This window comes from Lissotriton helveticus, chromosome 8 (genome assembly GCF_964261635.1).
Source record: "Lissotriton helveticus chromosome 8, aLisHel1.1, whole genome shotgun sequence".
NCBI classification, from domain to species: domain Eukaryota; kingdom Metazoa; phylum Chordata; class Amphibia; order Caudata; family Salamandridae; genus Lissotriton; species Lissotriton helveticus.
In genome coordinates this window covers 320,669,736-320,813,914 of record NC_136069.1, presented here as the reverse complement: position 1 = coordinate 320,813,914, position 144,179 = coordinate 320,669,736, and the positions used below count along the sequence as shown (strand labels likewise).

The 144,179-nt window shown below is 45.7% G+C and overlaps 1 long non-coding RNA gene across 1 annotated transcript; it reads right to left on the bottom strand.

The window, feature by feature from the left end:
- Positions 1-88,010: 88,010 nt before the first annotated feature.
- On the bottom strand, positions 88,011-89,063 carry LOC144771613 (uncharacterized). Its single transcript, XR_013599391.1, has 3 exons — positions 88,960-89,063; positions 88,752-88,849; positions 88,011-88,229 (listed from the first exon to the last, which is right to left on the bottom strand). It is a non-coding gene; the product is annotated as an uncharacterized LOC144771613 (long non-coding RNA).
- Positions 89,064-144,179: the final 55,116 nt, after the last annotated feature.

Below are 144,179 nucleotides of genomic sequence, written 5' to 3'. Positions count from 1 at the left end.
ACACCCATTCCCAACGTTGTTTGTCCGCCATTTTCTGACTCAAATCTGCCGAAACACAAAATGGAGGACTCCCATAGCGCTGCCGGAACGCGTACCGGGGCGCGCACCGGGAAGCGCTCCAAAAAAAATAATAAAAGATAATTTACATAAAAACCACTGGAGACACTTTCACCAAATATAGAATAGGCAATACTACATACCAGTCCCTACCATTTCCCCAAATTTGGTGGAATTCCATTCAGCCATTTGGCCTGTAGCCCTGTCTAAATATCCTGAGGTAAATTACATAACAAAAACACATCTGAAGTGTTAGAATTGACAACCAATTAAAATGTTACTTTCATTTTCTATTTTTTTTCCTGACATTTGATTGGTTATGTACATGAATATAAATGAAAAATTGGAGGGAAACACGGCCATTTTGACTACAACTACCTGAGGTACATCTTGAAAGGATTTTCGCATTTTTTCTTCTCCACCTGTCTCTAAAGTAAGTTGATAATTTGTAAGGGGAACTTTAAGTTAATTTGTAAAAACGTTTTCTGATAATTATTTACTGTCCCTCTGCTATAGGTATAGATAGAGATAGGCTCCTCTCTTATTTTTATAAATTGACTTAGGCTTCTCTGCTATAATTATGAATTTACTTACGCTTCTTCACAGGCACTTTTTAATATTTCAACTTCCTGCCTGTTACCATACATTGCCCAAAGTTAACTTCACTATTAAAAAATCAAAACTACCTGTCTGAACTTAAACCCAACAGTGCCATATTTCTACTGATTTTTTTAATGTAAATTTCAGCACAAAAATGGAAGGAGAACAGAACATTTCCTTTGAAATTGTCCTAGAGATGAACAATGAGGAAATCATTGAACCCATTGACTTGGAATTCATGGATGAATCACGGGATCATGAACTTCTACAATGTGTAGAATCTGTGGATTTGTTAATTCAATATGAGGACGTTTCTGACAGTCAAATGTTGGAAGTTATGTTCACTCAACAAGAGAACATTTCGGACAGTCAAATGTTAGACGTTCTATTAAATTTTGAAAAAGAATCAGAAAAATAAATTTATATTTAATAATCAAAAATTGTTCGAGACATTATTCATTATTATATGTAATTCATAAACTAGTACCAAATTGATTATAATATAAAGTCAGACTTATAGTATACTGTGCAACGTATTTGTGTTACATAGTAATTTTGCTCATAGTTACTTCCTTTCTCCCACTATATTATCTCCAATGTGTATTTGACATCTCTTTTTCATCTCCTGCCTCCATGTTGTTTCTGCTTCCCTGACAGACTATGGTATAGATTCCATATACATACCACACTAACTTCTATAACAACATGCAAATTATCTACAGAGGAAACGGTGTACATTGAATTTAAGACTCTGCATTGGTACCTACATGTTGGTACTTAAATCACCCACACAACACAACAACTCTATTCAGAGATACCCTACCTCTAAGCACTTTAAATTATTATTTTAGTGTTTCACTGAGTTTTCCCCATGTGTGGGGGTGGGGGAGGTGTGTGTGGGGGATGTGCGGGGGGTGTCTGTGAGGTGTGTATGTGTGTGTCTGTGTGTCTAGGGGGGATGAGGTGTATAGGTGTGTGGGGTATATGGATGTGGGTAGGGATATTGGTATGTAAGGTGTGTGTGTGGGTGTGGTTGTGTGGGGTGTTTGAGTGTAGGTGGGAGTGTGGGTGTGTGAGGTGTGTGTGGGGTGTGTGTGGGTATGGGAGGTATGTGTTTAGGATGTGTATGTATGTATGAGATGTGTGGATGTGTCTGTGAGTTGTCTCTGTGTGTGTTGGGGGGGGATGTGTGTGTGGGATGTGTGTGGTGTGTCTGTGAGATATTTGTGTGTATGTGCATGTGTGTGTGTGTGTGGTGGAAGGGGGGTGAGGTGTGTGTTTGAGTGTGGCTGTGTGGGATGTGGGTGTAGCTGTGGATGTGAAAGGTGTCGATGTGGGGGTGTGGGGTGTTTGACTGTGGGTGGAAGTGTGCATGTGTGAAGTGTGTGTGGGGAGTGTGTGGGTGTGTGAGTGTGGGTTTGTGTGCATGTGGGTGTGTGTGGGACACACTTGTAGGTACCTAAAACAGCCACAGAACCCAAAAGCTCTTTTCAGAGCTACCCTACATGTAATCACTCAAAATGATTATTTTACACTATTATTTTCACTATTTTTCACCTAAGTACGCTCCCCGGTGCGCGTACCGGGCGCTCCCCCCGCAAAAATCGAAAAAATATATATATTTTTGTCCCACGGGACCCTTTTATGGCCCCCACATCAAACCTAGGGGGTCAGGGGGGTGTACCCTGCCCCCTTTTGCTCATTTCCCCCTTTGATTTTTGCCACCTCTTGTATCTCAATCCTACCGAGACACAAGATGGCAGCGGCTGCTGACTGTTTCGAATGTTTACAGACACCCGAGAACCAATCAGCTTGCCGTGCGCAAGTCGCGTGGCGCGCCCGGAGCGCTCCCCGGTACGCGTACCGGGGCGCGCTTACAGATATATACATTTTTTTAAACCTAAATTACTCAAAATCCACTGGAGCACATATCTTGAGACATAGCAAAGGCACATCGGGCTACCAGTCCCTACAATTTTGCCAAGTTTGGTGAAAATCCATTCAGCCGTTCGAGCTAAAACTGCGACAGACCGCCCTATGGAAATTAACATGGGGAAAACACGTTTTGGGACCCCCCTTTTATCTCAGCCCCCGCTTGACGAATCCCCCCCAAACTTTCAGGGAAGGAGCGGAGAGCTGCGAGGCAAAGTTGCTGAAAAATTCAGCCTGATTGCTCAACCGGCGCCAAAGTTATTCCAAATAGAATGTTGCGATTTCCCTATGGAAATCGATCCTAACTATATATACCTACTGGCGACCGCCAGTAGGTAATATATATATATATATCGAAAAAATGTCCTGACCGCTGATTCTCAAGCGGCACCAAGCAGGTACCGACCTCTTCCCCAGGAATAGAACGTTCAATAACGGGCCATTAAACACGATAAGGTGCAAGCAGTCATAAGTTATTTATTTGTGCAAATTTCGGGCAGCTGCCCTCCATATATATATATATATATATATATATATATATATATATATGTGTGTGTGTATAAATATATATCTACACAAACAAATACAATAAAAACACTGACACTTAAAAACATTGAACATAGCCCATTACAAAATCAAAAAAAATCTATAATATTAATATACAATTCATTACAAATAAAAAACCTCCCCAAAAAAACCATATACAACATAAATATAATATACATTACGAGACATAGGTGCACTGTCTCAAAATGATGGTGAGACACAGATACCATAATCAACACCAATTTAAAATATGTAAAATTGCAGCTAATACCTTAATTCAACAGAATGATTTTTTTTCTGATCAATAAGTGAAGTGGATTACCTACACTATACTCAGTATTAAGAGCTAACAATCATTCCCCAGCAACAATTCTTCTGGTAATTCAGTGTCGGGTGACAAATTGTGTACAATAAATTATTTTTGTCAAAAATCTTTTTAATCAGCATCATATGTAAATACAGCACCCGAAGTACAGTAGGATGTACAGGACCGAGAGTCAAAACCTTCAGCTATTGGTAGGCCAGTTTCACATAGCACTAGGTCTGTTACAAGCTCCCTGCAATCAACAGAGCCGATGGCTGTTTTTGTTTTGAACTTTCAACCCTGAAAACAACTCCGTAAGCAAAAGGAAGGACAAATATAAACCAGAAAAAAACCACCCCAAACCTCCCCTACCCTGTTGGTGGTGGTGTTATAAGAAAGTGACAGGAGTAATCTGGGTGTTTCAAAAAGGTGAGACTGTAAGAGCATGGCCGGAGCTTTTAGGGGAGTGATTGAGCGCTTCAGCCAGCCCTTGTCGGAGCAATTAAAATTGAAAAAGATGCATGGTCCTTAATGAGGGAGGGCAAACCGCCAAGGGCAGACCACTAGACAGATAGGTCAACAGCGGGCCCCATTTATTTTCAAAATTCTTGAAGTAATTTCGGAAAATATCTGTGAGGCGTTCCAAAGAGAGAATTATCCAGGCAAATGCTATCGTATGCTTTGCCGCTTCCAGACAAGCCCACAATATAGCCTTATCCGCTTTTGTTTGATGTTCCAGGTCGGAGTCCCTATTGCCCAGTAGTGCCCCCTCTATAGTAATCAGGAAGGGATACCCCAGCATGTCTTTGATATGAGAGAGGATTTCTTCCCAAAATGGCCGAATACCCGGGCAGTCCCACCAGATGTGACGGAAATCCCTCTGTAACCCACAGTCCCGCCAGCAGAGATCTGAGGTGTTGGGGAAGATCTGTTTAAGTTTAGTGGGGTAAAGGTACCAGTCAAGGAGAGTCTTGTAATGGCCTTCCCTCAGGGCCACTGAATGATTATTTTTAGTAATGTCGCCCCAGAGGTGTTTCCATTCTTCGTCCAAGATCTCCCTTCCAAGCACCTGTTCTCAAAAGGACATGTAGCGCGCCCCGGGGGCATGTGATGTATTTAGGAGCATGGTATAATGAGAGGAGATCTCCCCCTTCATGGTTCCCACATTGTGTACCAGTCTCTCCATAGCTGTGAGTTCCCTAGTTGCGGCCTCTCTCACGCATGGGAGGATGGCCCCGTGCTTAAGCTAGAGGTAGTGATTGTGTTCCCTGTGGGCAACCTTGAATTCTCGTTTGCAGCTTTCAAATGTCAGAATGTCAATGTTGTGGAATAAATCTGATAATTTTAAGCAGCCACCCTCCCGCCAACTGTCAAAGGGCCCCTCACTCACTGCCGGTGGAAAGACCGGATTAAAGTGGATTGGATTGTAAGGGGAGGGGAAAGAGGTCCATCCCTTTCTTTTCGTGACTTGGTCCCATACTGTAAGAGTGGTGCATGTGGGTGTGCTAAGGTATGCATTTACTGGCTTGTCTGACTTTGGTTTTCACAGGACATCCCAGATTGTCCGCCCCACAAATCGCCCTGTCCATGTGGAGCCAGTGTTTCTCGGATTCTCTAACCATCCACTCTGTCACCACCCTCAGCTGAGCCACCTGATAGTTGGAAATCAGGTAAAGCTATCCCACCCCATCTTTCCTGGGACGCTGCAAGACATGAAAGGGAAGGCGCACCCTACCCCCTTGCCAAATAAATTTGATGACCAGTGAGCATAAGCGAGGTAGGAGACTAGGGTCCAGCGCTATTGGGAGTGCCTGAAATTGATACAGAAGCTTCGGCAGGACCACCATTTTGACGGCGTTGATCCGCCCCAGCCAGGAAATGTAAAGAGGCTTCCATCTTTTAAAATCTCATTTAAGCTGCGCTTCTAGTGCGGGGGTAGTTGGCCTTATAGAGATCTTCGATCTTGGGTGTAAGGTGTACCCCGAGATATAGTAGGGAGTCTTTAGCCCAGTGGAGTGACGTTTAACCCCGCAAGCTCGCAGCATCAGCATTGGAGAGTGTAACGTTTAATATAAAGATTTGGAAAGATTCACTTTAAAACCTGAGACCCGCTCAAAGTCCCGCAGATCCTTATGCACCGCCCGAAATGAAGCAGACGTCTCCAAAAGAGTGAGCAAGACATCATGCAGGAGTTGGACTAAGGGCTAGGGCGGTCGACCTTGAATCTGGGGAACTGGGTTTGAATCTTAGCAATAACGCTGAGCATCCTGTGATTCTGGGCAAATCACTTAATCTCCCCGTGCCTAACAAAAATGAATGTGCGTCCTCATGTAATGTAACTGGTGATATGTAAAGCGCTCTGATACATGATTCGGGTCAAGTTTGCGCTATGTAAAACGCTGCAAAAAAAAAAAAAGAAGGATGCTTTATGATCCGTGCCTCCAAAACATATACCTCTGATCGCCTCATTGGCTCAAAATTGTGTAGCAAGGGGTTCCATGCTGATGGCAAATAAGAGGGGGGAGAGCGGGCAACCCTGACGTGTGCGTCTGCTAAGGGTAAAAGGGAGGGATTTGGGACCATTAACTAGTACCCACGATTGTAGAAGAAGGTAGTTGGCCCTGACCATGTGAAAGAACCCTTCTCCAAAGTCAAATCTTTGCATAGTAAGAAAAAGAAAGGACCAATCCACCCTGTCAAAGGCCTTCTCGCGGTCAAGCCCCACCAGTATTGCTGCACTTTTAAACGTGGACACTTTTTCTATAAGGTGAAGAGTGCATCGGATATTATCATGTATTTGTCGCCCCTTTTTAAAGCCAGATTGATTGGGGTGGATTAGAGTGGGCATCAAGTCCTCGAGCCTAGCGGCCTAAATCGAAGAGTAGAGCTTCGCATCTAGATTGAGGAGGGCAATGGGCCTGTAGGATGCGCAGACCTGAGGGTCCTTCCCCAGCTTTGGGAAAATAGAAATTACTGCCTCAGCCATTGAGGCTGAAACTCTGGCGTCCTGCGCTATAGCATTAAACAGCGTAGTCAAATGTGGGATTAGCTCAAAATACATTTTTTTTTTTTTTAAAACACACGTGTACCCCTTCTCAAAATGTAAATACAGTGAGGCAAGTCAAAATAATCCTTATTCTCAATTCCTTCACTACTCAGAGTGACAAATCCTAGACACTGAGTGGCCTATTATGTTGGAGGTCAGAAAAGCCTCCGACTGAACATCGGTTTCAATTCCTACCAGCTGGGTATGTATCAGCCAGTCGGAATTGAAACCAGCCGATCATTGCGACTGGCTTCCGATGGGCTCAAGGACCCCATTGGCCGGTCGGAACTGGCTCGTAATCCCAAAGGCATGCCTATCCGCCCTTTGAATTACAATCCACAGTTTCAGGCATGGTTTCCATGCCGGTTTGTCCTACATGGAAACCATGTCGGCAAGTGTGTTTGGAGGTGCCCAGCAGGGCCCCCTTGTGTGTGCTGCATTAGGTTCCTGCCACTGGGTGCAGGGATGAACAACACCTCCCATTTCTTTATAGGAGCATGTATTATGGCCAGTTTACGACCATAATGCATGCTCCCATAGGGAAATGTTGGAATGCGACCAAACAGTGTTTGGTTGCATCATAATGATGTGTACATTCCAAAACCTTCCTTACTTAATGCATCATAAAAGATTTCTCCTTTTCAGTCAGTTGGGCTGTCTTGAGGCCACAATCTCACTCTGTTTAAACTTTAAAAAAACCCGACCACATTTCCATACTCTTTTCACCCTCATATTGTCTGTAATCCATATCCTGTTTTGGGGCTGGGTTGCCCCTTTCAATGTAAAAATCAAAAGCCAGCAAAAGGACCTGGCTGGAGCAATTTGAATACACTCGCTCCTCCAACCTACCACAGTGATTGAGCCCCCTTAAGAAGTTAGACTATGGTTTTGGCAACCCACTTACCATGTATATATCTGGCGTGGGCCTATTGGGGTCATATACTGCATCCATAGCTCACTATCCAATCTCCTCCATGACTTGTCAGGATTCACACTTTCAATCGATCAAAATTCCTTGTCGTTCTGTTGCCATGCCAGGGTACCAAAACTGACATTGTCCATTCTTATCACGAAATTTGTAAGTACCACTGTCCAAGTGTTGATATTAGTCGGTACCCTGTGGCATCTCACCAATGCCCTCTCCTCTATCTTAGATTCCTATTTATTGTTCATCTTCCAATGCAGTAGTATGAATATGTCCAAATATTGGTTCGCTCAGATTTTGTCTTTAGGGTTTTGTTGTAAATGGCCACCTAAGGGGTTTGCTACTCACATGTAAGGCATCTTCACATATTTCTCAGCATCTGTCCCCAACCCCTTTTCTTCTGCACTTGTGCCCTGTTCATTTTCCCCCATTTTGCATGATTAAAGCTGTGTCCTCTCTGCCCATGAGCCTTGCCCTGCCCTCTACTCTCTCAATCCATCCCAGGTCCCTCATGTCTGTCCCTTTGTCAACCCCTGACCCTTTCCTCACAACCTCTCCTGATGCCACTTGTTCCCTGTACCTTCTTTGCAGAAACTTGTCTCATGAATCTCAACATGTTCTCTGTAACCCCTCAAAATCCTGGATCTCCCTTGTCTTCTACCACTCCCTCTCTCCCAACTTCTATCATACTCCCTCTCAACCGTTGAGTATCTCTCACCTCATTGTCACAAGAATTCTAAGCCTTCTCTGTATTTCCAGTCAGTGTCCACACCCTGCTTCTCTAGCTCTCCGATCTCTGAGGCCTCTTGTTCCTAGCCTTTCTCCTCTCCTCCACTTTTCTGCTAGACGATTGCCTCTTATCCTGACCTGCCTAAGCCCAACTTCTCACGGGGTAATACTGGGCTGCCTTCTTGGCTTTTTAGTACCTTGTTACATACCCAATCCTGAACTTCACAATGACCACTGTCGTATCTCTTCTGCTGTATTTCATGCCTTTGCCCTGCACAGAGCTCTTCTCTAACTCCATCTCCTCTCCCTTGCTTATCTCTGGAGCCCTGGTAATCTAAATCTACTTCTACCATACATCAATCTGCATTACTTTCCTCTGCCATGCATATTCTCCTCCTCTCACTCACTTTTCCTTTATGGTGGGGCCCCATGCCCCTCTCCCAGGGTCCCTCATCCATTATGTGCACCAGCACCGCTGTTTATCTGGGAGTAGCTGTGTGCTCCACCACCGTCTTAGCTTCCTCACTTTCTGACTGCTATTCTCCTATTTCACTAAAGTCTCTTTCTTGCACCAAATTCTTTTTGAGGTGGGAAGGACCCTTGTATCCCCCCTCCTCTCTCCATATCGACAACTCCTGTCAACCAACATTATCCCTGGCATTGGAGGTGTGTGCCCAAGCTACTCTGACCCTTCAGATTGGGATCCTGGACTTGAAGCTGGCATCCCTCCCCCTGGGGAGTGCCCATCACAATTCCACTGCCTGTCAATATTTGGGAAGGGATCCAGTTCCCCCCACAGCAGAGCTGCTTCATAACTCCACTACAGCACTCTTTCTAGATTCCTTTAGGTTTGCCCTCATCAAAGGCTCTGTGTCCACTGCACCACCAACCAACAGGGTGCCTCCTGGGGTTTCCTCCTCAGCCCTTGCTCTTGCTCCTGCCCACTGCGCTAACTGCTCTTAGGTTTCCGCCCCTTTTTCCATCTTCATTCCCCTTGTGTGCCCTACTGAACTTTCCTTAGCCGTGACCCATGACTTCTCTGTGATGCCTCCCTTATTCTGGCTCATGATAAGGTGCCTGCCTCCTGATGGCGATAAGCTCTCCCTGCTCAATTGGGTAACACTTTTCCCACTATTTTCCTCAAGCTCCTGCCCTTGCACTGGAGGAAGCTGCTATGGACATTGGCTTTCATGTGTTTATCTCCACTTAAGTTTAAATTATACCAATGCAGTGGGGGTTGATTTATAGCCTGCCAACATCCCCCTACCCAGTCGAAAGGAAGAGCCACATGCCAGTACTGTTGAGGGGACCCGTACAGAAGTGTCCATCCAGCCCTTCCTATAGACTCCCATGTCAGGGGGATCCCTGCAGTGCTGGAAGCAGCCTAATAATGCATGCCAATAATGTTGGCATGCAGCGGTGTTTCGCGAGCCAACATCCTCCTGCTTCACAATTAGCAGAGAAAGTTTAATTTCTTACTGCCTTTGCGTAACACAATGACATCACGCAGCTTCAATCGACGTCCACATCCTCACACTATACCATCCTCTCGGTTCCTCCCAATAACCAAGCATCCTCATTTCTTCCTGGGGACCACAATGAGAAATGTTCATGGTTAAGAAGAATAGGAAGTTCAATATCCGGCATTTTTAGCAGTTGCAAAGACTATCTCCAAATGTTGCTCGCCACTCACACAATAAAACGTGTATCGATACAAAAACCCATTAGGAAAATAATACAAAACTCCACAGGAAAATAAAGTTTCCATCTGGTTGATGTAGCAGGGTTTGCATCTGATGTTTCCGTCACTCGTAATGAAGGGCATAGCTTCAAAAGATTAGCATCAATTTTATGTTTCAAGGTAAATGTTTCTTTGTAGCAATCATTCTTCAAGCCAACAGCCCATGCCATAGCATCAACGTTTTGTTTTTAATATATTGAATAGATTTGACAGAACCATTGCATTCTGCAGACTCTTCCAGGCCAACACCAGTCTCAGTTTCCAATCGCTTGCATTACCAACTATAATATAGGTGCTACGCCAAGCAAATATTTTCAATGTGGTAGCCTTCACAATTTATGTTTACACCTTTTCAAACATTCTGTAGTGTTCCCCATCTCTTCAATTTTTCACCTTTTCTTCAACATGTTTCTTAGTGATTCCCAGTGGTTAATTTGTAAAATAAAAAGTGCCGGGGCTCTCCTCAGGAGGCAGCGCTATCAGGACAAATAGGCTGGTCCAAACTGCCTCCTGACAAGAGCCCCGGTACTTATCGTTCTGGACAGGACTGGGCCTAATAGCTAGAGCTGCTGATTTCGGAGCTGGGAAACCGGGTTCGAGTCTTGCCGTGGCTCAAAATCCTGTGATTATGGGAGAAATTGCCTGCCTTCCAAATGAGTGGGTACTTAATTGGTGCTATAAGCACCGTTGCTGAGGATTAGGTGCCGGTGCTGAGCACCTGAAAGCCCCTGCTCAAATTAAGGACTGGTGATTCCTTCTTGTACACAAATTTGTTCATGGCTTCGGTTTAACATTTTCACAAACGAGACAAATTTATTAACATATTTTTAAAATAATGTGTCTCCTTGTTCTTGATCAGAAAGGAACACTTTAGTTTGTAAACCGGCCTCTCATATACTGCGTCTGAAATAATCCACTTGCCTTTTTAGAAAGTAAACATTTTCCTTGTTTAGAGTATTTACCCTACTGCTCAACGTATTCCAGAATTCTAAAGGACACTAGAGTGTGATTCATCAGCACCAAAAAAAATGCCATTCCCTCATCCTTCGATCAGTGAACGATATTTTCCATATGTGTAAGTATGTATTTCTCGACTCAATGGAAAACTATTGAGTCTAATAGGAAACCCATGGTTATATTTATTTTAAAAGAAAAAACCCCTTGCAATGTCACAAACACTGTAAGGTGTCTTGTTACAAGATGAAGTTCCTCATGATGATGTGCTGTCGCCTTTGGGACCTTATCAGTGTTCAGCCAGAGCTATTGGCTTTGCCAATGTTTTTCAGCTATGTTGTGCAGCATGTGTAAAAGTTACAATAAAAAAGTGTTATAAGTATTTTTGCTACCTTGATGGAGCAAGGTTGCACACGTAAAGTGACTTGCTTGTATTCAACCTTCTCGAAACTAATATTAATGTACTAACTAACATGTTTGTCATATTAATATTGCATTACACAACATATTAGGTATCTAGGGGAAGCTCTACAATGTGCTTTTACTAACTATAATCCGCTTGCATTAAAATGGCTGCTTCTACCCGGGATTTTCTACTGCGCATGCGTCTGTCACACTCATGTGACATGCTTGGGGGAAACTTTTGCTTTTGCGCACTAGTACTAAGATTGCTGTTCTGTGTCCTAACGTGCAAGAAGCTTGCATCGCTGCTTGGCTAAGCTGTTTGTTTTGCCTAAATTTTAATGCAATCGTTTAAATAAAGTAATGGGAATAGAGTAGAAAGAAGTGGTATACAGTGCATTCATGTTATTATGTGTCTCTAAAACTGTTTCTTTTCTATTCTTGCATGTATTGTATTTGGGCCTAAATGTACCTCTCAACTCCATCTTTGGAGAGACTGCGCCTGTGAGAAAGAAACCTCAAGCTGCTGCAGCTGTGGCATTGAACCTATGCCAATCTGACATGGATGGCAAGAACTATGAGAGGAGTGAACTCCTCACCCTGCCAGAGGAAGCTGTAATTGAATAATTTGTTTGAATGTCTTATTGTTACATTTCACTACCGGGCGGAATAAATGTACATGGGAAGATAAAGTTATGGGAGGGAACATTTGAATACATGATTGACAAGCTACCTCATATTAATATGGTGCGATGATTACTCCTCTTCCTTTGTCCAATAACATTGTGGGATTCACACATTTGCAACATTTAGGGGTGGGACACTGACCTGGAAAATAGTATAACTAGGGTAGGCTTAGCTAGTTAGATTGTCCAACTTGTCTGAATAGCTGACCTGTCACTGACCCAACGCACTCAATAGGTGATCGAGAGCACAGTTGCTGGCGGAGCACTCTGTCAGAAGATTTGATAACCCAATCGGGGTTCTGGGAAGGAGTACGATGACCCAATCGGGGTTCGACTGTCAGCTGCAGAGAGGGTTTACAACGCTGGCATTTGTACTTTAACTGGTGCTGGTCTTAGCCTGTGGTGGTCCTGTCCTGATCCAATTTGGTCCGTAACCTGTCCTGATTCTGATCTGCACCTTTTCTTTCTCGCTGGCACCTGCACTTTGGGTTTCTTGTTCTTTGTCATCAGCCCATGGCCAGGGTTGGTCACCACACCATTCTAGGTAACTATAAAGAGTGGGGTTGTCATTATACTGTTTTCTTTTCTCTACCCACCCTTCGTCAGAATGCTTAATGATATTTCTTTTCAAATGATTTGCATGTGTATGTTTTAATCTACATCACTCTAAATAGAACAAGAAATTATTGATTTCATGGTTTTCAAAACTTTTAAAGATTTACTTAGATAAAAGAACTTAAACTCTTTCCTTGAGTTTGTGGTTATTTCATGAAATACTAAATGTTATTTACTGCCTATTTTCTTGCTAACTCCCTTGATCCTTTAGGACTATAGGTATCGATGACTTGGATTGGTAAGACAAATGGTATAGATCCTGAATGGTAAAATCAAAATTGATTGAGTGTAAGTTTACATGTTTAAATATATACTTAGTTTTATGGGCCCAGGTGAGTATGATGAGCAGGTGAGCTTGCGCTCTATCAACCTTATATGTAACCAAGGAGACATTATGTACAACTGAATGACCCTACTAAAAAAGAATGAACATAAAAAATGTCTTCCAGTTTTTTTGTTCTTCATATGCTGGCAACTTCTTCCTGCCTGTTCTAATGCCTGTTTGTTACAGCTACTTGTTTTGTTATGAGGAGGCATAAACAACGAGAGGGTGGGGGTTGGGAAATAGTATGTGAATTACAACATGAGCAGCGGACAGACACTAGGGGTGAATCAACAGATACCAGAATCTGAGGGCGGACGGAGGTGGTGGTGTGCTGGTGAGGAGGTGATGCTCAGGTGATGCTGAGAGATGCTGAGGTGGCGGTGTGCTGGTGCAGAGGTGATGCTGAGTGATGCTGAGTGATACTGAGGTGATGCTGAGTGAAGCTGAGGGGGTACTGAGTGATGCTGAGTTATGCTGAGCTGGTGCAGTGCTGAGGTAATGCTGCGCTGATGCTGAGGTGGTGCTGCCCTGATAAAAAAAGTGGTGCTGAGTTGGTGCTGAATTGCTGCTGAGGTGGAGCTGCACTGGTGCTGAGTGGAGCTGTGCTGGTGCTGAGGTGGAGCTGCGATGGTGGTGTGCTGCTGATGCTGAGAAGGTGCTGTGCTGATGTTGAGGTAATGCTGCGGTGGTGCTGAGGTTGTTCTGCGCTGGTGCTGAGGTGGTGCTGCGCTGGTCCTGAGTTGGTGATGCACTGGTGGTGTTGAACTGATGACGAGGTGGTGCTTTGCTGATGCTGAGATGGTGCTGAGCTTGTGCTATGGTGGTACTCAGGTGATGATGGTACAGTGGGAAGAGGCACTCGTAGATACCCCTGCAACCACTAAACGAGAACTTGTCAGGATGTCTAGACATTGAGTTATTAAGGTGATGAAAATGTGTGTCACACCCAAGAACTGAAACTAAAATCAAGAGGGTGGGACAGAAACATAATAAAAAGTGCATGTATTGATACCATTACTAAACAAGGCTTTTTAATTCACAGACAGAAAGACAGTACCTCATGTGTAACTGCATTACTAGAGTATTGAACAGCCTATGAAACTAGCTATAAGCGGTCCACATGAAAGCTCTGTCTGCTGCTCATGAGAGAGACAGCAGTGTTAAGTAAACATTTAGCAATACAATAAGTTGATTGGTGTGGTAATGTGATCACAACCAATAAAAGCAGTAGGATGCAGAGGTGAAAGAAAGACACCTGCTTGCAACCGGGAGTCCACGAAATCCATTCAGCAAAGCCCTAAGCAAGGGCAAAGAGAAGACTGCTCGTGACAGGACTGCCATTCTAGAACCACTCAGGATTTGACTACTGCTTCGAGACTTTCGGTTTTGCTTTCTGGCAACCACAAAGAATTGAAAATACATCACTCCTGAACTATTAAGTATAGACCTTGGGGTAGGATTCAGCATGCACATCCATTGAATTCACAAGCATTTCTACAAAACATGTTGCACGTACCTAATGAACAAATACATATAGACAAATGATCCAACATAAACAATCACTGACAAAAACGGGAAAACGAGAGATAAGTGAGCCAAAACAGACAAATAGTCCACACTGCAGCCTGTATAGACACCAGGCAGGAGTTTCTAGTGCTGTCGACGTAATGCTGCTCTGTGTGGTGAACCAAGTAGAAACTGGGGGGCATATTATCAAGGGGGTTTATCTCCGCTTTTTTGGCTTTAAAAGCCAAGAAAGCGGAGATAAAATTATCTCCCTATTACCAAGCTGTCGCTAACACCAGTTAGTGACAGCTAATAGGAGATAGCGACCATCTTGGGCCCCGCTTTGCATGTCAGTGATATTTATCACTAATGACATGCAAAGTGGGCATGCCAAGATGTTAGCGACTGGAAACAGTCGCTAACATCGCTATCTCCTATTACCAACTTTTGGAGATATTCGCGCTAAGCGCGAATATCTCCAAAAGCTAACACCTGCCCTGAGCAGTTCTTCACCATGTTATCCAATGGGAGGTGGATAACATGGCTAAGAGCATTTGCTCGATAATGCATGAATATCGCTGACTTTTCAGCGATATTCATGCATTGCGGCCGTTTTTTATCGCATTTGCGATAAACCTTGCTAATAGCAAGGTTTATCTGCGATAAAAATCGCCGATGTGCGGCGATAATTTTTGTCTCTAAACAAGTTAGAGACAAAAATGATCGCTAGTTTTTGGTAATATGCCCCTGGGCTCTTCTTGATGGAGAAGGTAGGTCTGAAGGATAGCTTTGAAGGCACGCAGGGGGGAAAGAGTCACCAGGCCAGAGATGTTTCAATGGAAGTACAAGGATAGAAATCAAGCAGTATCATAAGGTGGTTCTGGAGCAGTAAGACTGGCTTGGGAGTGAAGGTGTGTTTGCAGATGTAGAGGGACAAAGTTTGGGGCTAGCAGTGTAGGTATGAAGGGAAGCTTATGAAATCTGTCTAAGGCCCAGTTCTGAAATGAGAGCTAGACTGCATGGCAACCTGGGTAGGGGGGAGTGGAGGGAGGGTCTGAGGAGGGTGATTATTGCCCTGGAAGATTTCTGATAAGAAATGAGGACTTGCATTGCAACAGGCTGTGAAAAGAGCATATCTTGCTCAGGGGGTTTGGTGGGTGCAGTGAGAGTAGAGAACAGATCTTTTTGGTGTTCCGCTTATGGAATGTTGTAGTGATAGCGGATAAACACAAGGGATTTAAAAAGTGATCCCAGGGTTTTGTTTTGTAGAATAGGAGGACAAGATGGCAAACACATGTCCTATCATCAGGACTCCAGAGTCATACGGCTGGGATTATTTGATGCAACAGAGATGAATCACTCAATAGGAATAAATGGACAGTGAATGTTACCCACAAAGACTGCAGGTCTGGAGGGAAGTGGTTGAATGCATCAAATGTAAGAAGAAGTAACTAAAGTAACAATGAGATGCTACCCCCGTGACCCAGCCCGGACTGGCCGTTGCGGGCACCGGGCAGACACCCAGTGCGCCGCAAGGGTGTGGGCAGGTTTTGGGCCCCTGGGGGCCGTTTTTGTTACAGGGCTGTTTTTGCGGCCCTGTAACAAAATCGACGGAAAATCGGTCCTGGCAAAGAGCGCGGTCGCACCCCCAACCCCCTGGGGGGTGGAGGGACCGGCCGAGCACTTTGCCAGGGCCGGTTTTGGTTCCAAATCCGGCCCTGCCCGTGACCAGGGCTCGAGTCGGGATACCACGTGGGAGGACGGCGTCCCCCACTTATTTTACTGAGTGGACGCCGTCCCCCCCGCCAAACAGCTGGACTTCACTCTTTGGCCTCTCTGGGACGAGATCGGAGCTCACAGCACGCTGCTCACGCGCTGACTTCCCAGATGCAAACGCATCTAAGGGGTGAGCAAGGGGAGGCAATGAGCCTGATGGTGCAAGCCACCTTTTGTGACGTCACTTCCTGTTGTGACGTCACTTCCGGCGACAGCGTCCCCCCACTTCTTTTTTTAGGACTTGTGCCCTGCCTGTGACATGATACCATAGTAAAATTGGCAGGAATTCATGTGCTGTGTTGCATCACAGCCCCAGGAAAGCACCGACTTGATTACACCTGTCTGCAATATGCTGTCTCCATGAGTTCTACTGTCAATGGATGGCAACACTAGATGTTCAGCAACAATGCAATCTTTCTGCACACAGGTCGCAAACATACTTGGATTAAGGAATGCTCAACTTCTGCAAACGTGCATCTGTCATACAAATGTATGCCTTCAATTCTCTGTATTAAAACTGGTATGTATTTGCTAAGTTTTGAACTCCTCGGTCCCTTATGGCTTGGTTTGCACTGCATAAATGGTAGGCCAGAACTTGGCCCACATCACCACAGTTAAAAGCGACTGGGCCTTTATATGCTCCACGACAGCACAGTAAACCGTAGAAGACCATCAAAGCCTATATCAGTCTCTAAAGACCAGATCTTCTACCATGGATATGCGCAGCTTGAACTCATTTTTCATCTGGCTTTGATTTGATGAAAAGTATCAGCACCTGTTGCCTTGTGTCTGGAAATTATTCCCAGTCCCTTCTTCACTGGGGAGTCCCAGGGAAGAAGGTGGACTGGAGCCCACCTCTACTTTCAGTGCGGAGCTGGATTAGGAACCACACCCACAGAGGACAGACACCGGGCCACTACATCCTACCAACTCCAAAAGAGAAAAAGAAATTGGCACCGAATTACAAGGTCGCACTCCTCGCCGGAGCACCATGGGAAAGAACTGTGAGACGCTTGCCGCTGAAGTTGGAGTGAAAGCAAAGGAGGAGTGGAAGTGAGGAGAGAACTGTAAATAAAAAAAACATATGTGCACTATAGCACTCCATCAACTAGACCGCACATGTAAATATTCTGGCCGCCATCGTAAGTGAGGATAAGGTTGCCCAAGTCACAGAAAAGTGCCATTGTATATCCGCCACTAAGAAGATTGATAAGGGCAAGTCACGTAGTCCTCAAGAGACACAAGCATTTACATTTTCAGATATGTTTGGGAGGGAAAAACAATTGCTTAAAGAATCTGCAATGGTTACCGTCTGTCTTTGTTCGACAGCCATGCATGATAGAATTAGCTTCCATGCCATGTCTCTGTGCCACTGTTCCGATGCCACCAAAGCAGAGTATGATGGGAGCTCTGTGGAATGGGGGGGTAAAAGACTGGACAGAATGCGGGATATATGTGAACAGCTAAAGTAAACAAGCAGGAAAGAGAGGTAGACAGCTGCATTTCGAGGAGAGGAAGTGAGTGAGCGTTCGCGTATGTAAAGGGCTGTTCTGAATGAAAAAATGTTCGTGAGCCGGTTGTAAAATAGAAAAAAGCAGAAGTCAACAAGTCCTGGGACAATACTCCAGGGGAGTGAATGGGTTCCAAAAGGAGGGACCAGGAAGAGGAATTACTGGTAAGCAAGGAATTTTAAAATACAAGTAATTGCACAAATGACAAGCGATGGGCGGATGATGGGCAGAGTCCAACCCCACAATGTACATACAACAGACCATCCTGACAGCTCATGAGCTCTCTAGGCTCAACCTAAACAGGATGTGTGTGGCAATAGAGAGGGAGGGAACATTTGTTTCCATCAGGATGGTTGGTAGAAGACCTGGACTGACCTACAGGCTGACACTAATTAGGGGCTCATTAGGGTGGCGGAGAACGGGACCGCCCACCATAAGGGCGGGGGTCCCGTAGGGGGAATTAGGATGTGCCCGCCACTGTGGCGGGCACGTCCTCCATGTTTTGCATTGTGGCGGGCGGTGCACTCTGCACCGCCCCCCACAATGCAAAACAATCGTGCACGCATTTGCATATGCAAATGTGGGGGGGTACCATAGGTACCCCCCCTGTCCTCCCCCTACACCAGCATCACCTGGAGGCCCCTCAAGGGGCCCTCGCAGCACACACCGCCTGCCTTTCCGTGGCGACACTGCCGCCGCGGAAAGGCACCTCTCAGTGGCCATTGTAATATGGCTGGCGGTGTCCATTGGACACCGCCACCATATTATTCCATAATAAAGCGCCGGGCGGTCTCTCCGTCCGCCGCGCTCCCCCCTGCCATCCTAATACGGCGGGGGGGAATCCAGGCATAGGTGTCGGGCGGATTGCCTCCGCCAGCCTGGCGGAGGCAATCCGCCCGACATCATAATGGGCCCCTAAGGGATCAAACAACTCACTGTCAAGAGGGAGAAAAGTGGGTATCAGAAAATGGATGAAGGGAAAGGAGAAATAAAAAACAGGTTTCTAGTAGACTAGGCCAATTAACAGGGGATATCTGGAACAGTGGCAAAAAAAACAACATTACGAATATCCGTCCAAAAACAAATACAGGGGTCAGTATAAGGAAGTGGGAGAAGGGAGCCAAAAAAGGGGAAAAACAACACAGGTGTGGGAATGTATTTAAGGGTGCAAACTAACATCAAGTGAGCCAAATAACCGATAACACCAGACACAATCTTCGGAAACACACTAGCCCTTCATAGGGCCCTACCCTCTCTGACCTCTGAATTCAGTTACCCATCCCTTATATCTGTGGTAGCTCTTTCACACCCTACCTTGGAAGCTGTTGTTCTCGATGACTGTCCATCGCCACATTCTCCATCACCATCATTTGGTATGTTTCCTAAATTTCTTGTGTGGTGTTTCACTCCGAAAACCTGATAGTACTCTTCCTACAAATGCCCTCCCCCTTAGGCCCTCCTCCTGGGCCTAGGGTTGCTGGGAAACATTTTATGAAATACTCTTAATAACTTCGAGCAGGGACAAAGGCTGCTGGTTCTCAGGACTAGTCTGATACATTGTATCCCTTCCATGCTAGCAGATATTGAATCAAGCAGGTTCTCTCCTTCACACTCAGTTGTCGTAGCACTAAAGTAGGGGCAAATAACTGAAGTAGAGGAATTAGCATTTTTACTTTATTTATTTATTTATTTGCGGGTTTATAACGCGCTTGAATCGACTCTTTACCAGAGTATCTCTGCGCCCAAAAACACCAGATGCATAGTCAGACAGTCAATGGATAGTAGTTTAGTTCTGAAACAAGAATGTTTTGAGCTTCTTTCTGAAGCTCAGATGTTCAGAACATTGCCTCAGCTCAAGGGGTAGCTTATTCCATAGAGTCGGACCACCTACAGATAAGGCCTTACCACCCTGTCTGACCTCTCACAGCTGGTACTCTCAAGAGAAGTTGGTTACTGGACCTATGAGACCGAACCGGGTTATATGGAATAAACGTATCTCTCCAGTGCAGTGGCCCTAGTCCATTTAGGCTCTTGTGTATTAAACAGCAGGTCTTAAATTTTACCCTGTTACGGACTGAGAGCCAATGCAATTTCTCCAGGAGAGGTTTAGACGGTGTTCTAGGGGGGGCATTTAATACCAGCCTGGCCGCAGAGTTTTGAATCATCTGGAGTTTGGCTAGTACTCCATCGTTGGCCGATAACAGGAGGCCATTACAATAGTCAAAGCGACTAAGTATCAGAGCTTGCACCAAGGTTTTCCTGGTATAATCCGGTAGCAGGGGGAAGACCTTTCGCAACATGCCAATGACATGGAAGCACGAACCCACAATGATGTTACAATGTTGCTTAAAAGAGAGTTCATGATCCAAGCGCACTCCTAGATTTTTCACCACCAATTTAGGGTCTGGGACAGGGCCAAGGTCTTGCGGCCATCAGTCCGGAGTCCACAGGATCTTTGCTTCCCCAAAGAGCACAACCTCCGTTTTGCCTACATTACATTGTAGGCAATTAGAAGTCATCCAATTTGCTACCGCCTTCATGCCATTGGAAAAAGAAGTTTTCACTTCGTCGGTTAGAGTTTTAAAAGGAAACAGGAGCTGGGTATCATCCGCGTATGATACGGGGATGAAACCAAACTCTCTCAAGATTTTAGCTAGGGGGGCCACATAGATGTTAAAAAGAGTTGGGCTCAAACAAGAGCCCTGTGGCACCCCCTTAGTAATCTCAGTTTCCGCTGAGCGAAATGTGCCCATACTAACCGATTGAGACCGGTTAGATAGGAAACTTCTTAGCCAGGCCAGTGCTGTACTCACAAGACCCATCTTAGCAAGCCGTTCGAGCAGAATATTATGAGATAGTGTCGAACGCTGCCGACAGATCTAACAGTACCAGGACTACCGAATGACCCATGTCCTGGTACATGTGTAGATCATCCGTTACTGACAATAGTGCCGACTCGGTACTATGCTTCGGCCTAAAGCCAAATTGCGAATGATCTAGACTACCGGTCTGTTCGATATAGCTTGAAAGGTGCTTGTTTACATGTCTTTCAGTGAGCTTTCCCATGAATGGAAGTAGGGATATCGGTCTGAGATTAGACAAATCCGTCCAAGGGATTGTGGTATTCTTCCTAATAGGTCTTACCAATGCCTTTTTCCATGCCATGGGCACTCGGCCTTCAGTCAAAGATAGATTTACCAGGCATTGAATCCCTGTGCCTAGTGTCTGAGCCACCACCGTCATCATTCTGGCTGGAATAGAGTCCAAAGGGCTGCCACTCTTGGTTTGACTCACCAAGCATTGTACCTCTTCCAAAGAGATAGGAGGGAATGCACTGAGAGTGGCTGAGCAAGTTTCTTCTTCAACTAATGGAGATGATAAATCTGCCGTAGAAAACCGGTTGGCACTCATGATGTTATCATAGATCTTATCAATCTTAGTTGTAAAAAATTGCGATATTTCATCGCATAGCTGTTGTGAGATAAGTTCAACACTCTCACAAGCCACTGGCTTCACAAAATAATACCCTGGGAGCATTTCCTGCGGCAGAAAGAAGGGACGCCATGTGATTCTTGCGAGCGACCCGGATATCCTTGTGATAGACAGTGAGAGCTAACCAATAGTCCTTCCGGTCGTCCACTCTGTGTGATGTTCTCCAGATCTTTTCCAGCTTTCTGGCGGCCCGTTTTAGAGAGCGTAGATGTTCCGAATACCACACTTCCTGTTTGTGTGCAGGACGTGGATGAAAGACTTTCATAGGGGCAATAATATCTACCGCCGTACGAATGGCTAGATCATATTTGGCCAACGCAGTTTCAACTCCCTCTGTAGGATTGAGAGAGGGCTCAACAAACCTCTCTTGAAAACCTTCAGGGGTCACCTTATGCCATTGTCTCCGTCTATTAGGCAATACTACAGGTCGAGGGGGCAGTTTACCTAGATTTAGTGTATCGAATTCCATAATGAAATGGTCTGTCCATTTTACCTGGGTGGGAGAGAAGCAGTTAATATTTGAAGTGTTCGAAAAGATAAGATCCAGGGTATGCCCTGCCTGATGGGTTGGGCCTGTATTTTGCTGCGTAAGACCAAGTAGTGCGAGATCAGTCAGTAATGACTGTGCATCACCACACTCCTTCGACTCACTGTGGACATTGAAATCTCCAAGGAGTAGGAATTCACTTCCAGGATCTATATGTGGAGCCAATGCTGAGGAAAAGTCAGCCCATAACACACCTGATGCCCAGGCTGCTGGCGCAGGACGCCTCTTAGTTCCCATCTTGAACGATTACCAAATAAAGAGACGGGCGCTGGAAGCAGGAATACAAGAATAGAGTTTTATTTCTCATGAGGAGAGCCTGTCATTTCGGACACTCGCATAGTGTCTTCAGGAGGTGCTCTAACAAGTTTCTCTGAGGCTTCGTCTTTTATACACATGTTTATGGCACACAAACATTCCTTATTACAATAAGACGCTTCAAAGTAGGGGAAAGGCATGCTTGGAATCCCGGCTTCAGGCCTATTCCCATACCAGTCGCTCAGATGTCATCCTCCCCTCCTGAATGTAACAAGAGATTGTGATCTCTCAGCTGAACATTCCTACAGGACACGAGGGCAGGAGGGGATGATCAGGTCAAAGGTTGGTCAGGTGGTAAGGTCGGACACTTCGGTTGGTGCATCACAGGTTTTGTTATGCTGGGCAGGGAAAAGGAGGATGTATATCCACGAGGCTTGGTCTTAGGACTTGGGACCGGGTCGATAGGTCAAGTGCAGGGGGGGGTTGTCAGCTGAGGGGAAGGGTGTTCCTGGGAGGAAATGGGGGGTGTGGGTCAAGCAGGAGTGCTACTTCTAGAGCAGGGTCACGCAGAGGGTGAGGGTCTTGTGGTCGATACATGAGCAGTGTGCGCGGGGAGGGGTGTCGGGGGTTTAGCAAACGGTCAGAGAGGCCATGGTGCCTAAAATAGCTGTCGTGTACATGTGTGCATGGGTCTTATGCTGGCGGGATAACACAGTCAGTGTTTCGTAATTATTTGTTCTGCTTACAACAAGGGGTACAGTGAACACAAATGAACGCCGCTTATGTACACATACATTGCCATTTTCAACAGTCGCCGCTTTTTTACATTAGCAAGTTCAATTTCTATATAGTCGATGCGATAGGCAGAATGCAATACATGTTAATTTACATTTGTTGGGTTCTTCATACAAGTCTAGAGATCGGCATAATACTTAGTCAGAGTCAATCAAGAATTGAGGTTCCGAAACATTATAGAATCAAGCTCAGACTTTCTCTCCGGTGACATCAACATACAGTAAGAGTACTCTGATACCTTCGGGTCTTATCAGTGCTATAAGAAACTTTTGGAAAACTAGATACATGGGTGACCGATGAAACATTTTAGAAAGCAATAAAAATGGCTGAGGGAGAAGTTCAAGTTGATACAAGCAATTTGGTCAAGGGGGTGAGTAGAAAGTTCAGGAAGGGGGTTTTCGTCACAATGTCTTTTTAACGGAGTCCGTCTTCTTTCGTTGGCGCTGTTGAGCACCGGCGGTGGAGCTATAGGTCCAGCTCGGATTCATCCTTACACGTTGCAGGGTGCGATCAGTCCTCTGCTGTTAGATCACAGTCCTGTTTCTTAACTCATTTTCTTAGGGGTGCCTCATGCTGGGCACCTGCGTGTCTTTCTTTTTCCGTGGCAAAACCTCATTCCATAGTCAAAAGTTTATGCGATAAGGGTGAATAATCAAGGGAAGAGAGGGCGGAGTGGGATCAGATCTTTGAGCACATCAAGGGACCAAAAGGAGCAAAGGATAACGAGCAGGCAGGCCCATCGGTCGGGCTCAAAAAGGACGGGGACTTCAGGCACGAGTGGGGCAGCAAATCGAGGGCTTCAAGGCAGCCCTTTATTCCTTAATCTGCCGAGTTTGAGAGTGGTGACGAGCCGCGTCTCGTTGCTCGGTGGCTCCACCTTTGGTCGCGGTGACACGTGCTTCATGATCTGTGGCCAGGCTGTGCGTCACGTCCAGCTCCTCTCCTCCGGTGATTGTATCTTTGAATGGGTAAAAAATAAGTTTTAGAAAAACTGGCAGGAGAAGACACTTATATATCTCAATTCCGTCCCCAATCCTATGTAGGTGGGGGATAAGTTCATCGGTCACAGTCAGAAGTCTTTATTTATGGAGTATGTAGGAGGGCATTATCATTGAATTCATAAAACCTGTTTGGTGTTCATTCGTGACGTATGTGGAGAGAAATTGGACCTTTATACACAGTGTATTATATCAAAACTCAAAATCGAGTCCTTATGTAGAGACTCGCCCTTCCCTTTAACCCAAGTATCGACAATCTTACATTTCCCTTCGGGGTCGTCTAACTCTTGAAAGCAGGGGCGTTATCGTCATGAAGAAGGGGGAGGGGGGGCAGATGTTAAACATGCTTTTCTTGGGGAGTGGCCGTTAATCAAGGTCATCAATTTCGCTTTCGAGGGTAGATGACATGAAGCTGGGGTTAATCGGGGGAAACGGGGACGCTTTGGACAGGGAGCTGGGGTCGATCGGGAGAAGTGGGGTACTCTGGACATCCGCACTCAAGTGCAGAGGAGCGAAGTAATCTGTGCATTGGAAATTGCATTTTTAGCGAACCGAAAAACAGAAGGCCATTGACGTTATAGTCCCCCCATAAAAGGCCAGATTAGGGGACATCCGTCGTCTTACCTGTCCTTTCCTTCATTACCAACTCGGGTTCTATCGTTTTGCAGAAAAGGAGAGGTAGTAATATGGCGAGTCACAATCATTTTAGTTTCTGTCAATTTTTCCAAACACCTTTGTGTTCGAGGAGACCCAATTAGGTGTTGTGCCGGGGGGCACAACGTTACCATACAAGGAAGGAGGGAACAGGGGAACTTTAGAGAGTGAGAGAGAGAGAGAGAGAGAGAGAGAGAGAGAGAGAGAGGGAGAGAGAGAGAGAGGGAGAGAGATCGCACGCTAAATGGTCCATTCTGTACACGTATGACATGGAGAGAGATAGAGAGAGAGAGAGAGAGAGAGAGAGACGTGTACAATAACGGGCCATTCAGCGCACACACAACACAGAACAACAGGGATTAAGTACTACGGAAACACAGGCAGAGGGATGACGTAGATCCATGCATCACGTATAGACAAACTCAGACGGGGAAGACAGTACATGTATTATGTACAAAAATCCAAGACAAAACATAGAACAGTTATTGGCCAAAATTATCTTTTCCTGTATGCTGCGCATCCTTAGCATCCTAAGCTCTTTTTACCCTTTTCTTCTCTTTTATTCGTCGGCTGCCTTTACTGGTGGCTTTGATTGTACACACTTACGCCTTTGGCAATTGGTCATGAACTAACCTGGTCGGGCTAATGCTCACGGTGGTATTTTCGAGTCATTTTAGTAAATGTGTTTCCAGGCTGAGACAACAGTTGGTGTCGATTGGAGAATAATGGGGCAGCTTTGAGTTACATGTCTATGAGGATGCGAAAAAGGAGGTAGTAGGTTTTTAAATATTGGCAATATTCCTAGTCCTCCCGGCGGAGGATACTTGTGTAAACCTTACCTCGGAATATTCCTTAAACTTTCCCTATTTAGTTAAACGTAGGAATATATTCATTATTGTACGTCATTTTTGGTTGCATTATTTGGGGTACCAAGCAAGGTCATATTTTGTAGTTCCGCTTCAGGTTGTCCTCCCAGGCGCTAAGTTCAGGGAGAAAAATAGTCATGGTTTGCTTGTTGCGGTTAGGTACCATAATCAAACCCTCTTTCCCGTCTCTTCGTCCGCTAGATCACCACTTTCGTACATTAATCGACATTCCGATGTGACCTGCAGAGAGAGGGAAAAAGAAGGGGGGCAGGGGCTACATTGATAGACATATTAGCGCGCATAAACCCAGAAAGGCGTTTACTTACTGCATACTCGGCCTATCTCCACGGGATGCAGTCCCTGCCAACTGGGCGTTCAAGCCCAGGTGGACCGTTAGTGTGACTTTTCTTATACAGGTAGCATATGAAAAAAGGGAAAAATACACAACTAAAACTTGGACCCTCCATATCTGCAATATCTCTATATATTCTACCTTTTAACCCTTAACCAATCGAGTTGAGCCATTTCACCTGTAATTCAGTTATATCGGAAACAGTGGTCAGCTATTCGAGACTTACCAATTCACACGTGACAACTACGTTTGCTTTTTCCAAAAATCTTTAATAAGAATGTCGGTGCACAAATACGGGTCTACAACCCCGTGGGCCGGCCACGGAGCAGGCTGGAACTGTAGATGTGGGGATACTTTATTAGTGAAAAACCTAATAGAGTCGGGGGTTGTTTATTTATATATAAAAAAGTACGACTAGTGCAATAAAAACATGTCGAGAATTCAGTGTGGGCGAGTATCGTAAGTGTTAAAATTTGAACTTGCAATAATCATGAGGCGCCAAAACTTAACAACAATTCATTGTCCGAATGTTCAATCGATACCCATCTCATGTCAATTCATTGTTCGAACACATAATCAGTACCCATCCCATATAAATTCATTGTCCGAACTGACAGTATACATCCTATATCAATCCATTGTCCGAACATATAATCAGTACACATCCTATATCAATCCACATGTTTAAAAACTACATACATATCCCATGACACCAAGGCTGAGCAGTCGGGGTACAACAAGGAGTTGAAAGTTTCATTTGTACCGGCGCCATTTTGGGTGCGACCAGGCAGATCCAGGCATAGTCTAAAACCTCCACCAACTCGTGGTTGGCCCAGAACCTCTTTCGGCAGTCCAAAAAGTTCCGTTAAAGGGCAACAGAAAGGGATCGGCAGTATGAACCATCAGTCAAAAAGGGGGGGGAGGGAAGCAACATTTTTTCTACCGGGTCATACTGCGTTTTCACCGGAACTGATCCGAACTGTAGTCTGCAGGATTTTTAGTCATTCAAATTGAGGCTGGCGTCAGCATGGGAGCGCCGACGTCTTGCGGCTACATTTTCATCGTTCCGTGGGCAACCATGGCAATCATTCCCCATCGGGGGTATCTGCGGGAGTCGGGGACTCCCGCGGCTCCTCTAGAATCTTCAAGGTCGAGGAGAACTTTTATGATGGTGGAATCAACGAGCAACCGGGCCATTCCTTTATGCTGGGCCCGCTTTTGCAAGGTCGACCGCCATTTTGAGAGTTCGGCAGCTACCGGCAATCGCGGGGTCAAATGAGCAGACGGGCTCCAACCTGCCGGGCGAGGTGTCGCAGCATCGCCACAGTGGACGAACCCTTTGCCGGGTGCGTGGAGCGTCGCGGCACCGTAAGAGTGGACGAACCCTTTGCCGGGTGCGAGGAGCGTTGAGGGTGCAGCTGGGGAGCCTCCACCTGGGGAGGTGGGAGAGGCTCGTTTGCGCCGCCTCTCCCTCCCGGTTCACCCCACGGCGTCTCGCTTGACATTTGTTATGGCCGGACCAGGCGATGAAGACGAGGGGGGGGGTCGGAGGCATGTGCAAGACATCCCCCCCCCAGTGTTGTCGCAGCCATTATTGAAGAAGTGGGGACGCCTGGCACGTTTCGGGCCGGGCCCACAGCCGATGGCGGCCGGACGCTTCTTCGCCCTGGCCCCAGGAACGGGTCCCTTGGTTCATCCGGGGGGGCAGGCCTTGGCGTGTGGCGCCGCCTTCGGGCTATTCGCGTAGTGGTCCTTCCACCCCACCGCCCCTGACGGTTTTTGTAGACTTTAAAACGCCCAAAAACTACTAGAAAGTAGCCCAAAGTAGCCCAACATTGCTACTTTGGGGAAGAAAGGACTGGAACGGCGTCAGGCAGACGGCGAAATGCATTGTGGGTTTTCGTTTGCCGTTGCAGCCGTTTGTCATGTAAATAGTTGCTTAAATGTTTTTTTTTTGTTTGTTAAAGATAAAACGTTTTCACCTGTTACTTCGCTATAGTGTTGTATATTTTCTATTATTCGCCTAAGGTTTGTCGTTAATTGGGCGGGGTGGGTGGTGAAGCCAAGCTGTCTCGAAGTCATAGCGTTAAGTTCGGCTTTCCTCACCAGTTTCATATTTCCTGAGGGGTTGTTCCCTATGTTTCCATTTCGGCGAGGTTGAAAAGAGATCTCATCAGCGGCCTACTGATTTCACTCTATTCCTTTTTTTTCCCTAACGATTTTTATATATATATATTTTTTTCTCTTTTATTTGCTAGCACGATACAGCGGCTAATCCGCATTTTTATATTTGTCCTTTTGTATTAGGGGTACCCTCCTGGCCGAGCCAGATGACCTACCTCCAATAAATGGTCCGGGTGGAACTGGTTTATCAATCAGTGGGGAGTAGATAGGCATGACAGATTACAACGGGGGACAAAGGTCCGCATTACCTACCCTTCCTTACTTGCAAAGACTAGACAGAACATTTCTATTCCACGTTATTTGCAAACAGAGAATGCCTCAAAAGAACTATTCCTTGAACAATAAATGTCCAGACAATCAATCAATCATTGGGGAGAAAAAAACAGGCATGACGGATTACAACGGGGACAAAAGTCTGCATTACCTACCCTTCACTATCTGCAAAGGGAGACAGAATATTCCTATTCTTCCCCGTTTGCAGACAGCGAATGTCTCAAAGAGCAACAGAACAACCAATCAATCAGTGGGGAGAAAAATAGGCATGACGGATTACAACGGGGGACAAAAGTCCGCATTACCTATCCTTCACTATTTGCAAAGAGAGAGGAACGTTCCTATTCGTCGCTGTTTGCAAACAGAGAATGTCTCCAAGAGAACCAATACTTCAAGTAGCAACCGAGGCTAAATGAACCAATCAATGAACAATACCAGTATTTTAAATACTGATTCCAAAACAATCAATCAATCAGATGGATAAGCCATCCTACCAATCAGACGTAAAGACATCCTACTTAACCTTACCCGGACCGGATCATGTGGGCAATTCTTCGCCTTCCTTCCTCCAGCGCCTCTTTTCTCCATGTTTTTATCGCAGCATTCCTGTGGGATTCCAGTCAGGACAGTAGGTCACTTGAGAGAGGTCCGTTCAGAATCGGTGAAGTTCATTCAATCGGCAGCCGGACGAGGGCCCTCTAAAGGCAGGTATACTCCAATCATTTAGATGTTCACCCCATCGTCTGGACCTCTCTTACCGGACCTTATGTCACTGATGGACCCCGCGTTAGGGCGCCAATTGAGGAAAAGTCAGCCCATAACACACCTGATGCCCAGGCTGCTGGCGCAGGACGCCTCTTAGTTCCCATCTTGAACGATTACCAAATAAAGAGACGGGCGCTGGAAGCAGGAATACAAGAATAGAGTTTTATTTCTCATGAGGAGAGCCTGTCATTTCGGACACTCGCATAGTGTCTTCAGGAGGTGCTCTAACAAGTTTCTCTGAGGCTTCGTCTTTTATACACATGTTTATGGCACACAAACATTCCTTATTACAATAAGACGCTTCAAAGTAGGGGAAAGGCATGCTTGGAATCCCGGCTTCAGGCCTATTCCCATACCAGTCGCTCAGATGTCATCCTCCCCTCCTGAATGTAACAAGAGATTGTGATCTCTCAGCTGAACATTCCTACAGGACACGAGGGCAGGAGGGGATGATCAGGTCAAAGGTTGGTCAGGTGGTAAGGTCGGACACTTCGGTTGGTGCATCACGGGTTTTGTTATGCTGGGCAGGGAAAAGGAGGATGTATATCCACGAGGCTTGGTCTTAGGACTTGGGACCGGGTCGATAGGTCAAGTGCAGCCGGGGGGGGGGTTGTCAGCTGAGGGGAAGGGTGTTCCTGGGAGGAAATGGGGGGTGTGGGTCAAGCAGGAGTGCTACTTCTAGAGCAGGGTCACGCAGAGGGAGAGGGTCTTGTGGTCGATACATGAGCAGTGCGCGCGGGGAGGGGTGTCGGGGGTTTAGCAAACGGTCAGAGAGGCCATGGTGCCTAAAATAGCTGTCGTGTACATGTGTGCATGGGTCTTATGCTGGCAGGATAACACAGTCAGTGTTTCGTAATTATTTGTTCTGCTTACAACAAGGGGTACAGTGAACACAAATGAACGCCGCTTATGTACACATACATTGCCATTTTCAACAATGCCTCTAACAGAGAAATGGTGAAATTTACGCAGGGGCCCGGGGAGCGATAAACTAAAGCTCCTTTACGACCTGTTTTGTTAGGCGTATTAATCTTAAAAATCATCAGTTCTAGCTCAGAAGTGCTACATTCTTCCAGAATTGTAATGGAAAGATGGTTTTTATAAACAATGGCTATACCTCCCCCAGTTTTAACTGGGCGGTCTAATCTTAACATCTTATAGCCATCCGGGATCCCTAGTGTAATTATTGGAACTGAGTGTGGTTTTAACCAAGTTTCGGTAAGATAACATAGGTCTGGCTTTCGTGAGGAAATTAGGTCCCAGACTTCAGGGTAATGTTTGGATAGCGATCGAATGTTACATAGAAGGTTCTTGCAGCCTAGTCGCATGTTTTGAACCAACTCTCTAGTGGACACATGCTGTGATTTATCCAAATTCCTATCACACAATGCCTGAAAATGACAATTGTTACAAGAGAAAGGACCCTCTGGAGGGGTTCCCACCTCCCCTGAACATCCCGGCTGGAAGGGTGTCCGTAAACCTAGTAAATCTCGTGCAGTGTAGCTTACCCGAGTAATAGCATGACAGCCAGGGACAGCAGATGAAAATGCCATGGTCCCTAGCCCCGTCCGGTCGCGGACGGGCGCAGACGGGCTTCTCTCTGGCTTGTCTCAGGCGCGTCCTCAGGCGCAACCCTGCGCGCGACCGCTGCGCGCTCGAGGCGACGAGAAGGCTAAATAGCCTTTCTTAATGGGAGACTAGACCGCTACCCGCTTCGTACTAGCGGAAGTGGAGTGTGTGTGTCTCCCTCTTACCTGTCCGCCCTCCGCTCTACGGCGCTAATAGCCGAGTCGGACCGAGGTGGGCAGGCTATACCATCGAGTGCAGACTCCCTTTGAGTAAGTAAACTTTGTTACCCTTGTGACCCTAAGCAGCGTGGGAGGTTAATTAAAATTAAAACGAGACAATTGTGCTTTTAAAATTGTTCAAGTCGTGCAAATAATAACAACATCAAACATCCAGGATTTGAGATTTAAAATACTTTGTCCAATATTGCTGTGCTTGAGGAAGCTATCTGGCGTCAAGCGGGTCGGGGAGACTCTGCCACCGTCCTCCCTACCGCAGTCAGCCGGCAGCTCCTCGCTGCCTAAATAGCCTTTCTTAATGGGAGACTAGACCGCTACCCGCTTCGTACTAGCGGAAGTGGAGTGTGTGTGTCTGCCTCTTACCTGTCCGCCCTCCGCTCTATGGCGCTAATAGCCGAGTCGGACCGAGGCGGGCAGGCTATACCATCGAGTGCAGACTCCCTTTGAGTAAGTAAACTTTGTTACCCTTGTGACCCTAAGCAGCGTGGGAGGTTAATTAAAATTAAAACGAGACAATTGTGCTTTTAAAATTGTTCAAGTCGTGCAAATAATAACAACATCAAACATCCAGGATTTGAGATTTAAAATACTTTGTCCAATATTGCTGTGCTTGAGGAAGCTATCTGGCGTCAAGCGGGTCGGGGAGACTCTGCCACCGTCCTCCCTACCGCAGTCAGCCGGCAGCTCCTCGCTGCCTAAATAGCCTTTAATGGGAGACTAGACCGCTACCCGCTTCGTACTAGCGGAAGTGGAGTGTGTGTGTCTGCCTCTTACCTGTCCGCCCTCCGCTCTATGGCGCTAATAGCCGAGTCGGACCGAGGCGGGCAGGCTATACCATCGAGTGCAGACTCCCTTTGAGTAAGTAAACTTTGTTACCCTTGTGACCCTAAGCAGCGTGGGAGGTTAATTAAAATTAAAACGAGACAATTGTGCTTTAAAATTGATCAAGTCGTGCAAAAATTAACAACATCAAACATCCAGGATTTGTGATTTAAAATACTTTGTCCAATATTGCTGTGCTTGAGGAAGCTATCTGGCGTCAAGCGGGTCGGGGAGACTCTGCCACCGTCCTCCCTACCTACCTCCCTACCACTTAAGGAATCACAGGGTGTATCCTTAAGTGGTAAGTTAGCCTTCACTCTAGTGCAGATTTCTATATTGATCTGACAATGAGAATTGGTCTTTACAAAGCTTGGTTCAACTTCGGGACGGGACCCTGGAATGAATTTGCAAAGGGTAGCACCAAATTCTTCCTTCTATTTTTGGGTAAGGGGTGACAAATCAGAAATAAATACTAAAGACTCCCACTCAACTTGTATAACTTCACCATCAATGTACCAAATAGTCAATCTGTGACACAATTTATTTATTAAATTCGATGATATTTCATTTATTTTTTATCTTCATTATGAACATTTAAATTATCCATGTTAGAAATTGGGTCTCTAGTTGGCACAGGTATGCACCCTGTCCAAGTAGGGTCCACAATCCGATTCAAGGTAACCCAGATACACACTAAAGGGTAACCTGTGCTCACCCTCTGTTAGCTTGGCAGAGAGCAATCAGGCTTATCTAAAGGGTCAATGTGTAAACTATTTGTGCAAAAAACATGCACAAAGTAACACCACAGGTTTAGAAAAATAAAGAATATTTTAAGGAGAAAAACATGACCAAAACAAAAAGAATCCAATAAGTTGAACTGGAGTCATGAATTTTAACAAAATACATCAAAAAGTAGTGCTTAGAGTCAAATAGCACTTAGGCGTTACTTGAGGATGCGCTAGGTTGGGGTACATCCAAAGTTCAGGCTGTACATGATGGAGGGCAGGTCAGCTACAGGACCCATGCAGGGCTTGCTGAAACAGCACCTTGGATGTCAATGTAGACTCGATGCTTCAGTTCCAATTCATGCAGGTGCTGTGTCACCATCGAACCTTGTAGTTGGGTCCTGCGTCATTGTGGAGCCACACCGAGATGTGCTCCGATCGGCATGGCATCGAAGGGCACTGCGTCATTTAAAATCAGCTCAATGTTGTCACTGTGTCAGTTCTGATGGTTCTGGACAGAAGAAATAACCTTTCAAGGGCCCATGACTAGATTGGTCCAACAGATGGAAGCATCCAGATGCTATTACAGAGTTGCATGAAGTCTTTGATGGTCTTGAGACTTCAGAGCAGGGGGCAAACAAGCAAATCTTTGGATTCATTCTGGGTTTAAGTGAGATGGGGCCAGTCCATGTCCTCAGCAGGGCAGAGATCAGCAAGCAGCTGGGCAGCTCAGTAAAACAAAAAGTAGTTCCTTCAAGGCAGCCGTCAAACAGAGTGGCAATCCTTAGAGCAAAGCAGTCCTTACTCCTGGCAGAGTTCTTCACAGGTCCAGTAGTGTACTATCTTGGTTGTGTGGGACACAGGACACTGCCTATTCAGCAGTAAGGGGCCCATTAGGATGTCGGGCGGATTGCCACCCGCCCGCCACCCATTTCCCCCCGCCATATTACTATGGCGGGGGGGACCACGGCGGACAGAAAGGCCGGGGCGGAAAAGGTTTAATATGGTGGCGGTGTCTATCAGACACCGTCAGCCATAATAGTATGGGCATTTGTCAATGCCATTCCCTGGTGGCAATGCCCCCACAGAAAGGCATGCGGAGACTCCCTGTGGGGGCCCGTTGCGGGCCCCCAGGGACTCCGGGGGGTGCACATGAGGGGTACCTACGTGGCAGGCACCGCGCGGTGCCTGTCACGTTGTGCTTTGAAATGCACAAAATGTATCTTTACCATTGCGACGGGCGGTGCTTCTAGCACAGCAGTCCTTACTCCTGGCAGAGTTCTTCACAGGTCCAGTAGTGTACTATCTTAGTTGGGGCATAGCCCCCCTACTTATACCTAGCTGTGCCTTCGAAGTGGGAGTGACTTCAAAGCAGGCCCTTGAAGTACACAGATCCCTTTTCATCCTAGTTCTGCCTGGCAGGCTATCAATCGGGGGTATTCAGCTCTTTGTGTGGGACACAGGACACTGCCTATTCAGCAGTAAGGGGCCCTTTATGATGTCAGGCGGATCACCACCGCCATGCGGGCAGTGGCAATCCGCCCGACATCCTTGCCCTCCCGCCAACCGCCCGCCACTCATTTCCCCCCGCCATATTACTATGGCGGGGGGACCGTGGCGGACGGAAAGACCATCCGCCGCTTTTACGCCCCGGTCGCCTTGCGACCGGGGCGGAAAAGGTTTAATATGGTGGCGGTGTCTATCAGACACCGCCAGCCATATTAGTATGGGAATTTGTCAATGCCTTTCCGTGGCGGCATGCGGAGACTCCCTGTGGGGGCCCGTTGCGGGCCCCCAGGGACTCCGGGGGGTGTGGGGTGCACATGGGGGGTACCTATGGTACCCCCCAGCATTTCAAAGAACAACGTGGCAGGCACCGCGCGTTGTGCTTTGAAATGTACAACATGTATCTTTACCATTGCGGCGGGCCTTGCTTCCACCACCGCCCGCCGCAATGGTAAAGATACAGGATGCGCCCGCCACTGTGGTGGGTGCATCCTAATACCCCCCACAGGACCCCCACCCTTATGGCAGGTGGTCCCTTCACATGATCGTATCCGCCCGCCATCCTAATAGACCCCTAATTGTCAGCTCCCCCTCTCTGCACAGAAAGAGATATCAGAATGTAGATGAATGCAGGTGAGTTCTCTGTCACACCCACCCTTCCTGTGTTTGTGGCTGCGTAGAGGAAATGCACAATGTGTAGCTGTCACTGTCACCCATCCCAGACGCATATTGGAGATAGGCTGCACTGCACACAGAGCAGTAAGAGCAAAGAAATGCACACTTTCTGAATGTGGCATTCCTTAAATAGTAATGTTAAATCAAACTTTACCAGTAAAGAGGATTTATCATTAACATTCAAAAGAAATGAAACATTATGCCACTACTCCTCTCTAATTAGGAATTACAGCTTAAAAGTGCATTAAGGAATTCCCAATTCTAGCCTATGAGAGTAGGCCTCACAGTAGTGAAAAATGAATTTAGCTGTTTGTCACTAGCAGGGCTTGTAAAACGTAAAAGTACATGTCCTACACTTTACTTACAAAGCACCCTGCCCTTTGGCCTACCCAAGGCCAACCTTAGTGGGGGCTTATGTGTAATAACAAGTGAGTTTAAGGCTTAGAAAGTGGTTTTAAATATCAAGTCAAAATGGCAGTAAACTGCGCACACAGCTTGCAATGGCATGCCTGAGCTGAGACAGGTTTGAAAGGCTACTTGTGGGGGGTAGCAAAGCCAGTGCTGCCGGCCCACTGGAAGCATTTAGATTACAGGCCCTGGGTATATGGTATGGTTCACTGATACAATATCGATGGTAAAAACATTGATGGTAAAAACATCAAAATAAAAATATAGATAGTAAAAATATCGACTCCAAGTCCCTATAATTAAACAGGTAAGTAGAAAAATATTGCATCCAAAATATCAAAGTTAAAAATATAGATCAATTCAAAAATATAAATAAAATAATATATATTAAATATCAATATATGAATTTTATCTTTAACAAAATTATTACATTTAATATACATTTAGACTAAATATAAAAATGTAACCTAATTAAAAAAATATACACACAAACATAATAATTTATACATATACATACATTTACTTTAAGATAATTTATTAACTATTATCCTTATTTAATTTTTTAACTTTTTAATTACATAAAAAGTAAAATATATACATATATCAATAATTTAAAATAAAAAAACATTATACAATTAATTAAAACATTAGACTATTAAAACAAAATTAAAACGTACATTTCGCAATAAGTAAATACAACAGTGGGAAAAATGTTGGATTGTGAAATAATTATATTTACTATTCTCACTCCAGTGAGTGCAACAGTAGGGAAAGTATTGGACAGCGGAGGGGTAAAAATTACTATTCCCACTCCAGTGAGTGCAACAGTAGAGAAAGTGCTGGATAGCGGAAGGGTAACAATTACTATTCCCACTCCAGGGAGTGCAACAGTAGGGAAAGTATTGGATAACGGTGGGGTAAAAATGACCCTTGTGGAGTGGAGTGGAGTGACCCTTGACCCGGTCACTCCACTACCGCACGGCCCCCGTGTGCCCGGATTCTGCAGCCGCTGCCTGCTTGGCCCTCTTGCTGCCACCTCTCCTTAGGGCCCCTGCTCTCCAGGCTTGCCCTCGCTCTCCAGGCTTGCCCAGGCTTGCCCTCGCTCTCCAGGCTTGCCCAGGCTTGCCCTCGCTCTCCCCCGCTCCGCTTTCCCGCTCTTTCCAACCCCCCCTCTGCTCCCCGCCGCTGCTCTCCTCCGGCCCCGCCCCCTTCTCCTGTCTCCCGCCCCCCCATTCGCCGCCCCGCTCCCGCCTCCCAGCTGCTCCTCCCTCCCACTTTGCCATAAATGGTGGGGACCGCACACCAAAGGCAAGCCCGTCTACGCCCTTCCACGCCTGGACCGCGCCCAGCACCAGAACCCCTGGACCCCGCCAGAGTCGGCCAACCCGACTGAGCTACGACACCCCCACCCTCCACGCACTCAGCACCGGCCAACATCCAGCCTGCTACCAAGCCACCCCGAAACGCACCCACGGAGCCTTCACCTGCCACGCCTGCTACTTCACCTGCACTCAGTCCTGCACCGCGCCAGCCAAAACAGCCGCCAACAACAACCACCTCAAGTGCATCCTGCTCAACACCCGCTCCATCCACAGGCAAACTCCTGGACAAAATGGCACCAGACGTCGCCTTCTTCACGGAAACCTGGATGAACGCCTCCTCAGCCCCCGACATCGCCATGGCCATCCTGGACGGCTACAAGATCATCCGGAGGGACCGCGTCAACCAGACCGGAGGAGGCATCGCCATCGCCCACAGAAACACTATCCGCATCACGACCAACACCGACGCCACCCTCGCCACCGCAGAGCACCTGCACTTCCAGATTCACACCGACCCCAAGACCACCCTCAGAGGAACCCTCATCTACAGACCCCCGGGACCACACTCACACTTCAGCGAGGCCATCGCAGACTTCATCAGCCCACTCGCCCTCGCCTCCCCCGACTACATCCTCCTAGGAGAACTCAACTTCCACCTGGAGAACGACCAGGACAACAACACCACCTCCCTACTAGACAACATCGCCAACCTCGGATTCAAGCAACTGGTCAACACCCCCACCCATTACGCCGGCCACACGCTCGACCCCGTCTTCTCCTCCAGCAACCACATCTCCTTCAGCCACACCACCGAGCTCCACTGGACCGACCACAGCTGTGTACACTTCAACTTCAGGAAAACAACGACCCACCACCGCCCTCAACAAAGCCCCCGAAGATGCTGGAGCAAGATCACCACCGACCGACTCACCACCTCCTTGAGTATAAACCCTCCCACCAACATCACGGACCCCAACGAAGGAGCCCGCAACCTCACACAGTGGATCACCGACTGCGCCGACACCCTTGCTCCACTGAAAAACCCTCCCAGCAACCTCAACAGCAAGAAAGCAAGAAAGGTCCATGTGTGTGTTTCGGGGCGGCCTAGAAGCAGCGGTAATCTCGGCCTGTGTTGAGTGCGAGGGGGGTGTTGGCGTTGTATCGGAGTCTGGTGTCATGGCGGGTACGTGGGCCAGAGGTTCTGGTGCTGGGCGCGGTCCAGGCGCGAACGGGCGCAGACGGGCTTCCCTTTGGTGCGCCTTTGTCGCTGCATGGCTTCCATAAGAGGGGTAGAGGGAGGGAGGAGCTGCTGGGAGGCGGGAGCGGGGTGGCCAATGGGGATGCAGGGGGGCGGGGACGCAGGGACGCAGTGGCGGGAATCAGGAGAAAAAACGGCGGGAAAAGCGGCGGTGAACCTGGAAGCCTGGAAAAAAGGAAACAAGATTAGAGAAGGAGTTGGGCACACAAGTAAGCAGTCAGAGAACTGTACAAACCAGCTGAGGAGGGGCAACAGCTGTTAGGTGGTGCGGGGGCGACCTGCCTGCACGCAGGGTCAACGGTCTCCATGTCTGATTGTAACTGAATTGTGTGCACCCATCATATTCATTTTTGAGAACATCTAATCTAATGCTATTCTATTTGGTTTATGAGGACTGAGATGAGTGGTAAGGGGTGTCTATGACCTATTGTGATATCATTGAGTTCTCTAAAGTCAAGGCATGGATGGTACTCCCCTCCTGATTTCATTTTTAATAAAGATGGGAGCACCAGTTTGAGAAGTAGAGTGACAGATAAAACCTTTCTATAGACCTTCCTTTACATAAATATGATGTACCTCATTCTCTTTAAAGGTCATAAGATAAATGCAACCATGAAGGATCTTTGCATCAGGAAGAAGATCAATCGGACGACGTGGTGGTTGCTGATCTCCCCCCTTCTTACTGAATATATTTTCAAACTCTTGGTGAGGTTTTGGAATGGGTAATGATGAGGATTTAGGTAGTGGGTAATTCATCAGCCAACAATCAATTGTTCACAAGAAACTTATTTAAACGACAAATATTAGGATGAAGCAAGGAATGCTAGTTCCTTGCATACAAGTCAGAATTGGTAGTAGGAACAGCGAATTGTATCCTTCTAACACTGTTACTGTATAGGTTCAAAATGAACTGATCAACATTTATAGATATTAAAGCCCACAAACAACAAAAAGATTCTATCAAGCCCACTTCAGCCGAACGAGGGTGTAATCTTTATTTTGCACAGAACAATTATATGAAAAAAGAGTAAAACATTTAGGGGCCGATTAGGATGGCGGACGGACTTGCGTCCATCCGCCATCCCAGAGGTGGAGGGACCGTCCGCATGGGCTGCGGCGGTCCCTCCGTGCAAATTAGGATGTGACCGCCACCCTGGCGGTCACATCCTGGATATTTAACATTGCGGCGGGTGCTGCTTCAAGCAGCACCCGCCGCAATGTTAAAAGTGCATGTTTTACATTCACATGCACAAAGCGGCAGGCACCGTGCGGTGCCTGCCGCTTTGTGCATGTAAATACTGGGGGGTACCATAGGTACCCCCCATGTGCACCCCCCACCCGCCTACACCCTGGGGGCCCGCAACGGGCCCCCAAAATCAAAAGTACACATGCTTTTCCACGGCGGAAAAACCGCCGCGGAAAAGCATGTTTAAAAATGCATCCTAATTTGGCTGGCGGTGTCTGATAGACACTGCCAGCCAAATGAGAGCTTTTCCGCCGCGGTTGTAATCCGACCGCGGCGGAAAAGCAGCGGACAGAAACAAAGACCCACCAGCCATCGTAATGCGGCGGTGGGTCTTTGGTGACTCCGCAGAAGATTTTCCGCCTCCTCCGGGCCGGAGGTGGCTTCCACCGGCCCGGAGGAGGCGGAAAATCCTCCATCCTAATGACCCCCTTACTGTGTATTCACACTATATACAAGACAAGGAGTGATTGGGGTGACATGTGTACCCCAGAGAAGTGACCATAACCAACAGTGACGTTTTTATACATTGACTAATAAAAAAAGGGAAACAGTTGGTTATTAGTGCGGTGGGGGAGGTCCCATATGGAGTAAAGTTTCAATCCACTTTATTCAAAGTTTTTCTAATGTCCTAGGACTCTCCTTCCTTTTGTAGCTGACAATGTTTAAATCCTCTCGATTTAAGGGGTCTCTTCAGGACAAGGGGTTCTGGGGACCCAGGTATTTACAATTGGCCGGAGGTTTAGGAAAATCTTCTTGGTGTAGATGGTCAATGTATAGTCACCCTTTCGTGGGTCATGCAGACTCCGAAAAGGAATCCGTCAGTGTGGCTTTCAATAATTGTCAGAGGTGTACCAGGAGTCAGGAAAGCTGGTGAATATGTGTAGGGCACTGTTTGCCCTGTCAATTAGAATGCAGACTCGTACTTGAGTGAGTCAGGAAGTAGGGGCACTGGTCATCCAAAGGAAATTTTGTAAATTCCCTCATGCTGCAATCAGCATAGATGAGTCTCATTACTTTGATTAGCGTGTCCCATGATGCAGAGCTGATTAATTCATGGTGGATGGCCCATAGGTCCACCAGAGCAATGGAGTAAATTACTCCTTTGCCCTGATGGAAGGACTGCCCGCCACATTTTTAAATAACTGCTAGGCAGGCGGTCTTTATAACAGCATTGCCTGGAACCACAGTGGCAGCGGTTCTTGTCAATGCATTTTACTCTCAGCTACATGGTTACATGAGCAGGATGCTGCCCTGTAGCACAGAACGAGTTATTTTTCATTTAAAAAAGAAAATACTGAAAGTGGAATTTCTTTTTGAAAAGAAAAAACAGAATGCTTCCATCATCATTGGAGCCTTCTCCCATGGCAAGGGGAGTATTATAATGATTGTACTATTCCTTACTTGCAGGATTTACCTGGCCGTAAGAAACACACTACATGTCCACCCATCCAAATTGGGTAGGCAGATATGTAGCCATTTCTCTGGTGGCCCTTACTCCCCAGGGCCATTGGAGAAGTTTGACCATGGCAGAAACAGAGTAGTCTCCTCCGTCGCCAAACCGAAGGCCTGCCTTTATTTAAATTGGACAGGCGGATCTTCATATTGGTGGTATGTATACTCTGTCACCATTGCAATGGAGTATACATACCACCAATATATAAATTGTGCCCTCAGTCTGTAACACACCACATTTTAAGGGCAGAATTTGGCTGGGACCTTGTTATGAAAAACATTTCACTAAATCACACTGGTAAAAGACTCACTGGGGGGCTATGTTTGAGGAGCCAGTTAGTTTAAAAAATCACAGTGAATATAGGCTCATTTATTAGGTCGTCTATCTTTGATATCCTGGATTCTGCTATGTGTAGTATGGAATTGAGGGATGCGTGTCTAACTTTTGGGTGGCAAGTAATAATTGCACTTTCATAATTTACTCTGGACAGTGATTGTACAACTCCACCAAGATAATTGGCTTCTTTGCATGGTGGTGTAGAGTGGAAGTTCAAGGCTGGTTTACATGTAGTTGTAGATTGAGAGTTTGGAGAGGATGGCTACTAGTACTAGGAATTCAGTTTTTATGGGTGTCAAGTTTAACCAGAGTGTTAAATTAAGGGGTGTGCATAACTCGCATAATTACCTCTAGCTAATTATGTGCAATTGCCACAAAATTATATGTAATTACTTGTAATCACTCAAGAAACATAATCCAGCATTTAGAGCTATTTTCTTATCTCGAAATGCACCCTTGTGTCCGAAAGGGCCCAGAGCATGCATTTTGCATTAAGAAAATAACACTAAATGTAACGGAACAAAAACAGCAACGGCCAGCAGCCGCTCGTGCTTTTTAAGTTTGTTGATCCTGTAATCCTGAGGTAGGTTTTTGCCCCGAATTACTCTTAAGTACTCAAGCGGACATTTGCACGTAATTTCAGTACTTTCGCATCACAAGAATAATGCAAAATTACAGAAATGTCTTCAGTTATTGCAGCTTAATTAACATTTCTCCCAGGCCTTCCTAAGATTCAGTCTTTGATGGATGCAATACATTTATTTAAATTAGAAATGTTCAGTTCATGCTTTACTTCAGGTTCAATTTAGTACTAACTTCAGTTTATTGCTTCCTTCTGACTTTCAGATATTCAATCACAAATCATAGGAATCCCATGCAAATCTTAAAATGTGTGAGGGATAATATAGATCCTTGCGGAACTCTGCAGTGACTTGCATGAGGTGTGCTGTCTGATGTCTTGATTTTAAGAGCTGCAAACTGTGCTTGTAACAAAGAAAACATGTATATGACCACCCCTCAATTCCCTTCAAAGTAGGCCACATAGGATGGCTCAGCTGCTTTTCATTATATATTATGTTTGGGTTTTGGATGGTGACTGACTCATCTGTTTATTTGTTTACTGGGTTTTTGTTTTAAGTGGCTGATCTCAGTTTACAGTGTAAATTCTTGAAATTATTCTGGGGTGTAGAGAATTTCTGCAAGAGGGATTTGTTTGGTATGCATTTTGTGGTTTTAAAGGGTGTTGGATGATTGCTGGTTTCATTAATTTGCATGGTTAAATGCTCAATCACCGAATTATTTGTTGATGGTCACAATTTGGTAGTTAACCGCAGATAACTTCCTGATTGTACTCAGTTTGATTTAGAGTGCCTGTGGCTGTGTTGCTTTGTTTTAAGTATTAGAGTTACCAGAATGTTTATGAATGCTGGGTTGCTCCTGGGGTAATGGGTTCAACTGAGTGGATCAATGGAATCTAGGGGCCTGATTCACAAAGGGCCTCTGCACTCATGGCAGAGGCCCTGCAGTCATAGGGGAGTCTCCTCACTCGGGGCAGAATCTCCGCAAGGAGAATTCCCATTGCTGAGTTTCGGCCTTGAGTCTGGAGACACCCACCACGAGTGCAGACGCCCTTTGTGAATTGGTACCTAGATTTGTAAGCCCCCTGATACATTTCTTTGTAGTTCTGTTAACCACTCATTGCAATTATTTAATCTGGGGTTCATTGCTCATGTTCTTGGCATTGATACATTCACAAAAAGGGTAAACAAATTAACATTATTCACAAACAATATGTGGTAATGTGTTATGAGTAGCTGATATGGTAGCATGGGCTGCCCTTATATTTTGCCTGACCAGAAATCTGTGCAAACTCATACAGTGTCTGGCAGAGTTGATCTTTCTTGAGCATGACCAGAATGCAGTAGACCGAACTATTGCTAAAACTTCAGAAGTTGCTCATGTCACTGTAGATCATATATATATATATACACGGCCTTCACATTATCATTGTGGACAATTTCATTCCTTTGTGCCTCTCTCGCCCTGTTTAGTATGATAATGGTAGTATTTTTCTTAACAATGAATTCACTCACTACAGCTCTTCACTTTGCTTCAAGTCATCAGGGGTATGTGTTTCCAGTTGCATTTGAAGAATTGATTTTTAACAATGAGAATTGAACGGGACATCTGGTAATGTATACAAGAGTCAAAGATGATTAATTCATTGTCGGTAAGAAATAATCTCGAGCACTGACAGAATGTGTAACAGCACAAAATGAAAAACATTATAGTATCAAATTCACCTCCAATATAGATAAACGTCAAATATCTTTCTTGAATTTTTTAATTGTACTCAAAAGGAAGAAGGTTTAGGACTTGTGTCAGAAAACCAACAGACTGGAAAAATATTTTACATTACCAAAGCTTTCACTGTGAAACTTCATGAAACACATTTGCCATTTTCTCAGTTCACCAGATTAAAAATAATCACATCAGATCCTAGGGGTTATACTGTAATTGAACCAGAATACAAGAACACATTTCACAGCAGGTGTTATCCCAATCAAATATTCAATAAATCAGTTCAGAGAGTGGCCACTAAAAACAATACAAATTAACTGGAGAAGTCAAATAAAAACACCAAATCCAGACCTACTATTGTGCTAAAATTCTCTACCAGCAGTTTCTAAATCAAGAAGATATGTATGCTTTTAAAAGATCATGCAACATCAGAGAATTGTTGGTCAACAAATATAAAATATCACACACCAAAATAGAGTTTAAATATTCTAAAAAGTGTTTGAATTGTGTGCATTGCAATAATATGATACAGGGAACTATTGTGGTAAATCCACACAAAGGTTATCAAATATCATATGACATAATGTGACATGTGAAAAACTGTATTTGAGCACTCAAATGTCCATGTGGACTGTTGTATGTGAGGAAAATAATGTAAAATCAAGATAAGAGTTTCAGAAAATAAGAGTAATGTAGGGAACATCAATAATAAAAATCAACTTTGGCCACACATTTTAACAACAAAAGACCTCATATCACACAAAATACAATTTCAGATATTGGAGACAGTAGAAAAGTAGTCATTGATTTGACCAAAATCTACTCCAGTGGGAAATATACTAGATTAAGCGCCTTGATACTTTACAACTCAAAGTAATAAATGACCACCTGGAAATGACCTGTTTTTTGTAAGATGAAATGCAGGCAACTCGAAAATTCTGTGGCACCTTAAAGTGTTGTACAGGACGCATAAAAATAATTAATTGAAATGTATTTGTTCAGTCGTCATATTTTTATATATTATAACTGAATTTGCAATTGAGACATTATCATGATGTAAAAACAAATTGTTAGCAATCCACCTTCACTGAACTCACTCACTATAGGTCAAACCTCATATCAAACATGTATTGAAAAATTAAACTGTTGTTGTACAACAGCTAATAATGCTTCCACTTTTGGTACCCAGGGTAGAAACTATTGCATCTGCACATCTTTCAAATAGAACTAACAGGTTTTGAACACAATTTCAAAATGGCCATAGTGTGACAGCCTAGCTGGACTGATACGTCACAATAGGATGGGCATCAAAAGACACACAGGGAGAGATGTGTACTCCACATGGAATGCACATCTTCGAAATGCACCTGAGGAGACACAAACTCAGACTACACAGAATCTATAATACACATCACTGTCAAGCATGACAGAAGTTTGATTTGGTAAGACCATAATGCTTGAGGCTTAGAATCTTGATGAAAGCTCAGCTGGAGCACATTGTGTCTAAGATATTTGCATAATGAACAGTTGAACAGTAAAAAGCATGCTAGCAGAAGATCTGTGTAAATCAGTGGTGGCTCGCAGAGGAAATGCTGTGAGGTTGCGGGGCAGTGGCGGGGCGGGGCAGGGTGGAGTGGTAGTGGAGTCAGACATACGACAGCAAGGAGTAAAGTAAGTAAGTCAATAAATAAATAAAACTACTTACCTTGATCTCGCTGCAACACCGAGTTGGTGATGCATCGAGCGCTAGGTAAATTGTTTTATTTATTTATTTGCTTACTTTAATCGTATGTCTGACTCCGCTACACCCCCGCCCTGCCCCACAGCCCCACAGCATTCCCTCTGGGAGCCGCCACTGGTGTAAATACACATGGCAATTAATGAGGCGCTTAGAAGTTTATTTGAGTCTTCTCCGACCGGTTCAGAGTAGGACAGTGTTGGTACTAAGGGCCCCATTAGGATGGCGGATGGATTGCCCTTGCCGGCCATCCACACAGCAAAGACGCCCGTCATATTATGATGGCTGGGGGTCCGCGGCAGATGGAAAGACCGTCTGCCGCTTTTCCGCCGGTCGACGAGTGCCTGCATATGGTGGAGGTGTTTAAGGGACATTGCCATCCATATTGCAATGCTGGCGGTCAATGGCCTTTGAACTGCGGCGTTGCCGCCGTGGAAAGAAATAGAGTCTTTGCTTTGGGGGCCCGTTGCGTGAAGGGGGTGGGGAGTGCACATTGCCATGCACTATGTGGCAGGCACCACGCGGTGCCTGCCATGTAGTGCATGGCAGTGCCGTGCACAGTCCTTTTCCCTTGCAGCCAGCAGACCCACCCACAATGGAAAAGGCACAGGATGCACGTGCCAGTGTGGCAGGAGCATCCTAATGTGCATGGCGGGACCCCCGCAGCATCGGTGGGCGTTCCCGCGCTCTGTTATGATAGTCCGCCCGCCATTGTAATAGGCACCTTAGTTTGTATAAACATATGTCATGATGTTAAGCTATACAGAAAAATAATTTAGCAAGTTATAACCATAAATGTTACAAATGACCGAACTCAATACTTGTATATTTCCACAATTTTACAATGAATGAGAAAACGTTGTATATAGTAAGCAGAGACAAGATATTCAGGTGAAGATAGGTGCTATTTCACTATGGCAGTAGTGGATTGTTTTGTTATTTGACCGATTTAGTTAAACTGAAAAATTGCCATAGATTTTGGTTTGATTTTGTTTGTATTGTAGATAGAGTGTTCCCCATATGAAGAACCGGTGGGGTCTGAAATGCGTTGAGACACAAAATAGATGCAGAAATTTGACAAGTTGTCGGAACAAATGCATTGGGATCAATCTATTATGGATACATTACAAAAATGAACTGATTGTCCCATTATTGAATGAATTGTGGTTGTCTGCAAAGAAATGAAAACAATGAACAATTAAGAAATTAACCTCTTTCATGCTGATGACGGCCCCCAGCCGTCATGCACTACGGTGCTCATGTGCTGATGACGGCTGGGGGCCATCATGAACCCGCCCACCCTTTAAAACGCCCGTACAGGCGCAGAATCGCGGCCACGCCCAAGGGGTTAATAAAACCATAAGGAATTGCCATAGATTTTGGTTTGATTTTGTTTGTATTGTACATAGAGTGTTCCCCATATGAATGACCGGGGTGATCTGAAATGCGTTGAGGCACAAAACAGATGCAGAAATTTGACAAGTTGTCAGAACAAATGCATTAGGATATATCTATTATGGATACATTCGAAAAATGAACTTATTGTCCCATTATTGAATGAATTGTGGCTGTCTACAAAGAAATGAAAACAATGAACAATTAAAAAATGAATAAAACCATAAGGATTTTTACATTGGCTTATTGTCTGATCTATGTCAGCCTATTCAATGCTTGAAGTCAGTGCACCTTGGGATAGCACTCATCAGAGTACAGCTAACAAGTTATTGATTTTAGTATTTTTGGTTGGAGGGCACACCAAGAGAGCATAGCAGCACATTGATAATTGTTGTTAAAGCACGGTTAGTATGTTACAGTGCACAGAGAAGAGTCTCTAACCTCTTATGTTAACTGACGTTTTCACCTAACTATGGGGCTCATTACGATGTGGGGCGGACATCGGTCTGCCCGCCATCGCTGAGGTGCTGGGACCGCCCGCCAGAAGTGCGGCAGTCCCACCACACATATTAGGATGCGCCCGTTAAACTGGCGGGCGCATCCAGGTCCTTCAACATTGCAGACGGTGCTGCAGGATGCAGCACCGCTCGCAATGTGAAAACAGCATACAGTGCATTTCCCTGCACTGCGTGGCAGGCACCATGCGGTGCCTGCCACGGAGTGCAGGAAAATGCAAGGGGGTACCATGGGTACCTCCCAGTGCAGCAACACCCGCAACGGGCCCCCAAACCCAATCCCCGCCATCCTAGCCATGGCACATCACCGCCATGAAAAGGCCTTTGTTTACCCACATCCTAATTTGGTGTACGGTGCCTGCTAGGCACGGCCAACGTTTTAGGCGCCCTGCACCCTCCGCCAGGCAATCGGAATGAATGCCTTTGGTGGTGAAGCGGGGGACGGACTTTGTGTTACCCACTGCCATCCTAATTGGGCGGTGGGTAAAATGCTTAGTGATGGCAGAAGGAACGCCACCGCCGCCCCAGCGGTGTCAGTCCTTCCGCCATCCTAATGACCCCCATGTCAGCCCTTTAAACTTTGTTTTATCAGTGAATTCCAAGAATTTCGATTAAAGCAAAGTAAAATATTATTTCAGTACATAACTAAAATGTAACTTTAACCTTTGTCTTTTCAGTCAAAAAAAATATATATATTATAGCAATACGAATTTGAATTTTGTTACTGATCGAAAGTGCTTATCATGCAATCTTTAACATGTTCTGAAAAAGAGCCTTATTGAAAAATAACCCCTCTATAAAATTAGCTTTAAATATAATCTAGTTTCACCCATTATGTTGGTGGCTCAGTGAGTTTTAAAAAACAACCGCATGATAAAATGTCTACCTTTGGACGATCCTAAGTCTCACAGTGTAAGGTTGTGTTCAAAACCAATCTCGGCTACAATTACTGCTCGAAATGCTTTAAAATGCAACATTTGGCCAAGAAATATTTAGGGCTAAAATTCCAGCCCCTGGAGTCAAGCTATCCTGGCTGAAGACGGCTGAGAGCCAGAAACCGGTCCTAGGATGCTTGATTCCGGTCCAGGGAAGACATGGCTTGGCAGTTCGGGCTGGACTGTTCCCTTGAGGCACAGGGTCAAGACTCATTTGCATATGGCCATGTCTGAACTGGCGTGGCTTGGTGAGCAAAATAACGATGGATTAAACCCATATCTGTGACTGGGGGTGAATGTTTTGCCATTGTGCAACATTCCGTCCATCATCTTGTGTGTTTTGCTGTTCACCCTATGTGGGAAGGGTATGCCCAGATGTGGGTCCCGTGCTTACTAAGCCCCTGGAGTCAAGCTATCCTGGCTGAAGACGGCTGATAGCCAGAAACCAGTCCTAGGATGATTGATTCCGGTCCAGGGAAGACATTGCTTGGCAGTTCGGGCTGGACTGTTCCCTTGAGGCACAGGGTCAAGACTGATTTGCATATGGCCATGTCTGAACTGGGGTGGCTTGGTGAGCAAAATAACGATGGATTAAACCCAGATCTGTGACTGGGGGTGAATGTTTTGCCATTGTTCAACATTCCGTCCATCATCTTGTGTGTTTTGCTAAAATTCCAGCCCCACCACTTTGAAAAGTTGCTTCCAAAATACATGTAGTTTTAATAATTATATTAGCTCAAAGCAGGATGAGAAGTGCAGTTCAACAGTACCTCTTCATATTTATTTCCAGAATTTTAAAACTATCCTGCACTGTCTTTGGATCCCTGTAGAGTTCTTAATTGCTTTGATATTTGATAACAGAATATAAGAGAGACCTGGAAGACAAGCAGACAGGACAGACAAAGCGCTTCCAATAGACCTCTTTGCTTAGAATCAGGAAGGCCTGGATACATCCTGCTGGGTCACCTTGGTATATCAGACGAAAACTTCATGCCCTACACGTGCATGTCTGGATAATATGGTAGTGGATGGGCTAGCCATAAGTATTTGGCAGGGACAGCTGTCAGCCCAATGTTATTCAACATTACTATTGCCAAAATATGCTGGAAACTGTTCACTTTCCCGCTAATGTTCCTCAGTTACGCCTAACCCAGGTAGAACTTAAGCTTTCCAATATGTTTTTGACGAGGGCAGCACAAAAGCTTTTGGCAAGCCTGTTCCTCCATTTTCAGACCATTACACAACAGTACTGCTTTACAAAGACAGTAAAGAAGGAGAAAAGTTAGGATTTGGGTCCATTTTTGAAACGTCATATTTTAAGAATATGCATCGTCGAAACGGTTGCTGTATTATTTATTTATTTATACAACTTAATGGCCCTATCTTTATTTAAAAACATGCTTAAACAATAGCAGTGTACTTGGTGTTTAACAATTTCACGGGATTTTAGGGTGAAGAAAGTAAAACAAAGAATGCTTCCATAGGTTGTAAGACTGGAGTACGATCAGCAATACTGGAAAACGTACATTCTGCAGCTGACGTGATACCACTTCACAGCTGCTGAGCAAATAGGTTGCACTACAGGCAGCGCTGTTACCTACAGAGAAAAGGCCTTGGCACAGTCCAGAGTTATTAAGTGCATCAATTTAAAAGGAGGAAATGGACAGTTTTGCTTATTATTGTTTAAAGTGAATTATGGGTCCCATGCTGTAACCCGCTGCTCTAAAAATGACATAAAAGCTGCCAGTTGTAATGGTGTGTGCAAGGCACGGTGTTACTGGGAAACTGCTTTCCCATGCCAGTGGGAATCTTAACATCTTGCTGATAGTGAAATATATGAACAATGGACCATTTAGTTAGCAGATCTCTACATGAGGTACTTTACTTTCGAGAGCAACATTTTTTACATTTTATAGTTTTTGTACAGAAGGTGCTACATTTTTATCTTAGAGCCAACCATGAGTAGCAATCGTCCCTCTGAGGCACATTGGTTTTTGTATTAGTAAAACCAAAGTATAAGAACCCGCAGTACTCTTTCCCACACACACCGGCCTATTAGCGTTCTCAGTATGTTTAATGTGTTTTTCAGATAATAACAGAAAATTAATCTGCCATGTAGCCTGCATCTCATTTGTTTGGATGAGGCAGTGATCTCTGGGTGGGAATTTTACTTGAACGTAGACACTTTCTTTCAGGTTAATATTCCACACGTTTAGAATTGTGTCACTGGCAATCCATACCTTAAACACACCTCCCCTGCCTCTGTCACTGGCTTCATTTCACATTAAATGGAATATTTCTTTTGAATTACAATTAGGTGAAATACAATTTCTGTAGCGTCATACAGTAAACACACTGGTGTTTTTTTAGACGTGATTTTTCAGAAGTCTCTACTGCGCCTCAGAAGCTGGATGAAGACAGACGGAAATTGTGTCAAGCGCTCATGGAAACTATCAGTGACTGACGGTGACCACCCAATGCTGCAGGTAATATAACTCCAGGCCCAAATATTTTCCTGTGTGAGTAATTACATCTCACCTGTCTTACCCGGCTATGTGGTATAAATGGTTCTGGCCCACCCAGAGACATTTTGGGCCTTATTTCCAGTTTGGGAGTTCGTCTGGAGGACCGCCACCTTGAGTACGTAGGTCCCAGGACGGCCGTACTCCTAATAACCCCCCTTTGTGTGAAATGGGGTACAATAGTGCATTTTACATCGACATTTTCCAAGAAATCGGAAATAAGTTAACTATGTGAGTTTGAACGTGGGCGTTTAGGAACAATTCCCCTTAATTCATGGTCTGCCGAGTAAGAATGACAGTGTGATCTCTCCCATTGTGTTTTTTTTATTTTTATATTATGCCAGTTATACTAAACTTTTGGCTAAAAAGCTACAGAGTTTATAGTCATTCCAAATAATGTAGTATGTACAATGTCTTGGTTTCATACTTACCTATCTGCTTATAACTTTTACAATAGGGCAACTTGACACCTTGTTATGAATAATGTAAATTAGTGGCAGATGCACAAAAGTACAGGGCCCTACGTGGGCACCGGGCGTTTTGATGGTGGGCGCCAGGGTGGAGGCCGGTTTTGGACTCCTAGGGGGCAGTTTTTGTTACCCAGGGCCGGTTTTGCAGCATAGCTGCAATATCCCCCCCTGTAACAAAAGCAGTTGCAGTGTTTTCCGGGACCCCCCCTCCCGCACTGCAGCGGTCCAACTCAATTGCCAGGGACAGTTTGCGTTCCCAGTCCGGCCCTGCAAAAGTACATTTTTGGTAGAGAAGAAAAATGTGCATAACTACACATAAAGTTCCCTGTGCCCCATATGCATCAGTATATGAAAGCCTGTCATCGGAGCTCATCGTAGTTCCATGCCTATAGGATGTGCACATGGGCAGTATGCTCACTACGCTCCTCTGTACCAAAAATATTCTATGATCCTCAGTTACATTGTTTTGCTACTTTCTTTCACTCTTCTCACTCTGAAATTTCTTCTCTGTAGACTAATTTATTAGACTCATGCAAAGCTATTTTCTGCCCTTAAGCCGTTACTGGTCCACTCTGGATGTGTGGGCATGATCTTACAATATGCAAATCCATACTTAGCGCCTGATTATGATGCTGGTCAGACTGACTTTTGCTGTCCTGTCGGGCCAGTTGGGCTGCTGCGGTCTCACCAGAAGCGATCGGTCTGACCGCCAGATTACGATGCATGCATCCTGCGCTGCGGCCGACCGCTGAAACACCGCCGACTCGTAAATCCTTTCTCAGACCACCGAGACGACGGTCGAAGAAAACAGCATCCATGGGGCAATACAGGGATCTCTGACAGTCGTCTGAGTTCTGATGTGGGTTTTCGACAACCCGACCGTGGCAGTCCAACCGACTGCCTCCAGCCATTAGAAATGGTGGATTTGGGGTGCATACTCACCCAAATCAACTTCTCTCCAGCAGTCTCTGCTATGGATCCCTTCCTCCGGGTCCCCCCTACACCTGAACAGCTGATGGGTACGATCCTGTGGGCGCCGGAATCCAGATAAGTCCTCATGTGGTATGTATCCCCATTGACTTTGACTGTGCACATTCCGCCACACTGCAGCAATGGGGTACATGATGCACAAGTCATATCCCCACATATGTCATGCATGTGTGTACAATTCATATGTTTTCTATGATTTAGCAGCCTCTTGCAGCAACATATTTGGGGATATGTGCTCCGCCGTAGATGCAACTGCTGCAGTAGCAGCGGCTGCATCATAATACGGCAAGGGGAAACTTTCTGGCTTCGGTGGTTGGAAAGGGCCCATGAAGATGGCGGTTGGATGTCAGGCCATTAGTGTTTATTGTAACACCCTGAGAAGTAAATGTTTTGAGATGTTGGACTATGACATCAGATACAGTAAACATTCTCTACAAAAAACATAGCACTTGATCTTCAGGAATCAAACTATTTTTCTGGCTTCTGAAAGTGGTTGCAGTTAATGACCTGAAACTTATTTGGTTAATCAATCTATGTACTAATAAGTTTGTCCTCAAAGGAAGGATGCAGAGTCGGAATCCAACCAACCAAATTAATATTCATTAGGTAGGTCTTAAATTGCGTCTCACTCAGATTGGTCATTATCACAGGGATTGTAGCTTGCAATGATCAGCAGATCACCATGTCTGTAATTGACTTTAAATAAAGTAAAGTTTTTTTTTAACTAACCCAATTTCCTTAAAAGAAATAAGGCTATTTTTAATTTTTGTATTTAAAAAGAAAGTTTTGGAGAGACTTGGTTATGGTCCTTTGAACTACTATTGACTACCTCTGGAAGTTTTATCCCAATTCACAAAGGGAAAGGGTCCAAAGAGGACACCTCTCCTTTTGAAAATAGGTTACCACCTCAATTTGGGTCAGTAACTTTTCAGTGGCCTATGACAGGAATTTGGTTGCAAACCACTGATACATGTGTTATAGAATCACAACACATCCTTTTCAAATTGTCTTTTGGTAACCATTCGGAAACCAATTTTAGGGGTTGGAAAAAGGTTATTGGCTCCTAAAACAGGTTTCTTACATTGGAAATAGCTTTTTTTGAATTGAAGTGTTTGAGACTGCAACAACGTTTTGCACAAAGTTTTGCACATCAGGCCCTGATAGTTGATGAAGGGTTAGTTGAGTGGAGGTTTTGAGAGATTAACCAGCAAGTAGAGTAAGTGTTAGGATATGAGGTGCTTCTGCTGACCTATTGCGGATGGCATCACAGTAAAGATCAGGGAGTCAGAATGTATTGAATGTCTTTGTGTGTTTGTGCATGCGTGTGTGCCCACAAGCTTGTGAGAATAATTCAGAACTTTGTGTGGGTCTATGTGCTGGAAGACTGATGGTTTTTAATGGATGATCTTTGGCAATGTGGACCGTAGAATGGGTTTGTTAAGGTTTTATTTTACAGGAGTTCATTTTTGGCCACAATTACAAGTCATAAGTCATTCTCTGTGAAGCTATTGGGCAACTGGAAATGTTATTACTGGCTAGAGTCTCCACACAGAATTCCTACTCTTATCAGTTACACCCATCAGAATGGGGAAAAACTGCGAGGAGTGGATTGACTGGGCAATATTCCACACACACTTCCATAATCCTGGGGTTTGATGCATATCTTTACCACCTACTCCTAGCTGATGGTAAATGTATGCAAGGACTACGGTGTGGGACAGAGGAAGGGAAGATGTTGTGTGACAGGGAGTGTGTGCCTTGGTAGATGGTTGGGCAGGGGGCAGCAACGGGGTCCTGTCTAGAAAGCAGCTCTTTCTCAAAGCAATTTTGCAGCCTGTAAAATCAGATTGGGCGTTCCTGCAGCTGGGAAAACTGAGTGCGGGGACATCCATCCCATGATAATTGTGTGGAGCAGAATTTCTTTTGGAAATTCCATTCAGCACAGCTCATAATAAGGGCCTTTGTCAATTTCTGCTTGTGGTCAATGAGACAGGGTCTCACTGACAACAAGCAGAAATGTATTTTATGGAATGCAACATAAAAATAGTGTTTCTTCTCATTATGGTCCCCACCTGCTCGATTTCAGATTTAACTTTTATGTTGTTCATCTACACATATGTGTTTTCACCCTCTCATCTTTATTGCCCTGTTAGAAGATTATTAAGGGCTTTATTTGGTGGTGGATATCTCACCTGCCATATTTAGAGTACCATTCACTTAAATACACTTGTTATACAGTGAACAGGAAATCCGCCACTTTGTGATGGATGTCCCACATCTGTTCAGGCCTGAATAAGGCACTAATCTGTGATTAACTTGGCCATTATGATTTTCTAAACCAAAAGGCAATGTGCATGCTACCACTAAAGCTGAACAAGAAATTATAATACTTTTATTTATTACAATATCCTCAAAATATCAGAGAATCCCAAGCTCGATCATGAACTGCTCTTCACTCACCTCTTCATGCTCTTCAGGCACATTAGCCCAATCCTCCTAACCGGCAGACAGTATCAGCATTTAGCGGAAGGATGGGCTGGTGATGCACACAAAGTGTTGGCACTGTTGGAAGGAGGGTTTGCAATTGCAAAGGACCCATGATGCAAGGCACCCAAGTATAATTAAGGAAACTAAGATTCCTATCAAATCACAGAACTCTAAAGAGGTTTGTAGGTAGTGTTGAGAATAAGTTCCTGATTTTACAGAGCATCCTTGATAGGCAATCAGGATATATTGTTGCTGCAGGCGGAGACAGTTGCCAGAGTGTGTGGAAAACATTGGAGATTATTTGTGAATTATTGGGAAATGGTGGAAGTCCAACTGAATACAGATAAGTATTCTTAGGAAACAAACTGCATTTCTTTAGATGAACTCTATTGTTAAAGTATTATTTCAGAGCTATCGTTAAAGGAGTATAAACTCATATATATTTCCTTCATACATTTTGTACATCATCACTTTTAATAAATGTTATATTTTTCTCATGATGTTCATATTGTATTAAAGTAAGAACATAGGTTATGGGAGTGATTGATTATTTGGTGACTGTCTGAACTTTATAATTCTGAAAAATGTTTGTTACACCGCAGTTTATGAAAACAACCTTGAATATATTTTAAAAATAGAAAGTATGTACTCATGAAATGGAAGGTAGTTAGTGAAATAATTGAGATAATTCCAAACCCTTATAACTTTAATTTTGTAGAGAATATTTGTTTCAGTTTTCAGGAATTTGAGTGTTCCACCAGAACATCAAGAGTGGGAGACAGAGCGATATTCTGAAAGCATACTGTTTTGTAATAGAAAGTACTAGAAGATGCAGCACCACATTGTTAATAATCTCATGATCTTATGGCCAGATGTAGAAAGGGTTTTGTAATCTCAAACCCCCAGTTTGGTCAAAAACAGGGTTTGCGTCCACCAAAACTCCTTCACATCTATGCAAAACTCATTTTGCGATTCAGAAACATTTTTTCAAATCGCAAAGTGGGTTTAGAAATGAATACTGAATCGTAGTTTGGAAGGAACATGTTAGTGGCATCCTTTTCAAATTGTAATTCAATAAGATGTTGATCAATAATTTGCGACAGTACCTGTAGAAGCAGATCATTGATCAGTTACCAACTCCCCGGTGGAGCGGTACCTGATTTGCAAAGAGGAAGGGGGTCTGCTTTGAACCCCTTCCCGTTTGGAAATCAGAGTGGCCTCTTCAGGGGAAATAGGCAGTGATCCAGGGGCAATCCATCGCTAAAGTATTTCAAAATGCAAAATTGTTTTTTTTTAAAGGCAGCCCCGCTTCCTTGAAGGAAATCAGGCTAGTTTAAAACAAAATCAATTTTGAAATTCAATAATAGTAATGGTGGTGGTGGTGTGATGTCCATTGCAGGCAACAATCCCTGTCATTGCACCCAATCATAGGGGTCGCAAATTGAGACCAGCCTAAAGAATATTAATTAGCCGGTCATTCTGGGATGACCTATGATTTTTTATATTATGGACTGACCTATTGGTACATGTTAGAAATTGGGTTTCTAGGTATGCACTCTGTCCAAGAAGAAACCACAGTCCTAGTCAGTGTAAGTCACAATGCACCCTAAATTAACCTGGGCTCAACCCTTGGTAGCTTGGCAGAGAGCAATCAGGCTTAACTTAAGAGGCAACATATTAACTATTAGTGCAACACTTCAAACAGTAAAACAGCAAAATCACCACACAAAAAGATACCCCACCTGGATAGATAAATAGAACTTTATTTAGTGAACAAAACAAAACCAAAACTGCAAAAATCTAATACGTAGAACCAGAGTTATGAATTGTTGAAGAATACATTGGAATGTTGTGCTTAAAAGCATAAAGGACCAACTGGGGCTATCTGGTAGCACTAGACCGGGTCATATCCAAAAGTTCAGGTCAACCGTGATGGAGCATGGGTCGGATACAGGTACCAGCCCTGGCACGCTCCAAAGTACCTTGTTTGCGTGGATATTGAGGACGAGATGGGAGGAGCACCGAAAGGGACATGTCGTCATCGAAGATGAGATGCAAGGTGGAGACAAGGCGATGTATTGTTGATGGCCCACACAATTAGGCGATGTGTAATTTCTGAGCCATGTATTGGACGGGGATGAGAATGGAGTAAAAGCGCCTTGCAGTTGGTGATGCGTCGGAGTCGATCTACGCAACTGTGGCAATGCACCAGTAGTGAGTCCTTTGCGTCAACAGCAATGCATGGATTCTGCTGGAGCAGCTCTTTAAACCCACTTCCAAGGGTTCAGGACAGGATTGGAACTGCTTTGCAGGACAGACTCACATATGGCAGTCCCAGTCCTGAGACGGGTGAATGGGCTGCGGCGTTCCCTCCGATCAAATTAGGATGTGACCGCCAGTGTGGCGGTCACATCCTCCATCTCTAACATTGCGGCGGGTGCAGCTTCAAGCTGCATCCGCCGCAATGTAAAAAATCCATGCACAGCATTTGCGTGCACAAAGCGGCAGGCACCGCGCGGTGCCTGCTGCATTGTGCACGCAAATGCAGGGGGGTACCATAGGTACCCCCCATGTGCACCCCCCACCCCACCTTCACCCAGGGGGCCCGCAACGGGCCCCCGAAGTGAAGGTCCGTATGCTTTTCCACGGCGGTAAAGTCGCCGCGGAAAAGCATATATTTTCAGACATCCTAATATGCCTGGCGGTGTCTGATAGACACCGCCAGACATGTTAGTGCTTTTCCGCCGCGGTCGCCTTCCGACCGCGGCGGAAAAGCGGCGGACAGATTATCAGACCCACCAGCCATCCTAATTTGGCGGTGGGTCTTTGGAGTCTCCGCCGCGGTTTTTCCGCATCCTCCAGGCCGGCGGACACTTCCGCCGGCCCGGAGGATGCGGAAAAACCGCCATCCTAATCGACCCCTTAGTGTGGGGACAGAACACAGCCTATTCATGTGTAAGTGTGAGGCTGTGTTCAGCTCCTCCCTCCCATCCTGCACAGTATGGCCCATCAGAATGTGGATGGCCCATCAAGGCACACCTAAGTTCACTTTGTGTGTGGCTCTCTAAACGGAATACACAAAGTCCAGCTGTCATCCAACCCAGACATGCATTCAGAGACAGGCAGCAGGCACCAAATGGCTGCGGTAGGAAAATGCCAATTGCCTAAAAGTGTCTACAAGTCGTTGTGTTGCACTCCTAACGTGATCTAAATCTGGAGAAAACTTTAACGTGAGTGTACTGATTTGTCAAGCTATGTGTGCACTCTGTGAGGAGGAGCCACCCTCGCCCCCTTAATAAAAATCAAAGAAGTATTCTGAGCGAATGTTCTAGACACAGTGTGCTTTACTGTAGCCCATAAATGGGATCAAACACAAATGTTTCAACTTTGAGTGAATTTACTCATATAATCAAATCCTTGAACAAACATTGATATATGTTTTTCTGTTAACAATAGTCCTGTAACATATGTAACTCAAAAGCACAAAGTGAATTAAGTCAACTTAATTTCAAAACCATGATTCTTGACAAAGAAGTTTCCACATAAAAGCTGGTCTTGACATTCCTTAAGACTAGCTATGTAGGTACATCCAATGCATTTCAAGCTACAACAGAGCCCTTCATAATGGGTATCTATGAATGAAACAAAACAACGATTGTCTAAATGTAAACATATGACATCTAAAGTTAAGTAAAAACCTCACACGTGAAAAGCAATAAATGATGCATGTGGTTACAATAGATAAGCAATCGTCACTGTATCTTCATCAAAATAACACAGAAAAGCAGGTCCACCCATTGTGTATCTAGTGTCAAATCTGTTCGAGTAAACCCCCCAATTCCCACCTAAACAACACTGAGAGATGAAAAAAACAAATCAAACCCCAATCGTGAAAGGATGAAGGTCAAGGCAACATGCTAATGCGTATACTAACTCAATGACAAGCCATCTAGAGTGACAACCAGGTGCTCAACATGCTGTGCCTGGTAGAAAATTCTATTGAAGATACTGATTACCTAATGAGGGTCTAGGAGCTCCTGGACTCAGTGAGTCACAATACGGTCTTACAAAGAATGAAACAACAGAAAAAAGGTGAAAAATAAAAAAAATATAAAAAATGTATAATGCAAAACAGTGCAAACCAGCCTTTATCCCCTGAAAAATGATCTCTTACAGACCACTCGATCGACTGGTGGTCTCTTTCCAATATGTGCACATAATGGTTGTCAACTGTTGGAAACATAATGCACACTTAAAACCAACTGCTAGCCAATAAGTTAAATGGTGAGAGTAATGTACAAAAAGAAGTCCTGCCACACTTACCGAAGTCAAACCCTCTGTGAGCATCTCTCAAAAAACTCAGCGGCTCTGAAGCACCTCATGCAATGCGCCAGGTGGTCTAGCCACTTAAATACAAACATGTCAATGACAGTGAAAGAGGACTTCTAAAATGAAAGCGCAGACATACTCACTATACAGCTGTCCAAAATGTTCCACAACTTGGATAAATAAAGTTCGTTCAAAAAGTGAGCAACGGGAGGAGAACATGGCGGCCAGCGGCTAGCTGGTCGTGAGAGGCTCCTGCGGTAGCGGGATGGTGCTGCAGCTTAGCGGTCCTATTTTTTGACAGATGGTGGTTTTGGAAAAATTATGGGAATAGTAGCCTTACCTCGGCTAATTTAGCACCCCAAGGTCTTCGTTTCGGCTTTTAAGGCTTTTCGCGATTCACCGACCTCCAGCGTCCTTCATTGCCGAGCACCCAGAGATGTCTCTGTGTGACTCCGTGTTCTATGCTACGGAGCTCGAGGGCGATCCGAAGGTCAGTGGGCCACGATGATGTATTAAGGCACAGCGCGCTACAAGCTGCCTACAAGTTAAGTCAAGGAAAACGGACGACAATTGAGCCCCACCAACGCTGGGAGTTTTTCTTTTTTTTGGATAATTTTTGCCTATTGGGGGAATAGTCTCTCCTCAGACTGAAACTTCCGAAGTAACACTGGTGCTGGCGGGGTCAGGCGTGAATGTCTCGTCACTTGCCGCGTTTGAAGGTATTACAGAATACGGGGGGGGTTGTGTAATGTGACAAAGGGGGGTTCGCACAGTGGACTCGAGCTGCCGTAAAAGTCAGAAGGGGGCGCGGAGCAGTTGCCAGGCTCTCCCACACTGGTAGAGTCTGGAACGAACAGAGCAGGCTAGGACCCAGTTTCCCAGAATCCCCCACCAGCAGATCCGGAAAAACCTGCAAAGGAGTCCTCACAATAGATGTACCACACAGCTCAAAGGGTGAAACTCCAAATCTTTTTGGAGTTTCAAATGTTTTCAAAGTCAATTCTAACGATCTCAATAAAAACATCAGCTCAAGTGAGGTAGCCAACACAATTGAGACAGGAAAGAAAGGCAAAGCGCCCGGATGGGCTGCCAGCCGAATTGTACAGAGTTCGAGCGCCAGCCCTTGTTCCTGTCTTGCAAAGGCTATTTGCACATATCTGGATGGTGGGAAGGCACCCCCATCATGGAATGAGGCAACTGTGGTTCTGATTCTAAAACCTTCAAAGCCATCGAGCCAATGCAATTCGTATAGGCCAATCTCTCTGCTGAATCTTGACTATAAGTTCCTTGCCACGATTTAAGTAGAGAGATTAAATGGGGTAGTAGGAAAGCTGCTTCATAAGGATCAAAAAGGCTTTGTAAAAAGGGCGGAGCATTCAGGATTTGACGCATAGCTTGGTGCGTGCAATAGATATAGCAACTCTGCACAAATTGCCATTAGCCATCATCACATTTAACGCCACGAAGGCGTTTGATTGCGTGAACTGGGTTTATTTAGCACAAGTGCTTCTCAGGTATAATTTGGGTGACAACTTTTGTAGAACTACCCTATCTTTTTATTAATGACCCACAGCCAGAATATTCGTAAATGGTAACCTTTCGGCACCAGTTACAATCAAAAGAGGCAATAGGCAGGGATGTCCCTTGTCACCTTTACTTTTTAATCTCTATTTCGAGCCGCTAGCAGAGAAACTTAGGCAGGAGGCCAACATAGCTCCTTTCAAGTTCCGAAGCTAGGAAAAAAAAGTATCATTATATGCAGATGATATGATGATCTACACTTCTGACCCAGTGGAGGCGATTCCAATAATATACAATATAACCTCGCAGTTTGGGCAGATCTCTGGTTATGAGATCAACCAGTCCAAATCAGAATGTATGGTCTGGAATATCAATGTCCAATTTCCCATCCAGAAAAGAGAGATAAGGTACTTGGGTATCAGAATCACACAGGATATTGACCAGATCACTGATAGAAATCTAGCTAGGATGGATAAAGAAATAGCCGATTCTTTGAAAAGCTGGGAGTTTCTTCCTTTGACATTGATAGAAAGAGTTAATATATTGAAAATGATGCTTCTACTTAAACTTATATACCAATTCCAGAATATACCCTTAGCATTTAAAGAAGAGAAGCTAAGGAAAATACAAGGCAGAATGAATTATTTTGTTTGGGCCTCCAAGGGCATAAGGATTTCGTGGAAAAAGCTGCAAAGGAAAAAGAATAAAGGGGGGTTGTGTGCACCGGATATAAAGCTTTACGCCTGGGTGTTCTTATTAAGGGCAGGAAAGATGCTCCTAAATCAGCCTGATGACTCAGATACAGGGACAATGTTTAAAGACATGCTTTGGGACATAAAAGGGGGAGACCAAGGCTTTATATATAAGTTTGGAGATCCGCTTTTCTTTAAACAAGGTTTGCTTAAAGCTATTGTAAGACATAGTGTCCATCTGGTCAAATATTAGAAAAGCTTTGAAAATTGGTTATTATAGCACCTATGTGGGATTCACCAGGATCTCCAGAATGGACTAAAGGTGCTCTTGCAAAGCCATTGAAAGATGCAGGGATAGAACTTTGGGTTCAGCTAATGCCCGAGGGTCTGTTGATATCATGGGATGAGATAAATAACATTACCGATAGGAAACTATCGAGATTTAAATATCTTCAAATCAGTAGCTGGAGCCAGGCAGCAGGCTCAGTGGAGGGCGTTAAAAACGAACTGGAGAAGGTGCTATATGAGACAAAACGGAATAAGAAAGAGACATCAAATCTTTATTGGACGATGCTGGAAATGCGGATGGAGATTTTACATTACCGAAGGAGCTCTGGGTAGAATACTTGCCAGACGAAGACACAGAAGATTTATGGCAAGTATCTTATGATATAGTACACACTATAGTGGCTGCTGCCAATTTAAAAATAAATCATCTTTTTTCTCTCCACAGAGTTTATTGGTCCTCAGACAGGCTGTCAAAATTTTCGAAGGGTTCTATCCCCTGCTGTCCGAAATGCCTGCAGGAACAAGCAGATGATATTCATATGTTTTTAAGGGGACCTGTGCTACATACATGTTGGGGTGCGGTTCACGAAGGCTGGCTAGACAAGTTGTGACAATAGTGACCTACATGTCCAATGATTATGCCTTTTTGCAGATAAACATACCCCTGGGATCAGTTATATGGGCCGTCAAGTTAGAAGAACTGAATTGACAAACTGTGAGGGTGTCTGTGAAAAGTGCATCCATTAAGCTTATCAGAGTCTACGTTCTGTTGGTGCTAATAATTCGTTTGGGAGGCCGCAGAATGAACATAGTAGACTCTGGACACATCTTTTGGTGTATGAGGACAAAAAAAAAAGTGAGCAAAGCATGTCTGCAAAAAGTAAAAATTCTCTCGATCAAACTGCCCCAGCCAAATAAACATGAACTATATCTGAAAACAAGCCAACAGTGGTCAGAATATACATGTACAGAATATACATCATGTTTTGACAGAGTATCCTGTCTACCAAACTCTAAATAATGGCCATGTTTCTCACCATTGCGTTCCTCCTATTGTGCTGCCTTTATGGGTGGCATGTAAATAAGATTTTGTGCAGTAAATGCTGGGAGCAGAATACACCTGCTTTTTCCAACAGCATTTACATCTTCTCAGAGGGAAAAACCTGCCTCATCATGACTATTTTGGACTTTAAACCTTTATGAATCGCTGGCTACGGTAAACTGGATCAATAAAAATAAGGTGTGCAAACTTTGGTAAATTGACATGTTAAGGTCATAAGAAGTATCTTTTGTTAGGATGCATAAGTCATCATCCACAGAAGTTGCACGCTTCATCATTGGGCTCTGTTCCACATTGGGTGGGGCCTGCACTACCACATTGGCCTCATTAGGATGGTTCTTTGCCAGAAACCTTTTATTTTTAAGCCCTTCTTTATCTAGGAAGGAGGGTTTCAAGTAGATGGGAATCATAATCAGATTAAAATTAACAATGGGCCGCCACAAACAATTGTTATTCTGAACAGCTGTCCATGCTAAGGTTAAAAACAAATAGGATAGGAACTCATGGTATAATCATGGTCCCTGGTTCTACAATGTGGTCAGCATTGTTCTTGCCTCCGTTGCCCTGAAGGGGCTGATGGCGATTCTTTCAGGACTATTTCCACTACCCTTCCTTTTATTGTTGGGTATTCGGTGTATTGAACCCTACCAGAATGTACTTGTCCAAATACATGCAAATAATCCAAACGGAAAGTACTTGCTTAGTACTCCTCTATTAAGGAGTTACCAGTTTCTTTGATTGTGACCCATTCATTAGTTGGTCGCGCTCCCTTAGGATAACTTGGATGAGAGGATTTCCATGTAATTAATTGCTCCAAGGAAAGACTCGATGTTTAGCCCACCCGACTCTATGATCTCTAATGACATGCTGGGATGATGTGTGTCGGACTGCCCTGAAACCTCTCATTCCCCTTCCTTTGTACTATTACAATGAAATGTATCCTGACCACCCAGGAGAATGACCCAGCGGCAACCATGGAACACCTCCATGTCAACTTCCAGATCCAGACAAACCTAAACACCACCCTCCATGGCATGACGGACTCAACATCATCTCTTATGACGATGACACCCGGCTGATCCTCTCCCTCACCAACTAACACACAGCTGCCATATACAACGTCCACAACGGGATGAAGGCTGATGCCACCTGGATGAAAGACAGTAGCCTCTCAATACTTCATCTCTGAGACTGGTTTTAGGCAGTTACTGCCTCTTGCTTATTACCTCTCAGACCTTTTCCTCAACAATAGCCTTTGTTTCGAGGAATTAGCAGGACTGTGATGTGGAGTTGGAAGTCTATCTTCAGGAGAGACACTCAACAAAGACACCATGGTAATGGAAGCTGCCCCATTTATCTACCTATCATCCTGTGGGGGATAGCCCATCCAGTGATCTACATGCAATAAAATGTCAGGACCAAACTCCCTCACTTTGAAAGGCCCTCTGTCTCCTTTCAATAACATTCCTAAGTCTAACTCAGTATAAAGGATCCCTAGAATCTTCCGGAGGGAGTCCTGAAGTTTCCATATGGTGTCTAGTCCTTTCCTTAAACTCTTTACCTCAGATATTATGAGAATGCTGCAAACATAAAATGGAACCAAGTGTGGATAAAGTCACCTGTATCATGTGCATGCAAATGCACCCTCCACATAAACAAGTAATATACCACACATAACATTGGTGCTCCACATGAATGGATGAAGTACTCAGTTACAGGGGGCTGGTGTATCAATTTAGTAACATGGGAGGGGTCAGTAGACCACTTCCCTAAATAGGCGAGGGGTAAAATGGCTACTCCTGGTATTAAAATCATGTTTCTGCAACCACTGTGTGTCCTGAAACCCAGTGAGCTGTCATACCTAAGAATGGAGGGTGTGCATGGTGTTTCTAGGCCATGGAGCCCTGCTGTGAGTCAAACTAGCTATTGCAAAAGTGTATCAGAACACATGTGTTATTGTCCTGTGTCCTGAGGCTAGAGTCAAATAGAGCTACAGCTTGCTAAATTAACTTTGAGGCAAAGGTGCCTACTTCCTCCGAAATAGCAAAGGGCCATTCTCTTTCCCATTAGCCCTTTTATCTTCCTTCATCTAAATCGGGTGTTTAGTCCATATCTGCCTAATTCTCCAGGCAATCCAGAGTGTGTAAGCCAAGTGCACTGACTGTAATATTAAGCTAATGGACATCAATTGAAACTCGTATAGACAGTGCAGTGAAAGATGTAGAGTTGACAAGATTAAGCATAACATGGTCTACATTATTCTCAGAAAAATAATGGGATGGAGCAAGTGGTGCTTAAGAGTGACTCAGCATGTTCTTTTTAATGAATTTATTAAAGAAAAAAGGACTGAGTTACTCACTGTCTTGAGATATTTCCTCAAATGCATCAGGTGCTTTATCATTAGGAGAACAATCCTCTGGGCTACGAATACCATAAAATAGCATGCAGACCTCTTACCCGGATTCGGTGGTGGGCTTCATCTTCAGGGTCATTCCTGACCTGCAGTGGTACCTTTTGCTAGATGAGTTTATCAAGAGATATTGTTATGATGGGGTGTGGATGCATTAGTCTTTTTTCTTGTCTATTACTTGATTCCTAGGTTTTTGAGTATGTCTCGGTCTCTGTGGGATTAAAAAATTGCATTAGGTTGGAAACAAGTTGCTTTATGCTTATCACATTTATACAAGATTACAATGAAACTTGATAAGGGAAGGGCTTTATTCAGGAAACCTACCTCTTCACTAAAATAACAGACAAGACTTTAGTACCCTTTCTCTGATAGCCTACACAGAGGATTCTAAGATCAAAGTAAATCCCTAATCCTGGCCTGGGGTGCTTTGCATGGTGAATCAAACAAGGTGAAAAAGCTGTAAGCCAGGAATCTAGAGGATAGTCTTGAACCTGGAATATTTAACTAAGGTTAAGAGGAATAGCAAGCTTCTTTGCCCACATCTGCAATGTATACCTAGGCAGAGAAAAAAAAATGACCCTGGTGCACAAGTAGCAAAATACTCTGATTATCACTGATGATTTTTTTATCCCAAAAAGTATTGATATGTCAGTTTGCAAAAAAATAATAATGCACCTAGTATTCTGTGGTGCACAAACGTCATTCGTCTCAATAGAAAATGCACTGAAGGTGCAAGAATCCCACCTGGCTGGTGGTGTTCTATTAATATGGGATTAATACGACCAGCAACAAGGCATGATTGTATGTCAAAATAATATCTCACAGAAATATTGTGTTCTAAATGATGTTTGCAAAAATATTGCCCCATAGAGTATTGCTTTTTTAATATTAACTCCAATGGGGCATATTTGTGTAAACAATATTTAGAAAAAGGATATTTGTGTCAGATGATATTTTGGTTACAATATTCTAGTAACATACCCACACCATGCAGGCAAGCTGTCTTTCTAACTCTAAAGTAGACCCTATCAGCCCACCCTATTTAGAGTTGAGTGGACCTTCAACTTTCTGCTAGCAATGTCCCATTGACTCCATTGACAGAACGATTCTCTGATGGCCTGATGGAGTTCTGGCCATTGGAGGGATGGAATCTCACTGTCCGCTCTATTTAGGGATGACTGTTGGCAGTCCTTTTTCTCTGTCCCTTACCACCAGGGAAAACCTGAAAGTGATGGACAGAAAAATACAAATAATGACCCCCAAACCCTGGGAGAAAGTTCCCTGGGGTGGGTGTCATTAGTTACTTATTTTTCAAAAACAAACACCCATTTTATTGGGTTTATTTTTGTAAATCAAAACTTTTGTGGATGACTGTCAAAATCGACAGCAGCTGCTCTCCATGCTTCTTGTACCATCAATGTCCTTAATGGCAGCTCCTGTGAAGGTAAAGAGATTATAATTAGATTAGCAGGCATCTCTAAATCTATCACTCTGTAGTCCATTAGGGAGGCGGATGTAATGTCCTTTGCTATTCTGTTTGACTGATAACCCTATGGGGTGCAATTTTGGGTTTGATGCAGAGCAGTGCATCACTCAGCGTTACAAAGAATATTATGTCCATTCCATGTCCACATTTAGGGACTGATTCTGATTCGGGTCGGAAATCGGCCCGACCGACTCGTACCCAAACGGAGTCCAACCGACACCTACCGGCACCCTATGACCGGTGCAGTACGATGCAAAGCCTGTGTTTTACAACCGAGCCGTACGGAAACCAAGCCGTCCGACCGAGCCGTAGAAAATTCAGCCATCCGGCCGGAAAATGGACACAAGCCGCACCAACCGAACCCGCAATAAACCAGACCGATACGTACCCGCAACGTCCGAGCCGCACAGTACAATGCCAAACGCAAAAAATCAGACCGAACCGCATGGAGCCCAAACCGCACGACCGACCATGATCGAAAACGTACCTGAAGCGAGAGAGACCACAACGATAGACTCGCATGCAACACAGAACACAATCAGCGTGAATGACACGGAGCAGCCCGCACAAGCCAACATGAGAGTCCGACTTGGTCAGAAGAACGTCTCCTACATGCCCACCAAAAACAATACCAAAACACAAAAAAAGGACTAGTCAAGCCATTACAAAGTCAATAAATACACAAGAAAATAAAAAAAATACAGACACACCCCCAACTCCACCTATAAAAAGGCAAAACTACACTACCATGATCCTTTGCAAATACCACAGAGAAGCCAGCACAGTACACCTTGAGACACCAACCACAGACACACACACACAACTCACCCATCAAACTACACAGCATCAGCACTACTCCAAAAGTTCTCACACATTCGCCTAACAAAACAGACACCCACCCACCCTCACTTGCACCCACATCACTCCTCACCACCACCCATCACCATGCCCCCTAAGAAGAATCCACCGTTCACAGACACTGAGCTAGAAATTTTGGTAGATGAGATCCTCAGAGTGGAGCCACATTTGTTTGGCACATTGGTACAAAGGACCCCCATGTCACAGAAAACCAAGATGTGGGACAGAATCGTGGACAAGGTGAAAGCACAAGCACCAGCGTATTGCACGAAGACCAACATCCAGAACAGGTGGTATGACGTGTGCAGGAGGGTCAATAAGCTCCTCCAGAAGGAACACACCTTGAGCCAGGTCACCAGCAGTGGCCCTCCTGCCAAACCAGTCTACTTCAGGTCCTGGGAGGAGGAGGTGCGGGACATCCTACCACCAGAGGGCGTCCATGGCCTACCTGACATACCAGAGCCTGGTGAGTACGCAACCAATATGATCACTATATTGTGTCACAATACACACACAGTACCGTTAAGGGGACTGTGAAACCATGCACTGAGAGACATCCCTGCCACCACAACCAATAACTCACAGTGAAGATGACTGACAGGAAGGAATAGTGGGTATGCTTGCAAAGTGAGTGTATACCAAAGCATGATGGTGTTGTTGTCACAGATAATGCACCCCTCACAATTGCACCATCAACACCTCTCTGAACAATGCTCACCTCACAGGGGCATGGAAATGGACTGGCAAGTACTCTGGGAGTGGGCTCTGTTGTGGGGAGCACAAGGCCCTGCTGGGAATTGACCACCACCAAACAACAGAACTCCACTGTCAGCCATCTTGTCAGCACAGGCACACACCCTCACAGGGAAACAGAGTCAGAAGGAAGGAAGTGAGGGCATGCTGGGAAGGGGGGTGTAGCCCAGAGCATGCTGGGAGTTGCAGTCACTCACTAACCTCAGCCACCTACATGGCCCAGCAAGTTCACACTGCACCATGCTCACCTCACAGGGGGTGGAAATGGGCTGGCAGGTACCCTGGGGACTGGGCCCTGTAGTGGGGAACCAAAGGCCCTGCTGGGAATTGGCCACCACCTAACACCAGGACTGCCATTGCTGCCACACACCCTCACAGGGAAGCCCAGTCAGAAGGAGGGAAATGAGGGCATGCTGAGAAGGGGGGGGGTGTAGCCCAGAGCACGCTGGGAGTTGCAGTCACTCACAAACCTCAGCCACCTACATGGCTCACCAAGATAACACTGAACCATGCTCACCTCACAGGGAGTGGAAATGGACTGCCAAGATGTCTGACACAGGGTCCTGTTGTGGGGAGCACAAGACCCTGCTGGGAACTGTGCACCAGCAAACACCAGGACTGCACGGTCAGTCATCTGGTCAGCACAGGCACACTCCCTCAGAGGGAAGCAGAGTCAGAAGTAGGGAATTGAGGGCATGCTGGGAAAGGGTGTGTGTAGCTCAGAGCATGCTGGGAGTTGCAGTCACTCACAAACCTCAGCCACCTACATGGCCCCGCAAGCCCACATTGCACCATGCTCACCTCAGAGGGGGTGGAAATGGGCTGGCAAGTACTGTGGGACTGAGGTCTGTTGTGGAGAGCGCAAGGCCCTGCTGGGAATTGGCTACCAACAAACAACAGAACTCCACTGTCACCCATCTTGTCAGCACAGACACACCCCCTCACAGGGAAGCTGAGTCTAATGTCAACAGGGATCACACCCCTGTGTCAGCCACCTGATGGCCCTTGAGTAACAATGACCATGTACATGGAAATCCATACATGAGCTGGGTATGTGCACACATCAACATGCACATAGAAAGGCTTCATGTTGGCAGGACAATGCGCTACCACAACATCAACCTCTGTCTGTGACGAATGAAGACAATGCAGTGTTCAGGCATGCATCCTGACATCATGTTGCAAATGTCATATATATGAAACCTTATTACAAAACTCAAGGAGGGGTGAATGGTCTACTCCTCCTGTGCAACCTAGTTCATAACTGATTGTGTTGCCTCAATTGAAAGCCACGCATATGTACACTTTTGTAGTGCGTGACATCATGTTTTACTGCATCAGTGTACTGTAGCAGCAGCATCATTGACTCCCCCTTGTTGCATAAATGTTGTGCCTCCAGCTGGAGGTAACTTGGCTGGTTCCTCAGTAGTGCTCAGAGGGGAAAACTGATAGTGTGTGTTTGTGCTCAAGTGCTGTGAGTCAAAAACACACACAACACCCAAAGGCAAAGGAAAAATGTTGAACATTGTGATGTATGAAGTTACAAACAAAGGTGTTGTGTCTGGATCCAGCTACTCATCCACCACACCAGGGTTGGTCACTGTTGGTCAACATGTAGCAGCCCCATGTCATCCTAGACCTAATATCTCCTCTGGACACTACTGGGAAAGCAGCCAGTCTACCTCCAGGCGGAGGCACATCAGATTTGCAGTAAAGGTGAACCAAATTAAATGCAGCTACAGTACACAGAGGTGGCAATCCAAGTAGCACGGCCCCATTCCTGTATACATATGGAAGGGAATTTACTAAGGAATGAAATCCTGTACATATCATGGCTGCACAGGATTCACTGCCCCCTCCTTCATTGCTAGTACTACCCATTGCAAGATGAATGTATCAGTACCTCTCCCCCCCTCCCTGTTGCACTACACATAGGTCAACCCTTGATGTCTGTAGTACCAGAAATGACAATGTCTGTCTCTTCATAACATAGGTGCCACTGGGGATTCAGCACCAAGTGAAGAAGAGTCCCTGCCCCTGACTCTGGTGGAGGATGAGCTCTCTGGTGTCGACCTGGCTCTGTCCTCTACGGATGACAACAATCAACCTGGAACCTCCGGTGTGAGTCATCAGGCAGCCCCACCATCAGAAACACCTGCTCCCCTGCAGCCAGGTCAACACCATCGGCCTACAGACCTACCACCCCCGCCAACATGGACCGACCTAGGAGACCAAGTTCAAGCAGCAGTGGGATTCCGGCCGCCCAGGATGCTACCAACAATGACACCAGTGGCAACAGCCAATGGGGCCACGGGTCAGCTGTGCCTGCCACTACAGGTACCTAGGTGTGGTGGGAGTGGTGTTAGGCTGAGGACACGGTGTGCAGAGGGGCCTGGACTGCCTGATGACCCCCAACTGGTACGCATCATAGATGCATACCAGGATAGCACCGGAGGATTTAGTCAGGTAGTGGGGGTCCTCAAGGACATGCAACAGGAGCAGGCTGCCCATCATGCCCGCATGGAGGCCAAGTGGGACAAACTCACAGCAGTGCATGTGGATATTTTGACCTGTCTCCGCCAGATGAGCACAAATATGTCCACACCTCCCTGTGCGCCCACAACATCTCAAACAACAACATCTGCTAATGCCACAGGGAGGGAGGATAAATCTGGTGGAGACTCCGATGCACCGTCGGCGCCTGCTCCTGAGGATCCCCCACAGAATAAGAGGAGGGGTCGTCCGAAGAAGGACAAGTGAGCCACAGTTGTCCCTGCCCATCCCCCAGGAACCCAGAACCTGTTTTGGATGTTGGTCTTTGGGTGCAAAGCGTACACCTTGTTGCACATGACACAGGTCCACGTCATGACATGGAGGGTCCATGTTGTACCAATGTAGAAGATGAATGTGGACTTCACTCTGGACATTTCATCTGTGGATTCTAAACCTCATGTACAGTACTATCTCCACACATGTATGTAAATAAAATCACCATTACACTGTACTTGCCTACGTTGTGATTCATGGAGATGATAAATGCTCAAGGACACAGTGCATGCCGACTACTACAGCAATGTCATTACCGTTATGTGACTCATGTTGATGTGACACCTATGAGGGATACACACCAATAGGGATCCACAACACATACTTACCATGGACATGTGACACATTGCCTACAAAGATGGTTGCCAGATATACTGTGGAATGCACAGACACCACACCTTTCCACAGCCACTGCCAACAAGCCCACAGGTGAGGTTACCAAATGTCAGTCAGATGTATGAAGACAGACAACACACATTAGTAAGTGAAGCACAGGTACATTACAAATCAGAAACAAGTTTATTGCACAACAGTTTCAAGGTGAATTCACATGACAGTGGGCACATGGTCAACAACTGTTGTCAAATGGCACTGTAAGTTCGAATTGTAGTTGTTGGTGTCAGACTTGCCCTAGCAACTGGCAAAGAACCCTGGGAAGTGCAGAAATGAGACACAGTCAGAAGCACACCGGGACAGGTAGGAAATGCAATAAACATGTCACAAGAAACCTACACAGTAACAACTTAGCCTGTCTACACAATTGTGGACTACAGACCATCAGACCGGACACATCACAGCACGCTTCCAGTCATGTACCACACAGACAAACTCAAACAGCAACTGAGCTGCACTAACGCATCACAGGCTCACTCAGGACATTGACATGACATGAGTTGAGTATTGTAAGGGGGTTGGAGACAACATTGCAAAACACACACAACGTTAAACAGTATACACCAACAAGCCAGGCACGCTGGTTTGGCATCTGTGACATCATCACTGGGATGCGACTCCTCCTCAAGATGTAGGCATCGTCGGCCGAACCAGGAATCCGTACACACACATGTGAAATATCCATGTCCGCTAGACATACCACCAGAGCATTTATTGAGTGGTAATGTTTGTGTTTGCGGTAGGTCTGTTCATGTGCCTGTGGTGGTATCAGGGCCACATGTGTGCCATCGATTGAGCCAATCTCATTTGGCATCCTCCCCAGTCCATAGAAGGCATCCTCGATCCCTGAGAGTTCACCTGGTGTTGGAAACTTGATGTATGAGTCAAGGTGGTGCAACATTCCCTCCAGCACATTCCGTAGCACACGGCTGAATATTGTCTGTGACATACCCCCAACACTAGCCACAGTGTGTTGGAAGGTAACGGTGGCAAAGAAGTGCAGAGCTGCCATCACCTTCACCTTTGGTGTCAATGCTGTCGGGTATGTGCGGCCAGGTTGCAGATGTGGTGCCAACTGCTCTGCCAACTCATCAATCAGGCTCCTGGTGAAGCGGTACAGACAGATGCTGTCGCGTTCCATCATGGTCTCGAGTAACCCTGGGCGTAGTTCGCGGAGCCGCACTCCGCGGAGCTACGCGAAGACGCAGTTGCACTCCGCGAACTTCACGTAGCTCCGCGGACATGCGTAGTAGCTTGCTAGACCCGTTCGCGCGCCGTTTTTCGTCTTCGGGAGCGCGGTGCGCGTGTTCGGGGCGCTGCCTGCATGCTCGAGATAGCTGTGTGTTAGACATGTTGGGGAACTCATCTTCTCGTTCGCACTGCCAAAGTGCGTGATCGCGTCAAATATCGCGCGAACTTACCCCGGCGCACGCGATAATGTTATTCAGCGCGCGAGAACTACGCTACGCACCGGATCGCGGAGTAATCGACAGCTTCGCGTTCTCCGTAGAACGCGGAGTTGCCAAAACTCCGCAAGCTCCGCGAACGGAGCGTAGTTCTTCGCCCAGGGTTAGTCTCGAGGTCCGGGAACGGTCCATGGACTGCTGGTGCCCTGCAGTACAGAGATGGGTAAAGTAACATTATACATTCAGCTACCCATGTAACACTCATCTTGCAGAAAATCCCAATATACATCATAGCAATTCAGAATTAACTAAGGTGTGTGCTTTCTTGTTATGGACACATATGTCACCTTCATGCCCATCATCTCACATATCATTGACACAGGTGTGCATGAGTTCCCTGTGGTGTTATGGCAAATCATTGGGCTGTGGCACAGTACCCATGGACTGCTGTCACATTACAAACACACAACACAATGACAAGTGATGACACATGTTTCACGGGCCTCACATCTCCATGTCAGGGAGATAGCCCTGGTCCCTGTATTGCCACATGTGCACTGGAATGCCATGTTGTATCATTGACATCCCACAAACAATAATGACTTCCCCTGTTAGTGGGCCCTGTGGTCCCTGCAGGCCATACATGGATGCCCCTTACACACAAGCATGTAATAGCATGCACAAGGCACATGGTGGACCATGTCTCACATTGGGTCCATGGAAACACAAAGATCAGATACACAACATGCACACAGACGTTGTGGATATCTCATGACTGTAGCAATGGCTCTGTCTGTGACGTACATGACTTGCAACCCTCTACTCATGTTGAATGTGACAGGTCATACAGATCTGCTAACTGGTACTGTGTCCATGACTCTTGCCCATAATCCAACACTTTTAAATGACATTAGTGAGGTGCACAACACCAAAAGTAATCTGTCTCCATGAACTCATGCCCAGCCTGGGAGTGGGTTGACCTAAGTGCCATTAAAGGATAGAAATGTTGCCCCACCCCATACACACACAGGTGATACAGCCTTACATACCATGGGATGCAGTGTGGGACATACTGTGGCATTGAAGGTGTGGCCATGGCACTTAAATCAGTGTTAAAACCGTCTGCAAGTCACACCAATGTGATCCGACGCGGCTGACTTGTATGCAGACGTGCCGTACATGCATGGACCGAGTTGTACACACACCTTCACTATTGACTGTACGATGCATATGCATTACAGTCACTCGCATCGGTTCACATAGATGCTAATTGGCAATGCGTGCGCACGGCTCGGTTCATGCATTTTGGACGCGTATGCAATCTGACCCGAGGCGGGTGAGTCGTAAGCAGATGCATCGAACAGTTATGAACTGAGCTGTGCGCACGTGTAGCCCATAGATTCGTATCCAGACGGATGCGTCTTTTTTTTAAATAAACGCGTCAGATAGACAGTTTTCCGAGCCGTGCGCACTCATTGGCAATGGGCTGTCATGGAGATGGACGCAAATTCAAAAAATGCTCGAGTCGTGCACTGGAAATACAGTTGGATGCGTACAACAATGTTACAAACCTAAGGCGTCCTGAAGGTGAGTGTTTTGAATGATGCGGAAGACGTGTAGGAGTCTTTCATTTCCATGGATTGGATAGATTCACAGAATGCAACCATGTCTGGCCTATCAGTGAGGGGCAATGTCACAGAATATGCCTCTGCAGCACTGATTTAAGGCTGTTCGGCCCCTAGGGACCTCACTTGCCTGCACTACATGCTAGAGGACCACTTTCCACAATCCACTGCTGCTCCTGCTGTCTGTGCTTCCTCTGTATCCTACAATGGCACATACTTTGGAGAGGGCCCAGCATTCACTGAGGAGGAGAACCAGGCCCTGCTGGATGGGGTCTTCCCAGAGTACAGCAAGCTGTATGGGACACCAGGGGAGCAGGTGAGTGTGCAGTCCACTGCCTATCATTTTATGCAAGTTGTGTGACCAAAAGTAATGGAAGTGTGCACAGCAGTATGAGGCATATGCACTGAGTACTTTCAGCTACCTATTCATGTGGGTACATGTGTTGAACAGGTGTCCTGCTGCAGTAGTGCAGTAGTGCTGGCCTTACAGTCCTAGCCAATGTTACCATGTCAGACCTGCAGCACAAATGCACATTTATATGGGTGCACTATCTGTGTACCTCTTTTGGCTTTGTGATGATTACATGTATGTTCAACTGTATGCAGCACAATTATGTGGCCTTTGTGGTAATGTCCTCGTCACTTTGTCATCCTCACAGGTTGATGCCCACCAGAAGCAGGAAATCTGGCTGACCATCGCTCGGGCAGTCAGATCAGTGGGGGTCTACAAGCGCCGGATCCGCAACTGCCAGAAGAGGTGGCAGGATCTACGTGGCTGGACCCGAAGGATCGCAAGGGTCCAGCTGAAGCTGTTGCCTCCTCGCCGTAGGGGCGGACACCGGACCCTGACCCCCCACATGCTCCGGATTCTGCCAGTGGTCTTCCCGGACCTGGATGGGCAACTGAAGGCCAGGTCCGGGGGTAAGTCCATGCCTGATCTGTGAACATGTCTGACATGCTATGTGCAGTGTTTTGGCCTGGTCATACTCCCACATTACGTTGGTCTTGGAATCCAGGACTTGTGTCCCTCTATTGTGTAAGTCACACTCCTCACCTGACCCACAGTTGTGGCCCCTACAGTCTGTGACTATTATCAGCTTGGGCTCTGTAAATGAGCTATGCTGATGGTCCTGCACAGAATATGTTACTGTGACTCTGATGTGTGCATTGTGGGTAGGTTTCCTCTTTGCACTATGCTTGGTCTCTGACATGTGTTCTGTGTGTGCCTTTCATATGTGTTCAAATTGCAGGTCTGGGTCACAACATGTGTGAGGGGTACTGAAAACATACCCATGCAGCAGCTATGTCCATGTAGTGTCCTCAGGGCTATGTAGAGGCTGACCGTGAAAATTAAAACCGGCTCTCCAGCCGACCCACTCAAGACTGTGCAGTTCATAGAATCTTCTTTGCTTTGTATGACACCGCTACACCAGCTAATCAATGCCTCCTTTTCATCTGCTACGGTTCCGGCAAAATGGAAACAGGCATGGGTTTCCCCCATCCTTAAAAAAACCTAGCTTAGATTCTACGAAACCGGAAAATTATAGGCCAATCTCTCTCTTTCCCTCGGTAGCAAAGGTCGTGGAAGCCCATGTTAATATCACACTCACCAACTATCTGCGTTCTAATAACATTCTAGATGCAACGCAACATGACTTTCGCGCAGACCACAGCACTGAGACCGCTCTCCTGGCCATATTGGAACACCTGAGGACCACTCTTGACCATGGGCAAACGGTGGCACTGATCCTGTTGGATCTCAGTGCCGCCTTTGACACGGTCTCTCACAAGATTCTGCTCCATCAGCTTGAGGAGGTAGGGATCAGGGACCTTGCTCTTACTTGGTTTACATCCTTCTTGACAGAAAGGACCTTTCGCGTCTCTACTCCTCCTTTTTTATCAAAGGCGCACATCATCGAGCAACTCCGAATGTCTCCAGGTTTAAAAGCGGCCTTACAGCCGTGGCTGACTGGATGACATCTAATTGTTTGCAATTAAATGCAAATAAGACTGAAGTATTTCTGGTCGGCAAGAGGACTGACCTATGGGGCAGTCACTAACCCTGGGCGGGCGGCTACGTTCCGTGCACGGAGTGTGCGTAGTGCCGGCTTCTACGCATTTTGCGTAGCAGGCGTAGAATCCGGCACTATGCACGCTCCGCAGACGGAGCGTAGCTGGCCGCCACCCGCCTCCCTCCCGCCCTCCCTAAATACTTTAAATTAAAAGCGGAAAAGAATTAAAAGGCACTTACCTTGCCCGCCGCGTCCCCGGGGCTCGCTATCTTTATGGCTTCCGTCTTGTGTATCTAATGCGCATGCGCGAGCGGCCGCGCATGCGCATTTCTCACGAGAAATGCGCATGCGCGGTCGCCCGCGCATGCGCATTAGATACACAAGACGGAAGCCATGAAGATAGCGAGCCCCGGGGACGCGGCGGGCAGCGGCGGGCAGCGGCGGGCAAGGTAAGTGCCTTTTAATTCTTTTCCACTTTTAATTTAAAGTATTCAGGGAGGGCGGGAGGGAGGCCTGCGGTGCGTAGTGGGGCTACGCGGAGTGCGGAGGTGGGCGTAGTTTCTCGCCCACTTCACGTAGCTCCACGAAGCCCCACTATGCCCACTACGCCCAGGGTTAGCAGTCACTGGTGGCCCGAGGCTTTGGGTAAAGCCTCTGGAGCCTAAGACTGGAGTTAAAAACCTAGGGATATGGCTGGACTCCTCTCTTAGCTTCTGTCTCCACACAAAAAAAGTAGCAGCCACATGTTTTGGCATCCTTCGAGGTCTTAAACCTATCTTGAAGTTCTTTGATGCACCCACTAGACAGCTAATAGTCCAATCCACTGTTTTGTTAAGATTGGACTACGCTAGCTCTTTGCTTCTGGGTGCCAATCAAGCCGAGATCATGCGGATGCAGCGCATTCAAAATGCGGCTGCAAGAGCCTTGGTTGTCCTTCCACGGTTCTGTTCCATCACTGATACCATCCGGAGGCTACACTGGCTCCCGATGGCCCAGCGAATTCAGTTTAAAACATTATGTCTTTCTTTAAAAATTCTAAAACTCTCAACTCCCAAATTACTCTGTAACCCTTTGACCCCATATGTTCCTGCCCGTGCACTATGCTCAGCAGAACAACACTTGGTCAGTGTACCTCGGGTCAAACGCTGCCGAGCAGGAGGACGCTCCTTCCACTGTGTGGCAGCAAAGTTGTGGAACTCATTACCTCCACACATACGAGAACTTGAAGATCTACTGGCCTTTAGGAAAGCAATCAAGACCCATCTCTTTCACCTAAACTAAACGTATTGGACACTGTCTTGCTGAGCTTCATCGTAGTCAGATGTTTGTGTGCTGCCAGAAGCGCCGGGACGCCCCTTTGCTGGGGCAGCTGAGCGCTATATAAGTTAATATAACATAACATACCATAACATAACATGTCACACTGGCCCAGACACCTGCCCACTGTCCATGCCATTACACTGTATTTGGTTTACCTGCTCTGTCATGCCCACTCCAAGGCATAGTGAGTCTCTGTACTCACACTCACGTGTATGGACCCACTGGTTGTACTTCCTGAAATGTGCTATCAGGTGTCTGACACAATCTCTTTGTAGTTTGGCTTCCTATTTTGTGACAACTGGTGTGTTGAGTATTTTAGTGTGAGCAGGACATCTGAGTTGCGACAATGGGGATGATACTTGTGCAACGTATAGGAGTGTGGTCAGATGAATGAGCACAATGCTGTATGCAAGAGTGACTTTCACGCAATTGTGTGTAATTGTCAGCAGCCTGTGGGGTGCTCATGTTCAGGTAGTTGTGTTTGAAGTCACTCATATGTCAGATTTAAGTGATGTAGGATCATCATAGTCCTAGTACAGTGTGTGGCAGGGGACAGAATGGTGCACTTGACAGCTGCAGAGTTTGGTACGGCATGACCTATGAATGTGACGCAGTGCAGACTGATGTTTCTGGGATGCATTGCCCCATGACATGTGACAGTGAAAACTGACTTACCATGCATGTGTGTGCCAGGGCATTGACTGGCTAGGAGGAATCCTACATTGGAGTCTGAAGTGCTCCATGCACCCCATTGTGTCATTTAGTATCAGGACATTAGGATATCATTGTGTGTTGTACCGCTAGGCATCACAAGATTGTGAAATGTGAGTCTGGGCATACATTCATCCAGACACCGGTACTGAGTGATTGGCATGCGATGTGATGAATGTTAATGGTGATGTACTTCTACATGGTCATTTGCATGTACAACAATTGTGTATGTGGTGCATGTGTGCACTTTGGCGTAATGTCAGCCAGCATGCAACAGACATATGGGTACCTGTCCAGGAGGGATATGGGTGCCATGGTTGATGTTCAGACTGGGTATTGACCTATGTACACCTGTGTGTGAATTTTTAGTACATGACAGCTAAGGATGCCAGTGCATGTCAGTTAATGTTGGATATTGACAGTGTTGTGCGCAGTCAGTGCAGGAAACTAATGTGGTTCTTCTTTTCCTACTTATATGCAGATACATCCACGGGCACAGGAGACAGCGCCACAGACCAGGATGAACCACAGAGCCAGCCCGGGCCATCAACTGAGGAGTCGGAGGGACTCACTGGCACGGAGGGTGACGGGAGCCACACGAGGAGTCCTCAGCACCTTCCACCTCAGCTGAGGACCACAGCAGCTTGGAGGATGACTCCCTTGTGGGGGCGGGTGTCAGCAGCCAGGATACAACAGAGGGTGAGGCTGTCCCCGCCACCACCATCACGACCACCACCCCCACCACCACCCTCCCCTCGGCTCCCATCCCCTCGGTCCGTGGCAGCTCCCGTGTTCGGGAGCATGTCTCCTTCGTGCCAGGCACCGCAACCCCGGCCCCTGTGTCCCCTGCTGCCCTGAGTGTGGAGTCTGTGGACATACTTAAACAGATCCATATAGGGCAGACATCAATGCTGAGTGTCCTCCATGCACACACCGGTCTGATGACACAAGTGGTGTCGTTCATGGAGGGCATCTCATCTGGCATGTCTGCCCTACTGAGGACCAATCAGTCCATGGCCGCCTCACTGACGGCAGCAGTATCCCTCCTCCAGCAGTTCCTGACCCCTTCAGCCTCAGCCCAAACAACTCCTCCAAGCACTCTACCTGTCCCCAGCACACACACACCTGCACGGTCACCCAAACACACAGACACAGCCAGCACACATTCACCCACACATAAGTTTAAATGTGCACGCAAGCAAAGTTAGGGGACTGCTACCACACACACAGGGGATGGGTCTCAGACACACACAGGCATCCACAAGCACTCCGCAGTCCTCCGATCCCTCTCCCTCCAAGAGCCCTTCCCTTGCCTCACCTGCAACCCCATCTCCTAAAAAGCACTTCCTGTGTGACCTAGGCCTCTTCCCCTCAGATCCAGCAGATCCTGACTACAGGGGGAAGGGGAAGTCCCCACACACAGGGAAGAGTTCCTCTCACACCCGGACACCCTCCCCCAAGCGCAGGCAGACTGAGGCCCCCACCCGCAAGTCACCCCATAGCCGGAAGAGCAAGACCCAACCCCCACCCCCCAGCTCCACTGCACAGTCTCCTTCCTCCATCCCCCAGGTCAGCACACCAAAGGTTCCCCCACCACACCCTGTCCCAGGTTCCCCTGCTCACAGATACATCATCCCCAAAATGATCAGGCCCTCCCCCCTGCCACTTGCTCTTCCACTGACACCACCACCAGTCGTTTGCTGCAACTACTGTGGGGAGTGTGTCACCCCCAGCTGTCCTGCCAACCCTACCTGCACCCCTTTCCACTCCCATAGGATTAGGCACTGCAGTGGAGTCCACGCCCACCCAGTCTGACATGGGCACTGCAGTGGGGACCATGTCCACTACACCTGACCTGCCCACTGCAGTGGTTCCAGTACCCACCCCATCAGACTTGTGCCCCACAACCCATGGGTTGTGACGGCACAACCCATGTCTGACCACTCAACTGCAGTTGCCACTGATTCTCCTGCACCCAGCACCCCTTACCCAACCTCCTTCTGAGCCCTGATCTTGTCCCTGCGGGGCCTGGACTGCCCAATGTATGCCCGTCAGAGTGGATGTCCCCTAGTCATTATCAGTGCAGGCAAGCAATGGGTGACAGGCGTCACTGACACCATCATTGGACTTTTGAATTTCTACTGGACATTGGACTACATTTATTCATTTATTTTGCCTTCCAGATGGCAGATTGCTGAATAAAGTATTTTTTGTTCTCCCTGTGCATTTGATTTAGCTGTAGATTTTGTTGCTGCTGTTTTACCCTGACCTTGGTGTGAAGATGCAGGATTTACTAATGTCTGTTACTGAGGTGTTGATGTGGTGTACTCCATGTGGGCCATGAGATGAGTTTTATGTTCAGGCTGGTATCAATGTCATCCTTTCCGGCTGAGTGTGGGTGTTATATTTGACTAATTTGGCACAGGGATGGTAACATTTTTTTGGCATGGCCATATCTGTGGCTTGCACCCAAGCTTCATATGATGTGCTTCACAATGCCCAATGTGACACTTTCCCTGACTGTTGTGCCATCTACACTGTACATGCAGGTGCTGGACATCATTGGTGTAAAGTCAACTGTGTCCTCTGTGCAACTTGGTAGACATATGCATTGTCTAAGTGCAGGTGACTTAAGGGGCAATACCGTAACCATGCGTATGTCACCAGTGCCTACATTGGGTGGTAGATGAAGGTTGAATGTACAGGTGTTGTCCTGACATGCACAGGAATCATACATACTGCTTGGCATGTACTGCTATTTCCATGATGCAAAACAATGATGACACCTACCTTGTGCTCACTGTGATGATGGGTGATTTTGACCCTTTGCCACAATGCTCTACTTTAGCTGCACTTTGTATCCACACATTTTACATTTGATGTACACACTGATGGGGTGTTTTCACACATTGACCCAGTACTATTTCAAAGCTTGACTTGTGTAGCCCACACTCTGCTTTACTTCACACATGTGATAGTAGTTACTTTGTGTGTCGTGAATCAAAATCACTGTCGGGGCTATTTGTCAGGCATTACACACTGTTGGCATGATGTTGTTGTGGAATGTATTTGGCTGACATGCCTGTGACTGATGTTAGATGGATGTGTGTCACATCATCCTCCCTATGGGTGTGGTGGCATCAGTGATAGGCAACATAACACAAATGGGTGGGGTGGCATCAGTGATAGGCAACATAACACAAATGGGTGGGGTGGCATCAGTGATAGGCAACATAACACATATGGGTGGGGTGGCATCAGTGATAGGCAACATAACACAAATGGGTGGGGTGGCATCAGTGATAGGCAACATAACGCATATGGGTGGGGTGGCATCAGTGATAGGCATCATTACACACATGGGTGGGGTGGCATCAGTGATATGCAACATGCCCCTATGGGTGAGGTGGCATCAGTGATTGACAACATTACAAATATGGGTGGGGTGGCATCAGTGATAGGCAACATAACACATATGGGTGGGGTGGCATCAGTGATAGGCAACATTACACATGTGGGTGGGGTGGCATCAGTGATAGGCAAAATGCCCCCATGGGTGGGGTGGCATCAGTGATGGGCAACATAACACATATGGGTGGGGTGGCATCAGTGATAGGCAACATAACACATATGAGTAGGGTGGCATTAGTGATAGGCAACATGCCCCTATGGGTGGGGTCACAACAAATCCAGGGGAAATTTTTTTACAAGTTCCATCAAGTCGCACAGCCATACACTCAGTATGAATCCAATAAATTAAATTCAACCGTATTCATCTTCTTTTTAACCATTTTTCATCATTTTAATATTGCCTCCTTTTTAAACTATTCATTCAATTCGTTTTATCCATACGCTTTCTGCTACAAGACTGATCAAACAGACGACAAGGCACAGGTAGATTCCGCAAGTAATGATGTTTAATTTTAGAAAAGAACGCAATGCATTTCGGGATTAAACAATCCCTTCGTCAGGGGCATCTTGCGGTTTTGTTTAACAGCGAACCCCATTCCGAACCTAAATTCTGAACCTATGGGTGGGGTGGAAACAGCGATGGGCAACTTTACACATATGGGTGGGGTGGCATCAGTGATAGGCAAAATGCCCCTATGGGTGGGGTGGCATCAGTGATGGGCAACATGAAACACATATGGGTGGGGTGGCATCAGTGATGGGCAACATAACACATGTGGGTGGGGTGGCATCAGTGATAGGCAACATAAAACATATGGGTGGGGTGGTACCAATGATAGGCAACATGCCCCTATGGGTGGGGTGGCAGTAGTGGTGGCCATGAGTTCCCTAAGGAGGCGTGGTAATGGTGGGCAGGGCCTGGACCCCCTGGATTTGTTTGTGGGGTGGGTGTCGGACTTACCGTCTGCACCGTCCGCGTCTGTTTCTGATCCGGTCATATATATACAGGACTGGTATGACCTGCGCAATTGGATTCATGGTCCGTCTCAATCAGTTCCTAGGTGCTCCGGTTCGAATCCGTGGAATGGGTTAATGGCGCGAATCAGAGTTTATATGCAGCTCTTCCGGGTGCTGAGATGCCTGTACGTGGCGACCCGTCCGTAACGTAGGAACTGCGCATCGTACTTGACCGGCCGGAAGTATCTGTGTTTATGTTGCCGTGCGGCGCGAATCGAGTGTTTCTGGGTCAGGCTCAGTCGGAGATTGATGATGTGTTCGGAGCGTGTGGATCGGTTGGGATTTTGGCACTTTTCCGCATCATACTTCCTCGCCCGGACGGTCTCGCTCCTGGTACGGTTCGGCTGTAAGGTAAGGGCTACTGACACGTCTCGGGGGGCTGACCAACCGAGATCGGAATCGGCCCCTAAGAGATCACTGTAGGCTCTTAGCAAGCCCTAAATAAGAATGGCACACTGATCTTTGTGTCATACAAATAAATACTACTGGAGGTACGTGCCAACAAGAAAAATAGTTGTATTTCTCCTAAACTTTAACACATTGCATGTGTGGTATAAAGCACAATGTAGGAAACGTTTCACATTATGTCAATTTTATCTAAGTAGAACATTTTGCACACTTTAGTAGTATCCTCAGTATCAATCCTAAACCAGACCTCAAGCACACACAGTTGCACTCTAGTGCAAAGATGTGTACAGGATGCTAGACAGCCTGAAAAGGGCAAGCGCTGGGGAAAAGAGCAGTAGCACTATATATCTTAATAAATATGGTCTTGTCCAGCTCTCTCCCCCTAGTGCAATACAGCACAGCAGCTTAGGTTGCTCGGAAGCATTGCACTATAAATTAGTAAATTGCCTCCTGGTCTCTACCAAGTTCGGTTGTGTTCTGAGAAGCTGATCATGGGAAGCTGCTCTTATGAGAAATTCTAGTCATTAATTCATAAAAACTCTTAATCCAATTCTAACAAAATACCCACAGTTAGATGAGCCCTCTTTTATAGTATTTACTTGTCCTTTATTGCAAAGAATGCCAACGTACCATATTGTAAGGTGCTTTCCTGAATGGTAGGATCCGATTGTTAGTGGACAGGATCCTGAATCCCCTCATATGGGCTGTCCTATTTAAATAAGTATAGTCCCCTGAAAAACAGCTGGTTTCATGGCTAGGTCTCCCTGTTGCGATAGGAAAGTGTTTGGCTGGAGCCAGAAACCAACACTATAGCACTATGGACCATAAATGTGCTGCTGTGGAAGGTTCCAACCTTTTTATTGAACGGGACTTCTGCTGTTTCTGTTCTCTTCCCTGTCCAGTATTATAGATAAATAGAGATTAATTGTCTCTAATTAACTCTTCCCTGCACTGCAGCTGTAGATAACTGGCAGACCAAGCACCTTATCAAGAGAAAAGTTCTACCAAGGGAAAATGGATATATTGGTAGAATTGAAATGATTACTGCTTGGGTTTCAGGCAAAGAAAATCACATTTGTTTTCAGTACAATTACCACAAATGTATGTCCGCCATAGCACTAGATTTTAGATCAGTATAACGGTGCATAGGTAACCCTTGTAGCTAATTAATAACAAGTATGCTTTCACCGTAGGAAAAAAGGCTATTGGTGTATGTCAGATTATTGTCTGACATAAATATTGTGTCATAAATACCACTTATGTACATGTTATCCCATTGGGTGTAGATGTCACTCGATATCCTGAAATCCGTATTTTGGTACCAACAGCCTGTCAAGTGACACAAGGATGGCTAGTTCTACATACCTACACCAACTGGATCCCACAATCTTACCTCACAAATCACATCTCACAGTCCATCCAGCACTCTCTTCTAAACCATATGGGTGCCTTCCCATCAAAAGAGCAGGGTCAAGCCTGGAAACAAACCTGACCGGAATCTTTCTGTCAACTATGGGGTCGATTCCGATCCGGGAAAAAGCGCTCCGAATAGCGGTTCGGAGCGTTTTTCCCCGTACGAGTCGTACCCGTAGGCGTCCCCGTACGAATCAGCAAGTACGATCACAATCTAAAGCGTCACTCCGTACGGCTCGTAAAAAACGCCGTACGAATCGAAAGTCCATACGAATTGCATTCGGCTGACGCTCGACGCAACGTCCGAACGTTAAAAGAGCGCGTTTCCCGAACCAGGAAGTACGATCCGTGTAGAACACACTCCGTACGGCTCTTTTTCTACGAGAGCTCAAAACTACCGTAAAACCACACTCCGGCACGAACCGCACCCCGGTACGCGACAAGCAGGACATGAACGCCATTGTCCGTCTCATCCCTATCATGTACGGCCACCACCTCGTGCTTAGAAACCGACGACGGCGCAGAAGGTGAGTACAACAAAATCCAACATACCTGTACGTGTTTCCACACGCGCACATCTCCATTGCACGACTGTCATCTCTGGGTACGTTGGTCCACACACTCCCGCACTTCATCAGTGTAATACGTGCAGCATGTACGCCATCCAGCTGGGGTACGGTACGTCAACGACCTCGGGGTACGGTACGTCACCGCACAACACCAGTGCAATACGGAGGCGTGCCGCACCTACGTCATCGAAGTACGTCACCGCACTTCACCAGTGTCATACGTGCAGCATGTACGCCATCCAGCTGGGGTACGGTACGTCAACGACCTCGGGGTACGGTACGTCACCGCACAACACCAGTGCAATACGGAGGCGTGCCGCACCTACGTCATCGAAGTACGTCACCGCACTTCACCAGTGTCATACGTGCAGCATGTATGCCATCCAGCTGGGGTACGGTACGTCAACGACCTCAGGGTACGGTACGTCACCGCACAACACCAGTGCAATACGGAGGAGTGCCGCACCTACGTCATCGAAGTACGTCACTGCACTTCACCAGTGTCATACGTGCAGCATGTACGCCATCCAGCTGGGGTACGGTACGTCAACGACCTCGGGGTACGGTACGTCACCGCACAACACCAGTGCCCAGCATCAGAGTGTGTGTGTGGCTAAGACCCCCACCAGTGCCCACCAGTGCCCAGCATCAGAGTGTGTGTGTGGCTAAGACCAGCAGTGCCCAGCAGTGCCCAGCAGCATAGGGTGTGTGTGTCTAAGACCCCCACCAGTGCCCACCAGTGCCCAGCATCAGAGTGTGTGTGTATAACACCCCCCCACTGCCCAACAGTGGCCAGCCATTACAACATATAGCTAACATTCTTAACCACATTACCACCAGGAGATTGACACATGTCAACATAACTATATTTTAACATCATACCACCTCCCAGGCACACAGCAGTCACAGACTTTTTCACACAAACTCAAGTTCAGAAAAGGAAAATAATAGCTTTATTCAGCTGGTTCCAAATATAAAAGCAAATAAGAGTCCTCGCTCATTAAAGGCCAATGGCCAGTCCAAAGATGTCTCTGCAACAGTCTGTCCCTCCATGGGTGTGCACACACCCAAACTTGCCTGCACATGGTGTTTAATCCGCTGTGGTAACTATGGGGGCACCATCTGTGGAATCCTCCGGCACCGCATGGACAGGAGAGGGAAGGACAGGTGGAGTGGGTGCAGGTGTAGTGGATTCATCCACACTGGTTGGGGTATCGCCAAAAGTAGATTCAAAAACCTGGCTGCACACCGCAGCCAGTGCAGAAAAACTAGCACCTGAACCCGGGGACACATTGGGGGTGGAGGTACAGGGATGGGAGTCAGTTCTACTGGGTGTGTGGATGCGTGTGTGAGGTGTCTCCCCTCTCCCTGGGTGTGTGCCTACTTCCCCTTGAGAATGGGTGCGTGGAGCTTTGAGCTTCTTATGCTGTGTGTGTGAGCTGGGTGTGTCTGACCTGTGGCGTGTGCGAGTATGCTGTGTAGGTATGTGAGAGGCAGAGGTGGATGGGTCTGAAGGATGGGGGGGGACAGATGCTGCTGGGTGTACAGAGCTGCCGTCAGTGTTGACTCCATGACAGCCACACTCCGACGTAGATCAGACATGGCCGATGACATGCCCTCCATGAACATTGCAAAAAACACAGTTGATGGACAGAATGTAGAACAATGTCATACATTCACCCCAGTACAAGGATCTGGGCCTAAATCCATCATTTTTTTGCACTCCACGCCACCCTGGGTTAGACACTGGCTATATGCAAATCAGCTCTGACCCTGTGCCTCATGGGAACAGTCCAGTCCGAACTACCAAGCCATGTCCTTCCCAGACCGGAATCAAGCATCCAAGGACCGGTTTCTGGCTATCAGCCTTCATCAGCCTGGATAGCTTGACTCCAGTGGTGTGGAGAGCCTGGGACTCACGTCTGAGCATACCCAGCCCACTCGGGGTGAAAATTGCAAAAATCACAGTTGATGGACAGAATGTAGAACAATGTCATACATTCACCCCAGTACAAGGATCTGGGCCTAAATCCATCGTTTTTTTGCACTCCACACCACCCTGGGTTAGACACTGGCTATATGCAAATCAGCTCTGACCCTGTGCCTCATGGGAACAGTCCAGTCCGAACTACCAAGCCCTGTCCTTCCCAGACCGGAATCAAGCACCCAAGGACCGGTTTCTGGCTATCAGCCTTCATCAGCCTGGATAGCTTGACTCCAGTGGTGTGGAGAGCCTGGGACTCACGTCTGAGCATACGCAGCCCACTCGGGGTGAAAATTGCAAAAAACACAGTTGATGGACAGAATGTAGAACAATGTCATACATTCACCCCAGTACAAGGATCTGGGCCTAAATCCATCGTTTTTTTGCACTCAACACCACCCTGGGTTAGACACTGGCTATATGCAAATCAGCTCTGACCCTGTGCCTCATGGGAACAGTCCAGTCCGAACTACCAAGCCATGTCCTTCCTAGACCGGAATCAAGCATCCAAGGACCGGTTTCTGGCTATCAGCCTTCATCAGCCTGGATAGCTTGACTCCAGTGGTGTGGAGAGCCTGGGACTCATGTCTGAGCATACCCAGCCCACTCGGGGTGAAAATTGCAAAAAACACAGTTGATGGACAGAATGTAGAACAATGTCATACATTCACCCCAGTACAAGGATCTGGGCCTAAATCCATCGTTTTTTTGCACTCCACACCGCCCTGAGTTAGACACTGGCTATATGCAAATCAGCTCTGACCCTGTGCCTCATGGGAACAGTCCAGTCCGAACTACCAAGCCATGTCCTTCCCAGACCGGAATCAAGCATCCAAGGACCGGTTTCTGGCTATCAGCCTTCATCAGCCTGGATAGCTTGACTCCAGTGGTGTAGAGAGCCTGGGACTCACGTCTGAGCATACCCAGCCCACTCGGGGTGAAAATTGCAAAAAACACAGTTGATGGACAGAATGTAGAACAATGTCATACATTCACCCCAGTACAAGGATCTGGGCCTAAATCCATCGTTTTTTTGCACTCCACACCACCCTGGGTTAGACACTGGCTATATGCAAATCAGCTCTGACCCTGTGCCTCAAGGGAACAGTCCAGTCCGAACTACCAAGCCATGTCCTTCCCAGACCGGAATCAAGCATTCAAGGACCGGTTTCTGGCTATCAGCCTTCATCAGCCTGGATAGCTTGACTCCAGTGGTGTGGAGAGCCTGGGGCTCACGTCTGAGCATACCCAGCCCATTCGGGGTGAAAATTGCAAAAAACACAGTTGATGGACAGAATGTAGAACATTGTCATACACTCACCCCAGTACAAGGATCTGGGCCTAAATCCATCGTTTTTTTGCACTCCACACCACCCTGGGTTAGACACTGGCTATATGCAAATCAGCTCTGACCCTGTGTCTCATGGGAACAGTCCAGTCCGAACTACCAAGCCAAGGTCCTTGGATGCTTGATTCCGGTCTGGGAAAGACATGGCTTGGTAGTTCGGACTGGACTGTTCCCATGAGGCACAGGGTCAGAGCTGATTTGCATATAGCCAGTGTCTAACCCAGGGTGGTGTGGAGTGCAAAAAAACGATGGATTTAGGCCCAGATCCGTGTACTGGGGTGAATGTATGTCATTGTTCACAGTGAAGGTATCAACCTAGGCAGTAATAAGAAACTTGCCCACGTAATAGTGGTAGGACAAGGACAACCCACTTCCAGTTAAAGGCAATTTTTATTAAACAAAAACAAGGACAACATTATTACAATAATGGAATTAAAAAGCATGTGGGGCATGCAAGTGTAATAAATCAATTGACAAATAAGAAGTGAAAAAATTATAAAGCAAATTACTCAAAAATACATTACATTAAATGGCATTGATTCATAAAAAACACATATAAACTCTCTTTAAAAACCATATAATGAGTATTTTGTCGACGCGCGTTTCGGCGACCAGCGCCTTCTTCAAGACAGAAACTCAAATACCTCAAATTAAAATCACAATTAATAACACAAAAATGAAAAATATTATTTCCCCTTAAAGGGCAATAAACACAATACATAATGTTCAAGAAAATTTGTTTAAAACAGTCATGAATTCATAGATACAATACATTGTAATAGGAAGTGGGGAAGCAGTAGTCCTATATATTTAACAAGCAAGTCCCAATAATGGGGAATCAATAGGTAACCCATAGTGCTCATGGTAACCAAAAATTACATAGCAAGGGTAAATTATCCAGAGGCACAGTCTATGATCACTTGTCCTTGGAATTATAAAGGCATAAAGACCAGAATGGAAGGAGAACAGGATAGGCACAAAGAAAACCTCAACTGATATCTTATGTTTTCATAATGCACCGACCTATCTCTAAATGTAAATATTACAACAGGCTTACATGTATATAGATAATATCTATATGTAGGAAACACAGATAACATGGTTTCAGAAAAAAGTTTATAATTGTTATTTTCTAATAGATTAAAAGCTGTAAATAACATGCCTACCTATTATATAGCTTCCAAACCGTCAAAACTAAAGGTGCGTAGAGCCACAGTGTGGTACGTGCTCTGGTGAAGAAGTTGCAGTAACAATTTGGAAAATGCTGAAAATAACATAATAAAAACGAGTATAAATGAATAAAAAGGGGGAGAGGAAAGTCAGCTGATAATCCTCTTGAAATCAATAATCATATGTCTAATATGGATTGTGTACCTTATAGAGATAGACGTGTCCGTGAACCTTGATAGCGGTTGAACGGAAGTCACACTCAGATGAGAAATGCGATAAAAACAGTCAGGGCAGCAAATCGTCCTAAAGGGACAACCCCATTGTATGACATTGTTCTACATTCTGTCCATCAACTGTGTTTTTTGCAATTTGCACCCCGAGTGGGCTGGGTATGCTCAGACGTGAGTCCCAGGCTCTCCACACCACTGGAGTCAAGCTATCCAGGCTGATATAGGCTGATAGCCAGAAACCGGTCCTTGGATGCTTGATTCCGGTCTGGGAAAGACATGGCTTGGTAGTTCGGAATGGACTGTTCCCATGAGGCACAGGGTCAAAGCTGGTTTGCATATAGCCAGTGTCTAACCTAGGGTGGTGTGGAGTGCAAAAAAAACGATGGATTTAGGCCCAGATCCGTGTACTGGGGTGAATGTATGACATTGTTCTACATTCTGTCCATCAACTGTGTTTTTTGCAATTTGCACCCCAAGTGGGCTGGGTATGCTCAGACGTGAGTCCCAGGCTCTCCACACCACTGGAATCAAGCTATCCAGGCTGATGAAGGCTGATAGCCAGAAACCGGTCCTTGGATGCTTGATTCCGGTCTGGGAAAGACATGGCTTAGTAGTTCGGACTGGACTGTTCCCATGAGGCACAGGGTCAGAGCTGATTTGCATATAGTCAGTGTCTAACCCAGGGTGGTGTGGAGTGCAAAAAAACGATGGATTTAGGCCCAGATCCGTGTACTGGGGTGAATGTATGACATTGTTCTACATTCTGTCCATCAACTGTGTTTTTTGCAATTTGCACCCCGAGTGGGCTGGGTATGCTCAGACGTGAGTCCCAGGCTCTCCACACCACTGGAGTCAAGCTATCCAGGCTGATGAAGGCTGATAGACAGAAACCGGTCCTTGGATGCTTGATTCCGGTCTGGGAAAGACATGGCTTGGTAGTTCGGACTGGACTGTTCCCATGAGGCACAGGGTCAGAGCTGATTTGCATATAGCCAGTGTCTAACCCAGGGTGGTGTGGAGTGCAAAAAAACGATGGATTTAGGCCCAGATCCGTGTACTGGGGTGAATGTATGACATTGTTCTACATTCTGTCCATCAACTGTGTTTTTTGCAATTTGCACCCCGAGTGGGCTGGGTATGCTCAGACGTGAGTCCCAGGCTCTCCACACCACTGGAGTCAAGCTATCCAGGCTGATGAAGGCTGATAGCCAGAAACCGATCCTTGGATGCTTGATTCCGGTCTGGGAAAGACATGGCTTGGTAGTTCGGACTGGACTGTTCCCATGAGGCACAGGGTCAGAGCTGATTTGCATATAGCCAGTGTCTAACCCAGGGTGGTGTGGAGTGCAAAAAAACGATGGATTTAGGCCCAGATCCGTGTACTGGGGTGAATGTATGACATTGTTCTACATTCTGTCCATCAACTGTGTTTTTTGCAATTTGCACCCCGAGTGGGCTGGGTATGCTCAGACGTGAGTCCCAGGCTCTCCACGCCACTGGAGTCAAGCTATCCAGGCTGATGAAGGCTGATAGCCAGAAACCGGTCCTTGGATGCTTGATTCCGGTCTGGGAAAGACATGGCTTGGTAGTTCGGACTGGACTGTTCCCATGAGGCACAGGGTCAGAGCTGATTTGCATATAGCCAGTGTCTAACCCAGGGTGGTGTGGAGTGCAAAAAAACGATGGATTTAGGCCCAGATCCGTATACTGGGGTAAATGTATGACATTGTTCTACATTCTGTCCATCAACTGTGTTTTTTGCAATTTGCACCCCGAGTGGGCTGGGTATGCTCAGACGTGAGTCCCAGGCTCTCCACACCACTGGAGTCAAGCTATCCAGGCAGATGAAGGCTGATAGCCAGAAACCGGTCCTTGGATGCTTGATTCATGTCTGGGAAAGACATGGCTTGGTAGTTCGGACTGGACTGTTCCCATGAGGCACAGGGTCAGAGCTGATTTGCATATAGCCAGTGTTTAACCCAGGGTGGTGTGGAGTGCAAAAAAACGATGGATTTAGGCCCAGATCCGTGTACTGGGGTGAATGTATGACATTGTTCTACATTCTGTCCATCAACTGTGTTTTTTGCAATATGCCCTCCATGAACGACACCACCTGTGTAAGCAGTTGTGTATGTCCATGGAGGACAGTCAACATGGATGTCTGACCTACTGCAATCTGCCGGAGTAGGTCCACAGTCTCAGCACTGAGGGCAGCAGGGGACACAGGGGCAGGGGCTGCGGTGCCGGGAACAAAGGAGACACAGGGTCTAGCACGGACCCTAGGGACACTAACGACTGGGAGGGTGGAGATGGTACTGGAGGAGGGGAGGGCAGACAAAGAAGAAGATGTGACCATTGCTGCATATTCCCCCTCCTCCTGAGAATCTGACTCGGAGTTGTCGGCATGTCGTCCGGCCTGCAGACTCTCCTCACCCTCCGTGCCACTGCCTCCCTCTGACTCCTCAAAGCAGGTGGCACTGTCGCTGGGTCCCTCTGCCTGGTCCGCGCCTGTGTCTCCTTCAGATTCAGATGCTGCTGCTGTGGGCAAGGAGAACAACAAAAACATATCAGTCACCTGTACACATCAGACATATAAGCTACAATACATTTTGCCTCATTTCTAAACATGGCATGCATTATGAGTCACATTACACAGAACTCTGCACAATGCAAAGTCTAGTTGTGGCCAATTGTGAGAGACACAACGCTCAATGTATAGTAGGATACAAGCAACAGCCAAGGAAAACACTAGTATGAGAGACACAATGATGATCCACAGCCTGACAACAGGATAGCTGATCATGCATCCCAGCTCATTTTCCCACCCTGCCACCCAAACCCAGACCTGGACATGTTTGAATTGCTTACACCTTGTGCCACATGGGAAAAGTCCTGCCTGAACTGAAATCTGATGCCATCCTGGGACATTAATCAAGTGTTACATCACCTCACACTGGCATCACAGCTGTTGACACCCAAAGCCACATTGTGTGGCTGACCATCATTATTAGTTAGACACAACAATCTAAGTATTTGGCGAATATGCACACACGCACTGCCCAGTGTGAGTATGCATGAGCCCAAAATATTGCACATGTACATTGTGCACCTGTATCCAACACATGACAAATCGAAAGAGTACCATGGACAAAGGCCACTGAGGCTGACTCGTGCAGAAAACACATGTTGACACTCAGGATACGTGCCAAAGTATTAAGAATGGCAGACACAGTGCACATGTGGTGCTACATGTAATGTACCAACTGGTGTCAGAGACCCACCTCCAACATGATGATGTGCAAAGGAAGATGCATACGGAGACATTACACCATAGGAGTACATGTGAAAAACAAACATCAGCCAAAGTGCTGGGAAAATGTGGAGTACGGCTAAAAGTTTAAAGAAGCTGCTGCAGAAACTGGGACATTCTAATGCCAATGCATGGAGTGCCTGTCTGACCACACCACTCAAACTATGGGAGTGTTACCATGCCTTGGAGCACTGCAGGGAGCATGTGACACACATGACAACAAACAGACATGTACCTACCCCCTACTTGCTGCTGTCCCTCCTGCAACTGCCTATGGAGGTCTGGGAACACCACTTCCAGGACCCGGAGCATGTGGGGGGTGAGGTGGCGGGTGCCGCCATGCCGGCGTGGAGCTTCCAGATGCAGCTGGACTCTGGCGATGCGGCGGGTCCAGCACCGGATGTCCTGCCACCTCTTCTTGATGTTTCTGAGCCTCCTGCGAGGCCCCCCCTCACTCCTGACAGCCCTGGCGATGTCCAGCCAGATTTCACCCTTCTCATAGGTAGATACCTGTCACAAATGTAAAGGAAAAGAGCATCAGTACACCTGGTCCATGTCCAAAAGACACACATATGTGGACAAAATACTTTTTGACGACAGGGCATCGTAGCCTCCACACATTTGCATCATTGTCCAGGAGTATGTGGCCTGTGAGCAAACACTGCTGCAGTACATGCCATTGAAAGGCTACAGATGACATGACGTGCGCTAAACACTCTTAGAGCATGGCACTCACAGAGCAATGTATGCTACATCTGGATGCACTGCAGCCCCTGACACGCTGACACACACCCCACTACACGAAATAACCCTCTTGACACAACACTGTACACCCTGGCATTCACTCCCAACAACATTGCATCTAAACACCATACATACACAGTGGCCATTATGTCACACACAGAACAGGTGCACACTCCAAGGTATTGCACACATCACTCACCTGATCCCCTGGTCTCCCATACAGCTTGCTGTAGTTTGGCAGGAGGGCATCCAGCAGGGCCTTGTTCTCAGCATCAGTGAATGCAGGTGCCCTCTCCATGCTCAGCAAATCAGGGTCCAGAGGATTCAGAGACAGCAGCTTGTAGTGAAGTTCCTATCATCCCAATAGGCTCTGCGCATTGGAATAATATCTTCAATAGTATAGACGTAGGACAGAGGTTAACTAGGTCTTCTACTGACGATATTAGACTTAAAGTTTAGTGTTTGTGCCAGCTAGCTCAGAGTTCACTAGAAACTTTCTCGAATAGACAAGGAGGAGTTTAACTTCCCTGGATAGACAAGAAGGGATTTAGTTTCTGACAACCATAGAACATGACAACTTTGCTCTCCCCTAATCAAGAGTGTATCTCTAGAGTCGTGTGAAAACAAAAGACAACTTATTTTACTCAGTCAGTTCAGTGCATTCTTAGTTTCACCAGATTGTAGAGAAAAGGAAGAGACGGGCGTGTTCAATAAAAAGATGTTATTTATTGATCAGTCTCTTTTCTCATACAAGAGAAATGAATCGCTATTATTGTAATACTTAGAGTTAAGTAAAGTGCATACAGTAATAACAGAATTATAAAATAATACTGTAAAAGCATTGATATGGTTTCTTAGCCATATGATACTTAAAATGGATAAAATAGATACATACATATATACATTGACTAATCGTACTCAACTGGTGCTTCTAACTACGCCTACCCCAATGTACCTGACCTAAGCCTAATACGTGGCGGGAGTAGATAAGTAGCAGTTTAAGTTAAGTTTGTTTTGCCAAGAGTCTGCTTCAAGAATTCTCTACAAAGGGTTATTCAGTTCAGTACCTGGGAATTTAGAAGGCTGGAGGGCTGGTATCTCTATCTCAGGTCTTGATATTCCAGCTGCCTGCAAGGGCTGCTTGGAAGCGCCGGAGCTGGATTTCTCGGCAGGAGAAAAAGCAGCGTCTCTCTCAGCACGTCAGAAAGGAGGGGCAGCGTCTGTGGACTTCGCTGTCAGCTGGGCTCCTCGGCAAGTCTCGCTGCTCCAATCTTGTCACCACCTCGTGTGTTTGCTTAAGGCAATGTCGGTATTATTTATACCTGAAAGGTGCCGGGATTGACGTAAGGATGGACATAAATACGTCAATAAGGATGTCATACGAACTGATCGTTCGCACATTCTTTACTGAAGTTCTCGGCTAAATCAAAACAATGGCTGTGGGGATTTCCCAGGTCGTGGTAGGTTTGATTTGTTTTGAGAACACCGTATGCCAATTAGGGGGCTGGAGGAATAGTGCTTGCCTAATGAGATGGCATGCGCTATGACCTAATCAGATAACGGGCTTCTGTGCCGTTGTGTGGCTAATCAGATAACGGGTTTCTGTGCAGTTGAATGGCTGCTAGTTAATTATTAACCAGACAAGGGTCAGAAATAGGGGGATCGATACAGTACCCATAGTAAATACACCACACCCACTCCACGTAATCTATGTCCATATTTACAAGTCTAGGCATAGTAAACATACTAGTAGTGCATGTGTATACCGAACCACCCCAAAATACAATCAAATGCATTTTGAAATTGCAAAATGGGAAATACACGAAAAGATGAGTATAGTCACTATATGTACTTCAAGCAGCATAATAAAGCTAAATCTAAACGCATATTTTGAAATCAGCATAAATGAAATGCGGAAATTACACATGAAATGGCTCTTAATACAGAAGAAAAAAGTCGAGACCATTTCATCACAAAAATCATAATACTCGTGAACATGCTAGAGGGTAGCTAATGTGTCTTGAGTAGCTAAAGATAGAAATTTTGTTCTCTAAGAATAGTTTTACTTTAAGCAGAAGATAAGTGTCCCAAAAAAATCGTAAATATTTTGGAATGGAAGGGGAAAAAATGTCTCGCTCTCTGTAAAAACTGGTGAGAAAATTTCTTTTGCTGTATTTTCAAAGTTGAAGGCCAAATACAGGGTGTAGGGAACGCCTTGTGCTAGTTTGTTCAAAGTCATTCTTTCTGCTCTGGTGAAAACATCATATTGTTGAGACTTTCGAAAAAACTGTCAACTGCTTCTTGTGAAAGTTCCACTAGCTCGGATAAATTTTGTAACATGCATTCATGAGCATGATTGCCTTCATAGATGTTTTGTTCAGCATAGCTGACAGAAGGTTGTACCTGATTGATGCTGCTTTCATCTTGTACTTCACAACTCTTCAATCGTAGTGGTGAAGTCTCCACGAATGCCGTCATCAGGATTGGTAGCCGCTGGGGACAGCACAATGCATGAGCCGTTACCGGACCCAACAAAGTCTCTGCGTCCATTGGCACATCCGATTGTAGTGTCAGATAGGTGTCCAACACGCATTCTTCGCCGCATAGCAAGCACCTTAATACAGGCATAACACAACTTTGCCACATCGGTCTGAATGAAAGAAACCAAGTCATGCTTAAATCTCGTAGCCTTGCTAGTCCAAGGACTTTAGTTATGCGGTCCCGGTAGCCAATAGCTCGGATTGTTTCTTCCATTATCGCTGGTGTCTTGTCTGTGACGTGGTTTGCCATAGCGAAGTAACAGGATCAAAAATAGGATGCCTGTCACTAGTCCCAAAAGGAGAGGAAGTCCGCCAAAGATGGAATGGACAAAATCAGGAAAAATACCCAGGATGGCTTTGAATGGGGTTAAAGCTCCCGAAAACACTGTCTTAAATACACTCGCGATTCCGCTTGTATCAGAAATATTTAAGATTTCGCTCAGTATTTCTGCGAAATGTATGGGGGAATTGGTTGATAACAGTGAATGAATCTCAGCCGTTGTCCTTGCAACTTGGAGATCATATGTTTCTTTTGATGACGATAACATGGTTGGCGTCTGTAGGAGCACTGTCTTCATTCTGCTTAAAGTATCAATTTGAATAGAAGAAATCTTCAAACTGGGCCACAACCTTGCCTCCCTGTCTCGGGCATCGTTCGGGTACAATACTCGTTCACAGCACATGATCTTCGTAGTCACGGTTATGAGATAAGGTTTTCCGGGCAGCAGACTGCAGCATCTGCGATCTACAATTAGAATGTAACTCCCGTTCGAGAGTCTCTTAAAGAATGGTTCTATTTGTGTTGCAGGTGTGCCTAGCTGGTGACATGAAAGGTTATTTGAGTTACCTTCACAAGCTCCATGCAAACTAATACCCTGACACAGAAGTGTACCGCTTAGTGACCTTTCACAATTATTGCCACTAAGGAACACACTTTGTCCTTTATTACTAACACATGCGTGTGTATAGGGCAAGTTCCATGTTGACTTAATGTATCCTTTACCCAACCTTTCATACTGGTCTGCCTGTATATATTTTTGGCAGTATTGAAACTGGAAAGTTGTTATCGGAATATTTATTATCCCGTGTATTATCCATTCAATGACAGGTCGTTCTGACATTGTCAATGGTAATCTCTCAAGTTTTTCAATGATCAGAATTGTATAGTCAGCGCCCTTCTGTGCCAAACTGATTTGTTTATCAGTAAGGTTAAAGATATTAAATAGTGACGTTGTGTTGATTAAACGCCAAGGCACATAGCCTGAACGCAGATTTTGTAACGTCCATCCAAGTTGTACAATAGAACGCAATTGGAACTGACCGTGTTGTAACATCAGTAAGTCTTGCGATATTATATCGATTGCTGAAGATACAATACTGTCCAGTGAATATATTCTGGAGGACAGAGTCATTAACCCATTGTCCACAACAGAAAGTGATTTTTCCAAATTAATACGGTCAATTTCCCGTATTTTTTCTGCTGTCTCAATTTGAGTTACTTTCCAAACTTCATTGTAAGCTGCATATATAGAGGCCGCTATGAAACGTTTTTGACGCTGTTTGCGTGGTCCCATAATGAAATCACGCAAGTCAGCACCTTCTTGAAGTAAAGTTAGGTGTTGCTTAATTTCTGCCAGTGTGGATGTTTGTAGCCATTGAAGGCAGAGCTTGCCCACACTGTAAGTAGTTACTATCCCTGGATGTTGTCCTTGGGAATATCTAGGGTCTGGCCTGGTCAATTTGAACCCCTGTATTTTGTTCAGGAATCTGTCTTGACAGTTATTTGTGTCTGTGGGCCAGATCAACCATTGTTTCCAATCAGGATGTGTTCTGTTTTGGTTTAAAATATGGTTCACGTCTATCTCAACCTCTATAGAGTTATTACTATTAGTTGTTGGCTTTGGAATAGACGGTTTGTTTAAGTCTTTGATTTTGGCTAAGCCAAGACAGGTAGTTTGTTGAATAGTGTCATTCAAAAATATAATTTGTTCTGGGATCATGCAGGCTCTGAACAATGATTCTATACCTTGTACTTGCCAATCTTTTGTACCCCAAACAGTTTTTGTTTCAATGTTACTGTTCCAGAAATCAAAACCAAATGTATTCATTTGCTCAAAAAATGAATCTGAATATATCAATTTTGTGTTTGTAAGCATGGTCCTCATACCTGTCTTATTTGACAATTTGAAATAAAATGTTTCTGCATTACTTGTATTAAACCCTGAAAAGTATGAATATTTATCAAAAAATGTTTTGGAACTACCCTTTGGTGGAGTAGCACAATGTTCCCATTGGTTATAATTTAAAACATTCCTAGGTTGTGCAGATTTATGGAGATAATGGTTACCATAGTGGTTATAGCCGAACATTTGATCATAATTAGATGAACCCTGTAAATAATCATGTTCTGTAAACTTAGCAGACATTACTAGGTCAGACATCATATCATTAATACTTTCAAAGTCCCAATCATCAGCAAATGTGCTAGGTTTTACAAAGTCACTTAACGAGATCTTAAATTGGTGTGGATACTTCAGGATTTCAACCGGGCCATAGATTTCATAATCAGTATTGTCCCATGCTACACCGCCTGGTATAGGATTGGCTGTGAAGTTCACTGAAGAAAGTTCTCTTTTCTTGACATGTGAAGATGAGTGTGGTTTAAGGACCAAGTTGATTTTCTGGCTTGCTGTGTCCATTTTAGCATATTTTCCCTCAATGAAATGTCCCAAGCATAGTACCATGATGAGCCAAAGTATGAGGACAAATGCACCTAATGTCACCCAAATTTCAATCCATGGAGAAGTCAGATAGATTCTCTTTAGTTGCTGAAAAAGTTCCTTTGCTTTGTCTTTAAAAGTTTTTGTTGATGGCTGTACTTCTGGTTCGCTTTGTTCTTCTGAAGAATCATCGAAGTTGATGAAGTAGCCGGATGCCGTTCTGTCAACTGGATTACTTCTTGTTTTTGGCTTTTGCTTTGTTTCATTAGAAGAATCTGTAGTTACATCATCGTAGGTTGTTGTTTCTTGATGAAAAGCTTTGATTTGGGTTTTAAGAGGTTCAAGTTCCATTGCTTTGTTGCATAGTCCTTGTTGTTTCACTGTAGATTTTCCAAATGTGATCAGTCTTTCAGATTGAACCTCTGTGGATGTAGCAAACTTTGGTGTTCTGCTGTTCTGACTGTAATCTGTCTACCGTCAGCTTGGTATTTTTCCTTTGCTACAGCTGTTTGAACCGCATGAACAATGTTTTCCTTAATGCTGAACCTTTTTTCAGCTTCTGTGTACAAATGTGATTTGTATGCTATTGGTACCTTCTCTCCCTCATTAGAGGTCAGGTATGTGAATCCGCATCTTCCTGGGATGACTCGAATCACAAGGTTGCGTGTGTTGTCACGTGTTTGTAATTTTGTTTTGACTAACATATCTGTTTGTAAAGATCTCAAAATTTCTGTGTGTTTTTGAGTCCAATTGATTTTTTTTAAATCTGGTTTTATAAGGTCATAGAGAGGTTTAACTCTCTCTGCATAATTTATAATGTAAGTTCTTCCGAAATTTAGGAAGCCTAGAATTGATTGTAAGTTTTTTTGTGTTCTAGGTGCTTGGATTACAGCACATTTCTCTAGGAAATTGTCAGCCAGGCTTTTGCCTTCACTTGATAGTTCATATCCTAAAAACAGTACAGTTAGATGGGCAATTCTTGATTTTTTAAAGTTGAATTTGTAACCCTCTGCTGCGAACCCAAGTATTATGGTGTTCACTCTCTTCAAGTGAGTATCCAAGTCATCATCTGTTAGATAGATGTCATCGACATAAGATAATGCCTCATCATCATATATTTGTAGTAACTCTGTTACTCTGCTGAGAATAATCCTGGGCTGTTCTTGAACCCCTGGGGCAAACGACAGAATTTTTTTTGCGCGCCATTTATTGAGAACGCGGTCAAATATCTGCTCTCTGGTGCTATATTTTGACAGAAGAATCCATTAGAGATGTCTAATGTTGTTTTGTATTTTTTGCGCACTATGTTATTCATTAGTGCAGCACTATGCGAGTTTTGTACTGCAAAAGTTTTGCAACATGAGTTAAGGTGTCTGTAGTCCAAAACAAGACGATATGAATTGTCTGGTTTGGAGACAGGAAACAAAGGATTATTCATTTGTGAGGCGCAAGTTTCAATCACCCCCTGGTATTCAAGTTGATCTAGGATCTCTTTTACCCGTTTTTTAGCTTCTTGCTTAATTGGATACTGCCTCTGAGCAGTAGGTTGTGATTTTAACTGGATTTTGTGAGGAGGAGAGTCCTCATCCCATCCCACATGGTTTTTATATAATGCAGGAGCTTGGGCTACTGCCCACTTTCTTGCAAGTGTATATTTTTTATGAATTGGAATATGATTTGAGAAGGCAGGCATAATTATTTCTTCTTCATGAGGGCACTCCCTGACAAACTCTGGTGGCCAGTCTCTTTCAGCTAGAAGGATATCATAGCCTTCGGAGAGATTATCCCAAAAGAGACCCCTTATTTTCCTAGTCTTATCCCCCTCTATACGCAATGTTATTTCATATATTTTATGAGGTTTGCTAACTCTGGTATCTGCAGTTTCCTCCTGAATGTATTCATTTGTGTCCACTGTCTCCAGATGATTCATAAGGATCTTGCGAGCTATGCTCACTTCTGCTGCGCTGTTTAGCATTGTCTGAGCCCATTCTCCGTTTTTCAGCTGTGTCCTCAGTATTCTCGGCATGGTTGATTACTTTAATACTGGCTACCTTCTTTTTTGGAAACTGTAATTTTTTATTTTGATGAGCAGGTTCCTTGTCTTTGGACTTGACGTGCTCTTCCCTGTGTTCTGACCGTCCTCTTCTTTCCGATTTCTGCGAGGAAGTCTGAAAAGATTGAGAGGGACGTGTATCAATATCTTGATATCTATCAGGTTTCTTCAGATTATCCCTATTTCTAAGGTTGTATTTTTTCTCAGAGGGCTCCCTTTGGGGAGACTTGTGTCCTTGGTCCGGAGATCTTTCTCTCCGCCGAGGAGACCTTCCTCTGGACTGGAGTCTTTTTTCTTTAGGAGTGGATTGTTTATTTCCATCCCAGCTCTTTTTTTGAGTGTTTAGATTATTTTTAATAAATATTTTTTCAGGTTTTTCAATGAGTTGGGGTTTCACCGGTTTTCCACCCAAACTATCTCTTCCTAGTTCTTCATAGGATTTTTCTATGATTCTGGCAATTTCAAATGGTTGGTCTGCTATATCTGTCTCTTTTAACCTCTGGCGGATCGCCACATTTGCTGCTTCTCCCTTTATATTGGCTAATAATATTGCCGAGACCTGCTTGAAGTCTTTTAGTAATTTCATACCAAGAGTTAAAGCAGGTTCTGGACCGTATTCATCTTGAATTTGTTTTAGCACATCTGGTATTACTGACATGGATGGAACACCATGTGTTTTTGTGTAAATGGAAGCAAAGACTGTACCCCAAGTGTCACAGTCCTCCACATGTGGTGCGATTCCCATTGGAAGACAGATAGTCAGAATCCTGTGTTTCTCAACCGGGGTGGTATCTGGAAATACCGCCTCTATTTGAGTGATTTTTTGTGCTAACCAGAATGGAATTTGTTCCCGTTTTGCGGGTACTTTACCTAGACAGGACTGTATGTTCTGTGGTGTAATTTTATTTGTGTTCCCCTGGTGAGGGATCAGCTGTGGAATTTTAATAGCTGGTAGGACTGTTGAAGTCCGTATTACATATTGGACTAATTGTCTGTGTATTTTAATTAGTTGTTTTAGCTGTGCTAAAAGATCTGGTGCAGACATTTCTTGAATGTCTGGATGTGGTGTGTATCCAGATAGGACCGGCCACGTTGCTCCTGGTCTACCTAGTGGACCGAGCCTGGTGATGTGATTATTATGTTTTAGGGCGCCATTAAACCAGAGCAGGTGCTCTTGGTATTTGAGTGGTATTTCCACCTCCTCGAAAGGAGTGTACTCATTTGGAGGTTCCTCTATTTTGTAATAGTGGAAGTCCTTTGTTTATCCATGAATAGAATACCTCTGTCTGCCGATATTCGTGTGCCTCGATTACGAATATGACTGTACCACCTCTCGGTGTCAGCCCATTTTCTATAAGTTTTAAAGTTATAGATTTCCTTATGTTGACCGGGATGAGTATTGCCTCCGGGTCTTGCTGTAGCAGAGTATTGTCAGCTGCTATGAGTTCAGCTGCTATTCTAGCTGTCTCCCTTTCTTCTTCAGTTTCTGACATTCTAATGTCAAGAAAATTATTTTATTTATTTGCAGATCAGGTTTCTATGGAAACAAAGATTAGATGCACAATATTTTGGAACAGTGTATCCTTCAACGTTGAATAAACCAAGAACCATACATAGGAGTCTCCTCCTTCTAAGTTTGGCGGATTTAACCTTTCACCCACTCCAGACGTCTTTGGAGTATTATGGGGAAAAGGGGTCTGTGTGAAAAAGCACGACTGAGTTACTCTAATGTCTTACGTTAGATTTATCGCCCATCCAAACACGTTGGGCGCCATGTAGTGTAGTTCCTATCATCCCAATAGGCTCTGCGCATTGGAATAATATCTTCAATAGTATAGACGTAGGACAGAGGTTAACTAGGTCTTCTACTGACGATATTAGACTTAAAGTTTAGTGTTTGTGCCAGCTAGCTCAGAGTTCACTAGAAACTTTCTCGAATAGACAAGGAGGAGTTTAACTTCCCTGGATAGACAAGAAGGGATTTAGTTTCTGACAACCATAGAACATGACAACTTTGCTCTCCCCTAATCAAGAGTGTATCTCTAGAGTCGTGTGAAAACAAAAGACAACTTATTTTACTCAGTCAGTTCAGTGCATTCTTAGTTTCACCAGATTGTAGAGAAAAGGAAGAGACGGGCGTGTTCAATAAAAAGATGTTATTTATTGATCAGTCTCTTTTCTCATACAAGAGAAATGAATCGCTATTATTGTAATACTTAGAGTTAAGTAAAGTGCATACAGTAATAACAGAATTATAAAATAATACTGTAAAAGCATTGATATGGTTTCTTAGCCATATGATACTTAAAATGGATAAAATAGATACATACATATATACATTGACTAATCGTACTCAACTGGTGCTTCTAACTACGCCTACCCCAATGTACCTGACCTAAGACTAATACGTGGCGGGAGTAGATAAGTAGCAGTTTAAGTTAAGTTTGTTTTGCCAAGAGTCTGCTTCAAGAATTCTCTACAAAGGGTTATTCAGTTCAGTACCTGGGAATTTAGAAGGCTGGAGGGCTGGTATCTCTATCTCAGGTCTTGATATTCCAGCTGCCTGCAAGGGCTGCTTGGAAGCGCCGGAGCTGGATTTCTCGGCAGGAGAAAAAGCAGCGTCTCTCTCTCTCAGCGCGTCAGAAAGGAGGGGCAGCGTCTGTGGGCTTCGCTGTCAGCTGGGCTCCTCGGCAAGTCTCGCTGCTCCAATCTTGTCACCACCTCGTGTGTTTGCTTAAGGCAATGTCGGTATTATTTATACCTGAAAGGTGCCGGGATTGACGTAAGGATGGACATAAATACGTCAATAAGGATGTCATACAAACTGATCGTTCGTACATTCTTTACTGAAGTTCTCGGCTAAATCAAAACAATGGCTGTGGGGATTTCCCAGGTCGTGGTAGGTTTGATTTGTTTTGAGAACACCGTATGCCTATTAGGGGGCTGGAGGAATAGTGCTTGCCTAATGAGATGGCATGCGCTATGACCTAATCAGATAACGGGCTTCTCTGCCGTTGTGTGGCTAATCAGATAACGGGTTTCTGTGCAGTTGAAGGGCTGCTAGTTAATTATTAACCAGACAAGGGTCAGAAATAGGGGGATCGATACAGTACCCATAGTAAATACACCACAAGCTGTGGTTACCACACCAATGTTGTGCAGGCAAGTGCCCTCACACAGCCACATGCTGCCTTATATCTGTGCTGCAGAGGGTCTGTGAGTCCAAGGAGTAGTGTGTGATAGGCCACCATAGTTAGCATCCTATGTTCCATCCAATCACATCACACATAAGGCCATGACACACATATGCATGGTTTGAAAACTGAGCCTGAGCTGAACAACAACATTTGCAACATTGTATACTTTTGCCCAACTGAATTTCCTACAACACCTGTAGGAGCCTCTGTATCCATGACAACCTGGTTGCATTCTGATCAGTACACTGTTCCCCTAGATGTTGGCTATGTATTTATTCAAATTCAAGAAGACACCACGGAAGAACTATCCTCTATGCTTACAGAAGAAGAGCTCAGTAATCTATTACAGGATGTGAAAGAACAAATTGACAAACACACCCAGGACCTGAATGAGAGGAAAATACGGAAATTCAGGCGTGACACGCTTGATTACAAGCTTGGAGAAGTATACACATGGGCAGATGTGTATGCTCAGCGACCGAGGAACCGACCATACACTCCATACACGGATACTTCCTCCTCTGGAAGTGACATGTCGAATAAACCACCCATAAACAAGACACAATCCTCAACGAAGAGTTCAACTACTTCTCAAAGAGAACAACAGAGAGAAGACACAACATCCAGTACTTCAAATGTTTCGGAAGTTCCTTTTTTAGAACAAGGCGCCCCAGGAACCGAAGACTCAGGAGGGGAAAAAGAAGGACCCCTCACAAGAAGCGGGACGACCAAAGAAAGAGACAAGAACATTCCGAAGGAGAAGGAGAAGAAAAAAACGACGAAAAACAACTAGTCATCAATATTTCTAACTACCATCTCAAAGATGAAGAATTAGAGCTACTACAGAAAGGCACTTCTTTCGTTCCAACGACAACCACCAACACATTAGAGTTGGAAATTAGCTTCTTCAAGTTAATGCGTAAATTAAGACTTAGACATTTTTTTGACAATGTGTCCAACAGACCTGTCACTCAAGACCAAGATCAATTGAAAGGATTGAGACCGAAGAGTACATTTATGGCGCCAATGAGTCATAAGTCACTGGATATTTTTGAGACTTTAGTTAAACAAGATTTGCTAAAAATTAACTGTCAGAAGAAACGACATGAAAATATGACTAAAAAAGACATGAGCATTCTAAAGAAACTGGCTAACAACAAAGATATAATTTGTACGAAAGCTGATAAAGGTGGCGGACTGGTGATTATGAACTCCTCCATGCATAAGCGAAAGGTACAAGAACACATCAATGACAAAGACACTTATGCACCCTTGCTATACAATCCGACTACTGAGTTCCAAACGAAACTCAACGACATAATCAATAAAGCTCAAAATGAGGGAACCATCACTGAAAGAACAAGCAAGTTTCTAAAAACAAAACACCCAAAAAGTCCATCTTTTTACATGATGCCAAAAGTTCATAAAAACCTGATGGATCCTCCGTTACGCCCAATAGTTTCTACAAGATATAGTCTACATGAGCCAACTGGGCAGTTTATAGATCGATTAATGCAACCCACAGTCCAAGATATGGTCACTTACATCCGTGACACTACAGACTTTCTCACTAAATTAAATGCTTTGGAATTCAATCAGCAAGAACAATTGATACTCTGTACAGCTGACATCAAATCATTGTACACTTCGATCCCACATGGCCCAGGGATTGAAGCCATGGAAGAAGCAATACTATCTACAGACTATGATTTTAAATTGAAGACCTTTTTGATGGAACTTTTAATTTTCACCTTATACCACAGTTACTTTAAATACGAAGAAACGTGGTATCAGCAACTGATTGGCACGAGCATGGGCAACAGCGCAGCGCTGGTATACGCTAATCTGTTCATGAAATCTTATGAGAATCAACATATCCTAAGCAATCCACGATGGACAAATAATCTGAAGATGTTTGTGCGTTATATCGACGACTTGTTTATTATATGGAAAGATTCAGTTGATTCGCTAGAACAAGCCTTAAAGGAGCTCAATAACAAAGAAGAAAGAATACAGTTCACCTGGGAGATATCCACAGAATCCATCACATTCTTAGATGTTAAGATAATTGTGAACGGAGGAAGAATAGAAACCGAGATGTTCCGAAAGAAGACCGACAGAAACAATACCCTCCATTATGATAGTTTCCACCAAGAGTCCTTAAAACGACATTTACCGATATCGCAGATGATGCGGGCCAAACGCATTACATCGAATCCAGAAAAGACTCAAGAAACCATTAAAGCAATGGGAGACAGATTCCGTTTCAGAGGATATCCAGACTCTTTAATCAAAGAAGCTGAACACAAAGTTGAAAATCTACAAAGAAGCGAGTTATTAACGGTTAAAGAGAAAATCAAAGAAGAAAGAACGACAGTGGTGTCAAAATACTCCACAGCGAGCTACAATTTCAAGAGAATTATCAGAAGCCACTGGAACGTTCTGAAGGCAGAACCTGATTTCAGAAAGTCCTTTGATAAACCCCCGATTTTTTGCATTCACCAGAAATAAAAACCTCGGAGAAATGCTGAAACATAGCCCTAGCGATGCAAGACAATATCGAGGAACTCGTCCATGCCTACAATGTGGAAATTGCAACAACATCATAAGAGGAAATCAAATAACGCATCCAATGAAAGATCACAAAATCAATTTGAAAGTTAATGCAACATGTGAGAGTTCCAATCTAATTTACATGTTAAAATGTCCTTGCGGAAAAGTTTATGTCGGCAAGACGGAACGTAAAATCAAGATCAGAATGAATGAACATAAGTCGAACATACGCACAAAAAATCCAAAATCTTCAATAGCCACGCATTTTATGGAAGCCAATCATAACATTTCACAACTACAGTATGTGATATTGGAGACTGTTGAAAAAATTGAAGGAAGAGACAATAATCGTTGTCTTTTGCAAAAAGAAAATCACTGGATTTACTTTTTAAATTCCGGTAAACCGAATGGTCTTAATGACCGCATTGAATTCCAGTGTTACATATAACAGCATGTATCTGTACGAATTTGAGATTTTGCCTGGTTATTTGGAAGTCTCATGTACGGTCGATCTGTACTTTTTCTTTTCTTTTACATGCATTTTCATTTATTTTCACTTGTTTTGTTTACACCCTCACCATGACACCAACATACGCTATACCAATAGGTTTATCATTTCGTCCATGAACCATCTTAAATCAGCCATACACTTATCTTTTGCACCATTGGTTCACTACCTACCACGTGACCGCTAGTCCTACCTATCAAGATCAGCCTTACGGCTAATCTCCCATTCACGGATTCTTTAACCTACCGAGTGAATGGCCAGATCTCTAGAGACTCCTCGCGTCACACGCGAGCAACTACACGACATGAGGATTTAGAAACTGCGCCCAGCGCGCTAATCAAGTAAGCTCAGGACAATTCCTCGAATTTAAGTTTTGGCATCACAATAGTATTGATGTACGTTTATACTCATGTGCTCACTTATGTTTACAGTTGAAACGGTCAAAGCTTTCAGAAGAATAACACGTGAGGATTTTCTTTGTTTTTTGAACTTGTTGCATGCATTTACACCAGGGTACATCACACGCTGCACATGGGATAGTCACAAATATCCATATGTTTATTTATGTTTTTCACGATCATTTGACATTGAATGGACCTTTTGTTTGCTTTTGCTTCTAGCTTTTGCCGCGGATGAAGGGCGAACAGCCTGAAATGCATTGGGCATGAAATGAGTTATTTCTACTATTTCAATTGATGAACTTTATTACCAAACAATAATGTTTTGAAAAGTAATTGAAGGAAACAAAAAGCAGTCTTCATTTTTGAATAAACCTTCAAATGAACTATTCAATAAAAATGTGTAATTGGATTCACTAAGTGGAGCGCCAGGGGATGCCTGTAATGACTATTGCAGGCACATCTTTGTATTTATTCAAATTCCCACACAAGTACGGTGACATTGCCGTTGCGTATGCAACCCATCCAATGGTGTTACGAGGCGTACACATGCACGTACCATTGGGGTACGCTTGGCTCGCGTATGGCTCAAATGCAATAGGGAAACGAGGCGTACACACGCACGTACCATTGGGGTACGCTTGGCTCGCTTATGGCTCAAATGCAATAGGGAAACGAGGCCTACACACGCACGTACCATTGGGGTACGCTTGGCTCGCGTATGGCTCAAATGCAATAGGGAAACGAGGCCTACACACGCACGTACCATTGGGGTACGCTTGGCTCGCGTATGGCTGAAATGCAATAGGGAAACAAGGCCTACACACGCACGTACCATTGGGATACAGTGCGTCAGACATGCTCGAGTGTACGATTGTGTAGGCTGCATCCCTGTCCTACCCCATGTCACCATTGGGAGAGTGAGTCCAGGAAATCACATAGCAGGGATGTAGTCTACACTCATGTCTAGGATGTGGATGCATACATCAGCATGGCATCCATACATCAGCATGCCCAAGGTGTGGCAGACATAGAAGAAGCACAGGGACTGTGACTTTGTGACTCAGTTGATGTGTGAAGAGCTGGCGAGACATGTCATCAACCATATTTCACATGTGCATCACATGCATTCAACACTTCACACCAGAGTTAACGACTCATATTGGTGACTGACCCTCACCTTTGGTGTCTCCACTGTTTTCACGTCAAGCACAACAACAAGAGCTGCTCAAACTGCTGGGAATCCAGGTGTGATTGGACCCACAAGCCGCTCAGACTCCAGCAGTTGGCCCTGCACCAATATAGCTCATGGTCTGGACGTAGGACGAGTGTCTGGGCGTGGTTGTTGAGACATCAGAGCCCCTGAATTACACATCAGTCCTCCAGGGCTGAGTCGTCACGTATCCCAAATGAGTCAAAGATATGTCATCGCACTTCCAAATCCCCACAATGCACGTGCAATGCTGCATGTGATCCGAGGTGACACCGGCCATGCGGCTCTGTCAGATTAGCTGCCGTCGTAGCCTGCACCACGACCTCCGGGCCCTGCCCTGCATGTGAAGCAGGAGGAGTCAGTGCACTTCCTCATGTCCATGATGTCCCTCAACCCAACAACGGCCTCCGCGTTGGCTCCTGTCCCAGCGGACCCGTCGGCGGGTGAATTGCCCCTGACGCCATCACTCGCTTTGTCCCTGACGCAGGCGGCGCATACGTCCCGGAACCGCTGGGACAGACAGGATGTGAATGGTCACCCTGGTCCTCGCTGGTTCACCTCACAACCTCACTGGCAACAGTCCCCCAGGTGTCAGCCTTGGTGCCGTTCTTGGGTGGTGCTGTCCCCAATACCACACACTGTACGGCTCCAGCGTGGAGACTGTGCGGCTGAACACCGCTATAAATGCTGCATGGGGAGTAAAACTTTAATGAGCCTGCCACAGCTCATTACAATGGGTGTTAATGGGTATTTGTAGGGTCATGAAGACCCAGTGGCACGTGAGTGTCAGTCCCAAGACGACAGGACAGGTGGACTGGGGGATGCGAGTGGTCTGGACACCTAGCCTGACACTGGTGATGTCTCTACTCCAAACGTGTTTGTGGATGAGTGGGCAACGTACATTGTAGTGTTTACGTGGGTGGCCGGAGCCTTGCCCCTTCATCTCCCCATTGCCGCCGTGAGGACCAACCTCCTCACTTAGGTCCTTCAACTCCACTCACGCTCCGCTGTGCCTCTGCAGGCCTATCTTCAGGAATGTACTGTATCTATATTGGCCAGCATGTACAGGCACGCTGCATGTTTGGCTGTAGATAGGCACGTTGTCAGACAACCACTCCCCTCCCCGGACTGACCATGTTCCCTGTCCTCCCACCCCACCCCAGGGAGCAGGGGCATCCAGGCCCCCAAATCACAGACCACATTCCCGTTAGCTCCGCTGTAGAGGGCATCCAAGAGGTATGAGCACTACGGAAACATGTCTTCATCCTCCCTGAGTCTGGGAGTGGGCTCTTCCTACATCACATGCCTCTTTGTCTGGTACCCACACTCTGTGTGGGACATGGTTGTGTAACTGCTGGCAGAGTGTGCGTTGTAGGTACGGGCAATACTTGGCCACGCCCTTGTAGGATGCCAATCACCCACACTGTCTTTTTTCCAATGTGGCCTGGATAGCCCCGACTCACTGGGCAGATTGATGGCATCCAGGGAGGCATATTTGTCAAAAGCTTGTCATGTATTCAAAGTCGGGATTATGAGAATAACTACTGTTCCTTACTGATATCTTGTTACAAAACGTAAGTAACTCGTCCATACAGTTCAGTACATGTGCTGTAGGAGCATCTATGTTGTGTCCTTTGCGTGATGACCTGGTTTGTAATGTACACACACCATGCCCCGTGTGTTAATTACCCACTCATATGTGTGATGGCAGCACATACCATTTGTCACAAATCAAAGATTTATGATGTATGATGATGGTCATGTAATACTTTGGGAATGTAAACACCGCAACATTACTAAGTCAGAACTGTGCAAATGATGGCATATGTGGTGTGTGTGTGTATTGCTGTCAGCTGTCTGGATGTGCAGACAAGCTGCTACTCACATTCACATGACGTGTGTCCCTGACATGATACATTGTCATGCCCACTAAGACCTTTCTATCAGATCGTTTGTATGCATGTCATATCCATTCCACACACCACAGGCCTTTTACTTTTCACGGAGGAGTGGCTGGGAGCTGGCACATGTTACATTAGTGTGTATCCCACGCCACACTCCAAATTGTCTAGATTATTTGAAGCAGTGTTGCTTGTGCCATGTACATTGTAATTGTCTTAGTCAGACCGTTGAAGAAATTTTCTATAAATTGTGTATTGCAGGGCACCCCCTCTGGAAAGGCCGTTGCCTGACTTGGAAGCCATGAGGGAGCGCAATTGCATCCGTCGGTATCGCTTCAACCGACAGATGATCAAGGACCTGACGGACAGGCTGGAGGCTCACCTACAACCACGCCACAGGTATCCAACTGCGCTGACACCCAAGGTAAAGGTGATGGCAGCCCTCCATTTCTTTGCCACAGGTACGTTCCAATTCACCATGGCTGATGTGGGAGGGATGTCTCAGACTATGTTTAGCCGGGTATTGGGTGATGTATTGGCAGCTATGTTGCTGCACCTGGATGAATTCATTACATTCCCTACTCCAGAAGAGTTGACAGATGTCAAGGGGGAATTCTATGCCCTGGGCCGCATGCCACATGTAATTGGTGCAATTGATGGTACACATGTTACTCTAGTGCCACCACAGGCTCAGGAGCAAGCGTATCACAACAGGAAACACTACCACTCGATAAATGCCCTGGTGGTGTGTCTTGCCAACATGATTATCTCACATGTTTGTGCACGTTTTCCAGGATCGTGCCACGATGCTTTCATCATGAGGCGTAGCAGGGTATCACAGATGATGCTGCAGCTGCACAACCACCGGGCATGTCTTGTTGGTGAGTATACCCTGTCAGCTATGTATGTCAGTATGTCACAACTTCATGATCTGCATCATATTACACACTCATTTCCATGATGTCAATTTGCAGGAGACGCAGGATATCCAAACATGCCGTGGTTAATGACTCCACTAAGCAACCCCAGGACAGCTGCAGACCAGCGGTACAACAATGCTCATGGGAAGACCAGGCGGGTGATCGAGTGAACTTTTGGACTCCTGAAGAGCCGGTTCAGGTGCCTGGACAAGACAGGCGGAGCCCTCCAATACAGCCCACGCAAGGTGTGTGACATCTTCACCGTGTGCTGCATGCTACACAACATGGCAGTGGAGAAGGCCGTGCCACTCTACCTTGATCCTGATGAGCTGGAACATCCACCCGTTGAGGATGAAGGCCTTGCCCAGGATGCCAGCGACGAGGAGGGTGAAGATGATATCCGGAGTCACCTCATCCGCAACTTCTTTTCATGATGGTGAGTCATAGCAGCTGTAATCTGAAACATCTACAATAGAGTTGCATGGGTAGCATGCTGTGTATGCAACAGACTGTATGCTAGCTCACTTGGATGTTTGGTGTGCAGTGTCACACAGGTGCAGATGTCATACAACACACATACGTGCTATGTGTGCAATTTGAATGTACAGGTGTACTACAACATCTGGATAATAAACAGGACATTGTCAAAATTACATGAAACAGAACTTGACCCCTTGTGTGCCACTCTCACCCACAGCTCGCCCTGCCTGTTTTCCGTTGGGGTCATCGTGGTCATCCTGCTATTGCTCATCATGATTGCAACGTCCGCCAAATCAACGGAGCATGCATGGACATGTGGAGACGTCAATTTGGGTAAGGACTCATATGAGGCTGTTTAGCGTTGGTATGTTTTGAAACGTGTGGTACATGTTCATGTGCATGTAGTGAGACCATGGATACATGCAACTACAAAATGTTACTTATTACATGTATGCCCACTCCCATGACAGGATAGTCACCCCATCTGACTGTCATCTGTTGTAGTTAGAGACTCTGGTGAAATCATCCATGTGTGTAGACATTGACACTGCTACATTGCATATACCATGGCTTTACATTGTGTCAGAGGTCACAACCACGGACTCTGTGGGGGATTGCAGCCTCACTGTGTGCATTAGAATGTGACTGGATCCTCTCCTCCAGCTTGTGGGCCAGTTCCGTTTGTTTACCATCAAACCATGTGGTGTAGGTGTGGCACAGTCTATGTTCCACATGTTGAGATAACTGTCCTGTCATTCTGTTTACATGGATGCATTGCCCCTTGTTGCAGTATATCATGTCACTGTCATGTCGTTACCGCAGTGCAGCTAGAAAATACAGCTACACCAGCCTTCACAGTGAGTAGCAGTTCTGTTTTGATTCACATGATGCCATTAATGTTTAGCATGGGAAATGACAATGTTTGGGTGATGCATATGTGATTTATTGTGTAGCACCAGTGGAGTGTGGTCATTCCCATGAATCTCTAGTCCCGTGCAGCATTACTGGGCAATGCTAGGGTCTCATTATGTGGCTTGGATCAACATCACTTGCACTTTAAATTTTTTAAACCTGCATATCATGTTTAGCATAGTAATGCACACTTGACAGATCAAAAGACTGGCTACTGAGTGCCTTCATTGCATGTAGATCATTAGCTTCGTCATCATATGTGATACTTACAGCTGTTGTGGGTCAAGTCAAGTTGGGGTACATGGCCCTTATGGGTACCCATAATCACATGCAGACATTACAGTTAGCGTAAGTATCATTGCCATATGTCTCCATGAGTTTGTAAGGTCAACCTCATCTGAGCCAGTGAATGATTTGTAACAACATAGATCTCATTGCATGGTAGCTCACTTGAGAGCGTAACACATGACTCGAATGGATGACAGACTGTCCTAGGTTTTATGTGTCTGTGTCATAGCATCGGATCTCATGTGATACCATGATTACTCTACTAAAATTGTCTACAGTCAGTAAACTTCACAGGTGTGACTGGTACAGTGTAGCTAATTATGTTTTTGTAGTGTCTGTGACATGAGAATGTACTCCTAATGGTTATTTACCTCTGTTTCAGGTCTCCCTCCCAGCAGTTCCCATCCTCTCCTTCCCTCGCCTGATCACCCTTTTGTGTCTGTCGTTTGTACTCAGACAAGGGGCTATTTGGAGGTGGAACCCTTTGAGCATCACACCACACTGATGAAGTAAGGTACAGCCAGTCCTTGACAGGCTTGTCGCCAATAGTACTGCTGCATTACAGGTGACATCATTAATAGTGTTATTTGGAGTTCTTACCAATGCTCATGTATGTTTGATAATGCTCTATGGGCTCCCAATGTAAATAATAATGTTGTGCATGACGTCTGACTTCTACAGATAAATGTGCCGCCTTGATGTCAACGCACATGTCCTTCTAATGTGCATATATACTATCTAGCATGAAGTTAGCTTATGCTTGTTATGTGTTTACCTGTAAAGTGACCACACGCATGGTGTGGGGGAGGCTAGAATACTATGTTGTGTGTGAGGTAGATGGCTTTGTAGTTGCTTTTTGGCTTTGAACACACTAGCTGTAGTGTACACCTGCTGACGATGTGTGTCTTGTGCCCCACTTGTCCGTAAGGGCCCTGATCCAGTGGCTGTGATCCTTGGGGATTAATGTGCCATTTTATTTGCTGTGACCCTGAGAGAGGCAGACACTCCTGCCTTCACATACACATGTCACTTTGTGGCTTGCAAATGCCCTTGTGGTATGTGCTTGTTTTGCAAGTTGTCACACCCCTCCTGCCAGCATGTCTTCACTCATTGCTGCTGCTGCATATACAGCCACCATGCAGCACACATTATCCAGGGACACAGAGACCTACAGGATGACCCTCCTTCCATCCATTTATAGAGCATGCTCCTGCCACCCTACACACAGACTACCCCAGACATTCACCTTCCTGCTATCACAATGCTTCTAACTCAGCCATTGCAGCTGCTATGCCTATGTGTGCAACACATACTGGCACGACTATGGCAGATTCACATGACATTGGGTCTATGTACCACCAGGTCATGTGCCGTGTACAGCACACACACACCTTCCATAGGCACAATATTGTACAGTGTTACCTTGTCAACGCCACATCAGCAAAAACATAGCTGTCACTGTCAGTCAAGTAGCCACAGGGGAGACAAACCATGACCACGTCTCTTGGGTGTGGTGTGATTTCCCCATTCTGGTGTAGGTATTTGTCAGATGTGGGTAGTAGTTCTGTATGTGTTGCTCCCATTACAGTAGTATAGTACTTGTAGCTACATAGGGGTAGGTCACCTATTCAGGTGTGCTTGTGTAGAGTGCTACAGCCCATTGCCCACAGTCTGTCCTGCCAACCTTGTCCTGTGCGCCATTCATCACATCCACAGTACTGCATCATGCAGACGATAGTTCACATACCTGGGGACACAGTTGTAGGTACTCCCTACGTGGCCAACTACTTTTGTCACACTGATCTGTACACCTCAAAGTGACTCTCTCTCTCCAAACCCCCCTCCAGCATTTACTATCCCACACAGGTGTGTCTTTCCATCCATGTATCTAGTTGTTAGGATTTCCCCCCCAATGTGTGTCCACACTCAGATTCTGATCCAAGTGTGTGGTAGGCTGCTGTTTGTCGGATACCCTTCCATTTCATACATTTGCCCACACATATCTATTTATGCTGTGGTTCAAAGATAACTCACCACATGCGTATGAGGATTAGTATATTTATTGGGAGATCTTGTGCAGGGAACGTGAATAAGTGCTGTACAGAAAGGGGTGGAATCCAAAGTTCACTGCCGGAGATGAGATGCCTTACAGTTTCAGTCAACAGAGTCCAGGCCACAGTGCTTGGCATCATTGGGCAGACTGTGACTAGCATGTCCATGTGGGAGAGTCTCATAGGGGATGCTGTTGCACCCAGGGGCAATATGCCAGGTCCAGTGTCCTGGGAGATGTGCATGGCCCCCTGCCCCTCAACGTCTTAGCCGTGGACGACCCACCTTCCTTGGGGGACCCTCAGGTGCAGGCCTGGACGATGCATGGGATGCTACGTCAGAGAGTACCTCCTCCTCCTCCTCCTCCTCCCTCCCTGCGGCTGGTGTCACACTTTGCCGTGATGCTGCTGGCCTTGTGACACAGGGAGGGTGCTGCATGTTGGCAGCTATCTGACGTAGCGATTGGCTCATTTCCCAATGCACCGTCAAGAGCTGAGCCAGACTTGCCCTCACCCGTCCATAATGTAGGTCTTGCCTGGCTAGTTGCTCTGCCTGCTGTTCTTTCACCTGGTTGAGGGTCTCCGCGAGCTGGCCTATCTCCCTGGTGTCCCGCCGGTATGCCTCCAGGATGTTAGCGAGTTCAGGCATACCGGATGCTGCAGCTGACTGGCCAGAATCTCGCCTCCGCCTTCCGCCACTCCCACCACCCTGACCCACACGAACACGGCCTGCGCTTGTGGGTACATCCAATCGACGGGCCCCCCGAGTGCTGCCAGGGTGGAGGTCGTCAGCAACCTCAGGGGCGCCCGACAAAGGGTGTCCCTCATTTTCAGACTGGCTCTCTTGTGGATCATGGGCAGGGCTGTGACCTGTCTGCTGGGATGTGGCGGGAATGGGTCCGGTGGTTGGCTGAGATGTAGCTGGTACAGTTGCTGCAGGCGTTTGGGATCCAGAGGAGCCAGGTTGGTTGGGGTCATCCACAGTGCGTTGAGTGGCGTCGCTGTCGGTGGGGTCTGGGTCCTGCTGAGCCTGGGACTGGGATCCTTCTCCCCCCTGGTTGGGGGGGTGGGGCACACGTTCCCCTGTGTGTGGGAGAGACAGACACTGTTAAGGCACTATCAAGTGACATCTTGTTTAGTTATCCATTATGAGCATCACAGTTCCACAAGCTTCACATTGTTGACATTGTTCTGTTGTGTATGTAGTGGGAGTAATTTGACATGTACTCTGGGGTATTTTCACTATTCCATTATCTTGACAATAACTGACACAGCCATTGCTGTGTCTTGTATTGGCGGCACAACACATGTAAGGCATTGGTCATGTTCAGGCAACATCCAGGATACGGTGTAAATCCTTATGTCTGCGTCAAGCATGCACAGAGTTTAGATACAGCATGTTGATGTTAGAGACAGAGCATCATTAATTTGCATGACATCTGCTACTTTGGATGTCTTTTCCTGTACCGTGATGGCCAAACAATGCCAATACCCCTGGACCTGTACACACACTTATAGATCATGGATTTAGAACTTGGCACTTCTGTAAGACGCATTACCTTGTCAATACCCATGTCCATGTTGGTACTTCAGTGCATCCACAACGTTCATGAGATGGGGCAAGTGCATTGTTTGAGCGCCACTATGGACTTGAGCATCTGCAATGTGCATGTATGAGTAGTATGCGTTTTCATATGAGTGAGTGTTTTGTTGTGGTACATGACAATTGGGACAGTGTTGCACTCCAAAGCCTGTCCCCAGGGGATGAGTTTCTGTAAGGCGGGTGTAGGATAGGCCATGGTAGTAGTTTGTGTGTGATTTGCAAGCGTCCATCGTTCAAGATTTGGCTGCCCCCTGATGTTGCATGCTGGCATATTGGTGGTTTTGTCTTCATGCACAGGGTGTGTGACCTTGTCCTGGTGTTTGTGTTTGCAGTGATCACAGGAGGGACTTGTGCTGCCTACACCTGTGGCCATTGTGTACTACAGAGGTTTACGATATGTGTGTCCTGACACAGTACAGTGTTGGCTGGAAATGGTGTGTGTGTTGCAGGCACTTAGTGGATGACTGCTGGTAATTAGGAGACATCCCTACACATTCTGCTCTATGGTGTTTGTAAGGCCTGTGCAGTGCTTGGGTGCAACTGTGTCTGTGCCCAGGGAGATGCGGTGAGGTGACAGTGGGAGGGAGGGCGACAGTAGGAGAGGGCGACAGAGGGAGAGGGCGACAGAAGGAGAGGGCGACAGAGGGAGAGTGTGTCAGTGGGAGGGAGGGCGACAGAGGGAGAGGGCGACAGAAGGAGAGGGCGACAGAGGGAGAGTGTGACAGTGGGAGGGAGGGCGACAGAGGGAGAGGGCGACAGAGGGAGAGTGTGACAGTGGGAGGGAGGGCGACAGAGGGAGAGGGCGACAGAAGGAGAGGGCGACAGAGGGAGAGTGTGACAGTGGGAGGGAGTGCGACAGAGGGAGAGGGCGACAGAGGGAGAGTGTGACAGTGGGAGGGAGGGCGACAGAGGGAGAGGGCAACAGAAGGAGAGGGCGACAGAGGGAGAGTGTGACAGTGGGAGGGAGGGCGACAGTGGGAGAGGGCGACAGTGGGAGAGGGCGACAGAGGGAGAGGGCGACAGAGGGAGAGTGTGACAGTGGGAGGGAGGGAGGGTGACAGAGGGAGAGGGCGACAGAGGGAGAGTGTGAGAGTGGGAGGGAGGGCGACAGTGGGAGAGTGCGACAGAGGGAGAGGGTGACAGAGGGAGAGGGCGACAGAGGGAGAGTGTGACAGTGGGAGGGAGGGCGACAGAGGGAGAGGGCGACAGAGGGAGAGTGTGAGAGTGGGAGGGAGGGCGACAGTGAGAGAGGGCGACAGAGGGAGAGGGCGACAGAGGGAGAGTGTGACTGTGGGAGGGAAGGCGACAGAGGGAGAGGGCAACAGTGGGAGGGGGAGACAGGGTTGGAGGCAGGTTGTTTGTGCTTGTTCACTTGCTACACTGCCTTACTGTGTCACAAAATATTGTATCTCTGGAAGGTGTGTCCACAACATGATATTGTTTAGGAGCTGTGGTCTACTATCTTGTGTGATATTTCCCTATCCCTGTACATTGGGCATGGTGCCTGGGTGAGGCCCTGGGGCAAATGGGATGAGAGCAGCCTCCTACCCTCCACCTTCCACCCTTTGTGGGTCCCACTTGCAACAAACCACTTTTAGTTGTGTCCTGCTAGGACTCATGGCCACCCACCCCATGCTGCTGGGCACTGTTGTAAGTCCACCAATGTAACATGTATTTTTAGCACACTCACCAGACTCAACGGCTCCTTCGATTCCATGTACTCCCACCGGTGGCAGCAGGGCCATGACTTTCGCCTCCCAGGGCTGGTATACAGGAGGTCTGCGGGGACCACAACCTCCAGTGTAGTGTGCATTGGCATAGTCCTGGTCCATTTTCTTCTTGACCATCCTCCGCAGATCATACCACCTGGCCTGGCATTCCCCCTTGGTGCGCCGGATGGGTGCAACAGCATTGACCTGGTCTACGATCCTCTCCCAAAGGCGTGTTTTTTCTGCCATGCTGGTTTGTCTGACCAATGCGCCAAACAGCTGTGGCGCAACTCTGATGACTTCATCTGTAAGTATCTCATTCTACGGGTTAGTGAACTTTGGATTCTTGGGTGTGGTCATGGTGTGGGGTGTATGTGATTGAGGGGGTGATGGTGTGTATGGATAAGGGTGTGTGGTTGTGATTGTGGAGGGGGTGGTGTGGGTGTAGATGTGATAGGGTGTATGTGTGAAGGTATGTGGCTGCTATAGTTGGTGTGCTCTCTGTTTCGTGGCAAGAATGGGTATGTTGCAAAGGATGATGGGTTGTATGTGTGGAGCCTTTTATTGTTCAAATAGTGGGTGTGGCTTAATTTGAATTGGTTGTGTGTGTGTTATATGGGGTGGGTGTTAGTGTTGACCTCTGTTTGGTTGTGACCAGGACATTGATTCTCTATGGTCTGTACACAGGAGACATGTTCAGTGTTGTTGTGCCACTTGTTTGCAAAGTCCTTGTGCTGGTTTGGGTGTTGGCGTTATGTGTGCGTGTCGTACTTGTGTGTGCGAGTGAGTGGTACGGGCCGTTGGCGGGTGGGGGTGTTCGTGTAGGCTTGTTGGGAGGGTGTGCGTGTCGTACTTGTGCGTGCGAGTGAGTGGTACGGGCCGTTGGCGGGTGGGGGTGTTCGCAAGTAGGCTTGTTGGGGGGGTGTGCGTGTCGTACTTGTGCGTGCAAGTGAGTGGTACGGGCCGTTGGCGGGTGGGGGTGTTCGCGTAGGCTTGTTGGGGGGTGTGCGTGTCATACTTGTGCGTGCGAGTGAGTGGTACGGGCCGTTGGTGGGTGGGGGTGTTCGCGTAGGCTTGTTGGGGGGTGTGCGTGTCGTACTTGTGCGTGCGAGTGAGTGGTACGGGCCGTTGGCGGGTGGGGGTGTTCGCGTAGGCTTGTTGGGGGGTGTGCATGTCGTACTTGTGCGTGCGAGTGAGTGGTACGGGCTGTTGGCGGGTGGGGGTGTTCGCGTAGGCTTGTTGGGGGTGTGTGCGTGTCGTACTTGTGCGTGCGAGTGAGTGGTACGGGCCGTTGGCGGGTGGGGGTGTTCGCGTAGGCTTGTTGGGGGGGTGTGCGTGTCGTACTTGTGCGTGCGAGTGAGTGGTACGGGCCGTTGGCGGGTGGGGGTGTTCGCGTAGGCTTGTTGGGGGTGTGTGCGTGTCATACTTGTGCGTGCGAGTGAGTGGTACGGGCCGTTGGCGGGTGGGGGTGTTCGCGTAGGCTTGTTGGGGGGTGTGTGTGTCGTACTTGTGCGTGCGAGTGAGTGGTACGGGCCGTTGGTGGGTGGGGGTGTTCGCGTAGGCTTGTTGGGGGGGTGTGCGTGTCGTACTTGTGCGTGCGAGTGAGTGGTACGGGCCGTTGGCGGGTGGGGGTGTTCGCGTAGGCTTGTTGGGGGGGTGCGTGTCGTACTTGTGCGTGCGAGTGAGTGGTACGGGCCGTTGGCGGGTGGGTGTGTTCGCGTAGGCTTGTTGGGGGGTGTGCGTGTCGTACTTGTGCGTGCGAGTGAGTGGTACGGGCCGTTGGCGGGTGGGGGTGTTCGCGTAGGCTTGTTGGGGGGGTGTGTGTGTCGTACTTGTGCGTGCGAGTGAGTGGTACGGGCCGTTGGCGGGTGGGGGTGTTCGCGTGGGGGGTGTGCGTGTCGTACTGGTGCGTGAGCGAGGGGTACGCGTGTGGTATGTGTTGACGCTGCTAGATGCGAGCCACATATTGTCGTACGGATCATTATTCAAGTGCGATAACTTAGTTCCGTACGATTCGCTGTCAGGCTTCTCGTACAGGATCGTACTTGTGTGTTTGTACGAGCTGTTTACGAATCGTACGGTAGGATTCCCGATGCATGGTCGTACGGAGCACCAACTGTGATTCGGACGGTTCGGTGATAATCGTACGGAAATAGACGGGAACGGATCGGAATTCGCAGGTCGGACGTAAAGTTCACATTCGTACGGAATCGGATACGGATGCGAGTCGTACGGCTGAATATTTTACCGGATCGGAATCGACCCCTATGTGGTTTTTTTGCAGAGAGTATACTACATTTTCTTGTGCTTTTGACCCATTGTCATTCACCTCAGATGGAAACTGTTATGTCCTGCCCTGAGGACTCTCCGTATAAGATCCTGTTATTCAGAAGTGATGGCACTATTAAATGGACATAACATGCAGCTCTCCTGCTGAGCAACAAAGTTCTTACTACAAGTCAAAAGACTGCTACCAGCACAGTAGGTGAACTCTGACATCATATTATGTTCCCCTTTGTCTTTAACCCATCCTTTTTGTATTTTAGAAATTTCCCCTCTTGGTTCTGTAGTACAGAACAGCCGCACTACATTTTGGATTTTTCACAATTCTTTCTTAGAGACCAATGACTTTTTATTACTTTCTACGTTTTTTACTCATATTGTATATTTTCAAACTTATTGTGCCCTTTAACACTTTGAAACAAGAACATCTTAACCTTTTGTATGGTACTTTTTTACACTCTATGCAACAAGAAACCTTTTTGTATTATTTTTTGCAACGATTTCTATTAATCTACAAATAAAGATTACTTACTTATGTACTTACTTACTTACAGTTTCGTAATAAATATTTTGGAAAACCCAGGACAAATGGGTGGATCCCAAGGGTGAGTGAGGCGACCTCTTGTTAAGCGACAACACCCCGACAAGCCGCTAGACGTTTTCAGAAGAGCCCAACTGCCCAGTTCCAACTGGACCTCTTCTTAGCCACAGCCTGCTTCTTAGCCCCTCCAATGAGTTTTGACTTCCATTTCAGAAACTAAGTCAAAAGGTAAAACTTCAGGCTGGGACGAACCTGGATTCTGTATCCGACCAACGCCCTATCTCAGTCGGTCTTAAATCACGCCTGGATTCTAGTCAAGAGCAACCAGATGACAGCGGTTGGCAATAAACAATTTTTTGTGGTTATTTTTGTTTAAAATTTTAGCAATTCATATCCCTTATTGGAATTTTTTCATTTTAGTGTCATTTTGTTCATTATGTTATACTCTGCTTTTATAAATTGGAGTGGAATTTTCATGGTGTTGTGCTTCTGACTTGTTTTTTTTAGCTGTTTAGGTAATTTCAAATGCTTTACACATTTTTTTTAACTAAGTCAGTGTGCTCTGTGTCATAGTTCCCAGGTGTGGGGCTATGATGTGAATTATCAAAATCTATACTAGATGTAACAAGATGTAACAAGGGCAGTGACCCTTTTACTGGAGGTGGCACACCATCTACCCCAACTAATAATCCACTTTCTCACAATTTATATATTCTAAATCCATAAATATGTATTAAATTAATTCAATGTTCCTTATAGCTCATTTATTTAATAGTCATTTGCACCATTGTTTTTATTTCAGTTTTGTATTTAATTTTAAAAAATCAAATAATTTGACATTTTCACGCCGTGTCTAACAAGATGTGCCACATCTGGCAAAAGCCCAGTTATGTAAACATTAGACATTTGTGAGGAATCAACCTGTCTGCAAGAACTGGACTCAGACATTGACCTGGAGCAAGATTGCCCAACATAGGTGTAAACAGGCATGATATGCCAGAGTTTCAGTATATGTCGACATAAAATAAATATGCATATAATTAATTAAATGGAAATCTCACTACCCAGATAATCAGGTATGCATTTGGCCCTGGGTGCCTAAAATGTACACCCTTGAGCTAGACTCTAAGAAGCGCAAGCACGAAGAAGACTGTCACTTTAAATATGCATCTCAGAAAATTAATGTTTTTTCGACGTTTTGCCCAGGCACACTATAAGGATTCGTCACAATTATCAATATTACCTACATAGCGAAACAAACCCAGGACAGCACACATGCAGTAGACGGCAGAGGTGATTGAGAAATCCTATTTCCTAAAATCTAACAGAGATTTGATTACTCTCATAGATTCAACCAAAAAAGTTCCATAACTTTGGAGTTAAGAAAAGGAAAAAAAGTCATAAGCTAGAGATTTAAGAGTACTGCGCATGTCAATTACTAATAGTTTGTTTTCCGGATGTAAGAATATTTTTTTCAAAGAGTATTAATGTCTTTTTCAGATGGAAAGGTATGCACCAGTAATTGACTTTAGCTCCCACTGCGGCTCGAGAAAGTGGTGTCCATGGGATTCTTTTTTAATAGTTTTTTATTAGAAATATTGTGATTCATGGAAAACTGAGCCAGTCCAAGACACGATTTTAACAATAATGCACTAGCAACATCTTTCAACGCATTACTGTCAGATAGAGTTCTGGAGAAATGGATGTGGGAAGATCAGCGTGTAGGGAAGTTAAGGAGAAAGAGAATTCTGGCATGGGGCATTCTCTATGTAGAGATAGACGTTGAGAATATGTACTGTAAATAAGAAACATCTCACATCCCAGATTGAACACCCAGAGGTACATGTGAAGAATGAGACTGAAATCCAGTAGCTCACCGTAAGGTGAAATGTTATGGCACATATCTTGTTCAACGTCTTAGAAATGGTATTCAGACTAAATATCGAGTTAGAAATGTCGACCTACACAAATACCCAGTTGGAAAAATTGTGACACAGAAATATCGACAGCAAGAATATCATGGATAAAAATATCCATTTTAAGGTAAGAAATATTGTTTACAAAAATATAAAAGTCATTAATATCGTTTGCACAAATATAGGGGTTGATTCCGATTCGGAAACAAATCTGTACAACGATTTCTATTCGTAGCCGTTTCTGTACGAATCGTAGTAATCCATCCGAATCGCATAGTAGGATCCGTTGGCTCGAAATACGTACGAATCGTCGCGAACCGTACGAAAGTCAAGGGTGAGTCCGTACAACATAGACCCGCAGAGTAAACCGTACAAATCGTAAACATGCCGTACGACCCGCCAAGTACGATCCGGACCGGGGAATGGGGACGCGATTCGTACGGATACGTCGGGTACGAGCAATTCATATGGAGATCTACACTATTGCATAAGCACCGTACCCCTAAATTCAAGGGGAGTACGCAGGGGGTGTACGCACCGTACACGTACAACCTTTGCATCGAACACCTACATTCATGGGGGGTACCCACGGGGACATATGCACCCTATCCCGATGCACCGTACCCCTGCAATGATGGGGTGTATGCACCGTACATGGGGGGGTCAGTTCCGTATGCATTTTGAGCTGAAATCTGGTTTTCCGGATGATTTAAACTCCCGTAGCAAAAGCGTCGTACGGAGTGCTGGCGACACGAATCGTACTTGCTGAGTCGGAAAAAGCTGCTTTCGAACCGTACGGACGTCGTGTACCGCGTGTTCCGAATACGATTCGTACGGACCATTGAGTCGTACGGTCTTTGGCACGAATCGTACGGAGAACTGCATTGGGTACACATCGTACTCCATCGTACGTACGGGTATGGTTCTCCATATGATTCGTACGGGAAAAAGGCTCCGTACGATTTGGACAGGATTTTACCGAATTGTAATCAGCCCATAGGTGTTTAAAATATTGATTTTTTTAGTTAGTTTTATGTATTTTAGTATATATTTTAAGTGTATGTGATGTATTTTTTGTATAAGTATTGTTAATGTTTATTAATATATGTGTTAAATTTTAAGTAGTTATCAATTTTATTTTAATAAAATGTTGATTTGTTTAGGTCTGTAGAGGGTTATAGGTTTATAGGGGAATAGGCTGGGAAGTAATATAATTATAATAAACTAATGATTAATTTTTATTTATTAATATTTATTTAATTGACATTTTATAGTGTTGATTGTGGTAAGTAATTTTTTATTAATTAGGTATTAATTGGTTGTTAATTATTATTAATTAATTAATTATTTGGTAATCAATTATGTCAATTGAGTAATTTTGTTAGGTGCAGGTTGTGGGGTTTATATTGGTAAAGGGTTAGTAGTAATTTATTTGTAATTAATTAATAATTAGTTGTTAATTAATACTAATAAATAAATTGAAAATTAATTATGGAAATTGTGTAATTAATTTTATATGTGGGTTGTGGAGTTTATAGAGGTAAAGGGTGGGAAGTAAATTATGTTCAATTAATTAATAATTAGTTGTTAAGCAATATTAATTAATTATTTAAAAATTAAATATGGAAATTGTGTAATTCATTTTAGGTATGGGTTGTGGGGTTTCTAGGGGTAAAAGGTGGGAAGTAATGAATGTTTAATTAATTAATAATTAGTTGACTATTAATATGAATTAATTAATTGCTAATTAATTAGGGTGACTGTTTATTTTTTGTGTGTGGGGTTTTGGTTTTATAGGGGTAAAGGGTCGAGAGTAAATTAATTGTATTTAGTTTATAATTATTTGTTAAGTACTATTGGTTTTTTGATTGAGAATACATTTTAATTGTGTAATTATTTTTTTACAGTTTAATTTTAGGTGTGGGTTGTGGGGATTATAGGGGTAAAGTATGGGAAGTTAATACATTTTTATGTGCTTTAATTTGTTTTTTAATTAATAATATTTCTTTAATTGATAATTAATTATGTTAATTATGAAAGTACATTTTTGTTTTAATTTAGATGTGGGTTGCGAATTGTGTGGTGTTATAAGGTAGGGAATTTAGCTAATAATAAATGATTTTCTTTTTAAATTATTTCTAATTAAAAATATTTATTTGTTTTGAATTTTAAAAAAACATGTATTTAATATATTATAATTTTTTTTTTTTAAATTGTTTTTATTGTTGCATCATGTCAGCATATGTAATAGTTCAAGTAATCAGCGATGTGGCGTCAACATTCCGCCATATTCAATTCAAATCGCAACATTTCTTTTTTTCTTTAACATTAAACAACAAACAACATTCAGGTGTATAGCTTGGTCTTACAGAAGCATGGTAGGTATACGTAAGCTTTCTAGTTGCGTCAGGCCAGCGGCCGTAATGCACCACCCACACGTATTCTTACCATCCCCTACGCCTGAAGGGCGAGATAGTACCTAGGCAACCCGCACCCCTGCCACCCCACCCCACCCGCAGTCCCATTTTTACACTACATCCTCCTCCTCCTCTGAGCTATCTATATCTTCTTCTTCCTGTAGAGGTTCACAAGGCTCCCCCCTGTAAACATTCCATGGCAGCCATAATTTGTTCCATTTACGTGGATTGGCCCTCTGCTGATACACCGCCCGCTCCACCATCATGAGCATATCCATATTTTTGCACCACTGTGTCAAAGTCGGTGTCTCTGACGCCCCCCATCTTTGCGCTATGTCTCGCTTCGCTAACATCACCCCTATAACCACCCATTTCCGCCCGTGTGATGTCAGGTTGGTCGGGCCCCACACATTTAACAAACAAATTCTAGGGTCAGGAGTGAACGGGAGCTGTAGCGTCTGGGCGATTGTGCGTGCCACACGCTTCCAGTAGTCTGATATGTTCGGACAGGACCAAAGGGTATGGAACAGCGTTCCCTCCTCCCCACAATTTCGCAAACAATATGGGTGATCTGCCCTCTGGAATTTGTGTAGGGTGGTGTGCGTGTAGTACACTCGGTGTAATATCTTGAACTGTACCAATCGGAACCTTGCTGATATTCCCGCCTCTCTAGGCGATGCCATTGCTGCATTCCATTCTGCCTCATCCAGGGCACCAACATCATCCTCCCATTTCTCTTTCAATTTCTGTAATGGGTCAGGCAAGTTATTCACTAATTTACGATATGTGAGGGATGTAGCGCTGGCTTCCATGTAATCAGTGAGTAGTCGGTCCTCTAAAGGGGCCGATTCCGGGACCTGAGTACCTGGTGTCAGTGCACCCAGTAATGCATGTCTAATCTGTATGTATCGATATGTCTCAGTGGTGTTCAGCTCATATTGTTCTCTCAGAGTGTCAAACGGAACCACCCCCTCTCTTGTCCACAGATCACCCACCGTGGAAATCCCTATAGTGTCCTAGTGGTCAAATCCTTTACTACGTCTCAAGTTTCCCAGCGCCCTAGAGTCCCACAAGGGTGTGAGCTGAGTAATCACCCCCCCCACTTCAGACGGGATTGAGCCCTATGCCACAGCGTTACAGTGTGCTTAGTTGGGCCGATCAGTTTTGCCGTTAGGCCTTTGTTATAGAGCGGGGCCAGAAGTGTATTAGTGCCAAGCTGCCGTCTGTCCGCTAAGTACGCCGGGTCCTCCTGCGGCGCATGTAACCACTGGTTAATCACCTTGAGGTGCGCCGCCCAATAGTACAATTCCAGGTTTGGGAGTGCAATCCCTCCACTGTACCAATCCCTAATCAGTTTCACCTGTGCTATCCTCGCCGGACTATCTCCCCACAACAGTCCTGACAGTAGCCCTGATATCTGTTTAAAAAAGGAAGGCGGAACCAGTGTCGGTGTATTTTCCAAAACATAGGGGAACCGGGGCAGCGCCATCATTTTGAAAAGCGCCGCTCTGCCCAATAACGTCAGCGGGAGTGTCTTCCAGTGGCGCACGTCCGCTTTCAATCTGTCGAGCAGCGGTTTCAGATTCATATCCTGAAAGGTCACAGGATCGCGGGTGATCTGAATCCCTAAGTATCTAAAGGAAACTTCCTCTACCATCAAGGGGCAGCCCCCCTCCAGACGTGGCGGGGTCCCGTGCAGCATGTAGAGCACCGATTTCGTCCAGTTAATCTTGTAACCCGATGCAATACCCTGCCGCTCACACAATGCCAGTAATATTGGAATCCCTTCTGCCGGGTTTGTTAGGTATATTAGCATATCATCAGCATATAAGGACACTCTGTCCTCCCAACCATCACCCCAGTTAATGCCCCGCAGCAGTGGCGTGGTCCTAATGATAGTCGCCAATGGCTCCAATACCAGGGCAAACAGTAGTGGTGAGAGCGGGCAGCCTTGTCTCGTGCCCCTCGCTATGAAATGACTCTCGAGACATGTCCGTTTGCAGTCACCCGCACCACAGGTTTCTCGTACAGTAGCCTGATCCACCCTATGAATTTCGGGCCGAAGCCCATATGGTGCAGGACTGCAAAGAGGTACTGCCACTCTACCAAGTCGAACGCCATTGTGGCGTCCAGTGAGAGGATCGCTGCGTCGGTTGTCAACAACGGAGCTCTCGCCATAACACCATGCAGGCGCCTGAGATTCAGCGCCGTATTTCTGTGCGGCATGAATCCCGATTGGTCCGGATGTATGAGGTGGCTAAGGTGAGGCAACAGCCTGTTGGCTAACAATTTCGCCAGGATTTTGCTTTCTGCATTGAGGAGGGAAATCGGCCGGTAGGAGCCGCAATCCTCAGGGGGCTTGCCAGGTTTCGGGATCGCCACAATGGTAGCCATGCACTGATCAGGTGGCAAGCGTCCTCGTTCTAGGCTGTCTACGTACATGTTGAATAGCGGTGTTGCGAGCGTTTCTGACATGGTTTTGTACCATTCAATCGGGATCCCGTTGGGGCCCATGGCTTTTCCCGGGTGTAGTGCCGCGATAGCCGATTTTATCTCCTCAGCCGACACGTCTGACTCTAGGTCCTCAACGTTTTCCTGCAATAGTGTGCGGGTGGGCACTCCCACGAGCGCCGTCTCCGCCATTTCCCGGGTAACCTCTATGTCAGAGGTATACACCGCCTGGAAGTGATCAGCCAGGAGTTCGACTATCCGGGCAGGGCGGGTGTGCATCGCCCCTACAGAGTCTTTCAGTTGCAAGATAGTCCTCTGTCCCTCCCGTTTTTTCTCTAGCCAGGCTAGGAGCTTACTTGCCTTATCCCCTACGTCGTATATCCTATTCGTAATGGCCGTTATGTGTTCGATCACTCTACTGCGTAGAAGATCAGTATGACGTTGCTGACACAGCTGTAGTGCGTGGAGCGTGTCTCCGGTCGGGTCAGTCATATGAACTTCATTTGCCTTGGCGAGTCTGTCCTCTAGGTCTAGTAGTTCCATTTTCTGGGAGCGCTTATAACTCGTTATTGTGGAGATGGCTTGGCCTCGGAGGACCGTTTTATAAGCTTCCCATAGGACCGATGGGAATGAGACCGAGCCAGTATTCTCCGTGAGGTAGCATGCTGTCACTGATTTGAGAGCCGTGGTCACCTGTGGGACCTTAAGGTAGCCCGGGAATATCGGGTATATGCGCTCTTGGGACCGTTCCGGGTTGGAAAGGGTCAGCGTCAACGGGGAGTGGTCCGAGACACCCCTCGGTCTAATTTGCACGTCTTCGACAGTGAGCAGCCCATGCCCCGGTGCAAGGAAATAGTCGATCCGTGACAGACTGTCATGGACCGCTGAGTGGTAAGTGTAGTGCTGGTCAGTCGGGTGTAGGCGCCTCCAAAGGTCTATCAGGCCTTGCGCCTCTAGGAAGTCATGTAGCCGGGAGGGCCCTGGAGCCTGTGTTCGTATCGGGAACCTATCTAATGTGTTGTGCGCCATTGCATTGAAATCCCCCCCTACAATGAGGTCTCCGTCTGGGAGTTCCAACAGAAATTTTCCAAGCTCTGGGAGAACTATCGTGTGCAGCGCCGGCGGAACGTACACCGAAACTATATTCAGCTGTCTACCTTCCCATTGCCCGAGTGCTGCTGCGAAGCGCCCCTGCGTGTCTACCTTTGTGGATTGGAGTATAAATCTGGAGGATCGGTGCATTAGTATACCCGTCCCACGGGACCCCCTTGTGAATTCCGAATGAACGATCATACGGTAGCCTTTCCTGTCTAAGGCGTGTGTGGCTGTGCCTGTGAGGTGTGTCTCCTGCAGCAGGACCAGGGCCGGGTTGAACCTCTTTATACTGTGTAGCACCAAACCTCGTTTGACCTTGTCCCCCAGACCTCTCACGTTCCAGGACATAAGTTGCAGAGGTGCCATGCGCCCTACCCCACATTCCTCCCTCCCGATGTCACTCCGTGTGGTGTGTGCCATTGCTTCTGCGGTTGAGAAAGTCTATGTACCATAGAAAGTGCGGTCTAATAACTCGACATGAGCCCGCCATAGGTAATGTGTGTGCCTCGTGGTTCCAATCTACACCTGTAAAGCAACTCCAAACAATCAAACACCCCCCCTTCCCAACTCCCCCCCTCCCTGCCCCCCTGCTAGACGGACCCAGAACTGCCCGCCCCCCCAACTTAGCAGAGTGCCTGATCCAAACCCCAAACACAGTACTTGCTCGTTGGGGTGAGGGACTCTCCGGAGTCGGCGGCCTCCCTCCATGTCCACGGAGGACCTCCGCCCGGTGTCCTTGACGGCCCGCCCGGCCAATGTTACATTTGCACTAGGCTAGTAAGCTCGGGAATTCATTGTTCGTCGTTGTTCTCAGTTTCATGTGCCTCGCTCAGCGGGGAGTGTGGATCCACGTCTCCTCCGGATACGTGGGAGCCTGATCGGGAGCCATTAGTACGGTTCTTGTTTGGCCTTGTGGAGCGGCGAGGTAGTCCCGTTTGTCTCCATCCTTCCAGCCAGTCGTGTGCAGCCTCCGGAGTTTCGAAGAACCACGTTTTGTTTTCAGCCACTACTCTCAACTTGGCTGGGAAGAGCATGGCATAGGGAAGTTCTCTTGCCCTCAATTCTTTCTTGACTTCAAAGAATGTTCTCCTCCTATGTGCGACCTCGGCCGTGTAGTCTGGAAAGAACGCCAAGGTGGAATTTTGAATCCTGACTGGGGGAGAATTTCTTGCCGCCTGCAAGATCGCATCTCTGTCTCTAAAATTGAAGAGTCGTGCAACGATCGGTCGTGGTGCCACTCCTTGCTTCGGACGACCCCCCGGGACTCGATGTGCTCTTTCCACGGAGAAAAAGGCGGATAGACCCTTGGGTTTGAGTTCTTGTTCGATCAGTTGTTCTACATAGAGGTCCATCGCTCTCGTGTCCTCCGACTCCGGAACCCCTATAATGTTCCGCCTCGAGCGCCCTTCCTGCTCGTCCAGCTTTGCACGTAGGTCTTTGTTCTCGTTTGAGATTCGCTCAACACTAATCTGGAGCTCCGTTACATCCTCCACCAAAGATTTGGTCACCACCTCCATAGAGGAAACTTTTTCCGACATCTTGTGGAAGTCGGCTCTAATCAATGTTATTTCTGTCGAGATTGACCCCACCGTAGCCTGTACCTGCGACAGAGCTCGCATGACGTCTTCAAGGGTTGCTTTCTTCCCTCCCGCTGGGTCGGTCGTCTTGCTGGCCTGCGTTTTAGCGTCTGGTGGGGAGGCGGACGTTCTGTCATATGCGTACCTCTCGAGTCGTGTCTGCGCATTGCCACCCTTCGGTCCCTTGCCCGCCATGGCAGTTGTGATTGCACTAAAGTGGTCGCAGTGAGCAGGGTGTTTCAGGGAGCTAGGTCCCTCCAGAAGGAGCCCCGTTAGAGGCCCTCCGCCGCTTCTGCGTTCTCTGAAGGCGGTGGGGCTGAAGGAGCTATTGTTGTCGTCCTCGTCACCTGGTGGGGCCAGCGGGTGAGGCCGAGTCGCCGCGCGGTCCGTCGGGCCCGTAGACCCTCGTCACTGAAGAGGTGGAAAGAGCCCGTGGTCAGGGCGGCGAGTTAGTCCGATGACTCGGGGGGGCGCCCGAACCGGCCCACTTGTGTCCTCCGTATGCTTGGCGGAGACCCTGATGCCACCAAGCCCCAGCCGGGTAGGTTTCAGTCTCACCCAGGGGGGGCGCCCACTGATCTGTGGAGCAGCGGGGACACCTCTGTGCCCACAGCGGATCAGGACCCTTCTCAGTAGCGTTGGGGTTCCAGCTGGGCCGCACCCCAGCAGTCAAAGCGATTACCTCTGACACCAAGGATGGGGCGAGGGTGCCCAGGCTGCTTGGAGCCGACACGCTGGCTGCGCAGCTGTTTGCACTGTGTGGTCGCGATCCGGCGCGTTAATGGCAGCCCCGGTGTCTCTCCTCAAAAAGTCGGCGCCCCCCGTGCCAGTCCCTCCGCAGTCCGGGTGACGGCTGTTGCAGCCCTCAGAATGGCAGACTCGGCACCCCCGCAAGGTCGAGCCCTGGTTCCTCCGGCAAAGAATCAAGATGGCGGTCCCGGGCCCGGCACAGGTCCGGCCGCCTCCGTGTAAAGGCCTGGAGCGTTCCCTGCGCCCACCGGCCGCAGGCGGCGTCGGTCAGTCTCTTACCCGCAGGCCGCAGAGGCGCCGGTGGTCGCGCTAGGTCGCGAGTCTCTCTCGTCCCCGGTGCTCCGTCGTGAGCGCCCGCTTCCGGCTCCTCCACGCCCCGGCCGCAGCACTTCCTGTCGACTCTATCTCGCCAGACGGGTCCCAGGCTCCAGTTCCTTCCCAAGGCCAGAGCGGGCGATACGGGTAACTTCACTTCCCGCAGTCGGATTTCCGATCTGATTGCTGTCGGGCGTGCCGCCCGGCCGCGGGCTTCAGTCCCTGCCCGTAGGGCGAAATTCTGCGTCGGATTACTGGTCGGATAGGTCTGGAGGCCGCTTCAACCGCGGAGCTCGCCCTCTAAGCTGCCACCATCTTAGGCTGCTAGCCACGCCCCTATTTAATATATTTGTATATATTTTTCATATGCATTTTAAATTATATGTTTACATTTGTTTAATTTTTAATATTAAATATATTTGTATTTACATTTTTAACATATTTATATATTTTCTATTTATTTTGTTTCTTAAATATATTTTTGTTGTTGTTGATATTTTGTTTGTTCCTAATTTTGAACTGACTGGAGTGGGAATATTAATTGTTACCCCTCCGCAGTGCAACACTTTCCCTACTGTTGCGGTGACTGGAGTGGAAATAGTAATTTTTAGCCCTCTGCTATCCAACATTTTCCCTACTGTTGCACTCATTGGAGAGGGAATAGTAAGTTTTACCCCTCCGCTATCCAACACTTTCCCTACTGTCGCACTGACTGAAGTGAAAAAATTAAGTTTAAAGATTTTTAAATAGTTTGATGTTTTAATTTATAATACAATGTTTTTTTTATTAAATGTATTTTGTTATTAGTAAAAATTTAAATTAATAGATAATTAACTGTTTTAAAGTAAATATATGTATTAGTTTTTATATATGTGCGTTTAACTTTTTTAATTACGTTTATTTGTTAAAATGTATATTACATCTAATTTATTTTTTTATTAATTTTAATATTTAATATATTTAATATTAATTATTTTAATATACATATATATGGTCCAGTAGAAGGCTAAGAGTAGCCGAAACGCGTAGGCCGTTATTTGATGCACTTTATTTTGCACATGGTGTGTAAATAAAAAAAATCTGTGAACTAACCTGTTGCTGTGCCGTGACATCATCCATGAGGAATTGTGGTGAGAAGAGACAAAGCAAATATATATATATATATATATATATATATATATATATATATATATATATATATATATATATATATATATTGTGCAACTATATTTTTGACATTGCTATTTTATTTCTCAATATTTTTGTACTTGCCATTATAAATATAGTATGTCAATATTTTTGACATTGAAATTTATAACTCGATATTGTGGTATGGGGATATTTTAGGTGTCCATATTCTGTCTGTTTAACATGTTTTAACTTCGATATTTGAAGCGGACAGTCAAACAAGTGATTCAACCGGATGGCCTTTTGAGAACCATAGGGACATCGCAGTAGTAAACGTACATATGGGGAGAATTATACTATTAGTATGAGTGTATTGGCTTATCATCTCACATAAGTGTAGGAAAGTAACTGATTTTATCTCACCCAACTTCTTTATGTATGAAAGGGTGAGAAGATAGTTAGATAGGGACAGCAGAGAATTCAAGACGTAAAGTAATTCCTCTCTGGTCTTGTAAGAAAAGTGTTCTGAATCATTTAAATATTGATCATTTGGTCATATAGGTCCAGATTTAGAGTTTGGTGGACAGTGTACTTGTATCGCAACAACAACAATGTACCCTGTCCAACAAAGCGCCAAGGCGCCCTAGGGCATTTGCGCGCTCTATAAATGTATAAATCAAATCAAATCACAAACTCTGAGTCTGCCTTTAAAATTTTGAGTTGGGCAGACCACCAGGTTTACACCAACTGAGCAAAATTTACTCTGTTCTTTATAAACCTTTCTCTGACTGCCCGAAGGAGTATGAATCACTGGATTTGAGCCACCTGACTGTCCACCCTATTAATGGTGGGTGGTTGCATAGCCATTTTTTTACTCTTCATCACCGCCACAAACTAGGACAGTAAATATGAAAAAATTACCCCACCAAACCATTGGAGAAAACTCCAACAGTGGTGGGGAAATTATTTTTTACTTTTACAAAAGCTTTAGCAGCTTGTTTATGGAAAAGATAAAACTTTAAAAAGTTTGGTGTAAGCGTTTGTTGCCAGTGACAGATGCAAACAAAAGTTTTCCATGGTCTAACCATGAACCACCGTGATGGCAGTTCAAATAAACCCATTGAGTTCCTTTAGTGGCACCGCTGCTGGTGAACTCTAACCACCCTAACTGTCTTTACTTCATCCACCAAACTCTAAATCTGGCCTTTTACTCGGGCAGCATAAACATGGCGGTCTGCCCAATTTAAAATTGGGTAGGTGGATGAAGAGGTTGGCGGACAGGGTACACTGTTGCTGCTGTGATGGAGTTTCCTGTCCACCATTTTTGTGCAAAGGTATCTACCCAGGCAGAAAATTAGGACTGAAAGCTGGCTATCGAAAAGAACACATAATCATAAGAAACTCATAAAACAAGCAATGGACTGAAATGATATCAAAAGGGGTGATTTTTAATATAAAAAGAGATATATATGTGGATACATATGGTTCAGTAAAAAATAGTTACATGATGTGGATAAACACGACTTATTCTAACACTCCATCATAATCAAACATGTAAAAATTCATAAAAAATTGAATGAACGAATTTTTCTTTAAAAATAATTTCTCTAGTACAGAAAGTTTCTAAGGCTGTGTGTCTACGCGTTTCGACAAAAAACATTTGTCTTCATCAGGACAGTTCGGTATCAGCCAATTTATCTAAAAAAAGATAAAACAAAATCACAAACAGTTCACAGTACATTGCACGTCCTACTATTTACATATACAAAAAATTAAGGAAAAAAGATTTTTTCCTTTTTCTTTTTTCTGGAAATTTCTTTTTCATTAACAAAACCAGACTCACATCAAAGTGCAACACAGATTCTAGAACACCGAGTTGGAAACCACTAACAAAATGGTAGATATCATATTCATGACAATGACGGGATAAGGCCCGAAAATAATCTTATTGCAGAAAATGATGTAACATTTAGACAAGACCAATATTTTAGAACTCCTATAATTCCAGAATTTTATGCTCGCTTATTTATCAAGATTTATTTCCTATATTCCCTGCCTCGATGTATCATACCTACATGTAATTTTTAATTAGCATCGACATCTATCTCAACAACTGCAGGAACATTACTGTTAGGATTCTCCATAGCGATTAACTATACGGTCTTTATTGGGTTAATATGCTCATTTAATTAATATATTCATATAGATTTCCACATTGCGGCCATGAAATTGCATCCGTTTATTTGCATTTGGATTGCTGAAAATCCTTACCTAATTTAGAGAAAATATATAGAGTATCGGGTTCGTAGTAGATGGGGCAGGTAAGGCACCTCTCCTATTAGATCCGGAGACGGTATGTGATTGCTATTCAACAAGAGAAATACGTTCATTTAGATATTCTATAGATAAATCTGATTTTATTAAGATGTCCCTCTTTATTAATATGGAGCTCGTAACAGATATTGTTCTTACCTGACTAGGCAGTAATCACTGCTGCCATCCTACTAATGCCAGCATCTACTTCTTAACGTCTTTAAAAGTACAGGGTAGGTGACCTCGTAGTTTTCTTTACAGGCCGATGTTTAAAAGTAAGCTAAAGAAAAAGATGTATTTCTCTTTATTGCAGTGACTGTTCACAAAGCTATTAACAGGGCCTGAGCACTAAATGTCAGTAACAGTTCCTTAATGATATTATTTACCTTTTAATCGAGGTTCAGGGTAATACTGGGAGAATGGATGATCGTGGTGTTAATTTTCTTTCCTTTTGGTTAAAAAGGCGGCTATACCTCGGAGAACAGCTATAAGATCGTGAGACAAAATTTTGTATAATATGAAGGAAATACCTCTGGTATAGTTTATTGAAAAATATAAGGAACCTGTTCTCATAGACATTTACCTGTTATATTGAGCTGTGTGGAAGGTAAAAGATGCCGGGCTTTAAAAGCAGTCTCTCTCTGTGCAGCTTGTGTTCCACAGGTGAAAGCGGTTAGAAAGTACTTGCGGGTTCGAATTATCCCTGTTAACCGTTTCAAATGAAAATTTAGTTTTTGTAATAGGACCGCTCTAGGAGTTAACATGAGTGGTCTAGAAAAAAATATAACATCGTTGTTAATGGTTTACCTGTTATATAGTAACCGCAGAAAACGAGCAGGGCAAAAGACGGTGAACCAGATGGTTTTCGGCTCCGCTCGTGTCCCCGGCGATGGTTATGACTCAGACGAGGTTGCCTGTTTGGGCGATACAGAAAACCCCATAATGAGTTTTATTAACTGGCGGGACAGTTTCTAAAGGGATAAGTAAGAATCCCAGATGACAATTAAGGCTCAGGAGAGACTGCCTATGCGGATGGTACAAAGACCCCCATTTGATTAAAAAGCGGGAGGGTATAGATATTACGGGTATGGCCACAGTAACAATGCCCGCTGACCAAAAAGCGGTATATAGAGCGTAGTCGACAAAGACCTTACCGATATATGGGACGCGAATATCCAAACAGTTCTGCCCTCCTCAGCGGTTCATGCGGGAAAAAAGGATTTTTCATAGTCCTTTTCCTACTGCTATTTATGCTCAGCTTTGGCACCGCCCTTAAGTGGGTTGTGCCTATTATTTAAAGTGACAATATCTTTCAATAGGTACTGTCTCCGTGTTTACTGGGTATTGTGGCTGACATATAATAAGATCTATGTATGTTTCCTGTCCACCATACTCTGAATCAGACCCTTAGGGGGTTATTATGATGGCGGAGGGCCGGCCACCTCCAGCTGTGCAGTGGCAGGCCCTCCGCCATCAGGCTGGCAATATCCCCCCGCCACATTACGATGGCGGGGGAATCGTTCTGCAAGCGTGGCAGGTGCAAAGACGGCCCGCCACAGGCAATCGTTAAGATTGCCTGGCAGAGCGGAAAAGACCTTGTAAATGGTGGCGGTGTCTAGCGGGCACCGTCAACCAGATTACAATGCTGGCTACAGCCAGCGTTTCCATGGCGGTGCAAACACCATGGAAAGACTGTCAGTGATTGGATTCAGGAGCCTGTTGCGGGCCCCCTCTGTGTTTGGGGGGAGTGGTGCACTGGGAGGTACCCATGGTACCCCCCAACATTTCCCAGCACTAAGTGGCAGGCACTGCGTGGTGCCTGCCACTTAGTGCAGGGAAATGAAGTGCATGCCATTTTAACATTGCGAACAGTGCTGCAGCCAACAGCACCATCTGCAATGTTAAAGGCCCGGGATGCTCCCGCCATACTGGCAGCGCATAGTAATTTGTGTAGTGGGACCGCTGCATGACTGGCGGCCGGTCCCAAACACCGCAACGATGGCGGGCGTACTCAGGCCCACCCCCTGCCACCTCCAAAATTTGGCTCTAGTTGTGCCTCTGGTGGCATATAATATGGAGGAGAGCCTAGCCAGAATTTCTAAAATTGAGAGAGCTGCAGATAGCTCCATTTATGTGAATGTACCAAACCAAACTTTATTGGTAGATCTTCAAAGGCCTTCATTTTGCCACCATGGAGTAGGTCTGTTGTTGAAGAAATGCCTGACTCTGCTCAATACCTCCAGGTGAATGGTTGCCAGCATACATAGCCTGTCTTTATCTCACAGAGAAGCCTCCATAGGAGCATAATTACACAATCTGTGCTGTTCACAGGACTCCATGCTCATGCTGTTGATTGCATAACTGGGTTAGAGTTCTCAGATGTCAGACTTGCAGTGGTGGAGATCCAGGCCAGCCCTTAAAGAGAGGAGGTGTTTCTTCAAATACTATTCAAAGGTTGGGGTTTACCAACCTAGGAAATCCTTGCAAGATAGATCACGGCTGGAAAAGTTATGCCACGTGACCTCTGTTCTTTCATAGAAATGTGAAGCAAACGTGTGCATGCAATCATGCATGACACCTCTCTCTGAGGGAGAAAACCTGTACACTGCTTCGTCCTGTTGGTACGTCAGGGGTCGCCATCTAGCCTCGTTGAAGGTAGAAATATCAGGGCCACATTTCTGATACGACCTAGGATGTATCTTTTTGTACATCGGGGATACGTACTGCTCTTTTGTCTGCCGAAACCCGTATTGCAGTGGTGGAGATCCAGGCCAGCCCTTAAAGAGAGGAGGTGTTTCTTCAAATACTATTCAAAGGTTGGGGTTTACCTACCTAGGAAAGCCTTGCAAGATAGATCACGGCTGGAAAAGTTATGCCACGTGACCTCTGTTCTTTCATAGAAATGTGAAGCAAACGTGTGCATGCAATCATGCATGACACCTCTCTCTGAGGGAGAAAACCTGTACACTGCTTCGTCCTGTTGGTACGTCAGGGGTCGCCATCTAGCCTCGTTGAAGGTAGAAATATCAGGGCCACATTTCTGATACGAACGAGGATGTATCTTTTTGTACATCGGGGATACGTACTGCTCTTTTGTCTGCCGAAACCCGTATTTTTCTATCAAGCAACACGTACTCTAAAGCAGCGGTTCCCAAACTTTTGACTCCTGAGGACCCCCATTAACTCACCACTGGAAGCCGGGGACCCCCCAGCAATGTGTACGATTTAAAGTTCAAACATTTGAAGAGTAATTCAAAAACATAAAAAATAAAAAAAATAAACACACGTGCACACAAAACAAATACTCAAATTACTAAGGATTTTAGTATTTTGTATTGAAAGAGTTTGCAAAAAACTGAAAATTTTAATGGGAAGGTTGTTGCTGCATCTCTGTGATTACCTTTTAAATGGTTACTTTTATTTCGCAGTACAAGGTTCCCTGCTCCTGCTAGAGACAGAGTGGAAACCCAAAGCAGCCCTGGCAAATGTTTTCAGACCAGTCCCCATACAATGCACATCAAGTGCAGTGAGTGAGGCTGACCACTACAAAGGGGGCTTTGGGAGGCTCTCCCCCAAGAAAATTTAGGATATAATGGTGCATTCTACAGCACATTTATCTTTATATATTGAATTGTATTAGCTTTTGAAGAATAGTAAATGATGACCTTACTATGCACCAGGATACAACAATCTTTGTTGGGGTTCTTCAATGATTCCCTTATTTTCACCCTTCAACAGTGCCTATTGTAGGGTGTCAGAGCACTTAACATTACACATATATAGAGACAATAAATCATACTTCAGTAAATCAGTGTAGTGAAAATGTTACCTAAGGCAAACGGGACTACAATGTGTGGGATTCACATATCTTTCATACTGGTAGGCATTTTTAAAGAGTGCTTGGTCTGGAAAAGCACAAATTCAGGATTCAGAACCTAACACAGTGGTTAGCATCGACTTTAACAATAAAAATGTATTTCCACCCAAATAAATCCCTTTAGCAGCATGCATCAGGATGATAAAAGACTGGGAACAAACATAAGCTACTAACTTGTACCATGCAGTGAGTAAGCAGCTCTTTGATGACAGTTTATAGGTCACTGTGCTTGATTATGATTATCTCTTATGAGCTGAAGAGTAACAAAATAATCTCTGTGACAAAAGAAGTAATGCACTGACCTCTGCACATAAAATACTGTATTTTGAATGTATGTTAGGCGTTCTCTGCAGCAGACATATTACCACTCTGTGCTACATTAGATAAGTCAAACCTGCAACCGGACAAAACTCTCATCTCTCTTCAGCTGGTACACTAATTACTGGTGTTATCTTGACACTTTTATTGTTGCTCAAAACTGCTAATTCTACAAGGTATTTTGGAGTGCTTTTAAAACTGCTGCCTGAGGACCCCCTGGGAATGTGTCACAGACCCCTGGGGGTCCACTGACCCCAGTTTGGGAAACACTGCTCTAAATAAATCACCCGCAGTGCAAGTGATGGCTGAAGCCCGGCCCTTTGTGGGAGCAATGGAGCAATTTGCATAGCTGAAGCAATTTACATGGCGTCACACTCAAGGGCATAATGTATTGAACGAGTCATTGGTTGTTCTTAACAGGTGACTGTTGAAATCACAGAGAATGCAGAATGGCATAAAATGATGTCTGTTGAATAGAGCACCCGGAGCAGCAGCGGAGGGATGAATCTCTTTGAGCACTGTTGCAGATAGGGCACTATACATTTCTTCCAAAGTTGGCTGCACACAAGGCAAACCAACAAACGACAAATCACCTTCAGCGGTGTGCTCTTAGCATATAACACTGCGTTAGTCACCCTCCTAGTGCGTTCTGGTCAGCCATGCCATGCTCCTGGAAAGACTTGACAACTTTGGGGTTAAAGGTGTGGCTTTTAAGTGGCTGAAATCCTTTCTTTCGGGAAGGACACAGAGGATACAACTGGGGTATTTGACTTCAGATGTGGGGACCCAGGGCTCCGCATTGTCCCCACTGCTGTTTAACTTATATCTTCAGCCTCTGATGTTTTTAATTATGCTGACGATACTCAGCTTGTTCTGAGCATCGATAACACTGAGGCCGTGCAGTCCCAAGTACAGAATATCGTGAGGTACACGGTCGGGTGGATGACGGGAAATCTGCTGAAGATCAATCCAGATAAGACTGAGGTATTGGTAATTCCATCGACCACCTCACCTTGGAACGATCTTTACTGGCCACAGGAGTTAGGTCCAACTCCGAAGCCAAGTGCAATTGTAAAGAGTTTGGGGATTAAGCTGGACTGTGATTTGTCAATGGGCAGCCAAATCTCCTCTATTGTTGGGAGTTGCACAAATATCATCAGGCAGCTACGTAAGCTAGCCCCCGTTCTTTCTCAGGCCATGTTGCGAACAATCGTAGCGGCAACCATTATCTCAAGACTAGATTATGGGAATGCCCTTTATTTCGGCCTCCCAAAAACTCTGACAAATAGACTGCAGGTCGTGATGAACGACGCGGCGCGACTGATTTTTAGACTCCCTAGAAGGACTAAAGCTTCTCCCCTATTGCAGAGCCTACATTGGCTTCCCATAAAAGAGAGGGTAGCGTTCAAGAGTCTATGCACGGCCCATAAGGCAATTTATGGCCATGCACCTGCCTATATCAAAGACCGTTTGGATGTGTACAGCCCAAAAAGAACACTTAGATCCTCTGATTCTCAGCTGCTGATCTGTCCTCGGTACAGATTGGTGACTAAGGGAGGGAGAGCCTTCTCTGTGTTGGTCCCTCAGCTATGGAATAAGCTGCCGGAGGGACTACGCAGAGAGGTGAATCTCCTGCGGTTCAGAAAGTCTTTAAAGACATGGCTGTTTGGGAGGGCTCTGGGTGCATTGTAGGCTGTTGCACTACCCCTCTGTGTTGTATGTAGTTATTGTATGAATTCCATCGATTTCCGAGCGCCTAGAGACCTGTAGGTGATTGGCGCGATATAAATCCAACATACAAATACAAATACAAATTGTTGTTTGTTCATCTGCACAATAGATGCATTTCCTTTGAGTGACATGAAGCTTAGTACCTGTTTTTTTGTCAACATTATCATCTTTAACTTACTTTGAATTTCAATTTATTGTTTTTGCAATGCACTTTCTATGGTAAGATTCTCAGTTACTTTTAGCTCCTCACACGAGGTTTGCTTTTCTCAAGCACACCAGAGGAGACCAGCATAGATGCAACAAATATGTCGAATTTTGCTACAAAGAACTACCTGTGGTATGGCAATTGACTTTTACTGCACCCGCGGGAACAATAAGGCGTTTGTTTCAAGGAACTATTTAATAAAAGACTAGGAGACAGATTTACAGGAAAGTGACGCATCTACAGAGATGCGTCACTTCCCCTGCGCCCTTCCCTTTCCCTGCGCCACCCTGAGAAACCCTTGCACCACCATGGATGCGCTGTGTTTACAATACAGTGCACCATGGCTCAAGGATTGACAGATGCATCAGAAACTGTGACGCATCTGTTGGCATAAAAGTCACGCATTGCTGGAGTCGTGTCACAAGCAAAAAACAACTCCAGCAAAGCATGGGAAGACATATCCTGATTGTGCTGCATCACTCCCTACGCATGCTCCAAGGAGGTGTAAGGTTTGGACGCAGTGGCGTCCTTGAAGTGGCGCAGCGAAATCTTGTAGATTTCACAGCGTCACTTCTATGAGGCTTTTTTGCGTGGGAATGCCCACCCTGCATACATTATACCTGACGCAGGTATAATGTGACGCAGGGCTTTACAACATGACACATCTACCTAGATGTGTTACGTTGTAAATTGGCCGCATTTTTATGCCGCAGCTGCCTCACAAAAAGTGATGCGAAGATGGTGCAAAAATGACGCAAGGGGCTTCCAAATCTTCCCCTAGATGTTTCTGTGACAGAAAAAAAGCTCCACATTCATACTACCATGCTAAACAATTAGACCACATCGTCTGTTACTATCTGTCATTGGACAACAGAAGATTATGAATGTAAATACACTCTGGAATATAGCAATGTCAATTGAAAATATGTGACATACTTTAACACACTAAGCCCAACAAACCAGTTGATCTAATGCATCAATCAATGCACCCTGGATTTGTATTTTTTCAATAGACTGTCCATGAATAAACCCTACATTTCTTCGATTTCAAAATTATAATGTAAATTAATTCTATTGCGTTGATTCAGTCGTTGAAAACATTGAAAACTTAGAGGCGGATTTACAAGCCCTTTGCGACATCTTTAAGACCCTGTTGCGTCCCTTCTGTGACGCAGTGGCGTCGTAAACAATGCTCCGCTATGCGACATATTTACAACGTGACGCATCTAGGGAGATGCATCACGTTGTAAAGCCCTGTGCTACATTATACCTGCATCAGGTATAATGTATGCAGGGTGGGCGTTTGGTCACCAGATAGACTTGTAAAAGTGACTCCGTGAAATCTACAAGATTTCACTGAGTCACTTTTACGACACCGCTGCGTCAAAACCTTACGCCTGCTTGTAGCAGGTGTAAGGAGGGATGCAGCACAGCAAGTATAGGCCTCCCCTGAGCAGTGTTGGAGTTGAGTCGCTCTTGCGACACAACTCCAGCACTGCATCACCTTTACACCAACAGATGCACCACGCATCTGTCGATCCTTGAGCCACGGTGTGTCGCATTGTAAATGTGACGCATCCATGGTGGCGCAAGTGTCTTTTTTCATCACGCAAAATAACTGGCGTAACCCTGCTAATATGCAGGGATGAACCAGTTATTGTAAATATGGCCCTCGGTTTACAATCATTGGCAAAGTCAACAGATTTGGAATTTGCCTGGTGCACACAGCTATTCATCATACAAAAGGTGCACAATATCAAGGAACACACTGACATGATTTACTGATAATTGGTAAATGTTTGCCCAAGTACTTATTACAAGACAAAATGTAAAAATATTTTCACTCTTTTTAAATCTGATACAATTTGCTGAATTGTGTGTTTTGCACTTTTAAGTAATATAGGGTCTTATTGATTCTCTTTCCATCCCATTGAATTACTACCTTTTATATTCCTAAAGTTTCCCTGTGTGTTAGCTTTTCAAAACTCTCAGCCTAGGAGTCTAGGTTACTTTGGACCTCCTCAAGCCCTCCTATATCCACAGATTATGATGAACACCATGGTTGCCCTATAAAACAGAGCGTCTCAGTATCAATTCCTCTCAGTTTGTTTTTTGCTAAGGTTTGCTTGAGTTTTTTTGATCTCATAATGTAACACAAGATATTTTTTGACTCTTTGAGCCATATATAGAAATAAGTAAGATGTTCAAGACAAGGGCATCTCTCTTTGGCCCTTCAACGCCCACAGCCTGGAACATACGAAAACATTTGTGAAAAGTAGTAGGGATAGTTTGGGTATCACACAGTGGAGGGAGTACTCAGAAAATTAAAATACCCCTCACTTTGAACCCAGGTTCTGGTGACACCAATGAAGCGAGGCAAATGTGCCCAAATTATCCTAGAAGAGTTCCCTTGTCTCTTCCATCCCACAGTTGATCCATTTATCCTTTCACGCTTCTACCCACCCAATAATGTCCACAATTTCAGCTTCACCCTCGCCTTCCCAGTCATTCTTTCATTCATCATTGAATCGTTCCCCATTTCATCACTCCATCCCTCTCTGATTTCAATGTAATCTGCCATTCTTTCATGCCCCATCTAGCCATCATCTTACCCACTCACCCATCATTTTTTTCACAGAATCATCTACCCATCCTTTCACCCACACACCTATCCACCCTTTCACAAATTTATCGTTTCATCCACCCAGCCACATTTTCACCCTCACATCCGTCCTTTCACTCATCCATTCTTCTACCATCTATCCTTTCATCCACCCACCTTATCATCCACTCATCCATCTATCCTTTGATCAACCTATTCTTTCACACACCTATTCACCCATCCTTACATCCACCAATCCTTTCACCCATTTATCTACCCATTCTTTCACCCACTCATCCTTTCATACTTTCACCCATCCACTCATCCTTTTACCCACCTATCCTGTCACTCACTCACACATCATGCATTCTTTCATCCACCCATCCTTACACCGACTCATCCTTCTATCCTTTCATCCAACCATCCTTTCACCCTCTTATCCATCCTTTCATTCACTCATCCTTTCACCCACTCATCTACCCATTCTTTTACTCATTCCTCCATCCACTCATCCACTCATCATTTTACCCATGCATCCTTTTACCCACTCATCCATCCATCCTTTCACCCTTTCATAC